Source organism: Neopsephotus bourkii, unplaced genomic scaffold, assembly GCF_033783945.1.
Source record: "Neopsephotus bourkii isolate Nb327-2 ecotype Australia unplaced genomic scaffold, CSIRO-AGI_Nbou_v1 NB_855, whole genome shotgun sequence".
In the NCBI taxonomy this organism is placed as follows: Eukaryota; Metazoa; Chordata; class Aves; order Psittaciformes; family Psittacidae; genus Neopsephotus; species Neopsephotus bourkii.
Window position 1 is genome coordinate 1,311,926 of NW_026901351.1, and position 144,179 is coordinate 1,456,104.

The 144,179-nt window shown below is 38.0% G+C and overlaps 1 protein-coding gene and 1 long non-coding RNA gene across 2 annotated transcripts; one reads left to right on the plus strand and one right to left on the minus strand.

Annotated features, from left to right (window-relative positions):
• Positions 1 to 16,811: 16,811 nt before the first annotated feature.
• On the minus strand, positions 16,812 to 77,137 carry AHR (aryl hydrocarbon receptor). Its single transcript, XM_061356446.1, has 11 exons — positions 76,684 to 77,137; positions 68,662 to 68,849; positions 39,419 to 39,534; positions 36,344 to 36,433; positions 31,789 to 31,912; positions 28,363 to 28,493; positions 27,314 to 27,516; positions 25,716 to 25,825; positions 24,084 to 24,225; positions 22,001 to 23,264; positions 16,812 to 18,112 (listed from the first exon to the last, which is right to left on the minus strand). The coding sequence occupies exons 1-11, from the start codon at positions 76,737 to 76,739 to the stop codon at positions 17,957 to 17,959; spliced, it is 2,580 nt and encodes an 859-aa protein (XP_061212430.1). The 5' UTR covers positions 76,740 to 77,137; the 3' UTR covers positions 16,812 to 17,956.
• Positions 77,138 to 77,432: 295 nt separating this feature from the next.
• LOC133213894 (uncharacterized) lies at positions 77,433 to 80,130 on the plus strand. Its single transcript, XR_009725927.1, has 2 exons — positions 77,433 to 77,569; positions 77,913 to 80,130. It is a non-coding gene; the product is annotated as an uncharacterized LOC133213894 (long non-coding RNA).
• The last annotated feature ends 64,049 nt before the right edge of the window (positions 80,131 to 144,179 follow it).

Genomic DNA, 144,179 nt, shown 5'->3' on the forward strand with positions numbered 1-144,179 from the left:
TAGGCTTTACAGATATCTGGGTTTAGAAGAAGTGGATGCCAGGTTGCTTTCTGTGGAAAGGACTTCCATAGCAAAATAAAAAAAAACCAAAATCACAGTGCTTACAAGTGTTTCGTAAAAGAAGTCAGCTACATGTTTTGGCATAGAAGCAAATCTAACTCTGGAACTTTCAGAAAAGCGGAATAGATAATGGGAATGTTACACAAGCTATGTCATTGTGCAAACCTTACCTACAGCATAGAGTGACATATATGGTTATCATGGTCACCAGCCAGAATAAAGAATTTTCAAAGGATGAGGTGAGATGATAGAAGTAAATACAGTCAATAGCAGAGTTCCAGTGCTTTGGTGAAGAATGTGTGGTTGCTCCATGCAATGCAACACAATAGTATTACAGCAGGAACACATTCAGAAAAAATCAACAGGTCAGATCCTGACACTTTTGTATTAATCGAAACAGTACTGAGCTGGACATCACAATGTGAAGGGCAAGCTATGAAATCCTGTTATTCCACCACCGTATGATCTGGATTCCTGTGCTTTGAAGGATAAATTATTACTGATTAAGCAAATAATTAAAAAAATCTCTCCTAGTCATCAGAGAAAATTCAGTGGTACTTGACAACTTTGTGTGTGGGACGAAACAACCAGACTCCTTTAACACTGGAGGGTTAGCGCTGGTGATCTAGAAGTCTTCCTCAACTGGTATTGGAGAGCCATTCTGCTTACAGTATACCAGACTCCAATAACCGAATCACTCTCCAGATTTCACTGACTGTAGGCTGAGAGCTTCGCTGACAATAACGATTGAAGTACTGACACCAAGCTCACAGGTAGATTCTAAAATTAAGCATCTTCACCCAGTGCTGACTCCCCACTTTTCATTCTGCTTTTGTTTCTGTTACCTTTTTTTGAATCAAGTCAAGACAGCACGAAGATATGACCATGCAGACTAGCTGGCATGGATTATTCTGATTCATCCATGAATCTGTAAATCAAAGAAGTTTCATACCCTTAATAAACTGGTCTCAGATGCTAAGATCTGCATACAGGGAATATGATTTTTTTTTTTACCCAAATTTAATTAAACTAAAAGGCCTCATATTTTAGTGGGAAGTAGAGAGTAGTTACATTTTATCACTGGGGTAATCTTCAGTGCTTTGGGTCAGCCCCATTATATGAGTCAGTTCACAAGAGAGCAACGAGGCCTGCAGGTTCCTCATTTCCATTGTGGTTTATTTGTAATTCTGGGTGGAGGTGAATGGCTAACTTTGGAATGAAATCCACTTCTGCGAAGGCAGTAAAAGAAAAACAAGTAACCGTGTCAGACCACTCATTCTCTCTGCTCAGACCAGAAACATCCATCTTTATCAGCTGTGTGGGGTTGCACAGTGCTTGTGCATATCGAGGTCAGTAATACTTGCCCCTTACCCTGGCTGATTTCATGAGGTGGCAATGACAACATCTGCTAATGCAGTCTTGAAAAACAGAAATTACAGAAACAAACAGTTCTGACTTCCACAATGATATGCCAGAGATGGTCTATGCTGAGAAAAAAGGGGATGGGGATAGGCAGTAGTAAGGGGTGACATCAGCTCACTCAAACAGACAGTGATATTTTTCCCCCTTTTTTGCACTCCTTTCTCACCACTCACTTCCGCTCAGAATGTGCTCTTGCAGTACCCCTGCCCCAGCCCTGCTGTTCACATCTTCATAACTACCATCTCAGGTGCTTAGCAGCTCAATTTCTATCTGGTTTTGGAAGCCCTACTGCTGTCCTGTGTGCCTGAGATTACATGTTCTGGCCCACGACTTTCTGTTGATGCTGCCCAGATGTTACTCTGGCTAAGCCTGAATCTGTCAAAGAAAAGGACCAGAGTACTTCTGTGAGTACCTCCAATGAGCTACATTCCTTTGAATCTGTTTTGACATATTTGTGAAGACAGAAAAAGCAGGAACTGTCTAGCAAAAAATAAAATACAGGTGGCAGTCTTCATTTACTATTTTACATTTTATCTTTCAGCCTGGGTCTGAAAATGAGGTTGATGCAGGAGATCATAGAATATCTCAAGTTGAAAGGGACCCATAAGGATCATATTACACCCTAAACCTTAATTTTTCCATTTTATGGACAATGCACACTTCTTCCATTGCAGTAAGCAGAGGAAGTGACCTTACATTTCTGGTTCCCTTTTTGGCACCTAAAAACTATGAAACTAAATTAAATTATGCTAACACTTTGCTTGATATGACATTGTATATATTCTTCTCTTCCTCAACGCAAGTCAGCGGCTCTCAGCAGAATCCAAATAAATTAATATGTCATTATAAACATAGATTCAAGTAGAAGAGGGGGCTTTTACAGAACAAATCAAAGTGATCGGAAAGACTGCTAAGCGAGTCAAGGGGATGAAAGCAAAATATAGTGCTATCGTTACACTAAACACAAGGAAAGAGTCTGAAGACCTGACCCAACACAGTGTTTGTCAAGACCCACATGTTAGAATATATCTGCAATGTTGAGAGTCCAGTACATGTTGTCAGTGGATACATGACTTCAAAGGACAGTCATTTGGTGTGTAGGATCCCAAGAAAAATGTGTCATACAAAAAACCCCAAGTAAATAACCTTTCTGACAAAGATCATGTTGGTATTTCAGGTAAATCAGACTGTGTTAAAAAAAAATGCAATAAAACCTTAATGAATGCTTCTGCATTTGGCATAAAGCCAAAGAAAAATGCTGTACCACTGCTTTTCAGAGAAGGTGAAGTTATTATTCGCTTCATGGGTGTGGGATAATTATTATGCACTTCTTTGAAGCAAAAGGCAATTTAAAAGCATCAGGTAAATTGCATGTGTTTTAAAAATCAAATACCTCTTTTACTTACAATACACACACTTTGGCCAGAAGGAAATCTATAAAAGGGGGAATTTTTATTGGAAGATGTGATAGGAAGGTTTTCTAAAGATTGGGACTCAATACAATACAATACTTTTTTTTTTGTGACACAGCAAAGCTTTAAGAGTCCAGCTGTAAAATGGAGCAAGCTGATTTCAGTGGGAAGTTGGTTCCTGTGTGTAGATGCGTGCGTGCATGTCTATAGATAGACGGATGGACGGACAGATAGATAGATAGATAGATAGATAGATAGATAGATAGATAGATAAAATTGCCTGACCCCCCTATTAGTCCAGATAGATAGATAAAATTATCTGACCCCCCTATGAATCCAGACCCTGGAGAGCTGTAGAGATCCTCAGCCTCATTCACTTCATGAGGGGATGCAGATTCTCAGTAAACTACCTGGAACCTCTCTGCTCATATTTTAATTTTATTTAAAGTCTTCTCTTGGACAGGTAGTCTGAATGGTTTAATCACTTACAACAGCTAATATGTGCATATGTCCCAGACGAGCCTTTCCACCCAGTTCTCTGATTTTCTGAATCACAGATCACACAGTTTGTAAAACTGTGAAGAACTGCCCACAGAATTTTTGGCATGGTTAGCAAGCTCATCTTTGGCCCATTACCTCATCTGCAAACAGAAAGACTCCTCAGAATGAGAAATCAGAGATAAGAGGGGAGCAGTTATGGCAGAGCTTCTATTGGTGAAGTGGATGCATCATCTATGAAAAATATCCAGCACAGCTCCAGCTAGATGATGCTACCCAGATACATGTAAAGCATATGCTTGAGGGATCACAATCAGCTTTGAAAGTGTTTGCTTCAAAAATCTCTCTTCAGAAATGTTCTTCCTCCCTCACCAGGCTGGAGACCTGGAGGAAGAATAATTAGCATAGAAAACTGAGCTGGGTGCCAGCAGTGCCAGCAGAACTGTGGTGCTGCGCTCACTGTATCTGGCTTTTGTGTCTGATCACTATAACACCCAGTGGTACTGGCAAACAGCCTGCACCATGTCACTGTAAAACCTTTCTGAATGACTTTTTTAACCCCTGTCACAGAGAGTGGAACAGACTGCCCAGAGAAGCTGCGGCTGCCCCATCCCTGGCAATGTCCAAGGCCAGGTAGGAAGGGGCTCTGAGCAATCTGATCTAGTGGACAGTGTTCCTGTCCATGGCAGGGGGTTGGAACTGGATGATCTTTAGAGTCCTTTCCAACCCAAACCATTCTGTGATTTCAAGATGCCATTGGCAGCAATAAATGGATAACTCCAAAAGTCTTTTGATCACAGGACATGTACAAGCAGAGTGCAAACCCACTGAATGTGTTAGAGAACTGATCAGAATGGTTTTACACTGAAGACCAAACACCAGAGGCCAGACCTTATGTGCTATCACTATCATGAAGCCACATTTGGACAGAAGTACTGCATTTTCTTTAGTAAGAAGAGACTGGCAGGTTTTTCCACATAAAAATGTAAGTTCCTTCCACATTCCAAATGCTTTGGTGGTACAATTACCTTTTTTAAATTTTAAAAAGTTTTTTCAGTACAACATTAACCACTTTTGAGGACAAAAGGACTGTGACCTGGTGGTGGATTAGGAAGATAAGGTGTTAGTAACTTCAGCTTTGCTCTTCTAATCTCCAGGCCTGTGAGATGGTAGGTAAGTCAAACTTTTTGCTATTAACATGTTAAACAAATCCACACGTTGATATGCCAGAATGTAAAAGGGTCATAATTTTTTTATATCTTTTTTCCTCTTAAGCATTCCTCAACAATGTGGGGATGCCCCAATGTGGCAGTGATTCATATGCCTAGCATGGGCATCAATCTGTTCTGTCCTACCAGCTGGTACTGTAAAAAGTTGTGCAGTTGCTTATGTAGATGCTTTGGATAGCCTATAGCTAAGAGGGCACTAGATGCCTGTGTTTAGATCCTGAATGTCTTCCAGTGTGTCATTCATCGATGTGGGTAGCAGATTGAATTTACATGTTCAGAATTTTAAGATTCATTTGTGTAACCGCTAGCTATGTATATCCTGAATAATTAAATGTCTGATCTTGATATTCTACCTTAGTCATGCTCTTGATATTCTGTAAATTCAGAAGAAAGCTACATCTAGTATTACATCTGGTAACAGATCCTTCCCCTTTGCAGCAGTGAAGCATTTCAAATAGTCACTCTTCATTCCTCAGAGTTAAGAGTAAAATGGATGATGACATTATTGCTAAGTGAGAAAGAAAAGATGCATACCAGTAAGACTGTGTCAGTAGATTGCTAATACGGCAAAGATTTCAGTTTCTCAGTGAAGGGCAGGGATTACATTCTTTGAAACTACACAGATGCTAAGGATAGGCTGAATGGCTGAGGATAAAAAAATTAAAGAAGAAAAACCACGAAAGCTGATTTCTCCACCTGTAGAAAAGATAATCTTCCAAAGGTGTTTAGAAAATAAAGTATAAAAATCTTTCTTTTGCCTCAACCTCTTCAAATAGTGTATAATCATTTATGAAAAATAGCTAAAAGCCAAAAGTAGTAGCAGGCCTGAAATATGGAAAGAACACTGGTTTTGTTCTATGGCCATATTTTCTATCTTCTCTGCTTTGGTGCCAAAAGGTTTGTAGCATAGATCAGAAAACTCAGGTTAAGCAATGCCCTAACAGTCAGTGTTTTCCAAGCTTGATCCATATTAATTTTAAAGATGGGCATAAGATCTTTTCTCTGTTTTGCATAAATGACAATCATCTCCAGCTTCAGAGGCAGTAGCCATTGCTGCTGGGATGCCAGCAAAATTAGGAGACCCAGAGGTGAAATTCAGAGCCAGAGACTGCCAGAACTGTTTCAGGTGGATGCAGTGAGTAGTTACTTTCACAAACACGTTCTGTATTTTTCTATACGGATAGGCAGAAGTGATCTCTTTCCCAAGGCATGTAGTTTCTAGGTAAGGTAGACCATCTCTAAACTCACCTGTCAGCTTTAAACAAGATAATTTTCTTGCTTTGCAGACTCAACTAAATACACCATGACTGGGCTTCCAGGTGAGGAAGAACTGTCAGGGTGCAGACACCAGCAGGAATGGAGGGGAAGACAGAAAGACAGTGGGTAAATCTATACCCATCTTTTTGTTTGATTGCTTTTCCCATAGGCCAAAAGGATTCCACGAAACACTGACAGAAATACTTAGAAGCAGCAAATACAGGATTTACATGCAAATTTTGTACGGAATCTCAGATAACATCTGCTGCAATTTGTCAAATTCCATGAGAAAAAAACATATTGTGAGCAAAGGGAGATGCATGTTCAGCTGCTATGAGCATCTTGACAGCCGAGAACACCTGCTGCAGGCTGAGATATGACACACAGAGGCTGACAGCTAGGGAGGAAACACCTTTCCTGTCCAATTTTTCTCGATGGATTTTGAAGTGTTTAGATGAGTCACTTCCAAAGGTTTTGCATGATTTTCAAAAATACATGAAACCAAAAAAAAAATTTGTGAGGCAACTATGAGCCCTTTAAAAACACACAGGCAAACATTCACTCTTAGGCTGTGCACACGTTTTTGCCATAGATTGAAAGGCCCCAGTCATGGGCTAAGCAGAGCCATGAATTAAAGATGGGAGAAATGCATTAAGCCATATAGATTGTTCCCAGAGGACAAGCTAGCTCAGTCTAGGTCTGAGTGCCCCACACAATGGCACTTCTAACCCCCAAGGGACCATCACTGGATCTCCTATTACTCCCACAACCTTTAATATTTTGGCCTACCTTCCTTTCACAGTTTTATCTAGCAGCTCCCTGATGCATCCTCTTCTGTCAGAACAGTTCTCCCTTTCCATCTTTATTGTCTGGAAAACACAGACTGTTGCCTCTTTTGAAGTGTGAAGAAAACAAAGAATTCTTAGTGATGGAGAAAGTGACACTGGACAGGAATTTTACATGAGTCTGCAGTATCATGTTCAACAAAACCAAAAGAGTACAAATCTGGCATGCATAAGTAGAATAAAGAAGGAGGGAAGAGATTTTCCCATGTATGCATGCATTTCTCAAATACATGAGTAATTGATTGAACTAATGTCTCTTCGCTTAGCACTGACATAATGGGCTGTATTCAGTTTCAGAAAAAAACAAAAAAAAAAAACAAACCCCAAAATACAAAAAATCCCAGCAATCCTCAAAAACCCCAAGAAAACAAAACAAAAAAACAACCAACCAAAACCATCCCCCCTTTAAAAAATCCGAAACAAAACAAGCCACCCTCATAAAACAAAACAAAACAAAGCAACCAAAACAAACAAACCTCCAGCTTGCTAAAATGAAAGGATTTTGGAAACACAGTGATGAAAATGGGATTGGGTTACAAGGGATAGGATGAAGGATTTTACTTAAGTACTTCCTTTCTTTTAAGGAAAAAATACTAGCATGGCACCTGCCACTTCTGCTGAATTAGTCTATTTCTTTTAACTTGTCTCTTCATATGAACTATTTCATTGCATGTTATATGGAAATCCCCATCCCTGAATAGATACTGGTCAACCTCAAAATGACAATAGTCAAGAAATTTGTTGTTCTGTGGCTGTCTGGGAGGCAAAAATAACTACTAAGAAAGACTAGTAGGAAGAAATGAAGAACAAGAAAAGATGGAATGTATGAAGGGGAACCTTTCTCCCAGGAAGAACTTGTACAGACTGATTGCACTCTTGAGTGATTAGGATTTTCCACAGTTGCCCTCACCAGACAAATGAAGCTTTTATACAACAATAAGGAATCCTGTTCTGTCCCTGAGAGGAGAGAGATGATGTAAGAGGTCTTTGCATCATACTATGATTCACCAGTAATGTTTCTGTTTACTGATGCAGTTGATATTAAAGTTAATGTAACATCTTTGTCACTGACATGGACAGTGGGATTGAGTGCGCCCTCAGCAAGTTTGCTGATGACACCAAGCTGTGTGGTTCGGTTGATACGCCGGAGGGAAGGAATGCCATCCAGAGGGACATTGACATGCTTGTGAGGTGGGCTGATGCCAACCTCATGAAGCTTAACCATGCCACGTGCAAGGTCCTACACCTGGGTCAGAGCAATCCCAGACACAGCTACAGGTTGGGCAGTGAAGAGATTCAGAGCAGCCCTGCGGAGAAGGACCTGGGGGTGTTGGTTGATGAGAAAATGAACATGAGCTGGCTTCAGTCTGCGCTTGCAGCCCAGAAAGCCAACCGTATCCTGGGCTGCATCAAAAGCAGCGTGACCAGCAGGTCGAAGGAGGTGATCCTGCCCCTTTATTCTGCTCTCATGAGACCTCACTTGGAGTATTGTGTGCAGTTCTGGTGTCCTCAATATAAAAAGGACATGGAACTGTTGGAACAAGTCCAGAGGAGGGCCACGAGGATGATCAGGGGACTGGAGCACCTCCCATATGAAGATAGGCTGAGAAAGTTGGGGCTGTTCAGCCTGGAGAAGAGAAGGCTGCGTGGAGACCTCATAGCAGCCTTCCAGTATCTGAAGGGGACCTATAGGGATGCTGGCAAGGGACTCTTCATTAGGGACTGTAGTGATAGGACAAGGGGTAACGGGTTAAAACTTAAACAGGGGAAGTTTAGATTGGATATAAGGAAGAAATTCTTTACTGTTAAGGTGGTGAGGCACTGGAATGGGTTGCCCATTGAGGCTGTGAATGCTGCATCCCTGGGAGTGTTCAAGGCCAGGTTGGACAGAGCCTTGGATTACATGGTTTAGTGTGAGGTGTCCCTGCCCATTGCAGGGGTTTGGAACTAGAATATCTTAAAGTCCTTTCCAACCCTAACTACTCTGATTCTATGATAATCAAGTGATGTACTTCTACTAAAGGCTTTGCTGTGAAATAGTAATGTTGAATGTTCCTGACTGATAAGCAGAGATTAAACAGTCTGATCACAAGCTACAGAAAGCCATAGGTCATGGCTTGTTTATGCAGTTCTTCAGGAAACAGTCCAGCAGAATGATGGCAAGACTTTACATGAGCAGGGTAATGAGCACAATATAGCTGCAATTCATAGCACTTCACTATTTTTAGTTTCCAGTGTGCCTAAAAAGAAGGCTTTGAGACACTGAGAATCCAAAAAATCTGAACAGGATGCAATTTATCCTGCAAGGCCAAAAATGTTGGCCTAAAGATTTCTTTAATGTGATCTTAATGGGACTGTACTGATATTCATCTGATATGAATGATTTTATTAGGCAGACTAACAAAAAAAACTTAAAAGCCACAGAGCCTGCACTGTGGTAACAAATAAGCGTGATCCCAAAAGCAGATAAGAGGCTGATTTGTTCCCAAATGTGCAGGACCTCAAAAAACATCCATGGTGGGTGATACTTTTTTTAATATCCAGCCAAGAGTTACTATTTTTCCTTCTTCTGCTACTAGGCAAAATGTGCCTGGACATTTACAGTGTGCCATAAATTAAAAAGCACCAAAGGGACCTATTCTCTTTATTATAGCAATCTACCCCAAAATCAGAGTCTGATTTTATGTTGTAAATAAAAAGACATATCTGGTTTCTAATTCCAGCAAGCTGAGCAGCTAGCTGTTAATGTGGCTCTGAAAAAAAACATTTCATGCATGACTTAAGAAGCTGAGTGCAGATAATTGTATCTGAAATTATACTACTAAAAATACGCTATGGGAAATGAAAGGTTAAATACTGGCTCTTGAGGGATGGAAGGAGGCCCTTCAGCATTTGTTGCATGCTATTTTTAAAGTAGTGTCTCTCAAATTTCAGGTTAAAACTAGGAAGTTACGAGAGGCTTCAAAGAAGTAATGGTTGGCAGAAGTCTGTAGTTCTATTCCTCTAACATGGGGAGTGACAAGGGAACATGAGTGGGCTGTAGTACCTGGCTCGGTATGTTTATCTTAGCCAGGGAATTGCTACTTACCTCTACATGACTCAGAAGTGACTGGCAATGAGAAAAGCCTTGAGTCTGGCACTGGGGCGAAGCCCATGTTCCCAGCACACGGGGCAGAGAAGGAATGGTGATGACACAGAACAGACCCAAGAGAGGCATTCTACCTTCCAATTCTACTGTAAGACTGATAGCTAAGACCTAAAAAGCACCCAAATCTACCTCTTCACTAATGGTGAATAAAGGACTATTATGCAAAAATTGCCCTGTATGCTGCGAAGTAGGAAAAGCTGTTTAAGTGGACACACATAAATAGGTATGTTAGATGTCTGTGCTATTTTCAGTGTAACCTGCTCTGAGCTGCCGTAGCAAGAACTGCTCACCAGTGTGCCATGGTAAAGAAACTGGCTGGCAGAGCAAGTCATGGAGAGCAGCGAGAAGTTGCAAAGAACAGTAGCAAAGGAGTGTGACAAAGCTACAAAAAGCAGATAACAGAAGCAGCTTAGCAGCTATTCAAATTGGGTCATGTTACTCAACAGGTTTTATCAATTGAGGGCTGCTAGTTATGTGGTACTGCAAAGCCGACAAGAGTTGACCCAACAGTTGACACATCAGAGAAAAACAGACTCTAAAACAGTCTGGTATTTGCTTTAGGCATTAGGTGTTACAAACCACCCTGTTTACCCAACTTGTTGGAATTTTCTCCTCCTGCCCCCCATCCCACCTTGAATAACAACTGTTAAGTGATCTGTGTTTGCAAGCAGGGAAGTCAGCTCATTTTGAGGATCAAGTAATTCAGATCAGTTATTCCAAGTTCCTGGGTGGGAGCTCAACTGGTGTGTTTGTTTCGATGCTCTACATTTGAATGCAGTCTTTTCTGCTGCCAATCAAGCCCTGGCAGAAGGGTTATACTGGATCCATGAGGATATTGCATAAAAGGGAGTTGCCAGTTTCTCCACAGCTGGCTCTGACAAACCTGGTATAGGAGCTTAGCTGGCCCTGAGCTCTGCGGTGTGAGCAGTACTTAGCAATACGGATCTCCATGCAGTGCCTATAGAGAGCCTTGGCAGCAATTCTCAGCCATATTTGCCCTTTGCACGCCCTGTTAGTAACTTCAACTACTGTGCAGTATTGCGGCAGAAGTGTGAATACCTTGTTCCCCAAAGATATGGCCGACTGCCCTGGTCATGAAGCAACCATTCTTGCCACACAGACTCTCATAGGCTATTTAAATTCCTTGTCTGCCTTTGCCATCTGGTAGCTACCTGTCAAAGTGATTTGAAGAGACTTTTGTACTATACTTTGACCCTTTCTGCAGATGCTGCACCACTGTCTTCATTAAGCAGCAGCAGAGGCTACAAACAACACTGATAGCATCTAAACAACAAGCTTAACTTGGTCTTATGCTGTGAACGTCTATTGGAGTGGGCTCCATGCAAGGTTTATAAGTCTCCTCAAAGCGGGTAGGCAACCATGTCCATTAATATACAAATAGCCTAATTCTAAGAATAAATAAAACTATGAAAAATGCTCGTGGTGCATCCACTCATGTGCAACTTGGCATGTCTCACTCTTGTCCAAATTTTATCACTAGAGAGCAACTGGCACACTGACTTCAAATCACCAAATTTCTACAAGTGTTGAAGTCACAACTTCAGAATCACAAAATCAATTTCACCTGTAGCAAGAAACATTTCAAATGCTAGTTTCAGATGTCTGCAAAACAAGGAGTGAATGGAACAAACTTGATGAATGTGCTTTCACACACCTATATTTGAGGGAAAAAACAAGAGTTTGAAAGCATGTTAATGAGGTTTAGCTACATGCTTTTAACTGATCATTTCCATATTTCAGATGCTTTTGTTTTGGTGTTTTGGGTTTTTTTTTTTTGTTTTACCTAGCAATACAAAAATAGAAGTATTAAAAAGTTCACAAAACATCTCTTTGCCTGAGAATTTCCCTTTATTTATTTTATCAAGAACTACTGAGGGACTGGAAGTAGGCTTGAGCCATACAGCTAAGTACATAAAAAGTTTATGCAGAGATTATAAATCTAGTCCTGAAGTTTAACACGGATCTTTTTTTATGTTGAATGAGGTGTCACAGGCTCTTATTAGCCTTTCAAGGTTTGCTTAGATGCCAGTGTAATTAAAACATCCTTTGGCACATGACCTCGTGCCTTCATGATCACAGGCTGCTGTGTGTGTTCATGTGCATGTTACACAGCAACGCTACCACCACCCACCAAGGACTCACAAACACTACACCATTTTGTCCAGTAATTTTAGGGGCTTCTGCAAGCAAAGGACTATTTTTTATAGTTATTGGCACTACTGTAAAGCCCTGACCAGCTCTCAGCATTGTATTTGAAGCTCTACTAGTACAAAGTCATTATTTTCTCTACACTTCCCCTTGGAAGAACCATTTTCAGAGTCTGTAGAAACACATCTCAGAGTTTATGCTAACTTGGAAAAGATGTTCTTTAAAAACCATATATGGCAGCATGAACAGCTAAAATCCAAGGGATAATCTGATAAGACGATCAATAGCTAGAGAGATCCATCTACTACAGCTGCAAACATACAGGCTGTTGGTTTTTTTTTTGTTGTTGCTGGTTTTGGTTTTGGGCTTTTACATTTAAACCTCCACCTACATTTATGACACTTCTGCCCTCAAAAGAATGAAAAAGATGCTGGTGAAGAGCAGAATGAGTGCCTTAATTAGTGGGCCACAGACTGCCCTGAGCACCCAGCAGCTCCTACTGAGGAATGCACTTGTTCTAAGTGCATGGCCTAGCTCCTAGACTAAAGGATAAAGACTTTGCACTCTTTCTTCAGTTATTCATGACTATTTGTTCCAAGTGGAATAACCAAAGAGAGTGCATTTCATTTCAGGATATCCTATGAGCAACCACTTTGGAGATCTGGATTTCATTCACATCCTAACTCCAAACAAGGTACAGGACGGTGCTAATTTGTGTGTTTTGCTTGCCCATTAGTTCATTTTGACAGAAGACTTTGTCTGCTTTCTGTTGGACCAGACTTTTTCAGTATGTTCTGCAATCACTTGCTGGTTTGGGCCCCACAGAGATGCAGGAAACACCTGCTATGCAACTTCTTGAGGGCTTGCTAGGCAAGTAGCTCACTGTTGCTAGGATCTGAATAGTTACTTCACTAATTATTGCCACAAAGCGAATTCAGGATTTTCATTAGCAAGGAGCCAAGTTCGTCCGGCTCATACCACATGCCAACAGACTCCCGTTATTCCACGTTGAGGGAAGTCTTCATGTCTGTAGTCAGTAAAAAGGGAAAAAACTGATAAAAAAATAGGAGGAATTGTTATATTTATTATTATTATTATTATGCGGTATTAAGGATTAGAATTAGTCCCAACATCCCTCAAGCTTCCTCTTACAGGTTTTTTTTTTTTAATAATGAAACTTCTCAAACTTATTTGCATGGATTTTAGATATGCACTTATGATCACACACAAACTTCAAAACAATATAAAAAAGAAGATCTGTTAAAGTTATTAATTTCTGAATATTGCATATAATTCATTTGTAGCCAGGCTGCAGTCATGTGAAGATAAAAGCCTGATGGCTTCAGCATGAATTATAAGAACCATACTAATTTTCACGTTGAGGAACCTCTCCCTTTCTCAAAGACTGGCTACTTTGGAAACTAAATTGTACTTAGCTTCGTTTAATACTAATAACATTGCCTGCTGAACCTTGACTAGAAAGCATAGGTTATAAAAAAGAAATCTCAGTGTCCCAAAGACTGATCACATCTTGGATCTCACATTGTTGGTTGAACCTTTGAAAATTTTGCACTTCACTGCTGGTGCCTTACTGCTATGGTCCTTCTTTACCTGTCGGGAAGATCGACTTTAAGAGATAAAAGGATTTATAAAATGTAGGTTCAGCACAAAAATCAATGCGTCAGAACTTGCTTGAGAGGAAGAATAGATGTGTTTCTGGACAGCTGGCTCCGATTCCCTGGTAAGCAATCAAAGTGATTATTGCTCACTGGAGATAACAAATGAAAAGGAAAAAAAGTGAACAGTGGACTGTGCTGGAAACTCATTAAATGTTCACATTACACAGAGTATGCAATGAGTGGAATTTCATTATTAGTTTTAGATTTCAGTTTTTTCATTATTAATTTTACTATTAGTTAACTTGTATTATGGATGTCTAAAGGTTCAACTTAATCAATGGACAAAATAAAAAAAAGTGGAATCAGGCTATTATTCTAGATAGCAATTTTAACCTAAATTAGTAAAACAGTTCTCAGGTGAACAAAATCACCTGAGACTAAAACAGCTCTCAGTTTAAAGTATGTGAGTAGGAATATTGTTCCTCACTAGGAGAATGCATTTTCAAAAGAGCTATTTGGGAAAATCTCCCTCTGGAATGTGAATGACTTCCACCAATGAACTGCCTGAGCTTATGATGCTGTCAACTACTGCCGGTTAGGTACCACCATGGTTGTTCACTTTCATGTGGAATTAGAAATAGAATTCCATAAATCATGAAGAAAATGGCTTAGTCCAGAAGAAAATTTCTCCCTCCTTCAGACAAAACTGGACAGTGAGGAAACAGTTACGCTTCTGGGAACAGATTGTGTGGCTTGAAGTTATCCTTTTAACAAATGCAAAACTTATAAAAAAAGGACAGGCTATATTGCTTATATTATTGCCTGATTATTTCCAAATGTTACTTAACAGATTTGTGGAACTGTTGAACTACTGTTCTATCTCAGCTTGTCTTTCTGCACTATGGAAGAAGAATAAACAAGAGGACCTAGTACAGGCTCTGGCTAAGACACATGTCTAAATACATTACAAGGTAACAGCATGGTTGAATACAATTAAATTCTTGTCTATCATGTCGCTAAATCAAAGAACTACTGTAAGGTTGGTAAACTGCACAGGTGATTACAGTGAAACATTTGATACAGCACTACAACTTATTTTAAAAGATTATCATGCAAAGCCAATACAGAACCCAGGAAACAATAGTAACAATAATTAGAAATAAACTAAAAAAATTTTTTCTTAAGTTAAAAATACCATTTATGAAGTAGCAATAAACAGTTAATAGGTTACGAACGGCCAGCTACAAATCTCAAAAGGGAAAATACTTCTTTTTAGCAGCATATATGCAGAAATCTATTCCTGCCTCAGTACTTTTCAACTGTGTCATTAAGTAACGAATATAGAAGCCTTCCAACTGCTAATTGTGGCTTACTATTTACAAAGTTTATTTATAAACTCATTTTCATGCAAGTATAAAATACTAATTCCATGGACAAATACACATTTGTTCATCACTCTAAATTATATACATTGTATTTGCATCTAATATTCAGAGAAGTGCAAAGTCCACAGTGATGTAAATAACAATAGTTTTGTAAACTATCAGACGACGAGCTCTTAAGAGATATCAGTAACTGTATGATAACATACTTTTTTTGTATACTGCTGAAATCAAACATTTTTGCAGTAAAACAACATACATTTCAGCTACATTCAAGTGATTATTTTATTACCATATATTATGACTTAAAAACTTTAGTGGAGATGAGCAAGAGCACTACAAAACCATTTAATGCAAGAGGTGTACTGCATGGTATGTGCAGGCATAGCAAAGGACAGACAAGAACTGGAAAGAAAAACAAGCTAAGGAAACTTGTACAAAAATGGACAGTAATACTGACTAACACTGGGTTATAATCTTACTTGTAACAGACCTGAAAGGCTAATAGAGATCCAATTCAGAAACACCTGTGCACTGTAGTTACAGTTTGGTGCAGATCAAGAGTGCACTAATACAGTCAATGTTGTACGCATAAGATAATGCACAAAATACGCTGATATGCATATAAACAACTAATTTGTTTACAGTAAATAGGGCAGCACAGTTGTAGCACTGCACCCTTGGCACTTAGTGATAGGACAACACGTATTTGGTTTAACTAAATTCATAAACAGGATATATACTGGTTTGTAAGATGTAAAACACATTATCCCTTTGAACCTTCTGGTTTTACAGCATTTTCCTAATTTTCAAGTTCAAACACAAACACAATACACTAACTAGATATGGAAGACGTTTCAGATTTGGAGTAAAAAAAGACCTCCAATTAAAAACAAAGGACAGAAACTCAAATTAATTCAAATTACATTATTTAGATCTGTTACTGATGTCTTATGCTGAAAAAAGAATCCGAAATGTTTTTGTTAAATAAACAAAAAAAGCAACCTTGTAATACAACCCACAATGTCTTTATGGGCTTTTCCTGAACATTAATTGCTTCCTTAATGTCCCTTTCATATATGGTAATTTCACTTAAAAGAACTGCTGAAGTTATTCATCTGAAAAGTTGTAACTGAATTAGAGGTTTGGTTGTAACTGAATTAGAGGTTTGGCCTAGCATATCGTATCACACAGAATGGAAGATAATACGCTTTTCTTCAAAGCAACTATGATTCAGCTACAAAAGGATTCCAATTTTAAGTGATTGTCTTTTATTTAAACTATATTAACAACTATCAGGAGGGAGCCAATTAGGGTTGGGGTTTTTTTTGCCCGTTTTAAACAAACTGGCTAAATTGCCATTTTATATTATATGTAAGAAATGTAATAAAACTGTTCTTAACATATAATGATGTAACACTTTAAAATTAACTGCTTTAAAATATTTTACAAAGATGTTTTATTATATATGACCTATACAACACAAGAGTATGAAATATTTTGAACATATACACATTTCTGTATTTTTCATATAATTATTATTTTGCACCAAACATTGGTGTCTGTAATTCTAACAATCCTTTCAGATAAAAACTAAATGTTTTTGTAGATGTGGGTTTACTTCCTGAAAATAAAGCCTATTACAAGGAGAATTTCTTTAATGACTTTTTAATTTTCCCAATTTCATATTTTGCACAAAGCTTTTCAAATGGATCAACATACATAAAAAGACTAACCTCTCTGTACTTTGCAGTGCAATTTGCTAGTCAAAGTAAATGTCAATACCAATCGCTATTGAGACTCCTTTCCCCCTTATTTAAAATGCAAACCTTTTCAATATCCATTTTAATGAAAATATTTGCATAGAGCAGCCTTGTATTATTTCTAAAGAACATTATGAGCATTTTAACACAAGATAAGGCACATGTTTTTCAGCATTAATAATCTAAAACTAATCCTGAGGATCTGCTCCTCCCCCTCAGCAAAGTTTGCTTTTTTAGTATACCCTGTATTACCTGAAGAAAGCAGAAAAGCAGTACAGAATAAACCAAAACTCTTTACTGAACTAAATTCAGAACAGTAATGACTCTTGATAATAGCATAACAAGTCCACAGATAAAGAATTTAGTCATTATCTGAGCAAATTCTCTTTAGGGGAAAAAGAAAAAAAAAAGATACAGCCAGTAGCACTGTAAATGTTAGACAAAAGTCCACATAATATGGATGACACGTAACTGAGTTTTACTAAATAAGCTCCCATCAGAAACAAGGTAGCTAAACTGTGAGGCACTTAAGGTTGACAAGAAAAGGAGGAATGCAAGGGGTCTGTTTCATAGAAAACCTGAAGTTGCATATCATATCCTTGTATTAAGCCTTCTATTAAAGTGCTAGAAATTGAGAGTTAAAACAAAAGGATTTAAATATAAAAGAAGTGATTAAAGAGCTTAGTATGCATTAAAATTAAGTGCTTTTGATTCTCATTAATTCAGAGCTTTTTAATAGTTTTTAAAAAATAAAGTCTGGAAATAATCCATGTGTGAAATCATCTTTCTTGTGCCATTGATGCTATTTGTAAAGTGCCCAATTATTTTCTAAACAACAAAACCATTTGCCTTATCTTATGTTGTATAGCATGACATAGTCTGTAACACATACGTAATCCATACTGCAATGACACAGTCAATCTGATGGAAAACAGCAAATGCGTACTTTTAATTAGAAGTTTTAATTCCTGCTGTCACTCTAAATAAAGCCAGGTCTTGGATTACACATCCATCAGTATATAGTGCAACCAACCTCGTATTCTCAAAATGTAATTTAGCTGTTAAAGCCCAATGCTCAAAGAGATTTATCAAGCCTTTCCTCAGAGCAGCCTGACGCCCAGACAAAATCACAGATGGAGCTCTAGAACTGAATCACATAAATCCACTAGATGCCAAATCTGAGAAGGATCTGGGTTCTGTCGGATGATGAAGAGGCTGAAGATGTGTGGCAGTCTGTGTGTTACTGATCACATCTAACTGAGAGGGATATGCTTCATTTACATTTCCTCCATTGAAACCATTTTGGAACTAGTGGGAAAAGAGACAATATAAGTGGTTAGAATGGGAAACCGATTTATTTTAATTTTTTATAAATCCTCCTAAAGACACGGATTCAATGAAATCATCTTAAAATACAATGAGTAGCTTTTAAACTTTTTTTTCTTTTTAATGATTAATTATGAGAAGTTAATTTGCATTAAAGTAGGTTCTGAATCATCACTGAAACTTTCCCATGTTGCAGTCAGTCAGAGTCCTTCGTCTGGCTAAGTAAAGAAACGTTGCTATCATCATTTAAAGTGTTGTAGAAAGCACAGTCCGAGCACTCCTGATTTCTACATCCAGCTGTTATATTTTAAAAGCAACTTACTTACATATTTTCATGTCTGCAATGGGATCCAGACTTTACAGCTCTTCCGGGAATGTGCATGCAGTTCTGTGAGTAAGCTGAAATGTACTGCATTCAATCTACAGGCTGAGCTATCACAGGGTGGGCTTTTCTGATAAACGGTCTACATATTGACAAGTAAGAGCAATAACTGGCTTTCGTCAGTCTTGACATAATTGTTCACAGGATTATTTTAATGATCTGATGTAATGTTTCCTGTCATGCTATGGAAAAGTCACTTTATCTACAAAATACTCCAGTCAGTCATGCAAAGAAAATACAGCAAAGTATTTTAAGCATTTCCAACACCTCTTCAGAAGTAGCTTAGACGCTAGGTATTCATTCATTCAAGGTCCGGGCTTAAAAATATATATTATACAATCATTCATTCATCTATCAATATATGCTGGGTATCGGACACTTCTTTTTTTACCTTCTACACAAACATCAAATTTAGTGTGACCAGTTCTTCTAAGTTTTTAACAAGACTATAGCCATATGAATTATGTTTTTAATCAAAGTTGCCATACTTTTAAAGATGGCTACGATAACATAAGCTAGGATTACTTCTGACAGAAGCAGATTATTCCAATATACTTCATTAATAAGATGAGCATACTCATTAAAATTTCTAAGAGTTCTCAACACAGAATCCAGTACTTAGCAATGTTCCTCCTGATTAATAAAGGAATGCTGACCCTAAACAAGTTATTACATTATACAAGGCCATTCTGCCCTTCACCACTGAGAGTGTTTTTAGACTACATTGGCTATGATCCTATCACAATAACAAGTTAGGCAGAAGGTCAAGGCAGATGACTACAATAGACCCTTCTGGCTTTCTAATCCTCTAGTCTTTTCACATTGAAGTTGATGAGAGTAAGGCGGCTGAGAAAAGGATAGCAATTGTGGCTTGCATAACGTCTGTCCTCTCTCCAGACTCCAACTGCTGATAGAGATGTCATTGTGCTAAATCCAGCCACAAAGACTGCCCTACTTTGGTTTGACTGTGTGAACACAGGCTCAGACAGTAGTATCCTATCTGCTTAGTCACATCCTAACTTGAGTTACCGATTAGCAAAAAAATCAAACCTTAAGTTTATTATCATAAGTAGTGATACATTCCATTTACAACAAACAAATGTATATTATTTGCCACCAATTTACAAGATTACTTCAAGTGCAGCAGCAATACTTCAGACTTACTAGTTTCTATGGGTTCACATATTTTAAATTTCTTAACTCTGATACAAGACTAAATACAACCTCTGTAATATAAGCATATACAAATATAGGGTTATCTTTCTCTGGACCAATGACATTTCTAGCTAAAAACTGTTTCTACATTAAAACGCTTCTCAACATATTTGGTTTATATAAAGCCTTACTTTGCCATCGCTCTATAAAAATGTTAATTTGCAGACGGGACTGGAGGTCAAAACTGAGCAGTCTGATACAAGAAATGTTGGTTTTTTGCATGTAAACAGCATATAGCAGTGTAGGCTGCTAAAGTCCATGCTATTTGGTTTAAAAATAAGCAGTGTCTTCCCACCCGAAACCATCCCCAGTTGGCATACATAATTTTTTGACCCACAAACACTTGGAGAGAGCTATTGGTTATCTACAGTCACTCTTTTACAAAAGGGGTTGGGGGAATAATTCTTCCTTGTCTCATCAAGAAACATGCTCCTTTTTTAAGCTCATTTGGACAAATGTTCAGCAGTTCTCCTCAGAGGTAAACAGCAGCTAATGTGCATCAGTTCTGCACTAGCATTCTGCTTATGAATGCTATCCAGATTCATGCAGCATAGGTATACCATAGCAAGAGGGGCTGAATTTGCCTCTGAACAACTTAGAGGTAACTTTCCACAAAGCAGCTTTTGCTCTTTTTTTTTTTAATGACAAACAAGCTAAATACAGTATTAGTACTGAAGCACAGTACTGTAGTAAATACGAAGTAACAGACATATTCATTTCCTGCATTCAGAGGTGCTTAGTCATCAGTAAAATTTATACAGACAAGTGAGAAGAAAAAGCAAGGCAGTTAAGAAAAAGATTAATGCAACTTAACAATAAAATAATCTACAAAATAAATTTAATTGAAACCAGCCATCAGAAAGAAAGAAATGGAACTCTTATTCACTGGCTGTTTAAAACCTGTGCATTGCACCAGTATAGTGCTTGTGAACAGAACAATTCTATACTGTTTTACAGATGAACTTGGATGACCCTGGAACTGCTTTGCTGCAACCAAACATGGAAGGGGTAGTAACGTTGACCAGGCAACACCGGCTTGGCAACATACAGCCAAGCACTGAGCAAACTTGTGCAATGCAGCTTGCCAATAGCTTCACGGTCTTCAGCTCTTGGGTACCCAGGCAGCAGCTGGTCATCTTGCTGAACTGTACTATATTTTAGCTAGATTTCTGCAAGTCTGCAATCATCTTGTTTTCTACTACTGAAGCAGTTTTAGAAAAGGGTATGTTTTGTACTTGTATTAAGCGTATCAAAAAACTGGGTATGTTCTACTTGCATTCCTCACCTCTGTCTTCTGTAGGTTAAATGGCAATTAATACTTTAATTCTGTAAATGCTTAAGCATGTGCATACGCATTTGTAGGATCAGTACTTTAGAACCTCAACTCACTGAGGTAAAAAAAAATAAAAATACAATAACTACAGCCTTGTACTTGAGCAGCATTAACTGAAAGAAATGGTAAAATTTAAATTACTTGAGAGGTTGTTCAGAATCAGGAGCTGCCTTAGTAATTGATTTTTATTTTATTTCATTTCTAAGTTAATTTTACCTATGAAGAACTGTGCTTAAAGCTGTAGTCTATGCTACAGCCAGGCACCTCTTCTACAGCTTTTACTGTGCATTCTCCTCAGCATAGTGTGAAAAAGGTCTAACTTACCAACTTGACAATAATTTTTTCCTCCTATTTTGTCTGCAGCAGATAATTTAGCAGCCTGGGGAACAATCTGACTTCCAATTATTGTGTGTAGAAATGCAATAGTGCATAATATTTCATGCTATTTATGTGACATTACAATCTGGTATTTTAAGCAATCCCAAAAGCATTGAAGAATCTGAGAAGCTAGAGAACATTAGGGTTTTTTTATAAAGGTGTCTTTCTGGATCTTTACAACATATTTCATGAAAACAAACGTGCCAGGCAGTACTTCTGACATCATGACACTCCTCTCAAAAAAGATATATAAGCAAATCCCAAACTTTCAACTCATCTGCTTTTCTTTTGCTCCTATGGTAAAATTACTGGTAGGTATAACATACTAGTTCACTCTTAATACTGCAAAGAGGGCTACAGAGCTGTGGATACCTGTACATAACAAACTGATCAAATACAACTCTCTTCAATCTAAAGAACAAAAAAGCAAGGACATTCCCCACACTGCTAACCCATCAAAATCAGTGACACACAATTATAGGAAACTGCATCCTGGTAGCCACCCAGAACTATAAAACCATGATTCAAAATGCAAGCACTGGAGCAACGCTGTTTACCTTACCTTGTTCAACAACGTTTGTTGACATGTCATCATAGGATCATACTGCATTTGATCCACACAGCTGGGCTGTGCTTCTTGCGTGCACTGGTACATGGAAACAGCGCCTGCGTAGCATGTTTGAGGAGTTAGCGTAACAGATTCAGAGTTCATCCCACACTCAGGATTTTTGGGAACTTGGTGCAAGCAACTGAGAAAATCCTCCAAGTTGGAAGAAGCAGAATAGGTTGATCTGTCAAAACCTGCTAAAGGGAAATCCATTTGAGAAAAATTAGAAAGCTGTGGCATCATTGCTGTGGGTTGCTTGTAAGGCATAAACTCTTGCCTACATGCATACGGGGAAGTGTTTACTTCTGATTTGTAAGTGAACTCGGATGTAGTTGTATGCATGCCAGGGAATTCATATTGCTGGGGCTGCTGCTGCGAGCAGCTATGCGGCATGCTAGTGCCAGAGCTCCAATTTGTGAACATCCCATTGACTTGCATATGTTTCATCTTTTGACAGAGTTGCTGCTGCTGCTGCTGTTGCTGCTCCATGAACTGTTTCTGGTGCTGATGAAACTGATGTGGATCTAACTCTGGCTGTACCAAGCAACCTTCATTCTGGACCAAGGACTGCTGCTGGTTACAGCCTGAGTATAAGAAGTCAGACTTATTTAAGGAATCCTGAACATAAGTCAGGATTTCATCAGTTATGTTAATATCCCCAATATCAACCACATCAGATATTTCTGTTTTAAAAAACTCATCCTGCTGAATACACTTTAGATCTTCAAAGTCGATACCCAGATTTTTCATGATGTTGTACAAATCACTGGTTTTGTTATCCTGAAAGAGTGCTGCACTGTCTTCAGGGAGAGGAACAGTATTGTCCTGGGAAGACTCCATTATCTCCCGCTTGAGAATATTGTCATTTCCAGCAGGTAGGAGATTATCTATCCAGCTGCTGCTAACACCACTACCCAGTTCATCCCTGCTGTCTGCAAAGAAGTTCCGCTCAAAGGAAAGTTTATGTGACGCTGGAGGGCAGAGATACACAGACTCATCTTGCCTTAACATGGCACCTAGCAGGGAGTTTGGATCCACAGAATCATTTTGTAGCGTTGCTTTGGTTCCTTTTCCTGTTGTGCTTCTATTCTTCGGCTGAGAAGGATCCGTAAGGCTCAACATAGGAAAAGATACCTCATATAACACAGCCTCACCAGTGGCAAACATGAAGGGCAATTTCATGTTACGCTTCCGGAGATGTTCTGCCCCTTCTTCATCTCTGAAAATAAATCAGACATATAGCATTATATTGCAGTACTAAGCAGTTACTGTAGTCTTCTTGTCCCCTGGAATTAATATATATAAAAAAAAGAACTATATTTGTAGGCATTTTTCAAATTCCTAGCTACTCAAGCTCAACTTGGCTGAGTTAAACCAAGAGGCAGATTATGATATAAGGAGCTTATGATTGTAATAGCACATTTATATATTACATTTGTAATTAAATCTAGATAGCATACACCATTTTTTGTGCATTATGAGCTGAAATGAAAATAAGTGGGCTTTGTTTCACACTTCGCTTTTCTTGGCATACCAAGTAAATGAATACTTCAACACTGAAGTATCTCTCCATTTTACAGACTCCTTAGCAAAAATTATTTAACCTGTGTAATAATCATGCTGAATTCCATACTATGCAGAATTTAGTTCAGCACCATAAAGGACTTAATTTACGTTATCTGCTGTTTTTTCTATACAACTGCAGTTGGACTGCTTAATTCTCATTAATGAGGATACCGTATTAAAAATAGGGCTGGATGGAGTAACATGATGCTTGTATCCCTGCTCTCATTCTTCATATGAAATAAAAATGTCTAAAATTTTACCCATAAAGGACTATGCCACACAAAGTACTGAAATAACAGAATTATTTTCAATAATTCAATATTTGTCTGTTAGCAAATTGAAGGAGGCTTTCTTTTTGGAGTTCAGGTTCTAAAGGGGGTTTATTTAAACATAAATAATTCATTTCTGAATATAAGCAAGCTCAAAAGTTTTCAGTTTTTGAAGTATACTGCTTCACAGAATGATGACTTACGTAAGAGGTCTTTGGGTAGAAATGATGTAATCCGGTCTTCCATTCTTGTAGACAAGACGGGCATTTGCCTGCACCCAGGCCCATCGATTTTCTTTGGTTAGAAGCCTAAATACAGTCATTCCACTCTCACCTGTCTTCATCACTAGAATCAGAGTAAGCATACTGTTTATTGTCCAGTGAACAAAAACAAGAAAATCTGGTATGTCATGAAAGTACTCCCATTTGTACATCAATTTTACAAATCTCATGTCCTCAATCAGACATTTCTCTACAGCACTAATTATTCTTAGTGAAACAGGATAACTGACTACTTTAAGATGCCTACTTTAATTTACTGGTAAGATAAAAGCCAAACTGCAGGCAATTGTCAGAGATCCCCTACAGACTGGCAACTGTAGGGGTCAACATCCTGTACTGAGCTTCATCCATTATTTCTGCAACAACAGAAATAAATACTAGAACATGTAAATGACAAGAGCTCAAGTCTCTTCTACATCTGAAAAGTGACTATTACTTAAGAAATCAAGAAATCATTCATTTGCTCAATCAAGAAATCATTCATTTGCTCTGAATCCAATTCTTTCACATTTTGACTGATTAATGCAGAGCTACTTCAAAATCTGTTATTTTTCATTTCCACTATCACTTCACTGGCAGTGCTTGATAAAAACACTACATTTTTGTTGTACATAGCTGAAAACACTGCATTCATAGATAGAAAATGTGAATAAAAAATAAGATGAGAAAAGTTTAAGAATCTTCAAATAATCTTTGCTATATGACTTCATTTTATCTTAGCATGAGAAATGCAAACCAAAAAAAAACAGTTTTAAGACAAAGTTTTAAACCATAATTTCAAAACAGATTTTCAACCCATTCTATTTTGGAAATCTTTCTTATTCCTTACTAAAAAAACAAAATTACGGATAGACAAAAGGGACCGAGCTATACCTGAAAGACAAAACATGCTTAATATAGGTTGAAAACTAAGCTACTGAAAGGTTAAAAAGAAAAAGCAGCTTTTTAAGAGAAGTCAGTAGAAAAGAAGAATCACCAAAATATCCTGAAGATGTTTCTGTAACTTCCAAAGACAAGTATGTTACAGCTAACAAAAATGTAAAGAAAGAAGTCCATTCAGTAGTTACATATCAAATAACTGAAGCTTATTTCCTTAGCTTAAAACATTATACTTATCTCCTTAAGCTGCTAACTAAACCAAATCAAGATGCCAAGAATCAAAACCCAAAAGACACTAGCATGCTAAATCAGAGGTTAATTTGTGTTAAAAAAACTTACACAGATATCAGAATACTTTATTTAACTTCCTAACAGGATAGCTATCTCTGAAACAGTCCCTTTGCCCAAAGGAAGTTGTTGAAATAGCAGAAGCTGGACGGAGCAGAGAAGGAAGTGAGAAAAGCAAGATATAACAGAAACTGAAGTATGTAACCTAAAGGGGTCTAGATATTAAATATTAATTCATCCAGTGTAAGTTTTTATAGGGAGGAAAAGATCACATGAACAGTGTTCTTTTTGTTAATAACTTTTTTAAAGAGTAGTTCACAGTACTTTTTCAGTACAAATATAATACATGCTTTAATTTTTCAGCCTTTCTTAGGGAATGAAGCTTACTTCGGACATGATTTTCAGCACAATAAAGCATATCAGCCGCATGAATAAACTGGTATCCCGTTCCTCTCATACATAGCTCTGCTTCAGTGTATCCCAGGACAATCTTTCCTCTGGAAAGTAAAAACAAAAAATTGCAACACTACTGATGAACCAACTCACAGAATTAAAGTCAGGCAAGAACATTTCAGATGCAAGTGCTAACTGCATTTTGTTGCAATACCAACTGTATGCAGAAGCATGATGGTTCTAAAAGGAAAAATGCGTTAACAAATAAAAATTTTTAGTAGTCCCCCAGGTTGCCTGCAGTGACTAGGAACGGGCTCGCAAAATTATCACATCATCCAAAAAAAAAAAAAAAAAAAGAGGATGTCTACAGTTCAGCTGGACTCCTGATTTCATACTTTTGAAGATACTCACTAATAGCAGGCAGCTCCCATCTGTTGCAATGAAAGACACTGCTTAGCCCCATTTCATAGCTTTTACCTACAGGTGCTTGCATGCAGAAATAACCAGGGGCTTAACTTTAGTCACATAAAACTTTTTGGCTAAATTAGTACTTTTAATAGCTTAAAATTCAAAATAGGGTGTATTTCAGAACTACATGCCTTTTGCTATTGTTTTGGGACCCCTGCACAAGATATACCTCAGAGGAGCACAGGCAATATCACATCTGACCCTGGTAGTCAAAAATTACTTTCCTTGAGGTCAGAGAGATGAAAAACTTAACAGTATCCGTTAAAGAGACTAAAACAGAATTTGGAACAAAGAAACAGAGATCTGAAGACAGAGGGAGGAAAAATAGGAAAAAGGGTTGGGAAACAGTATATGCAAAAGTATAAAATGTGACAAAAATTGAAGGTTTCAAGTGAAACATAAAGGAAAAAAAATCAAACAGAAGAATGAAAAGCCTGTGTTAACATTTTGTTAACTTTTACTTGTGTCAGTTTATAGAACCCATAGAACATTTTGGTTTATCGACAGACATAATACCAAGTAATTTGACTACATTATCCCATAAGTAGGCATGGAAAGCCATATGAGAGTCCACTGAAAATGAGTCAGAAACCTGAAAGCACTGTCAGTCAATAACAGGAGGGAGGAGAGAAGGAAGGAAGGAGACAAGAGGCTTCTTTTTTTTATAAAGAAGCACCTTAATGGGCTTCTTGCCATGTTGATGTTATGTAACGTTGACCTGGTAACACAATAGTATTTCCAGTATTTACACAGTGAAAAGAATGACTTGGAGATGGGTAAAGCCACAGCACAAAAAAAAGGACTTAATTTATTTTGAAGTAAATAACATCTCCATTGTATTTTACATCTATTTGAGTTGAAGGAGAAATAGTTGGGTTTATGTGTGTGGGGTTTGGGTTTTTTTGGGGGGGGGGGGGGGGAAGAGGGCTGTTTGGTGTGTAATGATTGATTCAAAAGGCAATATGCCCTTTCAAGGAAGTATACTGACAAAGACAAAAATCCTACAGTTCCAAAACAATCATCAGTATTGACTGCAAAAGTAGCCAGCTTTACATTTCAAATACATAGATGAAACCTATCTCAAGCAAATCATAAGAGTATTAGGCAGAATAATTTACACTTACTTTGCATCACAGCCAGTAGGTGTGAAATCCAGTTTGTGTTTAGTTCTGAAGATGAAGTTTTTGGTTCGTATCTCAAGGATAGATGGTGGCTGCAGGGGAGTAGCTACTGCAAACAGAGCGAGCTGAGGAGACAGAGAAGCACCATCCTTCCCTTTCTTGTTCTGTCCATGGAGAAACTTTAACCGTCCTTGAAAATTCATAGCCTTATGATAAGGGAAAAAGTAATAGTTACGTGTTGGAGATATTTAAGAATAAAATATTTCTGTTATGATGCAATATATACATTTACCCTTTTTTAGACCCATATGATTCAAGCTTTGTAGCATCACATACACAAATGCTAGCTACAATACAGAACACTGTAGTTATAGCCCTGAGCATATCACTTTGAGATCTACTAATACACTCACTGGAAAAAGAACTAACAGAAAGTTAGCAAAAACCTGGATTTTCTAATATTCTGGTAAACACGGTATACATACCCACAGTTAACATGAAATTATTTCTCTTGCATTTGTCAGTCATTAGTATGAAGTATGCAAACATGTACAACTGCAAAATCCTACATAAACAACTCTATTTGTAAGAAGTCACCTACAGGATGATAAAGTCACATTTCTTTTAACATCTCCAACACTGACAAACAGAAAAAAAAAAAGTATTAGAAAGAGCAAGTACAGTCTTTCTGAACTAAGGGAAAACTATGGCTCTATTAGTTATTAAGACTTACCGCATCTCAGGATACTCAACATAAAATAATTTTTGTAATGATTCTTTATCTGCAAATCACACAGTACTTTACAAAAGCAGATGCTTATTCATTTTTCATTGAACAAACTGAGCCGTGAGAAATGAGAGAACTTGCACCTGGTTGCAACATGTTGAAGGGGACAAATTTAGTGTCACTAACTCAAACATACTGGTTCAAGCAGCTCGGATAGCTATGAAGACTTAACAAATAAAGCAAGTTGCTGCACTTATTGTAAACACAGTCAAGATTTCCAACTTGCAAGCATATGTGGAAGTTTTTTACACAACTCCATACTCACCAGGAACCCAGATGAATTATCCAGGAGGCATCGTAACCTGCAGATGAAATTTCTTTCCATAAAGGAAGAATTCTCTGGAGGAAGTTGGTCTGGGTTATAATAGGTTGCTGGCTGTGAAAAGCCATTATCTCCTACAGGAAAGGATTGTTTATAAGGATTATTTTTAGAAGAACACCTACTGAAGGCTATCTATAACAAATCATCTTCTGTCTCATAAACAAAGCATTAGGTCATGACCTGAGCAAGAACAATGTAAACTGGAAACATCCTCAGAACCTATACTGATTATAACACCAGGTTAAGTACCAGTTCTTCTGATGGGAGTAGGTTTTACAGTATTTGAAAACTGCATATGTTTAGTTTTGGTTTGGTTTTTTCTTTTTTAATTTTCTTTTTTTTTTTTAAGTCATGGGAGTTTTTGAGTTTTGTTTGGCTTTTTGTTTATTTTGATTTATTATGTATGTCAACAGTCTAGACTCTATAGCAGTTGCAGAGAGCACACCAGCATTTCTGCAACTTCAGAATCTGCAAAAGGCATAGCAACTATAAGAAAAAAGAGACTCAAACCCATGATTGACAACTAGGATACCAACATGATATTCTTCTGCCACTTCAGGACAGGCTTTTGTTGCTAAGTAGCATTTAGAAACAGACTTAAACATTTGGAATATAAAGTAAAAACAGGAGGTAAATCAATAAACTTCTGATAGAATACGTATGTTCTGCACGAGGCTACGTATCATACCTACTACAGAGACTACAGCGAGACCAGAGCATGTCTACTCACATTAAATTTAGCAAAGTGATCTTGTTTCTAATATATATATGAAAAATGCACAAACTGGTCATTCCCTAGAAATTCATGCAGAAAATTAAATAAAAACTGGTGGGCATGCCCTTCAGCTTTTCTGCCATAGGAACAACTCAGTGTTATCCTTTTGGTAATTACAGAGCTGGAATTTGAATGCAAGTATCTTATCTGGGTTCCCTAAAACATCTGTCAGCTTCCTGAGGAAAACTGGAAGCTCCCAAGAGTGAATAGGTGGAAGAAGCAACACCATCTGTGGCTCGTGAGAAGAGATGAACAGAACTCAAAACAGGAGGGAATGTGCTTCAAGCCCAAACCTACATTTGTGAAAGGCACACACTTTCCCAGGCAGACAAGAGGCAGAGAGGTATTGCTGCCAAGATCTTGGGAGAAGTGACACTGTAAGACAGTAAAGTGTCTTGCAGCGCATCTGCAGTCCCTGGAGCAAAACTATCAGTCAACACTGCAGGGACCAGAACTCGCATCCCTCATGAGCTCACACTGTATCTCATCAACTCCATGAAGTGATGTGCAGATGATGCTGTGCATTAAGTCATTTTCTTTCTCTATAAGCTCAAGATCATAGATGGTGGTATAGCAGGCAAACTTTAGAAGATAATCTCCAGACCTGAGGCCCTGAAGCAGGTATCTGGGACTGAAAAAACAGAATTCTGCAGACTTCTCTGGGAATATAACAGGACTGGGAGGAGAGTCCGGGAGGAGTCACAGTAACAGCTGAGGAAACCAGTGGTCTAGGGGCATACCCCAGGGTATTGAGTGAGAAACAACCAGTCTGGGCTAACTGAAGCAGAATTAGTTCCCAGACTCAGGATGGAATCTGTGCTTAAGCCTGAGTCCAATTATATCTATAAATATCTACATAATGCTAGCCGAACCTATTAAAAAGGAATTGATTAAAGTAGCAGGAATGGAGTAGATCCTTATGATCACAGCATTATCCTTTGTTATAAATCTGAACTTAGTTTAAAAATCCTCAACATCCAAACATTTTACATTACTTGAGGCCCAAAAATAATTAGCAGCTTTTAGTCAGTTGGGAACACAAGGTACAAAATAAACAACTGTTTGTAATCCTGCTCACCACTTCCCATTATTCAGTCAAATCTGATGCCAAGTTGACTTGGCATCATACTTTTCAAATGCAACCTTTTGTAAATTAACATGCACTTGCTTAAGTGCTATAGAACACTGTTTCACTCTAAAGCACACAGTAAACCAACACATAAAAGCCCCATTTCTGAATGGCAGCAGCTGCTTGCTCTACCAAGCTGCAATATTAACTAGTTGCATAGCATGTTTTCAACTGGACTGTGTAGATAGGTGATGTAATAGGCGCTCCACAGGCAGTGTAACAATGTTGACAACTAAATGAAAGATTGAAATCTACTGAGCTGTGAGAAAGTCAAGTTAGTAACACTGGGTTTTATTTCTCTGTCAAATCACAGCATTTCCATACTCTAAAATATTAAATATGAAACTATTATGAGTTCTAAATCAAGTTGCTTTATGAATTGTAGATTTATTAAAAAATAACATGGACTTTTTCTTTATTAAACCCAATAACCTGTAACCAAGTAACTTACAGTAACAGTTTTATCTACATATTTAAACAACTGTTGTGCAAAATGGAGCATTGTTGAGTTGTCTCAGCAGTTTTGTTGTCATCATGAGACAAGCATATGCTTCCCAAGTTATACATCACTACCTGTACCTATACATCTCTGTTCTGATAGATAGTAAATGTGTTTCTCTTTAGTTGTTTCTCACTGTAGCAGGTCATTTAAGCATCAGCCAATAACATGTGATAAACTGATGCTCTAACAAGCATACCATTTGGTCTTAAAGGCTCGTGTATTTCATCTTTCATTTCTCTTCCTTTCTTATTCCCAACAGAAGTGCTGGTCCATGTGGTAGCCTGCATATAATACTGACAAATGTAGACGACAACGTTCCTTGTCCTTCCACATTAACACTGTAGCTAGCACATTCTTAGTTACAAGCAGATCTACCAGCCTGCAGAGCTTAAAGAAGCTGTCATATCCAACTGTCTGCTGGCCTTCCTAAGGTAAAAAAATCTGGTGCCATGATATGTGACCAAGGGTAGCAGATAAAAAAGGGAGATCATTACTTCAGAGAAATCACTTTCTCATTCAAACAACTATTTTAAGACAAGCCTTACAACTGAGGGTGAACACAGAAAAAATCAAACTACCTTGCTTATTATGTCACCAAAAGAAACTATCCACTTCTGAGTACCCTGTTTGCCACATGAACAGGCAGGTACCTGCTTTGCTGTTTACCACAGGACAAACTGATCAGACATGCAAGACAGTAACTTATGATCCAAATTAAAGTCTTCCAATTTAAAGTATAATTAGTATTTTAATGGTGCTGTGCTATAAATCGCGGTGCTTACCTAAAGTGTAAAAAAATTTTAATTCCTATTTTTAACTAAACATAGCTAAAATTCAGTAAGTTTAAAAGATGTTATTCCTTCATTACTACAAAATATTTTTTTTTTCTTCTTTTATATGCAGAGATTAAAAAACCCTAAACACTAATCAGCAGGAAAACACAAAACTTGAGTGCATTCTCACCTTGTATGCTCGGTCCAGAATCTCCAGACTGGGCAGGATTTAATGCCCAATGTAGCTGTCGTTGAAACTCAGGTCTGTCTTCTGTGTGAATCAATTCAAATACACTCTGATGTATAATATCAGACTACATACAAAGAGGAAAAAGGTGGGAAAGAGAGAATAAGAAACTTGTATGACAATGTGTGATATAAATTCCCTGACCGGTAATGCTGCTACAGATTTAACAAAATCCATTTTGCTCAGAGATAAGAACATACATTTGCATGCACATGGAAAAGCTTTGTGAAACAATTTTTAGCAGCACAGACAATAACTCAGCCACGCCCATGACTGCAAACATAAGAAATAATAATTAAAAAATACTACCTTAGAAAAAAATACCATCATGTCAAGTATTTCTTTATCTGCTTTTATCTAAGCAAGCCTGGAACTGTTATGTTTAAGGTTTAAATCACTTAACTTTACATACTTGTAAATAAAGTACTTGACAGCTGTTACTTGGACCTGCAGGGATACAAAGGAAGCCAACACTTCCAGAACTAAGCCAAGTAGATTATGAACACTGGTTTTGTTTGCATGAAACACCTCTTTATGTGCGAGAGCAGCTACAATGCGTTGAGTTCTGTCCGGGGACAGATGACGAGCGAGTTGAGAGTCTGTGGGTGAGAATTAAGGGGCAGGCTGGCAGGGGCGATACTGTTGTGGGGGTCTGTTACAGGCCACCGGATCAGGGTGAGGAAGTTGACGAGGCCTTCTACAGGCGGCTGAGAGCGGCCTCACAGTCACAGGCTGTGGTCTTTGTGGGGGTTTTAACTTCCCTGATGTTTGCTGGGAGGACTGCTCAGCAACCCAGCTGCAGTCCAGGAGGTTCCTCCAGTGTATAGATAACTTCCTCATGCAAATGGTGGATGAGCCAACCAGAAGAGGTGCGCTGCTGGATCTCATCCTCACTAACAAGGAGGGTCTGGTTGAAGGAGTGAAGGTTGAGGGCTGCCTTGGTTGCAGCGACCACGAGATGGTAGAATTCAGGATCTTGTGTGGTAGGGTCAGTAGAATAGCAAGTAGAATCGCAACCCTGGACTTTAGCAGGGCAAACTTTGGCCTCTTCAAGCAATTGCTAGGGGAAATCCCATGGGCTAGGCTGCTTGAAGGTAAAGGGGCCCAAGATAGTTGGTTGATGTTCAAGGACTGCTTTTTCCGAGCTCAAGATCAGAGCATCCCGACATGTAGGAAGTCAAGGAAGAGGGTCAGGAGACCTGCGTGGCTAAATAGGGAATTGCTGGGTATGCTGAAGTGGAAGAGAAGAGTTTACAGGTCATGGAAGGAAGGGCTGGCCACTTGGGAGGAATATAAGGCTGCTGCTAGAGGATGTAGGAAAGCTGCTAGGATGACTAAGGCCTCCTTGGAATTAAAGCTGGCAAGAGGGGTCAAGGACAGCAGAAAGAGCTTTTTCAAATACATGGCAGGTAAAACTAACACCAGAGGCAATGTAGGCCCGCTGATGAACGGGACGGGTGCCCTGGTGACAGAAGATACAGAGATGGCAGAGTTACTGAATGCCTTCTTTGTCTCTGTCTACTCTGCTGGAGGCAGTCCTGAAGAGCCCTGTACCGCTGAGACCTCAGATGAAGACAGGTCAACGGAGCGGTTTGCCTTAGTCGATGAGGAATGGGTTAAAGACCAGTTGAGCAATCTGGACATCCATAAATCCATGGGTCCAGATGGGATGCACCCGCGGGTGCTGAGGGAACTGGCGGAGGTCATTGCTAGACCGCTCTCCATCATCTTTACCAAGTCTTGGGAAACGGGAGAGGTGCCTGAGGACTGGAGGAAAGCAAATGTCACTCCTGTCTTCAAAAAGGGCAAGAAGGAGGACCCGGGTAACTATAGACCGGTTAGCCTCACCTCCATTCCTGGGAAAGTGATGGAACACCTTATCCTTGGTGCCATCTTAAGGCATATCAAGGATAAGAGGGTTATGAGGGGCAGTCAACATGGCTTCACCAAGGGGAAGTCATGCTTGACCAATCTCGTAGCCTTTTATGAAGAAATAACACGGTGGATGGATGATGGCAGAGCGGTGGATGTGGTCTACCTTGACTTCAGCAAAGCATTTGACACAGTCTCCCACAGCATCCTCGCAGCTAAATTGAGGAAGTGTGGTCTGGATGATCGGGTAGTGAGGTGGACTGTGAACTGGCTGAAGGAGAGAAGCCAGAGAGTTGTAGTCTGTGGGGCGGAGTCTAGTTGGAGGCCTGTATCTAGTGGAGTGCCTCAAGGGTCGGTACTGGGACCAGTATTATTTAATATATTAATCAATGATTTAGATGAGGGAATTGAGTGTACTATCAGCAAGTTTGCTGATGACACTAAGCTGGGAGGAGTGGCTGACACGCCAGAAGGCTGTGCTGCCATCCAGTGAGACCTGGACAGGCTGGAGAGTTGGGCAGGGAATAACTTGATGAAATATAACAAGGGAAAGTGTAGAGTCCTGCATCTGGGCAGGAACAACCCCAGGTTCCAGTATAGGTTGGGGAACGACCTGTTAGAGAGCAGTGTAGGGGAGAGGGACCTGGGGGTCCTGGTGGATGACAGGGTGACCATGAGCCGACACTGTGCCCTTGTGGCCAAGAAGGCCAATGGCATCCTGGGTTGTATTAGAAGGGGGGTGGTTAGTAGGTCGAGAGAGGTCCTCCTTCCCCTCTACTCTGCCATGGTGAGACCTCATCTGGAATATTGTGTCCAGTTCTGGGCCCCTCAGTTCAAGAAGGACAGGGACCTGCTGGAGAGAGTCCAGCGCAGGGCAACTAAGATGATTAAGGGAGTGGAGCATCTCCCTTATGAGGAAAGACTGAGGGAGCTGGGTCTCTATAGTTTGGAGGAGACTGAGGGGTGACCTTATTAGTGTATATATAAAGGGGGAGTGTCACGAGGATGGAGCCAGGCTCTTCTCAGTGGCAAACAATGATAGGACAAGGGGAAATGGGTACAAACTGGAACACAAGAGGTTCCACTTAAACTTGAGAAGAAACTTCTTCTCAGTGAGGGTGACGGAACACTGGAACAGGCTGCCCAGGGAGGTTGTGGAGTCTCCTTCTCTGGAGACATTCAAAACCCGCCTGGACACGTTCCTGTGTAACCTTATCTAGGTGTTCCTGCTCCGGCAGGGGGATTGGACTAGATGATCTTTTGCGGTCCCTTCCAATCTCTAACATACTGTGATACTGTGAAAGCTTTGATGGTTCTTAATGATGCATTAAAATCTGTAATTATTAAGTACTCATATCACTGTCAGTTGCATAGTTAGGGTTGTGAATCTAAATGGTGAAGCTGCAACAGCCAGGAGCAGTGGTTGAAAGAAATTAAGAGACAAAAAGCCCACCCAAAATATTCAAGAAAAGCCTCTGTCAACTCAGAGGAGTTAAACTGCTCATTTTCTGCATGCATGGAAAATCCAACCATTATATAAACAGAAAGTATTTAAAATAAAACATAGATCTAAAGAAATTAGATGACTGGCAAAAGCAGACGCCTAGCTCAAATTCTGCTGTAATGAATTTTATAAAAGAGTCAGTATTTTCCAGAATAAATTGCCAGAAATGCTAATTTTTGTCACTTTAAGACTTCACTCCTATAACATGCACTTGATTTATTGGCATTACTATACAAATTTTACGGCCAATTTGTTTTCCAAGCATTTTTCTTCATTTCCCAACACCGAAAGAATCTGTAACCCCAGGAAAAATAACGTTTTGTTTGGAATATTTTCTTCTATACAAATATTCCCAACCTCTTATCAGTTAGTTAAAAGTGCAGAACACGTGGAGTTTCTCCCTATTTTTTAGAGAGCAACTGAATCTATCATGAACCAGTACCCAAAGACATAACCCAATAACTGTAACTAACCTTTTATCTTCTTAACATAAACTAATCCCAGGAGTTCCCTAGAGGAAGGCAATGTGAGCCCCCTGGGTCTTGGTCTTTACTACTCTGGTACGTGGCTTGCAAGCCCAAGGAAATTAGCCATGTGATCTGCATCATAAACTGTAAATAACAAATGCTGCTTTGAAATAAATAAATAAATAAGCAAATAAATAAATAAATAAAGTAAATATTAACAAGAAAAAACTAAAATCATAAAAATACTAAAATCACTGAGTTGATACTTAGAGCCTCAGGGCATATGAAGTCAATTTTGTATGAAGGGTTTCTACTAATATAATTACCTTCCCATTGAATTATGTCTCACTCAGCATCATAAACTGGGTAACATCACAATATTACATTTCAAACAGTTGTTCCAGTAAAGCCTAATTAAGTGTGAAAATTTTATATCTCGCCTAACTCAACTTTGAGAACTATATTCCTGTTGTGCTTGGCCTGAGGTCCCATTTCAGCTATGTAAACTGATAGAAAAGTAATATAGTTTCAAAGTAACCCAACACAAAGTATCTAACAGACTTCTGTTATATAAGCTATTAGACCCTAAATGTGAACAGTTGTGCCCTCTGAAATTAAGAAAAAGTACTGCAAAAAGAGGAAATGATAAACTTACTTGTTGGAACCCCAAGTAGTCTTGGATAGTAGAAGAGACATAAAAAACCACAGCATCGGCCGTAACAACTAATACAAAACCATTTAATGCCTGGGGAGGAAACACCAATATGTCAGCCTCAGAGACAAAATTCCAGATAATTGCTGTGGCTGTAAGTCTTACCTATGCTTTAGTCTCTCAATAAAACATGAAGCACACAAAAACTTATTAACAGCACAAACATTAGCATTCTTCATTGCATCTCCCTATAGTACACATGCCACAATGAAGAAAATTGCTTCTAATGAAGGAAAAATGGATAACTGGAAAATTCAGGAAGAAGCCAAACCCAGTTGATGACTTTTAATACCCTTGATTGTAGGAGATGAGGGACAACAGCAAGAACAACCATAAGTTTTATCTAATATCAACCACAGCTCATAAGGACTGTGCAGCCCAAGCCTTCGGCACACGCTGCTGCCCACTGCACAACCGGGAGCTATGTCACAACCCCATTCCCCAAATCTGTTCTATTCATAGTGCAGACGGGCCTAAGTGGACAGGAAATCAAGCCATCAAGAGCTCCTATACAGTCCAAGAAAACATTTTATAGCTTACTTAAAATAGAAAGCCTCTGCACAAGTGGACTGTTGCAAGTAAACAATGTTTTTGAAGAGATTTCCCCCTTCATGAAGCAACAGACTAAGCGGCTCCTTGCTCAAAGTCACGCAAAGGGCATTTATCTGAACTCCAAATCAATATGGTTCACAGCAATTGTTCTGATACCAAACAGTACATTTGTGACTTGGCAGCTCATCTGAAAGGTGCTGATTTACTTCTACGGATTTCAGTCAAGATTTAACAAAAGGCTGTCTCGAGGGACCAGATTAAGTATATTGTGCCACTTAATTTCCTCAGCTGCATTCAAAGCAAAATTTGGCCAGCATACTCAAAACACATTTTTTCTGAAACTCTTTATTATGCAAAAATGTAACAGAAAATGTAAAGTAAGTGAAGGATATCCTATCTTACTGTAATAACATATTTTTTATTATAAACCAGCATGATTTTTTTTCACAAACATTAACTACCATAGCCCCACACTGTGGTAACAACTATTGCTTTTCCATATTTTTTCTTTTCCATATTTTGCATATTTTCCGTATTTGGCAGAGATACAGTTTTACAATTTCTTGTTCTTTTGCTAAGACAGTCTGAGTTAAGTCAAGTTAATATCTGATTAAATGACTGGTCTTTAAATGATGTGAACCACTCCTATTTAACATGTAGATATTTCTTAATCTAGTCTCATAAATAACTGTGAGCTCAAAATCTCCTTATGGAAGTTTAGTGAAATTTACATGAATACAGTATAAGCTAAGAAAAAAAAATTAATAATAACCTGAAATTAAACAGTGTAGCCGACCCAAGAAATCTTAAGTAGTTACATAGAAACCTTGGTTTTGATCAAGTTTCCAGTAATTTCCAAGGAGCAAAAGGCTGCCACAGCAGGTGCTTGTGTCCTCTGCTGACCTAACCTGCAGGGCTTTTCACCTCAGATTGTTGATATAAAAAGTCTGAAAGCTGTACAGTATATAATTCTGACCCATATGTTAAAATCAGTTATTCTGCTCTGTTTCATGTAAGCTTGTACAGCTCCTGCACCTGGAATTCAAACACATTTTACAGTGGCCTGGTATGCAGTTCATCTTGGAGCAGGATTGTTAATGCTGCAATCAGACGCCTTCTGTAAGCCAAAAATTCTGTAAAATGCAAGTTGTCCACACATACAATGCAACAAATTACTGAAGTTCCTTAAACCATGCAGATATACCAGTAAATGGGAGATAAGTTCTGATGGCAGTTTGGCAAAATGCAGTGCTAAAATAATAATCTTAAAAGGCATAATGGAATTTCTCAGTGATTTTATTATTCTGGAGCACTGGAAATAATATTTGCGCTGCTTTAAAAATAGTCTCAATATTTCTAATATAAAGGCAATCATAAAACTTTAATAACTCCCACTCAGAAGTCATGAAAACCTAAATTTCATATCAAATAGAAACCTCAAATACAAATTTTAGATCATTTCTGTTTAAAAGAAAGCTGTTCATCTGCAGTAACTTCCTAACAGTTCCTTGTCATACTCTATTAAGGTTTGAAAATTACATACATGTCCTAGTTTTTTAGTTGGTCAAGAGACAACTTTCAAGTAGCATTAGTTTACAGTAAATATTTTGTGGGATTCTTAGAACCTGTTTTAATTTCTACCCTTTAAACAGTTAACATTAATTTTGTTCTAGGCAAGCCACTGGCTCCAACTGACCTAATGTTTGCCACTTCTGATTGATGCATCTGTGTGAAGCCTGTGTACAAGACAAATTATGAATATATTTCAAATGGAGCTGGTCACAGTAAAATTTATTTTATGAAACTAATTAGAACATTGAAATAATTATATTAGCCATTTACTGAGTTTAATCTGGATGTAGTATTATATTGTTATATTTCATATGCTTTGACAATGTACACCATTAAAGCAGATTGTCAGAAAATATGATTTATAAAAAAACCACCTATGTTTCATTAACATTTTCCAGTTCATATTACTAGAAGTTACGGAAAGTACTTTAAAATTTGTCCTTAACTGGTGTTACAAACCATGCGTTCTTTCAAACCACTGAGGCAGCAAGATATTTCAGCAAGCCCCAAGTCTCTTAGAGATTTCTTTTTAGACAATTAGTGGCCAAATTTACAGTAGATGACTAACCTATCTGACCTTTATGAAAACTGTTTCTCTGGATCTTTGTTAACAATAGATGCAAAGACATAGGAAAAAGAGTCTAAGAAATGACTCAAGAGTTTAGAGACACATGTAGTCTTAACACGCTCTCTTCAAAGTCATTATTAGCACCCGAGAAAGTGCAAGACCTGTGTAATATGAACCTTTAGGTGCATGAAATGAGGAAAATGAGGAAAGAATTGGACAATAATAAAACTTTCTCAATCTCATCAGTGAATAACTGGCACATTAAATAAAACATATATTTTATTTTTATGTAAATATGTGTACAATACATCCACTGCAAAAGATACCTGCAGCAAGAGTTCTCCTTCCAGGATCTGCATTCCTTCTCCCCGTTTTGCTGCTCTACAGTTTTCCTGAATGCCGTTTATCTCTGGTCTGGTAGAGTTAGAAGACTTTAATGCAACTAGAACAAAGAAAGAAAAAAGTTGAGTGATCTCTGAACAGCTCACTAGAAGTTGAGGTGATGATGTGCTATTTTGTGGACGGAAAAACTGTATTTTAAAAACTCAACTATGGTATGACAACACGGTACGGTATGAGGTATACCTCAGCTATAAGCCTGCTCTAGACCTAAAGCTCCCTTCAGAGAAAGGAATGAAAGAAACAGGAACCCTAAATGCATACTACATGCTAAAGAAAACAATGAAATCTATTTAAAACAAAAAGGCTGAGTTCTTTCTGCCATAGCTGATTTTTAAACTGTTTAAACAATTAAGCAAAGTTTCTAACTTCTGATAAAATACTGTAACCATGGATCATTTTTCAGGTTACAAATACATTCAATTGAAAAAAAACCCAAACAAAATTACTCAATGAATAAGGGATGAAGAATCAGACCAAATTGCTACAAAGTACATGAAAGACATCTCTTAATGTGTCTTTTAATAAACAGGATGCTGTTAAGTAAAACTAGATATTCAAAGATTGTCCCTAACTTGGAATTTATCTGCTTTTCACTTAGGTTGTAAAAGAAAAAATAAAAGTCTCTAAATCTGAAATTAGTCTAAGTGGGTCTGCAGCTCCTAAGCAGCTTAAAGATATTTGAGTGACTCTATCTTTACCCATAAAGCTAAACACCACCACTCCCCCCAGAATTTCTAAGCTGCAAAGCAAGTGGAATTTATTAAGGCAGCAGCGCTTCTGTAAAATAACCAATGGCTTATATCAATCAATGAGATATTCACCCTAAATTCCCAATGATTTTTCAAACTGTGGAAAACCTTCATTTTCAGCTGCTCAGAACTCTAGTCAAGTACTCTGAAGAACTCCTGTTTGCTCACTTTTTAACTAAGGTAAATGATAATTTACACTATGTACATTAACTGAAAGATAGATTATTCCTTTCAGGGTTTTTTCAATCTATCACCGCAGCCAACAACTTTCAAGCCAGACAGTTTTCATTAAGATATCCCACAAACACACCGCAGAGGAAAAATAATATTGTAAAAAGACCTTAACTGATCAATCAGTCAGGAATTTATCCAAAGGTTTGCTTTGAAATTAAAACCTTAATACACTTCTTCCTACCATAGAGTCAAAAAGACCTGCAACGGGCCACACAGAATTGCAATTGCAAATTCATTTGAAATTCAAGTGAGTGGAAGATGTAGCAATATTTTTTTCCTAAGCATTAATTTAGAAGGATATCTAGAACGTTCACTAAGTCCCCTTGAAATCCCCCCCACCCCCATGCAATTAAACTTCTTTATTAATATACTTCAAGCAAACATTATAAAAAAAAATGCTAGTATGATTTTAGGTTGACATATATACTACGAGAGTAACAAACAGAAACAACATAGGTCCCTGACACTGAGCAACCCCAGATACCTGGATGAAAAATTTCAATGTGTGGTTTGATATTGTCAAATTGAAGGCTGCCAGATCCCAACAAGTGGCCTTGGGACAAGATAATGGGAGGCTATCTTGTAAGGCAATAATTCTGAAAAGACTTAGTCACAACACACAATGCTGTGGCCTCAGAAATATTAGCTAATGATACAGTAATAGATGATAAGAAGAATTAAAACTAAAAAGTACGACTCATCCAAAGGTAATATTACAGTGAACATTACCTAGTTTAAAATCAGCTATGTATTCTGATACTTCTCATAATCTACGTTATTTAGTCAGACAAATTCCAGTAGTTCACTGCTTTATAATCTTTGAATCCTGAATTAAGTACAACTCACTTCAGCCTATCCCCTCTTAATTTTCAGCCACAGGAAATTAAAACATGAATGCTCCCACAGAGTAAACAGGAAAAAAAATCTGCATGTGTATGCTAAAACACATGAAAAACAAAGAATTTACCTCTCAGAATCTCCCACTAGTAACTTTAGAGCAACAAAATTAAAGTTGTTTACACCTGTTAAAAATCTGCTACACAATTTTAGCAAGAGGGCTAGGCTGGAAACAGTAGCTTTCCAAGTAGGTTAATGCCTGTCTCTTAATTTTATGTCCAGCAACAAGTATCATTTCCATTGCTCAGACTTTCCTGGTTTGAAGTAAAAGATAAATCCCAAAAACAACAGAACTAGCCAGTGATCTTTAACAGGGTTTAGACACAGAACAACATTATGGTTTCTGGTACATTTGTTTTACAGTTATGAAATGTTTTAGCACTCAAAACAGCAAATGTGAAAGATAGTCAGTTTTACATTGTATCTAAAAAGACAAATCAGATAACGGTAACGTCAGTGTTTACCAGCTTCATATCTCTAGTTCTAACTGTTACAGCCAGGTGATGAGAGATTTATACAGAGTTGTAGTGTATTTTAAGAGACTAACAGTATTGTCGGGGGTAGGAGGGGGGCGTGTGAAGTCTGACATACAACTATTTCAGGTCTGAAACAGAATTCCAGAATCCAAGCAATTGAGTTCTACCTACTGCCAAATGCCATCTTTCATTTAATTTCATTCACTGACATAGAGAATTCAGCATAAGGTATACATCAGCATCTATCCAGCCAACTTTCTGATGAGCATTTATACAGAATCTTACTTTAACACACAAATACTCAAGTTGTCAACTTTACTATCACTTCAAGAAAATAATATTGGCAGTTAAACTTCTTAAAGTAATAGAGAGACATTCAAAAACCATTTCAGTACCCCTTCCCATGAAAGAAGTGACAGACCTGCATTACTTGTAAAAATATTCAAAAGGAGTATCAGTAAAACTGAAATCTAATAAAAATGCCTTTAACCTGCATGTGACTACTGCATCATGCAACAGTCAGTTGTCTGGCCCATACAACAGATTAAGATCCCTAGCAGAGTGTATCAGGACACTGGCAATACTCAACTCAGCCAAACCAAGTTCTATTATACTCTTTTCCTCAAATCTAGACACTATTTAATCTGAAGAAAACTGCGTTTTTGCAAAGCATCAGAAAGAACAAAATAAACATGAAAAGAAATAATGGTATTTTTTTCTGTGTTGAATGAATAAAGATTTTTTTCTGACATAAATGAAGGAAATAAACCACATTTGCTGGTATTCAGCTGAGGAGTCTGGAGAGATTATTCTCCACCAAAACCTAATCATTCCCACACCAAATCCTTATTATTATGAAAGGAGTGAAGAAATGTATGATTAAACAGACTTTCCATCTCAATATTCACCTAAACCAGTCACGTGTTAAAAGAGTGCTGAATACAATCTGATTCAGTGATTGCTGTCTGAAAAGTTTCTCTGAAATCATACAAGATACTCTGAAATTAGAACCTTTTCTCTTTCCTACCTTTTCTTTCCCAAAGAAAAAGCATAGCAAAAAGTTTTTGAGGACCCAGGGCAGTTGACCCAACAGAGTTGTAGAGAAACGAATATCAAGATAGAAAATTTTAACTGGGCCTTTTAAAATCATATTCAGATGCAACAAATTACTTAAAACAGGCTGGAGATTATTTTTACTTTTAGGTAAACGATCTGCTAAAGCCTAAAACTGTATTGAAGTAACACTTGCCTAATATCACAAGTATATCGTTAGCACATCAGTCATGCAGTCCTGGAATTTAATCTTAAAGAGCTTCCCAGAACTGCTTTCTATCAAATTTTGGCACAGTTCCCACAATTCAGCCAAACAGGTCAAAGTTTGCAGTCAGAGCCAATGTAGACTGTTTCATAACCTTTTCAGCAGAATTATGAATTCAACTAGTCTGTTCTAGATTACTGTAAAAAACAACAGTTCTGATGGGGGGGGTCTTACTCCCTTCAGCAGCAAATGCTAACCTTCAACATGATCACAACCCAAAACTAGACAAGGAAGGCACTACTGAGAAAACTGAGTTTGATATAAAGCTCTTTTCTAAATCATTAATCTACACTAAACTGTTCATACTGGCAAAGGATCATTTGAAGTAGGAGAAAAAATTACATTTATGCATGTACCTAGGTGCAACCTTTAGCTACCTCCATTACTTAAGATGATATGAAAAATTCGGCACCTGTTATCACCCAGGATGTAAAGGGAAAAATGTTTATGAAAGTTAATAACACAGAGAAAAAAATGCAATCAATGATTCTTTTTGAAAGATAAAACATGCATTGATTGCATATTTTGTAAATAGTTACACTTGTACTAGATAGCAGAAACGGTACATTTCATTAATAAATATGCAAAGGATTGCTCCGTACTTAGAGATACAAGAGAAATTAAATGCAATTCTGAATTATTATAACTGTAACGTTTTAGTTACGTTACACAAAGAGGTAAGACTGACTTCTGTGTAGACTGCATGTACACAGAAAACATGTTGCATATGGAGACTTAAGTTTTACATTTCCTTTCCCTTCATTTATGAATTATGAAAAATGTTCAAGATACCTTTATATTGTATATTTATATCCTACTAAAAGGTGAGCAAGTATTTACACTATTGGAAAAAGCTATGTATGGTAGACATATCCTGGTTTTAATACTGACAAGTTTTCAATACTGAAGAATTCCATATTTCCATTTCCTAATTGCACTATCTTGTCTTCCAACTATTCTGCCAACTATTAACAATTACATTGAGAAGTTGTGATATGCACCAGTCCTTTTTTTCTTATGTGTCTGAAATAATTCAAGGGTAGTCTTCCTTGTAAACTGTAATACATCTTACAATACAGCTTGTAAATTACAGTAAACTGTGAATTGATGGAGGCACAACAACATGTATTTTCCATTACAAACAAAAAAACAAAGCATAAACACATTATTTTAAAAATGCCTCACTATTCTGATATAGTCTGAAGCACTACAGGCAGAAAACAATTCACGAAACTAGTCATGGAAGTCAAATAACCAGATTTTGTAAACATAAGCAAAATAAGGGTGAAATTGTATATTCAGGATACCTTTTTTAAGCATGTGCCAAATTATGACAATACTGGAATTGCTTTCAAATAATGTATTTTACTTTTAAAGCAGAAAAATACCAATAAAACACATGCAGGAGCTGCCTATGTTTTGATATTTCCAGAACAAACGCAGAACACAGGTTAAAAAAAATTAGTAAAAATCAATGTTCAAACTCAGAGAACACAGTGCTCTAATTCATGTGCATATTTTCAGCTAATGCAGAGACATAAACACATCTATATATTTAGGAAAAGCAGTTGAAAGAACCTATGCACCATGGGAGATTGGCAGTGATTCTTTGAGGTCTTGATTTGACATCAAAGAAATTATTCAAGGTTCAAGAGAGAGAAAACACCATGAAGCAGCTATCACAAGAGGATAAAGCATACCACCAAGAATACTTGCAACAAAATATTAGTAGGTTATGGCTGGTAAAGAAGAAAACAAAAAAAACAAAAACAAAAGCAAATAAAAACCCCAGACTGAGGGGGAAAAGGGGAATAACACTTTTACCAGAGGACGTTTTAAAATAAGAGATTTGGCAGGGGGAATTAAAAAAGGAAAAGAGAACAAGGGTAAAAAAATATAAGTAGTCAGGTTCTGGCAATTTCCTGGGCTTTTGGGAGTCAATAATTTAGCTGCTGTACAGATGCTGATCAACATCTGACGTGTACAAATCTCTAGAAACCAAGAATTTCCAGGCATCATTTCCTTTGCAGTGCAGATTTTGTGCATTTCCAGTCATCCAGTACTTTCTCGTTTAACCCAAATTCTATCTAAGTAAAATGCAACCTCATGCTTCTATACAAACATAGCAGAGAGAGCACAAGTCCACCCAGGTGTGAGATTTTTCAAGTATACAAGATTTCCTTAATGTAGGAAAAAATGTAGGATTTGCCCTAAAATGCTTAGGCTAGAAAGAAAACAGAATAATGACATTTTCATCTCTAGAAGTGGATTATTCTGAAGGTTAAAACTGCCTGAATACAAAAGATTTCTATAGAAACTATTAGGAGCCTTTAAGGTTTGCCACAAACGCAACTACAATAAAGCCATATGTATTTGCTACACTAAAGATATAAATCAAGATAAAGAACTTCTTACATTCAGGTTCTATTAAGCAACATACTTGAACATTTCACAGACCGTGGATGAAAACAGACTCACAAACCAAAAACAAGCCAGTAAATATTTTGCCAGCATCTGACTGAAATTACTCAAGGTACAGCTCCAGAACTTCCCCAGGGACCACTGTACGTACTTACACTTCAGACATGTTTTCATTCATATTTTATACTCAACTATAGAAAAGCGCATAAGTGGTACACCTTACTTGAACTGCTGATGAAGTCTAAACTATTCTCTTCAAGCAACATAAAACAAATATACATGAGGAATAAAACCAGTACACAAAATTTTTCTTAATGCCAAGTGCCACGGCTTTTTCAATGTGTGATGTTTTGGATTCACCGAAGAAAACCAATCTAGTATTAAAATGACCTTAGGTTTACCCCACATTTTCCATTTATCTGTGATCAAATCCTATTCTTAAAGGATTTAACACAAAAGCTATTTTTGGCATAAGGAAGTCTGTTGCTTGCCCTTTCAAAACTTGACATGCACCTGAGTGCAGACCAGTGCTACTTGGTTTCCAGGTCTACGGTAAGGACACGTTTCCAATATTCAGGATTACAAATCATAAGAGGGACAAAAAACTTGGCAGGAGTATCACCTTTTTTTTCTACCTAAACTTCAACCAAATCTCACTGGCCAAGACTCAAAAGGGAGTCATGAATTTTCCAGAAATCACATTTCTAGATCATAAGATTATTTATGAGACACTAAATGAGTTTACTGTTACACTGGTGGGGGGGAGAGAATCTGATTTTTCTGCTTGTAAAATTAACTGATGTTAACAAAAAAAAAAGGCAGGAAAAATCCCTTTCAAATAGTTTTGGAGCCCTTCTGGACACCTATGTTGATAAACCACTTTATTATCTTAATTCGCCTTTAGTCTGGTGTTTATATGTTACACTTGAACAGAGTGTGCATTTGAATATGTATATTCTATAGAAGATAATTTTAATTCAGATTTGTCAATTTTGTCATTTAAATAATTATTAAATGGCATATCTATAGGAAAAAATAACACAAAGGCATACAAGCAACTTTAAAATGCCTTAAAGTTACACAAGGTGAAACAAAAAATTCAGCTACTTTGCCAGTTTATAGCATGTAAAGTTGTGCATTTACTGAACCACAATTTCAATTGTAGAACTACTTTATAATAAAACTAGGAGATGTATTTTAATAGTTTGTTGTACTGATAAGGCATTGTTCTGCTAAGTGTGTTACTGCATGGGCAAATACTAAACAGGAAGAAGAAAACCATGAACCCCATCTTTCTAGCACCTGTAACATGGGAAGGCCTCTGTGAAAAACCTCCCGCTCTCCCTGGTATGATTTTTATACAGCAGAAAGCCTCTTATAAGAAAGGAACCTTAACCTTGTTCTTCTATAGAAAGCTGAACAGGTAACAGCAGGTAACCAGGACAAGGAATTAGGTCTTACCTAATGAGTTTACTTGTGACGGGCTAAATGTACAGCAATTTCCTAAGCCAGAATTTGGACAAGACACTGGGTTTCCATTGTTATTTTTGGAGAAAAATCACTAACTTCATGGTTAAATACCCTAAAAGAATGATGTTTTAACTGCAACAGTCTCCAAAATTTACAAGTGTCTTTTCCCACAGCTTCAGTTATGGCAGCATTTTAAGACAGCAGAACTACATATCCAGAAAATGAGAAAGACTTTCTACTGTTAATAAGCTGCCCAAAAAATCAAGACAAATACCTAAACGGTATTCATGAAGCATCACCACTTAACTGATTCTTTGACGGACATTGTTGTGGTTTAAGACCAGACTGCAACTCAGAACCACACAGCCGCTCGCTCACTGCCCCACTTCGTCCCCTGCTCCAGGACAGATGGGGAGAAGAATCAAAAGAATGTACTGCTACCACCAATAATAACATGGCAAATAACAAAGGAAGAGAATACAACCACTCACCACCTGCCAAATGATACCCAGCCCGACTCAAGCAGATATCTAGCCCTTCTGGGTAACTGCCCCTAGGTTACATCCTGGGCATGACGTGATGTGGTTTGGAATACCTCTTCGGTCAGTTTGGGTCAGGTGTCCTGTCTCTGCTTTCTCCCGGCTTCCCCTCCTCCCTGGCAGAGCATGAGGCTCAGAAAGTCCTTGGTCAGAGTAAACATTACTGAGCACCAACTAAAAGCATTGGTGTTATCAGTGCTGTTCCCAGTCTGAAAGTGAAAAACACAGCACTGCCAGCTACTAAGAAGGAGAATAATGACTGCTACTGCTGAACCCAGGGCACATATAAACAAAGCAAGCTCCTGCCTTAGAAAATTGCCCTGGAGGACACCCTCACAAAAACTAAAGATGAGCAATAGTATCTCGGACATCACAAGTTTTCAGTTTCTTGCTGCAGTGACACGCCTTAGAAGAACTGACTTGTGTGGACTGAGTTTTTCCTGATTAGGAAGAGGAGAGATTGGGGGATTTTGAAGCTTTTGGGTTTTTTTGGTTTTCTTCTGTTTGTATTGGGGAGGGGCGTGTGTGGTGTGTGTTTGCTTTCAAACTACTTAGAAATACAACCTATTCTGAGAATCTGACAGCACAAGGGACTTTTCTAGAGCTATGATACTACTTGGCCATGGAGCTGATATGGTGTCCATGATGTGTTGCTTAAGTATCTTTTATCTCTGGAGTTGACAAATCTATGCCACACTTTAAAAGGGACTTCCACCTGTGTTCACATAAGTTTTCCACAGTTTTCCAGAAAATACAAGATTTTGCCAGATGTGCAGAAAGAACAGCCTATTTCACTGACTCTTCATTTCACACACATTCCTTTCTTGTTTGTGAATTCCATGCATTCTTATTTCTAAAGAAGCTTTAACATTTGAAAGGGCGCACGTAAGTAAGTGCCACTTCCTCTTGAAATGTTTTTGAAGCACATTCAACCTTCACTGCAGCTGAAATGCCAGTAAAAAGCTAAGCTGGAAGGTGCAATATCTCAAATGAGACAAAGCAACATTTTCAGTCGGTAACTGCTGTGACATCAAAGAAAATAGCAACCTAAAACTTAAGAATACTTAGTTCCTCCTTTTTTTTTTTTTTTTTTTTGAAATCCTAGTAAGACTTACTTTGCTACTAGGCACCTTCAACTCTTCAGTGCACATTTTATCTTGCTCAACTTATTCCTTTGCCCTCCTGTGATAATGCTGCCCATTAACCTCAACAGCTCTTCTCCCTTCTCAGCGTTACCCTACTTGGTATTTCCATAGAATTCAATAATAACCCCTAGCCTTTATTTTGCCACACTAAGCCAGACAAACTCAGTCTCATCTGTGATACACACTCTCTGGGCCGTCTCTGCACATGTTCCAATGATATCTGTAATACCCTAACTTGATTCTACAAACCAAGTTCTTCTAAAGAATCTCCATTTTTTTTTAACTGAATTTGATAAATTGAGTAACTATGCGTTATGAGAAAGCACTATCCAATTCTATTTCCAAGACTCCTTCAGGAGACTTCACCAAAATTTTCAGAAGGCATAAACAAAAGACAAGTAGTTCAACTTAATGAACAGTCCTCCCCATCACTGTATTTGAGCCCCACCAGAAAAGGCAATACAAAAACAATTGCAACTGTATGAAAATACTTGTCATTTATATTTAGTAACTGGAGTTACCAAAGTAAAAAATATTCTTAACATTCTAGGAGGTGGTTTGAACATCTGCTCTCTGGCTCCCAGACTTCTGAAAACAGTTACATAATGGGAAATACTGTTTTTACATGGACAATTGTAAGAGAGATTGATATGGCTATATGCCAGAGTACTGTACAACTCCAGAAGGTCAGATCGATACAGCAGACTTGATACATAAAATTTGTGGTTCATATACCCAATAAACTATTTAGAAACCTCACAGTCTAAATACCATTTGTACTTCAGTTTCCTAAGTTTCACTATAAGCCCCAACATATATAGCTGCTATACCTCCCTCTCCAAATGGGAAAGAACAGTTTGGTACCCACTTCACCCTGACCTCAAGCATGATTCAGAAACTAGGTGTTCTCCTGACTGTCCCCCATACGGCATAAATCCAGCTGGTAGCCAATGATTCTTTTGTATGTCTGGAGAAAGTTACATAGCCCGTTTTCACAGTACCAAGGTATGCTAAATTCATGTTTCATTCCCCCTCTGCTTACAGGTGGTTCCCAACCCTTTCTTCCACTGCAGTCTTAAGCGTTAAAGCTGATGGTACAAATAACACATACTCTTCCTGGTGAGGGTTTGTTTTGTTGTTTGTTTGGTTTTTTTTTTCATGATAGAAGTTTCCCAAGTCTGAAAGTTATAATCAGAAAACAGATTCCCGGCCAGGGCACTAACCACAAAGGCCAAGATCAGACCCTGATCCAGTCACTGCTGAATGAGCCATTCTGCTCTTCTGGCTGCTTCATGTGAAATGCATAGCCTAGTCCAGAAAACCCAGTTCTGAAAGAACTTTCAATCAATGTAATTAAACAAAATCATTTAATAGGGAGAATACTTAATTCATCCTGACAGCAGGTTTCTTAGGCTGCAAGTCATTTTTATAGACAAAGCTACAACACTGGTAATGATATCTGCTCACAGAATGAACACTGCAATGGAGAATTGGCATTCACTGATTTTGGCCTCCACACAGAAAAGAAAATCAGAACCAAGCTTAGAGCCAAAATTTGATGGCAGCTTTATTTACAATGAATATAATAATGTGCATACATTTGCTTGTGAACACCTGCATGATATTAAGCTTGTTTTTACAGTTACATAGATTGTTCAGGTTCTTACCAAGATAAATGTACTTTGGTTTCTTTGCCTCAAAATTTCAGCTAGAAGTTTGTACCATGCCTTTATGGGGTATATTCAGATTCATATTAAAGTAAGCACAAATCAATGCATATTTTAATGGTGCCATTTGTCTTTAAAAATAAAAAATATTAAAAAAAATATATTCTGCCAATACAGCCAAAGATCAAATGAAATAAAATCTAAACAGGAGGTTTCATTTACTCTGCCACAAAAAATAATGTTCAAGGTGGCAAAGACAGATCTATTTGATAATTATGTATTTTCTGCTAAATTGTTCCACATGCTTAAGATTATTTGGGATTTAGCCAGGAAGAAAAGCAAAAGCACTTGTGGTAGTTGAGCAGTTCCTCCCCCAGATGCGTGTCAAGTTGTCTTTGCACAATTGATTCTTAGGTAAAAAGATTTATATTATCTGTGTTCACTACATTCACAAGGAAAATAACTCGCCCAATTCCAGAAATATGTGCACTTAGCTTAACAGTTTAAAACATGAAAGAAAATAATGCAAAAATACTTGGAAATAATCTATTGGCAATTTCATTCAATTGACTCCATCTGCTTTACTAGGCCCTGTGAATTATTAAACACAACATTTATAAATACATTCCTTTGACAACTGTCATTAATGACAAGATATGTTTATATAAAAGAATCCAGCACAGTTGCAACTATTCATCTGTTTCATCTTTTAACAGAAACTAAGTTTTACTCCCATATATAATCTGAGACATTTGCTTCAGTTCTAAAATTACTCCATCTAATTAAAGATTAGCTTTGATAAAACAGAAACTATTATTAGCTTTAATATGTTAGCGAAAGAAACACAGAGACAAGATGACACAAAGCTCTCCCCAGGAGGCCCTTGTGCAGAAGGATTCTGAACTCATGAAGACTGTTTTAATTAGTGGTTGCAAACTAAATCATATTCTGATCATAATGTTTTGGTTTTTTGTTTCAAATATGATGTTCTTATGAAGTGTTTTGTAGAAATGAGTACCAATGGATTCTGGTAGCCAGGATTCTGGATCCTGACCTTACAGTACAGAAGGAACAGAAAATGAGAATTTTTGGCAAAAGTCTATATGCATCTCCCTTAGTGCCTTGTATGTCACCAATTCTGGGAAAAAAGTTGCCAATCCTAATTTAAGCAATTAATTTTACCTACATATTTAATAAATACATCACCATAAGTTTATAAAAAGAGACAGAAAAATGTTTTAATTTTCCAGAGATGAAAACTTCTAAGAAGAGTTTGATAGCACAAACCAACAAATTTTGGACACAGTTTATTAATTCTGCAGTTCAGTTTCAGATGTCTGCATTCCATATGAGTATAAAGTTCAACGATCCTCATTCTTATAGCAAACCACAAATAATAAGATAGAAACAAATGTAACAGTTCAAATAATTAAATGGGTTTATTTGTGAAGGTAGGACAGCCATAAAAAAAACTACCCCCAGCTTGCTTTCCCACCTTGAAAGTGGACACTGCTAACTCTACCACTTGGGTAGCTTTAGCAGCAGACATATTTGCCTTTAAACTATGAGAGTTCACAGCATACAGTGCTTATGCAAAACAAAGCCAATAGCACTTCCTTAATACAGTGAGTAGATGGCCAATGCAACCCAACATTCACAGCCACCCAACTTCAGACAGACATCCCTGCAGAGCTCAATTGCTAACATGGGGTATTAACATTTCCTCAAAACAAGCAGGCTGTGCAAAGCTGCTGGAAAAGCTGGTGACTTAAGTTATTTTACCAATTTAGGAAAAGTTAAATGATCATGTACCACAAAACTGGAAACGGTACGAATGTGTACTGAACTACTAAGCAGAAAAGAAAAAAAAAAAGAAATAAAAATCACCCTGCTAAAAGCATGACTTCTGACTGGTTTCTCAGGTATATTTAAACATAAAGTTCAAGTGTGAAAGAGGCACTTAAAGAATTAAAGAGGCAAATTACTGGTGATGACTATACTAATCTGTAAACAGGGGACGGTACCAACCTTTAGAAAGCAAAAACTGCAGGTCAGATACACGTGATCTGCTTTGCGCAAAGCATATCCAGAACCTCTGAGATGGATCTGATTTCGTTCAATCTCGTAACGACTGACAAAATTCCCAGGCACTCCTTCTTGAGGACAGCCTGGCTGTCTAGGGCAGACAAAGTTATCGTATTGCTATGAACTTTCACAGCCTACTTCTATCTTTAGCAACGAAAGAAGCACTTAAAAATAAAATTGTCTATAATAACAGATTTGTTTTACTGCTCTTCATGTCTGGAGGATTGTGAAAACTACTAATACTTGCCTGCCTCCTCAGACTGGCAAATAATTTTGATGGAGTTCAGTAATGTATTTCTTAAGAAAGGAACTATGGGTGTTTAGTCTAGTTAGTACTGTAGTAATTCACAACTTTCATGTACTTTTTTTATATAGCAAATGGCATTTCCATCCTTAGAACCCAGTGCCAAAAATATCTACTATTTCATTCCAAACATTTTGCAGTATTATACTGACTATGAAAACATAAATATATAGCTGCCAACTTTGCAGAATAAATTGAAGTTACAAAATACTCAACAACCAACCTGTTCTCCAGAAGGAACTTACTCTGCAAACAAAACAGCAAAATCTTCTGCTATGAACAATTCAGCCTTCCTTCAAAACTAAAAATCAAATTTGAGTATCACAGGTGATTACAACTTTTACCTTTGCATGGCATGAGAAAAATACAAAAATAAGCCTTTATAAAATTATTAATTCCACCTCTTAGATCCATTTATCTTATGCATGTGATTTCCTTACATAGAGCCTTTAAGTGGGGTGATAATTACTCTCATATTCAATGTGAGCCTGTTATTATATTCAGAAAGGAGATAACATTTTCAGAGTACACGGAAAAGGTGATGCTGCAGCAATATTATATTCAGACTTACTGTATCAGCAAGCAATTTACCAGGTTGAGACTCATTTTCAAGTCTCAGAAATAACAAAATATCATTTAAGTGTAAATACATTAAGGCTATTATCAATGTCTTGAGCTATTATCAATGTCTTGAGGGGAAGAGGGTTCAGTTTGTGGCATATATACATATAAATATGCTAAGTATCAGATAATATACATATTTTTTATTTCCTAGGTTAACATTTTTGTAGCATTTAGTGACATGTTTTAGTGTTTCAGTTCCTACTTATTTTAATGATAAAATCACAAACAAAAATATAAATCTATTCCCCAGATCTCACAGATGCTGCCAGATGAGCTACACCCTCTGTTAAGCATTAAGTTTCTAATTAAGGGAGATGAAATCCTCATGTGTCATGGGGCTAACAGTGAAAGCAGTAATCTTGACTGTATCTTCCCAAAGAACCTACAACACATCTATAGGTTGGAAGTATGCTTATGAGCATTTAATGGTATGATTTGCATTTTTAAAGTCCCTCAAACATGGAGTTTGAATTCTTGATGCTAAGAGCACCTACTGGGCTCTTCCATCAGAGATGAACAGAAAAGAAAGAATCTTGTAATGACATGTTCTCGCTGTAGCTTGCAGGTGAAAGGTGGGGGGAAGGAGATAAATTAAGGCAATTCCTCCAAAAGTCTCTCGTACTTTCCATTTAATTTAATATGGGTCTAATTTGAAATTTACTTTAATATGGCTGTGGGTATGGTGTTGGCTAATGCAGCCAAGGAATCTTCAGAATACTTGAAAGATACCTCAAGTGTGAAAATATTTATATACAGTGTAAATTGTCATGTTTTATTTTCATCCTGAAAGGAATGTAACTCACTTTACAAAAAAGAGCAACTGTAGGCTTAGGGGCCATTACCAAATACAAAGGAAGACACATCTTTTCCCACATGATTTCCCACAGATAAGATCCCATTAAGTTTCAAGCAGCACACAACTTTGAACGGCACTAAAGATTTTGCAAAGCCTGTTTTCTCTGAGAGAAGTTTAAAGCAGGATTGTTTTCTGAACAGCTATGACCATCCAACAGTACATTATTTGACTCTACTCCCTTCCATCTCATATCACCTTCCCTCCCTGTTCATTTCCATTTATGTTCCTTAATCAGACAAATCCTTTCCAAAAGATCATGAAGTAATTTACATATGGGACAAAATGAACATACCCCAAATCACATTTTATGAGCCGGCAGCTCAGATCCTTTTGGTGAAGGATGATCTGTTTGCACACACAGGCCCACTATCACAAATATTTTTCTTTATAATCAAGGCCTTTTATTGTTTACAAAAGTTCACCTTTATTTGGCCTGTAGAGCAAAAACAAGATTTTTTTTTTTTTAAACCTATTCCCACTCCTGCAAGCTATTTCAATTAAGCAAGCAGAAATCACATCCGAAAATGAAACCAGGTCGCACAACACAGTACTTAAAAGTGCAGGCAGTCAGCTACTCACTTTTTCTTTTTTTTTAAACATTTTCCCAATCAGTGTTTTTCTTTTGTATCACTCATGAAAAAACATTAAAACAGAAACACCATAGCTTAGCATGAACTGATTGCCTGGTAACCTTTTCTTCTGCTATGCTTTGAGAAAACCAAATGCCTATTTTGCTCTTCAATTATGAAGTGATTTAAATATTTAGGGGATGGTTTTAAAATGTTTTCAAAATATACAATCTGACTAAATGCAACTGGAAAGCCTGTTGACTGCTAAAATCTTCCTAGTTCAACTCAAATATACAAATCTCCTAACATCAGCAGTTCATCCTCAAAAATTTACTAACACATCATTTGACCTTTGAGGCGCTACAAATATATGTAAAAAATTCCAAAACATTCTAGTGCTAGACCCACTAAAATGGAAAACTAGCATGAGCATCAGTGGTTTAATGCCCGAGCTCTGCCTGTCTTCTCCTCCCACCCTGACAAATCTACAAACTGTTGGCTAAATCTCACTCCTGAAGTCACAGCTACTACTGGCTATAAAATCTACTGCTACCAATCAGTAGTAATACTAGCAACTACAGAAAAATTATGACCCAAAGTAATGAACTGGGACTTTTTTCCACACCTGTAAGATGAATTCCATTTTCAGTATTTTGCATAATATTCTTGTTCTCCATGCGAGACCTCAGAAGAGGGACAGTTTATGAAGTTAGTTACAGGGCAGATGATGTTAATCAACCCTACTGGCTTATACAAAAAATGTTCCTTGCATGCATAGAGTAAAATGTTTTGCAAAAACGTAAGTTGCAAAGTAACTGAATTCTTTTCCTCATAATATCATACCCAGTTTCTTTTAAAAGCATTAACAGTAGCTATCACATTCTTAAACATGGCTGAACTTACAACATTGAAGAAATACTTACCGAGTTTAAAAGCACTTTACAGAATTAAGATGTTAGCTTTTACTAGATTTGTCTAACATATATACAATAAAGATATAAAAACCTTTTTTAAAACATTCACATAACCTAAGTAATTGAAGTTTAAACAAACTGTGCATGATATTTTCTTCAGCTTCCACAAGATACTCTCTTTTGACCCATTCCCAAAATGCAGTTCAGCAAGCCTGAACTGTTTGTTGAAGCAGATTGGTGTTTCTCTTAAGACCATTAAGAAAATAAACAAATAGATCTCCTGTTAAAGATAAGAAGCTATGGAAGTTGAAAGGCCAGCACCCATTTTTGAGAGCAAGAAGCAGGCAGAAGGTTACAGGACTATGACGTGTAGGATCAGGAATAAACTATCACGTTTTTGTCCTGAAGGGTCAATGGTATCTATATGCTTTCTGGAAATTTCTTAGATTCTAATACATCAGCACAGCTCTCCTCAAAGTAGAGCCTGGAGTTGAGAAAAAGCAATCAGAAAATTAGGAGAGCAATTAGCATGCAATGCTTTTACAGCTAGCCAGTTGTACCTAGTCACCTAATGCCAGAATTTCAGTTCAGTTGTTTGGTTTTGTGGCTCTTTTTGGGTTTTCTTGTTTTGTTTTTTTAATGGCGAAAAAATAAACATAGGGAATATAACTTCACTTTTGCTTTTATCATTTACTTTAAAATAGAAAGGTAAATCTCAGGAAACACGCAGTTGTTAAAATTTGCCAACTCTCACTTGGGCTTTGAAGCTTAACCAACCCCATACCAAACTGTATACTGCTTGTGGTTTCAAGACAGAAGCAATGAACTCTTGCTCCATAACTATCACAGAGATGACAGTCACCTGCTGAATCACCAAAACCATATCCTGGCTCACCCACATTTCTTCTGAGGTACTTCCCATTCAATTCCTGTCTGGGTACCTCTTCCTTGTTTCTACAGAAAACAGAGTCAGCAAGAGGTGCAGGCTTGGTAAATTGCAACTTACCTTCAGATCTATTAGTATGATACTGCTTTAGCCACAAAAAGGGGAGAAAAAAAAAAGCAAAAGCTTCCTAAATTTTGAGGTGAGGGATGAAAAGTCAGAAAAGAAATAAGTTATTTACTTCCAAGTAGAATGAGATTTATGAGAAGTGGTGTGGGTTAGACAAGTGGACAGTGAAGTGGACTGAGAACCGGCTGAATGGCAGAGGTCAGAAGGTTGTGATCAATGGTGCAGAGTCTAGTTGGAGGCCTGTTCATCAATGTCCTTGATGAAGGGACAGTGTGCCCTCAGCAAGTCTGATGATGATACAAAACTGGGAGGAGTGGCTTAAACACCAGAAGGTTGTGTTGTCATTCACTGGGACCTTGATAAGCTGGCAAACTGGGTGGAGAGAAACCTAATGAGGATCAAGAAGGGCAAGTGTAGGGTACTGCACTGGAAAGAAGCCTCAGGTACCAGTACAGGTTAAGGGTTGCCCTGCTATAAAGCCACTCTGTAGAGAAGGACCTTGGAGTCCTGACGGACAAATTAACTATATGTGCCCTTGCGGCTGAAAACACCAGTGGTATCCTGGGCTGCATTAGGAGGAGTGTGGCCAGCAGGTCAAGGGAGGTTATCCTTCCTATCTACTCTGCCCTCGTGAGACCATATATGGAGTACTGTGTCCAGTTCTGGGCTTCTCAGTTCAATAAAGGAAAGGAGAGGGTCCAGTGGAATGCTACAAAGATAGTTAGGGGACTGGTGCATCTCTCCTCTGATGAAGGACAGAAAGTTCTAGGCCTTTTTAGCACCGAGAAGAGACAACCAAGAAGGGATCCTATCAGTTCATGTAAATATGGATGCCAAGGAGATGGGCCAGACTGTTTTCAGTGGTACTAAGCGACAGGCTAAGGGACAACAGGCACAAACTGAAACACAGAGTTCCATCTGAATGTGAGGAAAATCTCTGAGGATGGCAAAGCACTAGAACAACCTGCCCAGAGAAGTTGTGGAGTCATCTTCTACAGAGATACCCAAAACCTGCCTGGATGTGATCCTGTGCAACCTGTTCTAGCCGAACATGCATTAACAAGGGGGGGGGGGGGATGGACTAGATGTTCTCCAGAGATCCCTTCCATGTATGAAACAGAACAGTTTAAGTATTCTACTATTAAAATGCAATACTGAGTTTTGCCACTATTACATTAAAAGGGTATGGAGGTCGGTTTGGAAGGTTTCTTTGCAAGACCAAGTCTAACCCTTGCTATTTAATGATGTTAGTGAATAAGCACTTTCTAACAGAAATCTCTCGTCTTTAAATTGAGAAAAAAATAACCCATACACTTCACCAAACAGATGAAGTTGTTTTTTTATGCCAAATCGAAAAACTTTCCAGCAATTTAAGAGAAAAGTTTTTGCAATGACTGAAGCATGGCAAGGGAGTCAAGCTTTTGGAGGGTTGCTTTCTTTCCAGCCCAAGACTGTATTATCTCTGCTTGGGATATGGGACTTATCCCCAGCTTATTTCACTGTCAAGGCCCATAGATGCAACCTGTTAAAGCCACATGCACGCCCTCAGTCTGAAAGATTAGTCCTTCCTTGTTCCTTGCAGAAACCTCTAGTCACCCCCTGCACTTAACAGGTTGCCTGAGTGACAGAGCACTGGAACAGGTTGTGGGGGCTTGTGAAGTCTCCTACGTTAGAGATATTCAAGGCCCGCCTGGACAAGTTCCTGTGTGATGTACTCTAGGTTACCCTGCTCTTGCAGGGGGGTTGGACTAGATGATCTTCTGAGGTCCCTTCCAACCCTTGGGATCTGTGATTCTGTGCCTCTGAGGTCAACACAGTGAGACCTCAATTGTACTACGCAGAGGAAAAGATAAATGGACTAATTGGGGCAGAACTGGAGAGATACTCCACAAAGACCCTAAATCACCAGGTTGGTGGTAAACAATGGGAGTCAACACTGAAGATCTTGTTGAAGTCAAGGGAAACAATATCAGCTGCTCTCCCGTTGTCCACAAAAGCAGGCATTCTTCATAAAAGGCAGTCAGGTTTGTCAGGCCTGATTAGCCCATAGTCTACACATGAATAAGACTAGTACTCTCACAGGGTAACAGCTGAGGAAAGACTTCTTCACTTAATAAAGGGTAGCCATTTCAGAGTTGTACATCCATGTCAGAAGAAATACTGAAAAATTCAGGATAGCTGACGCTCCTAACACTGAAGGGAAGTAATTGCAAGCATTCCAGCAGAGGACCCACAGTCAGCAAATACAGCTTGAGAAGCAGAAGAAAGACGGACAGAAAGACGCAGGCTGATCCATTCCTAAAAATCTTTTACAGCCAAGGGGCTCAAACCTTTCCTGCAGGGGAGCATAAGCTCTGTGCTCTATATTCAAATGCTGATAAAGTGCATTAAGAGAAGGAGCAACTTTTTTTTCCTTCCACATCACTGGGAATAAGTCATTCATGGTTATGCCACCTGATTAGCATACTGACCAGGAATTCATATTTGCATTGCTGTCCTTCTGAAGGATCAGCTACAAACCACAAAACTATGTGGACAGGCTCCACCTGTCCACAGTTCCCCTTCAAATAGGTCAAAAAAAGCATATTAACAAAAGCCGTCAGTATCAGTGTGCTGCATGACACTAGATACATTTCAACATCCTTTAATGCGACTGAATCAACAGTCTCGTCTCTGGTAAGAAACTATATATAGCACCATGCAAAGCATGATCGTATCAAATCAAAATTAAGAGCAGTTGCAAGGACAAGGAAAGACTGGGATCATTTTTTCTAGGCACATCTCTTACTGTTTGATAAAAGTACACCAAACAACAAATGGTACAAACAAGGAGGAGACTGGGAGCTACCCTTAGCTTTTCCTCCAAACATGCAAAATATATATATGTGGCATGAAAAAAAAAAAATCAATAAGGAAAGACATCCTGCAGTTTGTTTTTCTTAGACACCAAAAGGCAAAAATAAATTCAGTGAAACTGAATACTTTGGTACAAAAAGCTAGCTACTCATGCTAGCCCACAGGAATTGTACTGCTGAAGGTGTGACAATGCAGTCTGATGGGGGAATCACTATTTGACCAGCCAGTTCATGGACTTGCTATAGTAAATTTCTACTTTATGCAATTAGTTAGAATGTGTCTTCAGGGGGCAAGCATGTATGCCTTTCAGCTTATTAGATGTTATATGATGTCATGCATGAAGTGTGCAGTACTGAGCAATTCAAAAGGCACACAGGCTGAATTTCAGAAGGCAATTATTCAGTGAAAAACAAAAAACCGAGCATCTCTTTGTTCAATTGAAAAGCAGAGTTTAGCATGCATCACTAACGGCAACTAATTCCTATTTGTATGTCCCCTTTAATGTTTGCAGCTGGCAAACAGTAAACCTCTATTTTCTTACAGCAGTTTCAGGTAACTCTATTCTAGCTCTTCAGTTTACTTCATTTAAGTTTCTAGAATACCTATAGTAAGTTTTATCATTAACAGAATACCTTGCTAAAACATACAAATCAGACAGGCATTGTGCATTGAGCTGCAGAACTCCCAAGAGGCTTTTCCCAGGAGCATTTATCAGTTCATCATCTGAAACTCTGAAAAGCACTTTTGAAACTGGTTATTTCTTTTATCTTTTTCAGATTCTTTTTAAAAAGACATTATAAATTAGTTGATTACAACAACTGAGCTCTAGTAACTAGAATGAGGTTCTAGTTATCTAGCTAGATTTCCAAAATGATTGACAAAGCACTTATTCTTTAGTTAGTGCTCTATCAAAGCATGTATGAAACAGAAACTGTTCTAACACAGCTAATACTTTTGTTTACTTGGGAAAAAAAAACAGAGTTATAACTGAGCAGAACTGTAAACATCTACAGAGCTCAATCATACAAGCAACTCTTATTTCCTTATCAGAACACAGATAAAGTCAAACAGGAAAAGCTAGGGCATTTCTCCTATCAACAAGCATAGGAGGAAAACTGCTGAGTCATCGAGGCACACAGAGCATTAAAAGCTATTGCAGCATTAATAGAGTATTTGTACACATTTTTGAAGTGAATTCACACTGAAGTCGTACGTTACCATGACATATTTTTTAAGGTCACAGTCAAGCAAACTATACTCTTTCAAACTCAAATGGATGAATCAAAAGCCCATGGAAGACAGATGTTGAAAACCTGGTGCTACCTCTTATACATCTCCACTCAAATTGTATTTGGAAAAGGGATCAACAGTTACTGTGGCTGTATAACAAAACCAAAAAGCTCCATATCTCATTACCTTTAGATGCTACAATATAGTAATAAAAAAGCTAACAAAGATTACAAGATTTGGAATACAAAGTGTCAGAGAAGCAGCAGTATTTCCTGACATAGCTTTTCACCTTGCTACCCATTCTGGGTTTGAGTGTCATACTAACACCAAAAATGTCAATCTCCAGAACACATATATGGTTAGCATAGGATAAATTATACTTTAGGCTCTGATCTTGCAAATGAGAGAATATTGTCTCTAAACTGGAGAGACATCAATTTGATGGATGGACCACTTGGTGGATAAAGAACTGGCTGGATGGCCACACACAAAGAGTTGTGGCCAATGGCTCAATGTCCGGCTGGAGACCAGTAACAAGTGGTGTCCCTCAGGGATCAGTGTTGGGACCGGTCTTGTTCAACATCTTCATCGCTGACATGGACAGTGGGATTGAGTGCACCCTCAGCAAGTTGGCTGATGACACCAAGCTTTGTGGTTCAGTTGATCCGCTGGAGGGAAGGAATGCCATCCAGAGGGACCTTGACATGCTTGTGAGGTGGGCTGATGCCAACCTCATGAAGTTTAACCATGACAAGTGCAAGGTCCTACACCTGGGTCGGAGCAATCCCAGGCACAGCTACAGGTTGGGCAGAGAAGAGATTCAGAGCAGCCCTGCGGAGAAGGACCTGGGGGTGTTGGTCGATGAGAAAATAAACATGAGCCGGCTTCAGTGTGCGCTTGCAGCCCAGAAAGCCAACCATATCCTGGGCTGCATCAAAAGGAATGTGACCAGCAGGTTGAGGGAGGTGATCCTGCCCCTTTATTCTGCTCTTGTGAGACCTTACCTGGAGTACTGTGTGCAGTTCTGGTGTTCTCAACATGAAAAGGACATGGATCTGTTGGAACAAGTCCAGAGGAGGGCCATGAGGATGATCAGGGGACTGGAGCACCTCCCATATGAAGATAGGCTGAGAAAGTTAGGGCTGTTCAGCCTGGAGAAGAGAAGGCTGCATGGAGACCTCATAGCAGCCTTCCAGTATCTGAAGGGGGCATATAGGCATGCTGGGGAGGGATTCTTCATTAGGGACTGTAGTGGTAGGACAAGGGGTAACGGGTTAAAACTTAAACAGGGGAAGTTTAGATTGGGTATAAGGAGCAAATTCTTTTCTGTTAGGGTGGTGAGGCACTGGAATGTGTTGCCCAGGGAGGTTGTGAATGCTCCATCCCTGGCGGTGTTCAAGGCCAGGCTGGACAAAGCCTTGGGAGAGACGGTTTAGTGTGAGGTGTCCCTGCCCATGGCAGGAGGGTTGGAACTTGATGATCTTAATGTCCTTTCCAACCCTAACTATTCTAAGATTTGCTGTAGCAGATATCCAGCGCAAAGTCCAGAACAGTATGCTTAAAACTAATCTATGGAGACTATGGAGAAAAGACAAATGCTTTGCATACTGGGACACAGGGTTTTCAAGAAATTTTACAACAGCTTTGGGAAACATAAAAGTCTCCTAGACTGACTTTCCATATGTAAATAATACATATAGATCAGAGAAAAAGAGATAACCTTTTACTTCTCTCCCTTGCAAACGGAGATCTAATAATGGTTAACATTAATCACTGAAAACAGATTCAGAACAGAAAATCCAAACAGTATGTTAACTGTCAGTATTTGTAGCCAGTTTCTCCTCTTTATCCTATAGATAAATTGGCATACTGAGCTCTTTGCAACATAAACATACTTTTCGATTTTAGGTGCTTGGTTTGGGGTATATTAAATGTCTTGCGTCAACCCACAGCAGTATAGAGCTGTTAAGCTGCATGACATGCTTAGTGACAGAGCACTCCTAAAAAACAGTTTGAGTAGGCTAAGAACAAGCACATGATAGTGAAAACATACATAGTTTGAGATTTAAAGTGATGTCACAGCTACATGGCTCTTAATCATCATTTTGGGGGATCAGAGTTTAGGACTTCAAAGTCTAAATCCCTACTTATGTCCTGTTACGTAAATACAGGCTAAAATAGCCTGTAGCAGCCAGCCACAAATGCTCAGTATGAATCTCAGGGGATCAGGGGCAGAAGGGGGAAATGTTGGTGGGCATGAGCAGGGGGTGGGGGGAGAACACAAGTACAGCAGTGTGGAAGAACAGTCATGGATTAAGTAATAACTTGAATGGTATGACTGTCTGCTACTGAAATAACTATACAATTCCAAGGTTCACATTTTGTAATGGTTTTGGACTGGGGCCAGGAGGAAGAGTACAAGAGGAAACACAGTTGGCTCTTTTGTGGGATTTTTTTTTTCCCCAATTTTTTTTGTTCCCCTCCTACACTCTCAGGTAAGACTTAAAGACTCAAAGCAGCTCATTCAAGAAAGTGAAAATGAACTCATATGCACAGCAGAAATACCAGTAAAGATAACTGGACAGAGAACAACGTAACTTCCAAGGCTGGAAGCCAAACAAATTTAAGTCCAGATAATATTTTAAAAGGATCATATACCTGCTAAAAGAATCACGAAGAGATGTGGTGGATTTCTCCATTTAACTTTGTATTACAATTGAATAATGTTCTACAAAATGCACAAACAACCTCTCTCAAACTATGGGATATTTTCTACCTGGGGAATACAAAAATGGCTCAAGACAGTCATGAATCAAGTAAGAAAGTCAAGCCCACCAGAATCCGCTGGCAACAGTAAATTCCTATATAGCATCAACACAGATACTTGAAAGCAGTAAGTGCAGCCTGATTCCACTCTCTACCCTGGAAAGCTTTAGATTTTCCTGACTTGGGAGTCAGGAGTGTCTACGTATGCAGCAGAACAGCAGGGAAAGAGGGTAACACCAAAGGGAAGTCACACTTTCAAAAAATACACGAGTAAAGCTGCTTTAGACAAACATGGCAGGTAAATATAGAAACAGTTTGAAATAAAAGCAAGTGAGGCCACATCTGCTGCACTGTCCTGGCCTTAACTCACTGAGCTTCAATCAGTTTGTTCGTACTTTCAGGTTTGTTTCAGATCACCACCAAACACTTGGCAGAAAGGCTATCTATATCCTCTAGGCTGTAAATACTTTGTAGCTCTTCTCAATGTGACACAATAAATGCACTGTCTTCCACTTTGCCCATCTTTGGCATCTGTACACCTTATCTTTAGCTATCCTCTTCAGAGAAGGAGCCATACACATCCTTGTTCTCCCCAATACACAGTATGATAAAACAACAGGCATCACAAGAAAAATGCATTATATCAAAAAGTATATTCTACGTGATGACAATGGGTGCACTGCAAACTTAGGCTACATTATGCCAAGGAATGTGTGTTAATTATATTACAAAGTAAAATTAAGCAATGCAAACTTACAGGAAAAATACTTAATTATTTTGTTATTGCTAGGCTTGCCAGAATCCCTTGCATACAGCATAAGAAACCGATTCTAAACTAATTTTGAGCAGAAACTTTCCTCTGTAATTGCAGAATACTGTCCAATAGGCAAGAAGGGGGAAAAAAAACCCCAACACATTCTTTAAACCACAGGAATTCTTACTGAAATGGATGAAAGGATAATTAAAAGCAACATGTTAAATTTTGTTTCTAATGTATCGATATACATGCATAGGCACAGCTACTTCATTTTAGATTCTGCAAGCTTCTCCTTAATTCTCACTATGCCTTTAAAAAAGAAAAATCATGCTGCTATTATTGAAAAAGTGATCGTACAAGCTCTACTTTTATTACATTAATCTAACCACTTCACCAAAGTCTGAGAAGACCTATTATAAATGTTCTTCCTTACTGCAGTAAAGAATTTAAATGATTATCAATTCATCCTATAAGGACCAAAGCTAGAGGCAAAAGAGCTTTTTCCTTTAGTATGCATTGGGAACACAGGCTATGCCTAAATGATCGTCCAGTTGTTCTCCAGATGCTGAACTCACACTAACCTGCACCCACACAAAGAGCTATTGTCCCATATTCCACTTTGTATTTTTCACTGCTGAATGCACACATGCATGGGCACTTAGCATCAAAATGGAGTAAAATAATACCAGGACAACATATAAAGTCTTTCTTTACCGACTGTCAGAAGTCACCTGCCTGATTTATCCTAGCCTCTTAAAAATAAAAAGCTTGCCTTATACCACTTGCAGGAAGTACCTTACATGCACAAAATAAATACTCCAACAATGAATTAAGCTAACCTGCTTGACTTTGAGGACTGCTAATCCACTTCAGTACAGGCAGGTATAGCACTGCACCTCTGAGAAACACCACCACCTTAAATCACTCATTAGCTTTGACTCACCACAGAAGAACTTCAAGTTTATATTAAAAATAAATAAAATAAAAAAAAGAAGCAGACTTGAGACACAATATTTTAAGCCACAACAGAAATATCCTTCTTAATTACAAGGTCAAAGTTATATATATATAAGCATGCTAGAGTGCTTGACATGAGGTAGACTTAAGACTAACCTGACCACACAGAACTAGTGTATCTACTAAAGGGCAGTGATACAAAGGGGTCACTTAGCAGCACAATACCTTCACTAGCTACAACAATCAAAAGCAACTGCTTAACAGGATCAGTAACAGAAGAAAGAGGTTTTAGGTTCTAGAAGGGGGGGGACGGGACATACACCCATTTCCTATGACTTGAAATGCAGTAAGTATGAAGAGGTTCACCATGTTTCAGTTGACAATATAGAAAAACACTCACCTGCCTGTAGCTCTGGAGAGAATTCTGTACCACCTTAATGACTGGGGGTAGGGGAAAGGGGTTTTTTGCATGGTTTTTTCTTTGTATGTATATATACACTTGGCTTTTAAAGTAATAAAAAAACCCAAAACCTTGCAGACATCAAAGTAACGCACATTCATTCAAATTGATGTAACTTCTTGAGATGTCTTTCACAAAACAGTTCTTTCCCCCCCAGCTCCCTTCCCCCTCAGAAAACAGACATTCACTCTGGATTATTTAAACTTGGAAAAATGCAAGTGTTTTCTTTGAAAAAAATATCTATTGTTACAGCAAAAACTTGGGTTTCCTTTCAAGCAAGATCATATGATTACACATTTATATTTTACTTTCCGCAGGATTTTCCACACACCCCCATTTGCATCCTGTTATTCATTTAGCGTTTCCCTTTACTTCGGCATGCTGTGTTAATAAAGTGGACCTCTTGGCCCAGTCTAGGCACTCAAGGTGACGATCAGTGCTCATTCTTGCATTTGTCAGATTTATTCTACAGGGCTTCCACATATATTCAACTACACAAAACATTCCTTCAGAAAAGCAATTCTGTGAGAAGCACTGCATAGGTCATGGAACACCAGCCTAGGAGTTTTCAGGATATTTCGATTAGTTCTGTACTTCAAAGAACTAATTTATCTTTTGGAGGGTAAATTTCAACCAAGATAGACTCCATGTTATTTACATACAGTACAAAATCTTATTTTCAGTACTGGGTCTGTCATAGTTACAGATTAGTTACTTTTGTTTATCTTCAGTGATTGATGTTAGCCTTTAAACACCTTCAGATAGATGCCAACTACCAACCTAATTCACAGTCCTACAGTTCAAAGGCCTGAAAATAAAAACAAATAAATTAAAAAAAAAGCCTTTTTCTGCTAAAAGAACACCAAAGGTTAAGGGAGCTTTTACTGAAGCTCCTCTACCTGAAGGTATAAATTAAACTTGCTTCATCTTACACTGTTCAAAATGTCTTGCATAAGATAAGCAACATCAAATTGTTCATCTTTTCACATTTATCAGGCTTTTTTTATTTTATGGACACTATCAGAAAAAGTATTATAATGCACCTAGTATACACATTTACTTGCTGTCTAAAAAGTCATTTCCTGCAAGGCAAATTAAAATTCTGCTACTTAATTCATTACAGTACAATTAAATACCCTATATTCTACAGCTGTGGTCCAGTAAGGTAACACTAGCTGCATATGTTTATCTAACATGGATACCATCCTAATAGTATGCTACTGCAGTGAAAAAAACAGGTTAAGTCTGCTTTAGTTCTGGATCCATAGTAGTTAAAGTGCAACCTGAAATGCAAATGTAACTTATCTGCCATTAATATATATATAATTCTTCATCATTCTCAATAGCTGAAAGCTTCCTTCACATTCAAATTAAAAACAAGCAACTGGTGTATGTTTTGGTGTGAAGTGATTTTTGTCTCTTTACAGCCATGATATTTTCCCACCCCATACAGAAATCACGGCCTTAAACCCTTTTATTCTAGGACCTTAAAGTGCAAACTGTCAGGGTGGGGGGAGAAACAAAAATCAAGCACTTCCGTTGTATGAGAAATTGAGATTTGCTTTTATCACTCCATCCCACCTAAGGCAAAACACTTGCAATCTTGTATTTGTTTCAGAACACAATTTCATGAAACTGATGTGCCAGGAGAATTTTTTCATTTCATGGGAGCAAATAATTTCATTTGAAAAAAACACTGCTAGAAATATTTCACCAACTCTAGCCTTGAGACACAATAAATGAAAATAAGTGCCCTGTTTTTCTGCAGGAAAAAGTGGAACTATCTGAGGCAGGGAAGTTTTTTCAATCCTTTCATCCATCGTATGAAGTCACCATCAAGAGGCAGAAACACTAAATCTTAAACTGGTAAGGGCAGAGGTTATTTTAATGTCCAAAAAGCTTTGTTAAATAAATAAAAATTTAAAAACTGCAATTTTATATCAACTCCATGCAAGTAAGATTCTTTAGCTAAGACTGATCAATATAATTCCATCTTCAGTGTAATAACATAAAGCTTCACTCACTGACAGAAAAGAACAATTATTAAGTACAAGCTGCCTACTTTATTCCAGCAATGAAAAGGACCAGACTATTTCTGCCTTTGAAGAAACTGGCATTAGGCCAGCCATCACATCTCTCGTCCTATAGATCAGTTAAGGAAGGGAAGGCGGGGTAAGATTGTTCAGTCAACTCTAAGGTGGTGCAACAGAATACAGAGTAGTAATCAGGCTAGAAGCTCAAGTGCTGCTGTATTACCCTTGACAGGGCTGGGGTCAGTGAAAACCTGCCCACACACCTGGAGAACCTTAGCTGTCATGTTAATGCCTCATGCTCTGCATTAATCAGGACGTGAATACAGGAAAGACTTTTCCCTCTTTTCTTTAGAAAACACCTTTGCAAGAAACTATAGGAAGAGACTCTAGCAATTATACTGTATCAAAACAAAGTCATTTTTTATGCATCATTACGCAAAACAACTCACAGAAACTCATATGACATGTTTTGAACAGTAACAGTTTTATGAAGGCAATTCTCAGAAAGGGAAAAAAGAGAAAAAAAGACATTTCTTAAGTATATTTGATGGTCTAAAGAAAAGGACTGGAAGACTAATTAAGGACAGTATTACTTCCAAATGCAAAGCTTTGAGAGCCTGGTGATTTAAGTGAAATATAAGTAGTTATATTTGGTTTTCGAGAAACTGGAAAGTTTACTTTATACAGTTACATTGCAAATACCCACACAACTGGATGTTCCATTAAAATACAGATAAGTTTAACAGTTTTAAGTATTTAAACAGCTGAAATCAGCATACAGTATAAACAGTATTTTACAAGCAGTCCAAATAAAATCCCAACCCTTACCGTCGAAAAAACTTTTGGCTCTCAGGTAACTGACGCTGAGCCTAAGCACAGACAGCTTATCCAATTTGGCAATAACGTCTTGAGGGAAAGGCAGAAGACTAGCCAAGCGGTCCAGCTCTGCATTCAAGCGGTCCCTGTGTCTCTTGGATGGATTGGACTTGACTCCTTCAACTGGGGACGGCTTCACTCTGTGGCAAAAAACCCAAACACAATACAAACTTAAGTCACTTCCCAAAATTAAGGTAAATATCTGCCACACCTAATGTTACAAATTGTCTTTAAAACCTTAACAAGCAAAATGTTTTTTCCAGGTGACTTCTGTTTCCCTCTGGAGCAGAAAGGGAGTGGAATTAATCTAGAATGGTTTAATCCCCCATTCAACACACACGCTTAAATGGAGTGGTGACAGCTACAATGTCTATTTGAACATGTAATGAACATTTGAAACCACTGAGATTCAACATGTTTTCATAAAAAGCTTCCTACACTTTCACTCAAATGTCATTTGAATTCTTCAAAATGGTCATATTACAAATGATTCAATAACGTCTCATAATATTTGTGTAGAAATGCATTTGACAGCACACGTTTACATGTTACAGTTTTTTTTACAGGGGTCTTTAATTTTTGCCAGTGTTTGGAACAGGCTAGTGTCAATTGCATACAACAGACATTTTAGTAACTTGCTAGACAACAAGGCATACAAAACTGCACAAGTAAACAAGAGATACAGCTCTGTCAGCAGGGAAAAATCTTTGTAGTAAACACTATTGAGCTCATCCTTTAAGTCACTTCTCAGCTGAAAGCATTCCATTTGAGCATGAAGACATCTTTGTACCTTACAACAAACAATTAAAAAAACTATTACTGATGAATTACACAATGAAGCTTTTGCAAACTTGCAATTTTCCAATCATATCCACCCTGAGCTCCAATTCCAGATACTTGGATACTTACACCTTCCCACATACACAGACTTCTAAGAATACGTTTAAATCCCTGTTCACTTGAATTACAATTAGTCATCACAAACCAATACTGAAACCAAATCATTTATCTGCATGAGCCATATGGATTTTATGATATTTGTTGAACAGTTTTTTAATTAAAGAGTGATAATTCTCACTTTTCCAATATTGTAGATCTGATTGAGTTAGTTGTGCAGCAGCTACCAATTCATGCAGCTCTCACATAAGGAATGTTTGCTCTGCAAGATGCTTCACTCGCAAAAATACTGAACATGAAGACATTCAGCAGTTAATTTCTTCAGTATTTCATTTAGTCTGCTTCTAAACTTCACCCTTACATCAATTTTACAATGAGAAATTGCAAGAGCTCTGATAGTTATTTTTGCCACTGCTGAAAGCAAATTGAAAAATAATTTCATCTGTATTTCCAGTCAGATAAATAGTGATAGAGTGAACATACCTATTTTTAGCTGCCTTTATGTTTTAATTGCATTTCTTGCTAAATTCAAGATATTAAATTCAAAATATTAATATGTTTCTTTAAATTCAAGCCCTTCTTTGTACAGGCATTGTGTATTCAAGTGTCGTTTGTCAAAAACCTGTACTTAAGTCTGACTGCCTTTCCCGTAGCACTGTTTTGCACATTAAAGCAGGCACACTCCTTATGTGAAGCCTGAAAACTCGGAAGATGCTGTAACACAAAACATTGTTCGTACACAGGAATATATAATCAGCAGCTACTGACTCCCTAGATGGATAAAATTAAGCTTGCTGCAGGGTAAGGTCTAGAAGAGCTTTATCCTAAAAACACTGGGAAAGTGGGGAAGCAGATTAATGAAGAAATACGCAAATTCTCTCTCTTGGAAAAAAAGCATAGGTTCATCACCAATTGCAATGGATGACAAACAAATGGATGTGTGGTTTGGTCACAAGCCCTGATGTGAAGACCTGCAGCTTACCATATCCCCATGTGAATATTAAACCTAAAATAATTCAGTGAAGCTTTCTTCACATTTTCTTATTCTGACAGAATATTTACTTGTACAAGCCATATGATTAACACAATTTAAATATAACCCTTATAAAATATAGTTTAAAAATCACTAAATGTTACCAGTAACATTGAGAGTTAGTTTATAATCTTTATGTATTAAACTGCCACAAATAGAGACAGGATAATAAATTCCAAGTTGAAGCAGGTAACAGTTGTACTGTTTGAACGGTTGATATATACTGATTGTATAACAATCAGTTGTATATCAAATCAGTTATATATATCAAATCAAACAGGTCTGCTTCTGAAAAGTGGAGGTCCCAATGCAAACTGTTCAAAGCATACTATCTTTTCCAAATAAACAAGCACTAAATACCAACTTTTATTTTCTCAACTGTCCTCCACTTCCTTAAAACTTCTATAAGCACTTTGACAAGTTAGCTCAAACTACATACAACTGCATAGTTATCTCATCAAGCTGTTAGACTGATGTTTTGCTTTACTTTCTAATGATTTCTCTTACTCCTAATAAGTTCAAAGCATAAGGATTCTGTAAGTGTAGTATACAACACTTCTGAATATTAAGTCACCATTATTTGCAGCATAAATCTTACCATGCTCTCTCCCTCCAAATCAAACAATGATTTTCCTTAATTTTCCCTAGTTTTCCCCCTTGTCACCCAACTAAACTCCATTATATAAAAAGGCATCCTTCAGTGATGAAGGGAATGAGAGCGGAAGCGCCGGGAGGTGCGAGTAGCAAGCTAAACCATTTTCCATCCACTTATGTAAACTCTTGATGTTAAAGACAGCCCTAGCTACATTGCAGAAAATTACCTTCAAGGAAAATTATATGCTATGTCAAGATTAAATCCATGTATGTGGTACGTGTTTTATTTAAAAGATTTTTTTTTAAAAAAGGGGTAGGGGGAAGGACTAGAGGAGGGGGTGGATTTTAAGCTGATCTTTCAGTTCATGATCTTTTACCTTTCACAGGAAATTTGAGTTCTCTAATCAAAGGCCAGAGGTCTCTACACACTCAGTGCCTCTGAACTGAGCTACAATCCTTATCATTCAACAGTGCAAGACAAGCAAGCACTCTTAATTCTTATTTTACAATTCTAGAGGATTTGACATCATAACATTAGCTGACCAGTATTTTTACAGGTCTGCTATAGAATACTTAATCAGAACTTTCCATTACATATGTTTACTGTGTGCACCTCTACAGACATTAACAGCACCAAATTATTGCAAAGAAAGTGCAGACATACCCGAGTATTCATTATGATGAAAAGGCCAAAATAAGTTTCAATATTTAGATGCTATTTTGTATTTTTAAAGGGACACTGAAGCAGTTCTTTGAGAAAATGGAAACGCAAACGTATTTTTTTCATAATATGACAACAAAAACTGTGAAAAGGAAAAAAAATCAAAAACCAATTACTAAAAGCCATGGTAACTGATTTGCAATACTGAAGTGTGGAATTAAGTCAGGAAACACAATAATGTGCAAGATAAGCACTAAGGACACACCTAAATGTTAAAAGCAGTAATTCTATTTAAAAAATAATTTGAAGTTCATCAGAACCATTTTATTGCTCAGGAAAAAAGGATATAAGAGTATACATGTCATCTAGATAATGGATTTAATCTTTGCAGCTATGTATATTTGTTATCTCAGTAGTACATGTAATAACATATGTTATTCTTATTTATATGATTTAATTCAATGTAGGCCAGGTATATAAAATGCATGAGCTGCCATTAAGCAAGTCTTTCAATAGGTGACATCCTCCAAAATTCTGTTTACTTAAGCAACTGTAAAATACTTCTAGGCGTTTACTGTTCTTTCTCACAGGAAGTTTACAATTACTGAAAATTCAGCTAACAGTTCCTTTGGAAGCAATAAATACAACACAGACTACTGACCTCTTCAACCAGAAGTTGTAGTCAACCCATCCTGAAGGGGCACAAGACCCTTTCCAGTGACTTCTTTAGCAGGCAGTAAAGCCAGAGAAGACTTAGGCCACTGGAAGGATAAAGTTGTTTTTGCTAAAGCAAACCCCACCTCAATCAGCAGTGATCAATCAGCAACTCATCTGATGCTGGGCAACTGTCTTCTACTAGTAAACAATGCCATAGTTTGCTCAGGTTGTTTTGCTGTATGAAGGACTCCGCCAGAGTGATAGAGACAGCCAGAACACCAATCAAGAATTAAAGTTTCACACTTGCTTTTAACATATTTTATTACTGTTCAAGATGCCAACCCAAAGCTGTTTTGAAACAGGAAAAAAAAAAAAAAAAGTATGTTCGTATCTACTGACCACGATATCTACATCTGTGTACCTCCATTTGCTTCAGGTTCTCTTTCTAAAAAGTATACTTCTGCAAGAAGTATTGACCAAAAATCAACCAACCAAAGCCACCTCACAAGCCTTAAAACCAGCGAATTTTAAGTAGCAGTCCACATATAGTATGTTGGTACCAAAAGACTGGCAAGGCTATCACTTATATCTAAGTCTATTCTACATGCAATAAGAGTTTTATTGCCTGCTTTTCAAAAAAGAGGTGCAAGCTGCTGTTTGTAGCAGATCCTGCTTTACACAAAGGAATCTTTTAATGATTATTTTTCCTTTTCTCATGAACTTCCATTTTAGAAGTTTGCTCTGGCACTTCTTGTTTGTTTGTCTGAAAGAATAAATAGTTTACTTACTTTTTTTTTTTTTACATTAAAAATTACATTTCTGAAATTACTACAGCTACTCAAGGTTCAACCAGACAAACATTTTTCTCTGGAGCATTTCATATCATTAATACATTTAAGATAACATGGATCAAAACCATATTGTAATGCTAAAGAAACATGCCATCATGCATTTCATGCCTGCATAGTACGAAACATCTACACCTCCCCAACCCACTCCTTGTCTTTTATGTTTAGCTAGTTGTGCAAAACAATTCCTATTGGAACTGATAAAACAGTGAGAAAAACAAGGCAAATTAGAGCTAGCAGGCAGAAAACTATAAAAACTACAGGGTGGAGCTATACCTATTTAATATCCTTTACCTAATATTAGAGTCTATCTGCAGAAATCCCCAGTACCATAAAACCTGCATTTTATTCTTCCTACTACAATACTATTATATTAATTCAGCATGTCAGTTAATAATTCCCAGAGAAAAGGAATTCAAGACTAAAGAAAAAAAGGAAAAAGCAAAAAGTTGGGGCCATCGATTGCTGCCCAAGCTCCAGTGGGGGGCGAGAGGCCTCACAGACGTGCTGCCACCAGAGGGACTCGCAGGGTTCAAACATTGCATTGGAAGGAAACTGAAAGTCTCCCAGGTTTTAAGAAAGAGATTTCTGTAGCACAGTACATGCAACTGGAGTGCACATGGTTTAGTGGGCTTTTCTTTTTTTCTTTTGTTTTTTTTTTCTTTTCCCCGATAAGATGATGAACTGCAGAAAAGAGTTGCCTGTTAAGTGCCCCGTGCTTTTCTTTTTCAGCTGTGATACTGTAATTCCCTACCCAACTGAAGCAACACATTTCAACCCTCGGCACAGCCAGGCTACAGCCCGAGATTCACCTTTAAGTCTGGCTCTTCACAACGCACATAATCAGAACAGGGAGCTGCAGGGGGGGGGGGGTTTCTTAAACTGGTTTTGAGTTACTAGCATGGCTTTAAGGAGTTATTTGTACCTGATGCAAGAAGTATTTAATCCACTTCATTTTTTTTCCATGGCAACTATGACATTATATTAATAGCTTCTTCCATTTCTATAAGTTAGCTGCCTGCTGCCACAGGTTACCAATTACCATGCTCCATTCAGAGTTACATAGGCAGGAAATAAAACATTAGAAGAACTATCTGCAGAAACAATCTCTTCTATAAAAGAAACCAGTCCCAACAATGTATCACCTTTTCTATAAATGAAAAAGGAAAAGGGAGGGGAGGGGGGCAGGAGTGTGAGGAAGCTATGAATCCTACCAGGGGAAGAAACAGCAACCTCAAACATATTTAAGCCACAGTAGTGTCAAAACTTTAGTAACCAGCAGCAAGTACATCTTCCCTCCCTCCCCAGTCAGTTACAAAAGCTTATTGCCTCTCTCACTTTTTGGCCTAAAAGTATGGTAATCACGTATGTGAGAAATGGGAACCCTCTAACCTGCTTGCAATGTCCTGTAAGGTTGGTCTAACAGCAAAAGCAAACAAAGGGCATAGCCATTTTTAGGAGAGAAGAAATACATACACGTTATGTGCAAAATTACTTTGTCTTGCATAAAACCAATTCCTAGCAACCCAAGAAAGGTGGGTTAGTTACCAGCCTCCACTTCAATCTATGAGGCACTAAACTATTTTAATACTTTTAAGAAGAAACACACACTTCTTTCTCCCTTAGTCCTAAAGGGTAAAGTCCCTTACAGATAAACAGATATATTAGTAATAAAAAAAGGCTTCAAGTTCAACTAACCAGAGAAGCTGGGCCAAGTTACATAAAGAGGAGACACACAGAAAAGGACTACATATGTAGATACTACCATAAGGCTTCACATCCTCTAACCAAGACTAACCAGAATTTAATAGTAAGCCAGACATTAAGCGATTTTACCAGTAAGGCAGAACACCTTGCCCTTTCACAATCACAGCTCCAGAATTATTTGCATTAGTTATTGCTAATCCAGAAATACCACAAATATATTTTTATTTCTTCATGAAAAAACACATTCACTTCATATCATTCTTCCATACCTACAGAATGAATTTAACCCAGTACTTCTACATTTTTACTTGGAAAATAACTATCAAAAAAGCAAACTCTGTTGTTTTCATAGGGAATGCATCTTCTAGCAAGGGAATTTTCAAGCTTTTAGACTTTCTGTGTTAATTTGCAGGGTGAAGCCCCAGTTATGTATATGCATTCATTCTAACAACTCCAAACCCAAAGAAGCAAGCACTCGAGATAATTCCCCTCCCCCGCTCCCCCCACTCCCCCGCCGGACAGTTGTCTGCTATAAATCTAAAAACATGTAATTCACAATAGAACTTCGTTAAATATTTGTCATTCTCTCCTTCAACGCTTTTGAGGTCTTGGCAGTCATTTTACATGTACCAAAGTACCCTGCAGAAATACCACGGGGATTTTTTGAGCTTTGCTTAGTTTTCTTGCAACGCAGTAGTAATTTAGGAGCTATAGATTATGGACTTTCAGTTGAAAGTACAAATTATAAGCATCCCCCAGCCTGAAAAAACACTCTCCTGAGGCCAGCGTTTCAGTGGAACCTTCAAAGTCTGGAACGTAACCTAAAGCAGGTGCATAATATGAAATTACTCATGCGCTAAGCTGTTCTTAAGAGTTTCAAAATGATAAATTAATACAACAAACAGCCACCATAAGGACAGACTTTTTTCGTTTTGGATTGTCTGGTTTTTTTCCCCCTCTTTCTACTGGTCTCAGCACTTGAGTTTGTTTGGAGCTGAACAAATAACATGTATTGTAGTACCGGGGATTAAAGCTGGTTCAGCCTTCCGAAACAGGCTAAACACAGCTCTGCACGGTGGGAATCGGCCGAGCCTTTCCTAGCTCAGACGCCGCGCCGGTGGCAGAGACACGCTCCGGCAGCCGCGCAGCACTGCGGAGAGGGAGCGGAGCGGCCCGGGAGTACCGGAACGCGGGGAGTGCGGCAGTGACAGCGCGGCACTCGCCCGCCCACCCACCGGCAGGACCCACAGGCGGGACCCGCTCCGATGGGGCGAGCGCAAGCATCGCTCGGAGCAGTCACCTCAGATGCCTCCCAATGTAGGTCAGCCGGCTGCGCCGCGCTGTCGGCACAGCTCCCTCCTTCCACAGCCCCGACCCTCTGCACTCCGACACCCCTTTTCTCTTTAAGGAAACAAAGCTAAATGCAGTAAACCCCTCTGGCACCCCTGGGCGCCACCCCCTGCACCTCACCGTGCACCGGCCGGCCACCCCGGGCCTCCACGGCGCGGTACTGAGCCACGAGAAAGCCGGTCTTCCCTGTCCGCCTGCCTCCCCTCCCGCCCCGCGGGGCCACTTACATTTTCTGCACAGGTTTCCGCCGCTTGCGACTGGCGTAGGTGACATTGGGGTTCATCCTGCCGCGGCTCCACTGCTCCCGCCGCAGGCTTCACCGGCCGGGGCCGCCGCCCTCTTGCCCGCCTCGCCCCGGCTGTCAGGGCCCCACCGGCGCCGCAAGCTCTCGCTTTGCTTCACCCGCGCGCCCCAACCCTGCTGCCCGCGACCGGTCTCACTCTCGGCGGCGGCGGCGACGGCGGCAGCGGCTTCCCCAGCCGGGCGGGGACAGAGGCGGAGGCGCCACGGGGTGGGGATCCAGGTGATCGGCGGCGGCTACACCCACTCACCGCCCCCGGAGGGCGCAGGTGTAGGGGAAGGCCAGGGCTTTCCAGCGCCTTTTGCCTCGCGTTTGCCTCGCGTCTGCCCCGCCAAGGCGACGCCGTCTCCCGGCCGGCTCCCTCTGCGGCGGCGGGACAGTGCGCGACGGCCCCTCCACCCCACCACGGCCGCCGTCTGCTGGCCAAGCGCCTGCCAGTGTGCGCTGCGCGGCACGGCCCGGCCCGCCCCGCCCAGCCCAGCCACTCGGCCGCTCTCCCGCCCCGCCCCGCCCGGTTGATCGGCCACCGCCCCCTCGCCGGGGAGGCCCCTCGCTGCTGCGGGCGGAGGGAGCGTCTGTGCCGCCATGTTGGGAAGGTCACGCGAGGAGGGGCGGTGCCGGCGGGGGGCGCCGGGCGTGGGGAGACCACGACGGAAGCACTGCGGGGGCGGGGCTGGAGGCGGACGCTACCTGTGTGGCACGATGGGGACTGTGTCTCTCACGGCTCCTCACCTCCCTTGCGCTGGAAGCGTCAAGACCGCAGGATCCTCCGGCAGAGAAACCGGAGATAGCACGCGGCCGCCCAAAGAGGGGTGAGGGAGCCCTGGGCAGGAGTACCGGGGTTAGGGGACACGGACACACCAGGCTCCACCGGGAACAGGGTCAGCGGGACACCTACGGGAAAGAAGGAAGTCACTGGGCACACCGCTGCCGCTCGCCAAGCACTCGGGCATCCGTGGAGGAGGACGCAGTTCCTATCTTGTTAGGGCATAATTCCCCAAGTTGTTATACCGGCGTTCTAAGCTAAACACTTTAAGGGGAAGGAGCAGCAAAGAAAGTAAGAGGTACTGCCTGTTGACAAAACATCCACGGGGACCCTTTTCTGACCTGCCGCCGCTTCTCCCGCCCATTTTCCTCCACTGTTCTCTTTCGCAGCAGTAGAGCTCTCACCCCGGAATAATCGCGATCAACTTAGTTCCAACACTAAACTCGGGAGCCTGGGAGTCGCCCTTTGTAAACACAGGTTGTACGCGGGCAGAGAGCCATTAAGAGCTCCTCTGTCTCCCACCAAACATACCCGGGGGGGGGCAGAGAGCGACCGCAGCTGCGGGCTCAGGACCCCGTCGGCGTCCCCACGGTTCGGTGCCGCCGGATCCGCCCGTGCCCGGCTGCCGGGAGGCTGAGGCAGTGTCCGTGGTGCTGGCCCCTCTCCGTCCGTCCGCACCGCCCAGCCGGGCCGTCAGCGCTGCACCAGCGCCCGGGAGCTCGCGCGATGGTGACCGAAGCCCCGGACATGCGAGCGTCTCCGCCCCACTCTGCTGGTGGAGGTGATGAGCGGTGGCCCAGGTGTTAACGTGCGGGGAAAATAAGGGCTGCGCAAAGCCTGGCCATAGCCTACCAGCGGGCGGAGAGCGGCGCCCGCCTCGCAGTCGGTGCCGGTGCTCGTGCCTGGGCTCCGATGGGCTCTGCGGACGCTCCTCCTCCGCTGGGGCTCGGTAGCGCAACGCTTTCTTGTTCACCGGCTTAATTTGCTCAGTCTCCTGGGAAGCTCTCTCAGATGCAAAGTACGCTGAAACCAAGATATGCAGATAAAATCAATTTGACTAAACCTTAATGATGTTAAGGTGCTTGTTAGTACGGCAGGAGTTAACCCAACGATGTTTCGAAAATATGTCTTCAGCAAACAGGATTTTTGAAAAAATACAGTTAAAGAACCTTATGAGGTCGGTGCTTTGCAGTCATATTCCTGCCACATTCCTGGTCAAACACCTCTGCAGAGGACATCAGCTATTCACTAGCTTCTGTCACTCCTCAGTTCTTCACTCCTCTCTTCACAAGAACTTTCTAGTATCCTGGAAAACAAACAAACAAACATGCAAAACAAGCACGCAGATACAACCATGGTTGATACTGTACACCACGTCTTCCTTCTCCAGCCATTTTCTTTTGATTTTAGGGCAGAAACTGGAAATGAATGCACTCCAAACCCATCCATCAATCCAAGCACAGTTTCTGCCAGCCAAAACTCTCCAATCGCTTTCAGTACTCTTTTCACCCCTAGCCTCTCCCTGCTCGCTGGTTTCACCTTCTGTCAACACAAGCATGCAGTGATCACTCCGTATGCAGAACAAATTGCTGTTCTGCTTTTATTCTTCTCTTCAACTACATTATCTTTATGTTGAAAGCTTACCGTTATTGTTCAAGGCTCTTCTTCTAATTTTTAATTTAATGGCTTCCAGTTTGCCTTTTACTTCCTCACTGAGCAAAGTCTCTTTCTTGACCTTCTGTGCTACGTAGATACTGTCAGAAATACCCATACTTATACTGTTTCATCTGCCAGCTTCACCTCTAGTAGGGGCTACATGAAGAAGAAATCAGGCTTTAGCCTCCCATGATGGACTTCATCTCCGAGTTCCCTTCTGAGGCCCTGGGAACTTGCATGGCATCAGGGAGGTACTGTGGTTATTCTTCAGCTCTCTGATTTGGTGAGTAAGGAAGATGCATGCTGCTGGGCAGAAAGCACATCTTCTGAACATTTGCCGCTACCTGCTATTGGAAATCCACTTCTATGGATCAGCCACCTATTTAACAACAAATACAAGATTTCGGTTGTTCAGCACACAGAGAATCACAGAGGGCATGGAGAGCTTCCTTATGTGTCACTGGGGCCTTTTGCACACAGGCACCTAACATATTTGATATGACAGTATCTGCAGCTTTTGCAAATCCATCCTCACCTGACTCTTTGCCTAATCCAGTCTCAGTATTTTCTTTTCTATTTGATAATTTGGATACAGTAGAGATCCTGTGTCATATTCAGTGTAAAACAAGTAAAGCCCATCCAATCATGATTTAGCAACCGTGGAGCCTTCTTTACAGTGTAAGATTTTTTTGTTGGGCTTTTCTTATTATTACTGTTCTTTTTAAAGTAGTATTTTTTCAGGTTTAACAACGTGTTTGATCTTGCAAAAGATGACTGTGACTGATGTCATGTGGTCAATTAAAAGGATTTATTCCTCTGTAGATCACCTTCATGTGTGTTGTAGAGCTCTAACTAGCCTCTTCTCATTTTATCTCTAGGCTACTACCCAGGCAGATTATTAGGTCTGAACTAAAGATCACATCTTCCATAATAAATTCTCTTGAACCACTAGCAATCACTTTTCTCCTCATTACTGAAATCCAGCCTTTCTGCCTTTGTATTCATAAATTGTGATGCCATTGAATAGTATCTTTAAGAAAAATGTGTTTGTGCATCAAGGGAGTGGTTGCTTTCCCTATCCCTGGTGTGTGTGATGTGCCATATTAATGAAGACATTCTTCCATATCTGGTATGCTTTGTGGTTATTATCTTCTTCCAGAGCTCTTGCTTGTCAGCAGTCACACCTGCTGCCCTGGCTCCAAAAGGAGTGATGTTCTTTTGTTCCATGCATGTGTTCTGCCCCATTTCTTCTCCTGTCCTGCACAGTCCCATCCTCAGCTCTGCCTCCTGGCCCCTCACTCATTTCACAAGTTGGGAGCTTTTTTGAAAGAGGGGACTTTTTCTAAACAGACAGAAATTCCTGAGTGGGCTGGAAATTCACAGGATCACCATGAGACCAACAAAATTCTTGTCATTTGGGAGGAATTCATAAGAATTATAAACACTGCTTGCTATCTTAAGGTCATCTCTGACTCATTTCTAGCCTTTATGCTACTCTTTCTGTCCATAGCCAACATTTTACTTCCCTCAGCTTAATTATGTGTGCTGACTTGTTCTAGTTGTTTTCAGTGCAAATAGAACAGAAGAAATCTGGTTTGGTTATCTATGATTTCTCTTCTGCCTCCCTGAAGACGAAGAAAGAGGAGTGTTATTTAGAATTGTGATTTGTGCAACTCAAATTTGGGAGGTATACAGAAGTACTGCTGATTTAGGTGTTATTTTGCATATGCCTTTCTTCTGTTAAGAAAGAATATCTATGGTAACTCAGGTGACTGTACTAATTTCAGGGAACTAATAATCTAGAGAAGTTCAATTAGTCAGTGGATAGTTTACATACTGATTCTATAGTGACTGGAAGGTCACAAAAACATTTTACTGTGAGGAGCCGGGAATAGTGAGGGAAATTCTGCCCCACTTTTTAAAACTTAAACAGAAATAAGTATATCTAGAGAAAAGAAACTCAGTAATGGGGTTAACAGTACACTGCCTTATACTGACTTTCTTATAAAAGTCTCATTTACAGGTACTAGTTGAACTGTACACAGTTTTAATGACAAATAGGCTGACAAGAAACTTTTTTCTTTTTTTTTTTTTGTTTGTATTTTGTTGTCTTTTTGTTGTTTGTATTTTTGAAACCACAGGACAGAACCAGCACATTCTTTTTCTCTTCTCCTGTCTCCACACATGGGTCCCTGTGCCCACTACCCTTGAAGGGTTATTTCTGATATGCCAGTGTTTAAAATTACACCCAGTTTTCTATTGAGTACTTAACTTGGGGAGCATTTCCAGAAGCTGTAGAGCCATATAAAGAAAATATGAAACACAATTAATGTTTGGACAAGCAGACTATGATCCTCACATAATGGTTAGTGCTGAAGGGTCTTTGTTATTAATGGTATTTTCATTATTTTAAATTCATTAACTTGGACAAATCCAATGAAATCTATAGTCTTAGTTGTTTCAACTTTCTTCCTGAGTAGAAGAAAAACACATTTAGAGACAGTGTTCAAGTATTTTCCACTTTGAGAAAATTTGAGAAATTAATAAACACCATCTGTAAGGCAGGATCATGATTCTGCTCAGATCCTAAGATATGTAAAATGAAAAGCTTGTTTCACCATAAACACAGGAATAAAGGAACAATATCATTATAGAGCAAGTATAAAAATCTATACATTGCTTACTATTCTCAGGCTTTCTCTTGTGTACAGAATGAGCAAAGAGAACAATTTTATGCAGAAACTGTCGCTCAGCTCGAGAGCTCTCTTTTTTTAATCTAAACCAAAATGTTCTGAAGAGCTATACAGTTAGAGAAAACAACTTACTTAAATTAACCTCATCTGTCTAAACATTCAGCAACCCTCTTCCCCCCTAAGCATTAAAAGTAAATTTTATTATGCAGCTAAAGTAGTCTTACATTATCATTCCTAATGAGCATCATGGTTTTATCCTGAAAAGTAAAGAGCCACTCGTTATTTTAATCCAATGTAATCCACTCTCAGTTGAGTACTGAGAGCCATAAAGTAATCAGTGGTATTCCTTCCCAAGGGCAAGTCAGGATGACCTGATAGAGCCTCTTAACCAAGACACTAGTATGACCAACTGCCACTCCTTCCTTCTCCTCTCCTTCCTGGTACAAGAGGTAAGTTTGGTTTTGTTACATGATTATACAAAGACTTATGACTGCAACTACAAACCCATTTAAAGAAAAATCAAGAAAAATATGTTTCCGCATATATTGTATGATATTTTTGACAGTCAGACTATGAGGATCTACAAAAGCCTCCTGTTCTCAGGATCCTTCCCTGCCAATGAAGCTCACTGGCACACAACAAATCAGATCCGTACTGTTATATTTTCTTACTTTCCAAACTAGATGGCTGCATGCAAACTGCAAATGACCACTGGCATGTGCTAATCGCTGAACTACCCCTGGGAATGATATGGAAACATGCCAAAACTGTGTAAAGGACAATTCCAACAACTGAAAACTCCTGACGACTGAGTTTTAATGTCCAGGAAATTCCATGGCAGTTGTTAAATTTACTGGTACCTTACAGTATATTTCCAATGCTTTTGGCCATGAATGTTGCAAATAGCCTACAATTATTAATGTGTGGAAGCAGGAAAGTTTTGGTTCCAGCAGTAAATCACCATGACAATCAGCAAATGTGGACAGCATATGATCCAGCTCCACCAACATATGATCTTGCTGCACCAAGACCTTCTGTGCTGTTATACACTGAACAAATATATGAAGAGCTGATCATTTTATGTCTCTTTTTAAACACAGCTGAACTGTACTTATTGAAAGGGCTTTGTTGCTAAATTGGCTTATAATGTAACAAAACCTGTGGTTTGAGAGGACCTGAAACAAGCTTACCATTATGACAGCTAACTCAGTAGCCTGCAAATTCTCTTTCTGCTCTCATTAAGAGGAAAGGGTATACACAAAGTAAGACTAATGAGTAAAAAAAATCTAAATTAGAAGTGACAATACAGTTGCCATGCCAGAGTTTAATTTCTGTACCAACAAACCTGAGCTAATTTTAATAAATATAGCTAGTTGTCATGAATTTGAATTTAGCCTCATAAAACTTTTCTGTGAATAAGGCAACTACAGGTATTGTATTAACTGGCAATTGCATTCTCACTTTTTTAATAGAACTTCCTATCAAATCTAGTAGGTACACATAGAGAAGAATGTAGAAAATAGCAAATAGATATACCAATATAAGAATGCCAAAGAACAAGGCTAAAAACAGTAACAAAATAAATCTGTATAATTAAGTCTGTATAATTACAGAGAGTGATTTCCATGATCATAATGTGTAATTAATAACAAACAAGAACAAACAAACAAGAAAAAGAAAGCCCAAACACAGTGATTTTAATACCTACTCAGGAAATAACCTGCTTGGGAACAAAAATGTGATATGTGTTATTTCCATTCAAACTATTTTCATTGACATCATACAGAATGCAGTCATTCATTGAGTCCATAGTCCTCAAAAGCATAGTGATGGCTAATTGCCCAACCTGTCATTTTCAACCTTCCGTCACAAGGAGACTATAGCCTCCATGGGTAACTTGTCCAGGGCTTACTCCTAAGACACTGTTTCTCAATGAGCAATTGTCATTTTTGTAGGTTTCGTAATTTAGACCTGTAACATCTTTTCCCATCCAGAGTGACCACAACTTTGTCATTCCAAGAAGAAACTTCATCTGTGATTGACACCTAAAGGAATGAAGGAGAGAGCACAGTGAGTCTGTTAGGGCAGAAAACTAAGGAAGCAACTGTCTCTGGAGAATTAAAGCTAGCATGTATTCAGAGAGATACTACATTACGTAAAGAGAAGCACTGGAAAAAGGGTAACGGGAGCAGGTATCTTTGCTATGGGAAAGACTTGAACACTTGTATTCTACACCATTTGATATATTGTTTGCTTTACCCTTTTTCCCCAATTATTTATCCTATTAAGTGTCCTATCCAGACTGTGTTTACATGAACCCCTAAGCAAGCCCCAACTGTTGCTAGCTATATATCATCTTTATAGTCCTATTATCTCTGGTTCTCTGAATTCAGCCTGGCCCACAGAGTAACTTCTAGTATTTAACACTTGCTGGTAATGAGTCTTCTGAAAATCTTCTAATCAATGTGCCTTACATGCAAGATAAATGCTTGCCTCCTCAGTTATAGTGACTTACCTGTTAATTTTCACAACTAGCTATGTAGCATCAGCTTCAATGTAGAGCCTCAGGTGCTATCTGAAAAGTAAGATTTTAACAATCTCAGCTATGCAAAAACTGTCTCTTAAATGTTTGTATATTATAGATGTACAAGAAACCAGGCCAGTGTCTAGAGTGTTCTTTTGCAGTTCAGAATGTTCTTTAAAGATTTTTCTGTTTACACTAATATCATTGAAGATACTGAATTAGAAAATAATCTGTACAGTGAAAAAAATTCTTTTTCTGTTTCCTCTAAAGCAAGTTGCCTTATTTCTCATTTGTATTCTGCATCATATATATCTAACTTGGTAAATTCCCTAACAAAGAGTGGAAGTTGGAAAAAAGCTATCATGGGCATTCTTTGTAATAAAAGATCTTTCAGAAAAAAAATGCTCAATTTTAGTGTGTCTTAAATCATCTGAAAAACAATAGATAAAACCAGCTTCAAAACCTGCATGGTGCCAGTGCTTTTTTGACCATCAGTAGTCTTAGGAATTCCAGAGATCTCAGCACAGAGACTTCAGAACTCCAGTTTCTTCAGTGTTTCACACAAATATTCTTACTGTGTCTCTATAGCTAAAATAGATTGCATCACCAATATACCACAAAGCTTTAGAAATTTATAATTTCCCCTGAATAGTCAATGGAGCTGCACTCTAGTCTATCTGCCAGAGATTTAGAGTTGCTCACTTCAGAGATATAAAATATTGCTGTTTTTTTTTTCCGAGGGTGTGTATCTGGAGCCAGTTCACAGCTTATTTCGCAAGGAGGGCTTACTAAAAGAGAGATAGAGGCAGCAAGACTCCAGCAAACATTAGTTTTTCACCCAGGATTTCTCTTATAAGAATTCCTTGACTTTATACTTGGTAAATTTGGATCTGGGCTCTTCCACTTCACTATATTAAGGGTGAGGTTTCTTTATAATGTGCAGCATGATACATGGTCCTTAAAAAGTAGTTGTTAATCCTTTCAAGAAACACATTACAATACTTTGGAGTAGTATTTGAAAAGAAAGCAAACAATAAGCACAGAAATTGGATGAGGCATTCTCATCTATGTTAAGAAACAGCTGCAGGTTGGTCTGTCTGAACCTTTCAGCTAACCTTCAGGCTTGGCTTAAGGTGGCCCATGGTCTGGATGGTGGCCCATGGTCTGGATAATGGCCCAAGACTGGTGTGATTTAAATGTGTTTCTAGAGATGGAGCAATAATTTTGGATCTTGTTACTACCTCAGTGCTAAAATATTCAGGAGTTACAGCTGAAGGTTACTTCAGTTACTGCAGTTGTTGAATGAAATGCAACGAGTCTGTTACATTTTGGTTTTTTTTTCTATTTTCTAGTAATCATTCCTACTATCTCTACTAAAAACATAGATAGTTATTGTAATATGCAGTGAATTGAGTTTGTTTCATCCAGTTCCCTAATTCCATCAGATCTGAAAATCTGGCAAATAGTCTTATGCATGCTAACTAATAAGAGAACATCATGTTGTTCTTGATGCAATTATGTATTAATTAACTGCTAAAAGTAATTAAGCATCTCTGTACAATCTTGAGATGTTTAATAACCAGAAAGTCTTGTGGCCTTTTATCAGTCACACACCTTTTAGAGTCTTCTCTCTAGAACTGGGATTCATACAGTACATTCCTAGAAATGCAACAAGAATTGAACAGGAAATTAAACTGTTGAAAAGGAAAGACAATAAGCACAGCAGACAAGGAAATCAAAAAATAACAATAAACCAATAATTAAAAGAGTGGCTGTTGAAGAGAAAATTGGTAACAGGTAAGGAAAAACTTATACCAAAAGGAAGGCATAACAAAAATCTGAAAAATAAAAAAGACGAAAATCAGAGTTATATTAGTAGCTCATAGAACCATGGAAGCTATTATTTCTTAATAGTTCATTTAGGAAGTCACTGTAGGATCTAGTGATCAATATGTTGTTACATTAAAAAGACCTCAAAGTTTTTAATGGCTGGAGTTGCAGTGGCAGAAAGCCATACAAGGAATTTTACAAATTTAACAGTGTATGTATGTCTGAGCTGCAGTATCTGGGTCATTGCCAGCATCTAGGCTCTGCTTAGTTTCCTAGGGAGATGTTGCCTTTTGTGCCCATGTTCTAGAATCAGCCAGTCCAAAGAATGGACAAAGAAAGGAAAAGATATGGGAATAATCTTCAGCTTATGCCTGTACAGTCTTCTGGTGACCTATTAGCTCCATAGAACATGTTGTGAGTTTACAGTAATTCCTCCTTAGTGAAACCCTCAGGGAAGAGCGCACAGAGGGAAACCTCCACTTCCCCCACCACACAGTAAAAAGCCTCTCTAGAAGTAGACCTGTAAACAAGTTTACTTGGGGGTATTAGTCTTCCTGTAGAAACCTCTCCCCAGCTACAATTGTTTCAGCAGTCCATGTTCCAGAGTGTTAGGGCTAGATGATGCTTGTTTGAGATGTATTGCTATCCTTGTTTAAAATATTTAGGTCATTCCCATAACATTCTCAATATGTAGCAAATATGTATTCTGTGATCTCCATTGTTTTAAGTCCAAAGTTTGAATTAGTGTCATGACAACATTTATAATGGACACAATGAGGCAGTTACCTTTAGCAGGGCAGAACCTGGTAGTTACTTTATGTGTGTTTTCCTCTTGTTTTCCTTCCCTTTGTAGCTACACAGATGTAAGAAACACAGCTCAGTGGGTTTTTTTACCCTTCATCTCTAATTTTTCTCTTACATGCAGAGCAGAATAAAGAAAACCACCATTTTAGGATTTATGGCTTAAAATGTTACAGTTCCTCATGGCTGGAAATATAGTTTCCTTTAAAATCATGATTGAGGATCACCTGAACTGTTTTAAAAAATAAAATTAAGTACAATACACTAAGTACAAGAATTCCAGATGTGTTTGTGCTATTCTATCACTGCTAAAGTCATTGATGCTCTGACTTTGCTGAATTTGTTCCTTCAGCATCTATGTACAGTCTACCCACAAGCAGCTGAGTAGTTGCTACCATAATGTATTTTTCACATATATGTGATTAATGACATCAAACTTGATGATGATGCTCTAGATAGCTTAGGCTGGTGGCTAGAACAACCTACTGTCGTTCTTGCCAAGTTTATTACAACTGTAGTCCATAAGCAGTGAAAGCACATGAGATATATATATATATGTATTGAACTATCCTACAAAGACTTATCTATGTCTAATATGCGGTCAGAAATACGGTAACTTTCATCATCAAGCTGTATGCAGACTTATAGCAGAATTTTCTACAGCTGGACAAATGATTCTGATTTGATGACAACATGTCACAGGGGAAGGAAAGGAAAGAGTGAGATACCCGTTTTCCTGTTGAATTACTATTATTAACACTAGGAATTTGATGGAGTTTCTTGGTATTCACACAGTGTAACAACAGACAATATTGATAATATTTGATATATTATGTTCATTTAATTGTGCCTCTTTAACATTATAATATATTTACACGTATACAAAAAGCTGAGGTACTACATGTTCTCAAAAATACTTGATAAGAATGACATAGCTTACAGAACAAGCTTTAAACACTCTTGTGTATTCTAATTCACCTGTGTCTATGAAATCAAACTTTTTTTTTTTTTAGTAGCTCGGTCATTTCCATCTATAAAAACCACAGAAATCACAGTGTTTAGTAGTATTTCACAGTTACCAATATACTTAGCTTAAGAAATGTACAGAGACCCACAGACGGAAATAAATCAGTCCTTTTCAAACTTGTTGTTCAAGAAAATAATCAGGACAGCAAGCTGGTGACGCTATTCGTGTACTGTAACTGAAACTATTGCAATGGTGATATAGGAAGAAAAAAAAAATCAATTTCTAGAAAACTGTGGCTTCCATGTAAGTTATCTAATATCTAGCCTAACTTTTTCCTGGAAATCACTCAATTTTAAGGGAAGTGGCTCTCCTCATTAATTCTGAGCTACATGCTGCTTTGCAAGGTCTTTTGTTGAAATTAATGGTTCATTCAAACTCTGGGTGCTGTTAGTCCCTGAGCAGGTGCTTGTTGCATCCTATGGCCATATCAGATGAGCCGCAATTAAATATTATTTTCTTTCTTTCTCTTCCCTTTTTTCCTATCTTCCAGTTTACACTGGAAGAAGAAACACTGATAGCAATAGTGTGTGCTGTGTATGTATCAGGGTAGCTGTATTAGTGATCAGTTACAGAGTACTCCACCTCAGTGTTCTAAATGCAATCCAGGAAGAGATATTACTGAAAATAAAGTTAACAGAAGCTAATCAATGATGAGTCCTTTTGCAATTTCATCATACACTTCTAAGGAGTGATAGGATTCAGAAAAAGAAACAAACAATAGTGCTGTTTGGACTGATGAGCAGCCACCTGTACTGCCAGATGTACAGATCCTCAGGCTTTTGTACCTTTCAAGTCAGTATTCTGCAATTCAGTCACTCCAGCCAGCAATCAGGTAACAGTCTCAAACAGTCAGTGTGGCTCACTCAGGAATTTCAGCTGGGATTTGGACCCTACAGGACTTTCCTTGGGGGAGCTTGTCACAGCATGTTTGCACTGACAGGGGGCTTCAGAAACAGAGTAATTTATATTGCTTTTTGCAAAGTAAAAAGCCTTTAGGTAAAGCAATAAATAAATAAATCCTCTTTGTGAGCAAATCCCACCACTGAAAAGTAAACAAGCAAAAAATCACCTTGTTGTTTTGATAAGATATCAATGGCATATTTTGACAGTATCTCCTTTGTTTTCAAACTTCCTCCTGTTGAAGGATTCTTGAGATTTTTGTTCTGCCCTGATCTGAGGATTACTGCCTTATCCATGTTGTATTCCGCCCAACCACTCTTATCCCACTGTACCAAATTTGCAAGCACTTTTCTCTGTTGCTTAGAAGAGGTGTGGGGAAGTTGTACCAGTACCATTATTTCACCTTTCTTTCTCATATTTTTAACTCTTCCTTCATTGCTTTCTTTTACCTAACTCCTAGCTGTTGAACAGGCAGGCCACAGTGCAAAGCTAAACACATTAGTCATTGAAATTACCTCCATGACTTCATCAGAATGTGTTTTGTTTTTTCTGCAGCTGTACACTGCACAAAGATGCGTTCATAAAATCACACACAACTTTGGTTATTTCAAAGGCATGGGGAAAAACAAGCAACAAGACCAAACAAGCAAAAAATACAGGAGTAGAAATATCCTCTTTAATTGCTTTCTTCCTGAAATTAAACTGTGACCTTTAAGAATGAATGCTTAAGGTGTCTAAATTAAATACATGTAAAGTGATATTAGATGTAATTGAAAGAAATACTTTTATTTTGTAATAGTTCCTGTAGCAATGCTTTAAAACATTTTTACCTGCTGTAATCTTACTGAATTTAGTAAACATCTACAGAGGCTGAAATTAGAAGATATCAATAATACTGACTTGCAAAAGGAAAATTACAGGTGTAGTTTGTAAGTTGAGACCTATTCTTCTAAAGTAGACTCAATTGTTTTCGGGGGGGGGGGGGAAAGTGGAAGCGAATCATAAAAATTATTAATTTTGTCTGAACTGAAACAGCAATAATCGTTTAAAATTGTTAAAAATTCCTTCATTTTGCCATGGCTTAAGGTTTCCAGCCTTTGGAGTAAACACTTTAAAAAGCTCTGCAACAATTTTTTTTTCCACTGTCAGTTGAAACAAAGTCAGAATTATTGCTCAGTGGATTTGCTGAAATAAATGAATCTTTGCACACTTTGCATGTGCTACCTATTCCATTTGAAGCTATCAAGCTGTAATAAATAGGCACCAGTTTATATTCTGCAGAATAATTAAAAAATAGATTTGAATTATGCTCAGAAGTTGACTCTTGAAAAGTCAGAAGTAAATTGAACATCCTGCCTGAAATCTAACAAATATAGTATGCCTAACATTCCTTAAAATGCCTTATTACTCATACAAATAACATAACTACCACACAATACAGGTAATAAAAAAATCAAAATCCAGAAACCCTGTAGCAATATATTGATGCTCAGTTGGCAAATTGCTCCTGAAGAGCTATCATTACTAGGTGGGAAACAATGCAAAGCAGGAGATTTCGAAGGGAAATATATTTTTTTAGGAATTGTTACTCTTAAGTGGTTATGCTTCAAGCAAACATACAGATGAGAATAATAATGCTAATTTAAATAATTAATAAATGGCTCCCGAACCATAAACATACTGCACAAACCCTGACTGGGGACCATGTCTGTTCACTTTCATTCCATACCTTCACCTTCGAGAGAAGAAAAAGTCAACCTCTTCTTTCAGTTCTCCCCATAATGCCTCAAGGACTCAGGTATTTCAACCTCAACACAGGCAGTGAGAAAATATAGGATACTAGGGTTGTAAGCAACGTCAGAAGGCAACCACAGTAAAAATACCCATCTATGTACCAACCACCACAGCAAGCACCATTTAAAAGCTTCCATAGCAGTAAACTAAGATTCATAGATCCCTATAGCCTTAGTCTTAAGGTGAAATACTGATGGCTCTGAGATTTCAGCATAAGTACCACAAACTGCCCTAATATTAACATGTGCTTGCTTACCTCAGTTTGTGTAGAAGGAAAGACATTAATATCAGTGTAAATTCATGTTATATGTATGGTACAACTAGCTAGTTACAAAAATAGTTTCAGAAATGAAGAGAGAAAATCAGGGTATAGGGGAGGAAGTGGCCAATAAATATTAATATAAATAAAGCAATATATATTAGTACATTAGTATATTACAATGAAACGGAAAGAGTAGCCTGGAAACAGCACACAAACTGTTTCCAAAATCAATCAGAACTGATCTAAAGTTTGGAGGCAATGAAGTAGAAGAGAGGTTAATCTCAGCATGTAACAATCCTTATGACCCTGTTACTTTGATAGGATCATTCCTCTTAAGAGGAACTAAAACTTACAAAAGAATAAATATGCTAAATTGTGCTGACATGAAAATAGTTATTAAATTATATTTTGCTGAAAATAGCTGTGCTGTGAAGGCTGCCCATAAGACATCATGTGCCATCACTGCATCACTACCTGCCCCTGAAGGCAAGGTGCTGATTTTAAATAACCTGCTTCTGCAGGAATCTATTGATTCACCCACAGTGTTGCTTCACTGCTTCAGTAGTCTTCTCTCTTTTTGGCTTTTAGCAGACACTACGGGACATCTAGGTTTTCCATTTGCTTCAACTGAAAATAACACTAATAAATATCAACCAGCTTCCATTCATGACTGGTTCAACAAGCTGAAATTAGTAGGTGCTATTAATTTTTTTTATCACAATTCATGCACAGACCTGTATGTTTCAAGAAGATTTAAATTAAGATTTTAACAGAAATAAAATCTTTAAAAATATTTTGAAAGAAATCCAACAAATCCAGAATTTCTGATAGAGACCATGAGTACAAGATTTTGTGAAGTGTGTACAAACACTAAAATAAGGTTAGAAAGCTCAATCAACTTTCATGCTTTGAATCATCTGGAAGCCAAACGACATTTTTGCAAGAACAGAAAATAGACTAAATAAAAGGGAAAATAGATTTAAAGAAATCAGTTAAGCAAATATTTCAATTACTGCACTACTATTAATGTTCACTTTAAACTTTTAGTTCATTGCTGTTGTATCTTCCTTTGGACACAACTAATCAAATTGCCTCAGCATAATTTAATTCTTTTGGGCATAATAAGCTTAATTCTTTATATAGCAGTGCTAAACCTCACAACTGTGCAGAGTCCTGTACATGTGAAGAGTAATTCGTCATCGCATAAACCATCACACACAAGTACCCCGATTTAGACAAAGCTATAAAGTACTTTAAGCAAGATTTCAAAGGTGCCCACACATGGCCTGACGCAAAACTATTTGTGCAAGAGAGCTAAAGTGTATTTACAAAGCATAGATGCCTTTTTTTTCCTTTTGCAAGGCACCACAGCACAGCACTGTCCTGCACTCTACACACACTAAATATTCAGATGCAGAAATGTTCTGTTTCAGAAATATTTTAATTAAAACAACTTATCCATGACCTGAAAGTAAAACCCCTCAAAAAGTTACTTAGTCTCTTCCTACCTGTGAAAATACCTCATTAATAATATTTTCTGGGAGTGAGATGGGGGAAGGAAGACAGCTAGTAAGTACTTTTTATGGTAATGCTGAAGGCTATGTCTGTAGCTGGTATGCAGTATATAAAAAGACAAAGTATCAGTAGGTCTGTTTATCTTTTTTATTAACCTAAGGTGACTTCTGAATGTATTGACATATCTCCTGTGAAAAAGCAGTCAGCCTTTTGTTTAAAAGATAGAAAGATCTTATATGTATGAATAGATTTTAAAAACCTTGATGAATAGATTTTTAAAACCTTGTTTAACCATAAGAATCAATATTTGGATTGATAACATATGCTTAAATTAGACACAGATACTATTAGTAAGATACAGTCACAATATCTTTTGAATCTGGATTTCTATTCCTAAAATATTTTCTTATTATCCTGAATTTTTTCTCAATTTTCCTTAAATTGGGAGTCCCATCTCCTCTCCTACCATAAAAGGTTAGTTCCAATAGAACCATGATCTTATCAATAAAAAAATTTGCTACCTATTCTAGATAGCCATAGTGCTTTGGATCATTAGAAACGGGGATATATTTTATATTCCAGTGCACCTTCTGCAGTATTTACTTTGGTTTTTTTTCTTTTTGTTTTGTTTTGTTTTTCTTTAATAAATAAAATGCTTTCTTTGTCTTATACAGGGTTGTGAACAGGTCTGAACGTTGCACGATTCTGTGTCATTCTGTAATTCTGTAATTTGTGTGTGAATTATTCTGCAGAAAAGTGAAATGCATTTTTATGGTTTCAATTGTTACTCAACTTGCTTAACTGACATTTGAGTAGGAAAAAAAAAGAGCGTGACTGTAAATAGTCATTCCTTCATTCAACTTGATACATTTGCTCTTCTTCAATTTTTTTTTTTTTTTTTTTACCAGAACAAGGGAGAAGAAGAATCGTGAGGTAGATAATTTCCTGGGCTTTGTCAGACTTCTTTATTCTCAGAATTTGTCCTTTTTTTTCCACACAGAATCCACACAGAAACACACTGACAGTGCTGCCAAGTTCACCCATTTCAGGTTATTTCCCTTTTCCCATTAAGGTAACAAAAATGGTAACAACAATAACAAAGATGTTACAGTCCACTGGTTTCACAAGAAATTCACAAATATTTGTGGCTGGTGTGTGCAAAACAAAAATTGATCAATACATTTTTTCATTATAGTCATAGGCTTTTCCTACTTTTGAAAATATTTCTGTTACAGGTTCAAAAAGGCTTTTTTTTTTTTTCCTTGCGGCAATAGGAAACAGCTATTTAGAAAGATGGGAAAAGATGGAAGACCGAGATCCAAACCTGCTATTGAAACACTCTCAGGTTCTGTGCACGTTCAAATCTAGATATGAAAATCCCCGTATGTCTACTGACCTTTAACCTAAACACTGTCACTGAAGAAGCTGGCATGCAAAACAAAACCTGATGCCTGAGGCCTATCTGTATTTAGTGATCTTTATTATACTTTTGAGAATCTAAAGCATTACTTTTTGCTTTTCAGGAGTCACTTCCGAAGATCTGAAAGAGGCCAGTGCAGTGCTTCTGCTCAAGGAATACATGCCATATGCATATTTACTTCAGGGAAAAAAAAGAACAAAAAAAACCAACACCCACATTTGCACCTGTATTTTTCTAAACAGGGATGAATTTCAGAAAACTCTCAGGAGTTTCTCCGGCAGATGCAATGTCTCAATTAGTGTGTCACTTAACTGCCTATCATGCCAGGGAATGTGTAAAAGAGACATTATTTCTATAACCATGGCTCAAGAGCATTCCGCATTTTGATAACAAGCAATACAAAGAGGACACTGGAGAAGAGGAGTAGAATTCTCTTTTTCCTCATCTGTGTACAGAATGATTAAGCTCTCACAGCCGGCAGTGAGAAGACTGGGCAGCTGTAACCGTCCCGTTAGCACTGGGTGAGCAGAATAGCCAGCATATAAACTAAGGGAACTATATTTTATTGTAGTATATAGAAACAGGAAGGGTTGATAATAGATTAGAGAATCCAGTCCTATGGTACTGTATGGTATAGCCACCAGACAGAAGTTGCAGCAGATAGAAAAATAGAATATCTGAGATACTCTAAAATATATTGAATACAGGAAACTTATCTCCTGTAAAATTAATTGAGAAGCAGAGGGAAAAATTAATTATGGTTGTTTTGACAATCTGTGCCTCAATCCTTATTTTGGGGATTATTCCATGATTTACCCAGCACAGTTGTGCATGTAATTCACCTATGAAGCTTCTGTGTGTGCTTTTCACTATGTAAATATTGTCAAATATTTATTTTGTGCTTCTGTGTTGTTCCCATGACTGGAACAGTGGGAGGGACGACAGGCTCCCCAGCAACTTGCTGTAATCATCACTTCTCCAGAGAAAGCAAATCAGAAGTATTCACTCCACTCAGGTGCTTTCCCACAAAATCCTTCAGATGGGAGGCTTAAAGTAAACCCTTGAAGATACCAGATTGTGCTCCTGGGAGTTGTGGCTTTCATGTTCTCTTCTTTCTCTGAGAAAAGGATCAGCAAAACATCTGCTGTAGGATATGAAGTAGTTAGGAAAAGAGGTTTTGATAGGCCTAGAGAAGAATGAGGGAGAAGAATCCTAGAAAATGGATAAGCAGTATTAACGCTGCTCAAATGTAAGTTTGGAAACTACCAAAGATACTTCTGTCATATCTAACATTATTACATGCAGCAATATAATAAAATTTAGCTTACTGTAAAGCAAGAAAATAAAAATTCTAGGATTTGCATCAGTCTAAGAAACCTTAAATCTTCCTTCTTATGTATTTCTTGAGAGGTCAAATAAACATATAGTGCTATACAATAGCACATGATTATGTAATTGAAAGCAGTATTGTAATAGACATATACAAATGCAGCATAACACTATTGGTATCTTTTCCTACACTATAAAGCTTGTCCTCTAAACTCAACAGTATTTAGCATTTACACAAAGTAGCCCTATCTTCATGCCTTTCAGTTCTGTAACTCATAAATCTTGGGATAGCTCTCAAACTGTCATCTGTAAGACACCTCAGCTATGGAGCTGTTTTGCAACTGTGATGTGTTTTATGCATGTTTTCACCTTCTGAGAAAAAATGCCAAGAGGCCTCATACGGTAAGAAAGCAAAATTATTTTGAAAGTAATATACCTACATCATCATATATGTTTAAACAAAGTCTAGAAAAAATGCTAAAAGTGTTATTTAGGCTGTATAAGCAGCTGTTGAGATGTAGCTCTCATAGATCATGAAAGTGACACTTCAGCTCTGCAGCAAATTCTGGGTTCCACAATTACCTGTCACTGCTGAGGTTTGGTTGCTCAGCCTCTGAACCTCCAGGAAAAATACATGAGAAAGAGAATATATTGAGACTTTTACAGAAGTTTTATGACAAAAGTCACTGACATCTGGGACTCTTTCCAGTAACAAATGCCTCGAGGAAACAGCACAATCAGCAGCTATGAAGTCCAAAAATTAGAAATTAGTTTGGCATAGAAATCAGTAATTTTGAGGAAAGGAGACAACTGAAGAGCACTTTATGCATCTGGCATCTGGTGAATAGCTGCTCTGTATGGCACAGAATGATATTGTGGGCAAAGATTTGAAACAAACTGGAAACAAGGGGCTTTAAATCAAGCTTTCTGGGGACTGAGAAAGATTCTGTGTGGATAACAAAATGGAAAAGCTAAAATATGAGTCTTCTGGGAAAAGGTTGAACCACAAAACAGGCATTGCTAGGAGTATGACTGAACAGAAGTATTACTTTCCAAAGCCTTAGTGTGCAGTTAAGCTAAAAACACATCATTCTTAGTAAAGACAACAACTGAGATTATAAATGCATTATTAATTACATGACAAATAGGAAAAAAAAGTTATTTTTCATTTGCTAGAGATATTAATGTTAACCTGTCAGTTCTTAAAATAAGCCATTTTCAGTGAGAGTGAGAAACGTGGAACTGGGATCTACAATATTAAAGTGACTCTGAATAATGATTTAATATAGTGTTAGATGAAAGAAGGCTGTGAATAAACTAACATTCTTGAAGCCCTAATGGGGTTAAGGCAGCAACATAGTGCAATTTGATTAATCTTTCCAACAAGAAGTTGAATGCATTTGGGTTTCACAGCCATAAAAGAATCACTCTTTTCTAAGTGTTTTTTACTTTGATGGGGTATCTGATATAACACGATGTGGATCAGCTTAAAAACAGCTGTGTTTGATTATTTTTCTCTCTGCTTATTATGTTCCTACTGTTATTTTAAGTAAAGGTATCTCTGCAATGCTGAGAACAGATTCAAAAGCTGTAATTAACAGGCTCTAGACATAGGCGACTCTAAATGTATACAAATACAAAAGAAGTCTTGAGCCAAGTCTGAGCATGATGAGTAAATTATTCTAAGAACCATTACTTCAGTATCATCAGCAATGCCAGACTGCAAGAAGCAAACTATAAATTGAAAATGTGACCTTATATTTTCCCCAATTGCAGGCACTGAAAATTTACAGAGCCTGACCTACTTTTAACTGTGAGCTCCTAAATCTCTGTTAGAGAACCTTTGACCTAGGGCACCAGCCTATGTCCATAATTCCCTTATGTAAATCCTGTGGTCACACTGGTTTTGCGTTTCGTCCTCTGCCACACTGGAAAGAGTGATGTACCTATAACTATGGCCTACCAAATAAGTCTGCAAGACTTGTTTGAGCTTTACAGAGCAAGTTCTCTACCTTCATTGCCTGGTCAGCTTCTCTTGGAAAGGTCTAGTACATTCATCAGCAAGCATATTAGCATTCTGCTGCATATTTGTACTGAATAAGTGTTAATGTTCACCTCAAAACTCTACCTATCCGATGAAAGAGAAGGTGGGATTTCTGCTTTGACAGACTGCAATTCAGTTTCTTCACATATACAAGAAGCAAAAAGGCAAGTGTGGGGAGACAGTCTTCTTCAACCACTCACCAAATCCACAGCTTCTGTATAGGTTGAAGGGCCTTCAAGCTACCTTTGAAATGTAAACATTTACTAGTGGCAAAGAAATAATGGATTTTGCCTTGGGACATAGCAGTGTAAGAGCCAGGTCAACAGATTCAGAGAGCAGAGCTTTTTACTGCTTTCAAGTTGTCAAATTTAGCTTGTGCTAAAAGCCACCGTGGTCCCCAGTGAAAGTTAAGAGGCTGTTTACACCTTACAGGGAGAAGAAACTACCCTTAACTGATGTTTGGTGAGATGCTTCCTTGCAGCCAGAATCCTTCATAGTCCAGAAACCTCGTTTATCTCCCCTAGCACCCAGCAAGCTCCCCCTGCTGGGGAGTTCATCCTCTTCGTGGGGGAGAAGTTCAGAGCTTGCTTTGTCAAGCAGAAGCCTACCTCAGTATTGAGGGAATTCTTCCCTCATCTCTTGACAAAGCCAGGGATCAGGAATAGTTCCCATTACACACAGTTTAGCCAGATTTGGCAAGGAACAGCAGCATTTGTCTCGAAAATTTTCTTCTGCAAAGCTTTCTTTTTTAAAAAAAGCAGTTGTTGCCAGTGTTCAGGGTGGGGATGGAGGCAAGGTCATTATTATTGTTAATTCAAAATTTATGCTTGAGTGTATGTATAGTGAGCAGAAAACCCTAGTCTTTTAAGGCATATTTGCATTCAGTGCTACCATGTTGACACTGATGTCTGCTGTACTGCTGCAAAGCGTTTTTGTTTCAGTGTTGGCGTTTCAACTTGGCATTCTTTCTTTGGTAGGCTCTGAAATCTCTGAAAGAGTGGCTATCATCCCTCACACACACCTCTCCCTTTTTATTAGCCCTGTCTTTACATATTATGCCTTTGCCTGTATATATTTCAGAACAAAGCAGCCTAATAGTGCTTTAAGGCTTACTCTCCTGAGCCATTCAACCATCTAATTTAAATGGGGGTTATACACTTACCATTTTTGGCAGAGTTAAATACTTAGGCATATCAGCTCAGGATTGAAAATTTCTGCCATTTTCTGACATCTCCACCACAGAGATGTTAAACCACTTCGTAGACGAGATGTTACTATATTTGTTAATCAGATAAAATGACAGAAATACAACCATGACTGAAAAGTCATGTTTCTGTTCTGATACCAAGTTCTCACTGATACAGCCAAATAGAGACATGTAAATGTGAAACTTCTGAATGTGATGCTTCTGAAGCTGACAAACTCTTAAGTGCAGTTTCTCCTCCCACTGTATCTTTCTGTACTCCTGTGGCTTTTTAAATCCATAGGCTCACACACCCACACAGAGCAACTAAATCAATAATTTTCCTCTGTTACTTCCCCCATGTCTACTTTTAAAATTGAATAATCAGACTGTTAGCAGTCATGTGCATAAAAATGAGAGCCCATCAAGGAAATACGATTTCTCAAAATGCCAGCAATGCTGTAAGTTCCATAAAGGGCTTTGAATGTGGTCACCGTTCCACATAGATACTGTATGTTCTGCTGATCAGACTGTTGGTTCCCTATCCAAGGGAGGTTCCCTCTTAAAAGCTTCTGATCACTTTCCTGCAAGAGCAATCCCACTGAGGTAACAGGCATATATAACTGTAAAGTTTAGCTCAGCTTATTAAAATGTCACAGAACAGGGGAACACCCACTTCACTTCATAACTGATTTCTTCAAGCATCCTAAGCCAAAAGCATTCTTTTAGAGCTGGAAAATATCAAGAAAACGTATATAATACTCCTACAAACTGTGCAAAAATGAGCTATATTTCAAAATGCAAGAAAAAAACCAAGAAAGCAAGGCAAAGAAAAACAGATAAAATCATGGCACAATACCACTGGGGAAACTTGTAACCAGTAACGAAACAATCTTTCTTAGGATCATAGCTGAATACATCAGTCTTTGAATACCACCCTGCTTACCAAACAGAATACATATTTCTGCCTTTCAAGTAGTACGAAGCAGCCAAAGCGAAAAATCAGTCTAGGAGGAGATAAGACATCTGTTACATTAACTACTTAGCTCTGGGAATATGTTTTCACATGTTTTAAAGAAAAAGGAAGGATTTATGAGCACATATTTTATTTCCTGTATTTTCCACAGTCTAGAATGCAGTTTTCAGTTTCATTTTAATAATTAAGAAATGAAGTTGACCTTTCCTGGGAACAGGTAAGAATACTATGCGTTACCCCTGTGTGTAACACTGATCTTAAAAACATATGAATATCAGTAAAGGATGATTTTCCAGCACTTTATTTTTCTGTTTTCTTGTGAAAGTAGTGTAACTTTTTCTTCCATTGCAAAACATTAACATGATACTGGGGAAAGATTTCTTTTCAGTTGTATTTTATATAATATACAGAGAATGGAAAGAATGTGTTTCTGAAGTTTTTGGGGAGAGTTGTGAAGAGCATCTGTAAAATTTCTGTTAAATGTGTGAGCATGAAGAAACGGGGGGCGGAAGAAGGCTAAGAATGAAATTACATATGTACATTGACTGGATGAGTACTTGTTTATTTAGAGTGAAGTCTGGTGCAAACATTGCGGCATTATCCCTCTGTTCTTCACAATTGCAGTGGAATTGTTTGGAATACTTAAGGAAGCAGATGAAATGCTAACCTTGTCACTACAGAGGAATACTTCCACATAAGGAAGTGTTTGACTGTGTTAGGAGCTAGCACTCTATTTATTTTCTTCTGAGAGCTCACTCAGGCTAGATCACAAGAAGAATTTGAAGGGGACCGCTGCAATACCAGGATGGACCTCACAGACATCTGCCTCTGTGTTGTTTAAACTTAGAAAGTGCATAGACACAGCAGGAGGTTTATTTATACAGTACTGACAGTTATTGACTGGCACTACCACAGTCTCCTGTAAAGAGCTCATCTTGATGATGTATTTGTTCAAGGGTGCCAAGAAGTATTTTACCCTTAGAGATGGAGATGGACAGGGGTAGAGCTGTTGATGTCATCTACCTGGACTTGTGCAAAGCATTTGACACTGTCTCACACAACATCCTTGTCTCTAAACTGCAGAGACATCAATTTGATAGGTGGACCATTCGGTGGATAAAGAGCTGGCTGGATGGCCACACACAAAGAGTTGTGGCCAATGGCTCAATGTTCGGCTGGAGACCAGCAAGAAGTGGTGTCCCTCAGGGATCAGTGTTGGGACCGGTCTTGTTCAACATCTTCGTTGCTGACATGGAGTGGGATTGAGTGCACCCTCAGCAAGTTTGCTGATGACACCAAGCTGTGTGGTTCGGTTGATCCGCTGGAGGGAAGGAATGCCATCCAAAGGGACCTTGACATGCTTGTGAGGTGGGCTGATGCCAACCTCATGAAGTTTAACCATGCCAAGCTCAAGGTCCTACACCTGGGTTGGAGCAATCCCAGACACAGCTACAGGCTGGGCAGAGAAGAGATTCAGAGCAGCCCTGCGGAGAAGGACCTGGGGGTGTTGGTCGATGAGAAAATGAACATGAGCCGGCTTCAGTGTGCGCTCGCAGCCCAGAATGCCAGCGGTATCCTGGGCTGCATCAAAAGGAATGTGACCAGCAGGTCGAAGGAGGTGATCCTGCCCCTTTATTCTGCACTCGTGAGACCTCACTTGGAGTATTGTGTGCAGTTCTGGTGTCCTCAACATAAAAAGGACATGGAACTGTTGGAACAAGTCCAGAGGAGGGCCACGAGGATGATCAGGGGACTGGAGCACCTCCCATATGAAGATAGGCTGAGAAAGTTAGGGCTGTTCAGCTTGGAGAAGAGAAGACTGCGTGGAGACCTCATAGCAGTCTTCCAGTATCTGAAGGGGGCATATAGGGATGCTGGGGAGGGATTCTTCATTAGGGACTGTAGTGACAAGACAAGGGGTAACGGGTTAAAACTTAAACAGGGGAAGTTTAGATTGGATATAAGGAGGAAATTCTTTTCTGTTAATGTGGTGAAACACTGGAATGGGTTGCCCAGGGAGGTTGCTAATGCTCCATCCCTGGCAGTGCTCAAGGCCAGGTTGGACGAAGCCTTGGGTGATATGGTTTAGAGCGAGGTGACCCTGCCCATGGCAGGGGGGTTGGAACTTGATGATCTTAAGGTCCTTTCCAACCCTATTATATGATTCTATGAACCTATGGTTAGGAAATGGTTAAGCATCTGCCAGCTGGTTTTCTAATGAAGAACTTCTGACAGAAAGAGGATGGTTTTCAAATACATTTTTAGCTCTTCTCCAGTCTTTTTTTTCACTTTCACTATGCAAGCAGCACATTTCTTTCTTGCTATATGCCTTTTGATTTAATAAGTAAACTAAATAGCTTAATAACTATTTATCAGCTTAAATATCTATAGACAATAGTTGTATAGTACCAGAAAACTCTGACAGATTTTTGTAGCTACAACAACTTCAGGGAAGTAGTTGTACGTCACCCTCCCCTCAATACCAATGTGCACATCTTGTGCTTTTCGTAATGCAGTTAAACACATCACCAAAACCACAGCACTCAGGTTTCATTGGAACAAATTACAGTCAATCTGGCATTCTGTAATGAGTTTCTAGTTTTCTCTTTGCCAGAGTAAGAACCCTTTTGAGCACCACTGCAATCAGAATTTTTGACAGGGTGAATGCACTCCAGCTATGCCTCTTACCATGGGAAAAGCTGGAGCCTCATCTTTCTCAGTAAAATGGGTGTTATTAAGAAAGCAGTTACAAGAAAGTTACAAGATCCTCTATGGTGCATGCACTTTTTGTGCGTTGACAGGTAGTCCATTCTTCCCTGTTCATCCACATTAACATGCTGACATGACAGCTAACAAAACTCAGTAGGGTAGTTTAACCTGTATGGCCATCAGTGGTGTACTGCACTGTTTGCGCACTGAAAACAGGAGTGAAATATAATCTGTTTTTTACCTGATAGCAATTGCTAGGAAAAAAAATCTGGCAACTCAAAGTTAGTACTGAAGTAGAGAATGAAAACATTTTGCAGGTATTTCTGATTCATCCAGAAGTCTGGCAATGCCCTTAAGTGAGAAAGTAATAGAAGCTGTTTGAACAGCTGATGATATCAAATACTGTGGCATACAAAAGAAAAGCCACAAGTTTCGTCTTTTAAAAACTCTTCCTCACATGACTGAGAAGTGCTGGATGACAGTGAACTAATGCTTTCATTACCAATGTTTGCACTAAATGTAAACATTTTGAAGTTGCTGAAAATATGCAAATATACAGTGATCCAATAAAGGCAGCTTGAATTTCAAAATCCTCAGAAGTTCCCCGCCTGTCATAAAAATATTAGGGGTTTTTAGGAACATGGTTTAATGGTGGACTTGGCAGTGTTAGGTTTATGGTTGGACTTAGTGATGTTAAAGGCCTTTTCTACTCTGAATGATTCTATGAATCTCCAAAAATTCTTACATCAAAAGTTTGTGGAATTCCCATTTCCTTCTACATTACAATACACAATGACAGAGGGATTCCATGAAGTTCATCTGTATTCACCACTCTGTAGCATGAACAGTAATAACCATTCCCCATTTGAGAAAAGGGGTAGAGTAGCACATGGATGCAAAAGCATGGATTTCTGGTCTAGATATATGAACTCTATTTGGAGGCTTGGGACATGCCACCAGCAATAGGTATCTCCTGTGTCATGGTTTAAGCGTGAGTACTCATGTTGCAATGTGTTAGACAGTTCCCATTACAGCCAACTAAATTTGTAGGTGAGTAAGAAAAAATCTCTGCTCCTAGGATTTAAAGCTGGATTTCCAGCTGAGCAATTGTTGGTATTGTAAGGAACCGTTACTCTATGTAATAGAAATTATTTGATTTTATGTAATAATAGTTTCTATTACACTGGACTTAAAGCTGGATTTCCAGTTGAACAAGTGTTTGTTGGTGTTGTAAGGTGCCTTTTCTCTATGTAATAGAGATGATTATATTTTATGGGATAATAATCTTGATTATGTTATTTTTAGTGATAGAAATAGTCTGTCCTGCAACAAGTATAATGTATACATCCACCACCTGGAAATCATGTAAATAATTCACATGTAAATGTCACATGAAACCTTTCTTTCTAAATAGAAAAAAAACTGTTTGATCACACAATTAGTGGGTAATGTGCCAACTTGAATGCAGCTGTGTGAATGGATGTTGGCACATGTCTTGTGATGAGTCTATTCTTACTGGAGAAGCTTATAAAGAATACATATTTCATTCACACACCACAAACTATCTACATTTCAGCAGATGTTTTCTCACAGCAGAAATTTTGAAAACAAAAGCCAGTCTTTTTAACCACAATATATGAATCACACTTCAGTAGCATGGAAACCAAGGTTTTAATATGATGCACATTCAGAAATAACAAATAAAGAACAAAGATAGCAGCCTATCATGATAACTAAAATTCTTAAGAATTTCTACAGGAAATCTTGTTTGCTGTATGAATAAATGAAACTTTACAGTTTACTTATGAATAAGACTGATTAAATTCTTCTAGGTTTTTAGTAAAAGGGGTTTGGACCATTAATTATCCTTTTTTGCAGGTAGTTTTAGTCTATGTTTAGTCTCATATTTCAAGTTATGTCTCACTGAGTTTTACAGAAATGAGCTGCTACCTGCACTTAAATTTTAAAATTGAATACATTGGAATTTACAAGTTTTAAAAATAAAGTTGATTTTCACTTCTTGAATCCTTCCATCCTTTTTTGCGATACTATTTTCTAGACTCATTCTTTTCTTCTTCTAGCAGTACAGTTTATTCATTCGGGGGGGGGGGGTGTCACAACCATCTTCTATTCTATGGTATCTGTAGATTAAAAATCATAACTAAAAATCTGAGGGTTTGGACATCTTTGCTTTTAAATAATATTTGCTAATAAACTGCTAATTCTGACAATGGATGTAACGGACGGGGGATCTCTAACCCAAGTCAGCTGCATGTACTCTGCAACAACAGTAGCGACAAAGATAGCAAAGCAGCAGCAGCAGCAGCACAGCACAGTGTGCTTGGAGAGATGCAGGATCAGCCAGTGCTATGCTGTGCTGTGTTGCTGTCCCAGTGAGCCTAGATCTGGCCCCAGTACAGTGCTCTGCTGGGGGTAGTGCACTTCGCTCCAATATTTCTCCCCTTCTTTTGTACTTGCATCATGTTCAACACTCCCCTATGTTCCCTTTTGCTGATACACTCATCCTGCTGTCCTTCCTCAACACAGAGTAGTCTTTCTCACTACTGGTAGTAGTTACTCAATATTAGCATATTTTAATTTCATCATACAGTCTGTGTTGTAACTCTGGCATAGATGGGTATATACGTCGTATATGGGTATATATATATGGGTATGTATATATATAATATAGATATGAGAGACATATCATTCAAAGTTGTACACTCAGCAGCTATACAAGTTTGGCATGCCTTGCCTTCATGAAGAAGTTGTAAGCCTTGACCCACTTGGGCTATCATTTTGCCTTTCACAGACAGTTAAAATCTAACACATCTGAATGTCCTACAAACATTGGTTTAAGATTAGAAAAAGCAGATCAGCAAGTTGCAGAAAGTAATATGTAACAATAAAAAAACCCCAAGTGTTGACAAATATATATTTTTGTTATCAATCAGCAGAGATGTATGCAAATAAAATTCATTTAACTTATCATAATTATTACAAAAAAACTCTATTCTGGATCTATGGTTTGATCTCATCACAGGTTCTGAAACTTTTGGCTTGTGGAATAGAGGGTAGTTTGACAGAACAAAAGATATAGGCTTGTGGAATAGAGGGTAGTTTGACAGAACAAAAGATACATTTATCCTCCTTTCACCAGCTCTTGTTAAGCAAATCTGAATTTTTCTGCATTTAACAAACAGGAATGACATAATAAACATGTATGTATTTAACAAAATCCTAATTAAAATTAAAAACATGAAGCTAATACTTGTATCTTTTATTGTTCTTATGAGCTGCAGGGCAGAAACCAAGCAAATAAATAAAACTGAATGCAACAGACCTCTGCCTTCAGTTAAAGTTAGAATTATTAATGCATGCAGACAGGTCAAATACTGTTGTGGTTTCACATCAGTTTCCTCTGTTTTACTTCCATATTTTTGAGAGCTTCTCTTAGGTAAGGAACACATCTGTTTATGTCTGAAAACAATAGATATGCTCAAGCTGGAATGTGGAGGAGGTTTCTCTGCACAAAACAAGCACAGCACTCTCCTGGCAGGCTTGCCAGAGGGCACAACATAGCTAAGAATATGAACTGCTCCACTTACCATCCTTATACAAACAAGATTTTTCTTCAGACATGCCCTTGATGATACCAGGAGAACATATCTAAAGCTAACACTAGAATATTCCAATTTAATTCCTGACACTGGGGTAAGTTTGCCATCAAACTCAGGAAAGGAAGTTAATTCCCGCATAGCATTATTCAGATTATTACAGTGCAGAAAAACAATAATTATAAAAGGCCCTATGTGCCGTATCAGCAATAAATTTATGCATGAACAGAGCAAAATGCTGGCTAACCTTTCTACATGTTTTCATTTTCAATGAAATTAATATTTAACCTTAATTGTCTACAATTATTCATGCAATTAAAGTTGTAGTCTATTGAAATGAAATCAGGTCTGCATTAACATGTTAAAAAAAATAAAAACATTTGGCTAGGCTTTAAAGAATCAATCATGAAAAGGTTACATGTACACTACTAGTATGAGATTAGTGTTAGAGATAGTGCCTTGGCAATGGTATTTCCTTCAAGCTATAGTGAGAAGAGAAAAATACATTTTTAGTGCAGTCATTAAGTTAACATCTTTCATAATTAATAAGGAATCATGAGTCATTTTCTGGGAACAGCATTAAAGGAACTTCAGGACATTGTATTTGAAGAAAGAGTGTTTGGGAAGTCCTGCAATATTGTGCATTCTTAATAATTCAGACAAGTTATTGTAAGTATCTTTGGAGGGAGGTTAATGATTTCTTTTAGTAAAAATGAATCACAGAAGTAAGAAGTGCTGGAATCTGACAGTCAGAATGAAATAATACAAGTAACTAGCAATATAGTTCTGAGATACAAACAAACCAGAAGCTTCTGACAAGTGCTTTGCCAAGAAAACTTGGGAGTAGTTACAGCAATATAAAGCACAGAGCAATTAGATTGTCTGCTATTTTAACCAGTGAAGACTTAGTGTCTTAGCAGGTGATACCAGTTAGAAAATTACTACTTTTATACTCATGCATGTTTATACATATTTTTACATATGTTTATAACATTTAAGATTTCAGATAACACAGTTATTAAGAAATCAACACTGTCCAATGCACATGCTTATTTCAGATGTAGCTTCAGCAGAAGGTTGGGTTTGTAGTCCTGGAAGCATCCAGGTCTGGTTTTGATTTTATTAAGTGATGATCTACTATAAATGCATACATAATCCTGGCCATGGCATTTTAGTTGTGCCCCCTAGAAGGATACTTAACTGCTAAATGAGTCTTCCTTTTGCCTGCTTTCCTTTTTACCCCATGACACCTCATTCTTGGCAGCACAGATGAATCAGCTTCGATCACCAGAGCAGCATCTCGCTCAGGCTACTACTCAGCCTTGTGGTTATGACACAGATACAGGAGTTCAGGTTCAATTCTCTACAGTCTGAAGCATCCAGTACTACCCACTTCCTATAGCAGGATCAGCCTCAATCAGACTTAACTGTGCAAGTTCAAACTTCTCAGGTATTCCTGCAAGACATTGATGAAGCAGCTTTGCACCCATAGGAATGCAAAAGAGATGAGTGTTTCTCTCTCTCTCTCCAGGACAGCCACTGTGAGCAAATGTTCTGAAATGCTGAAAATATTGGGGGGCAGATTGAAAACTATGAAATTTTTGAAACATTTTGAAACTTTTAGTCTGTTTTAAGTTTAGAATGTCATATTTAGTTTTGGGTTTAGAATGTCATATGTAGTTTTGGGTTTAGAATGCCATCTTTAGTTTTGGGTTTAGAATGTCATATCTAGTTTTGGCTTTAGGATGTCATATTTAGTTTTAGTTTTTAGAATGTAATATTCAAGGTCTGGCAGTCCCTGAAATGTATTAAGTAAATTTAAAGTTCCCAGATCTTCCTTTGGGCATCATTCAGGCAGATTCTGCTCTACTTTGTTATTAAATCTCTTATATAATAGTGTCTGATAAAAAAGCTAGTTGCGTGTGTATCAAGGAAAAGGAACTAGAACCTATGCTATATTTCCACTCTTCTGTAATTTATTTGAGCATTTTTTTCTAAAATTGCTTCAAAAGAAAGGAAAAACAGATTAATATGTTCCCTTCTTTCTTCTCCAGCCAAACTAAAATTCTTCCCTATGACTTGTTCATGCATCAGAAAGTTAACGGTAACAATATTACAATTAATAAATGCACATTTAATACATGATACATTTTATTAAATAAAACCTGAAAACTTTTATGAAGTAGGGGAGAAAGTTTAAAAGTAAATGTAAAAGAAGGCATAACTTATCTTCTCATCTTCCTTTTCCATTTTGCTCTTTCAAAAGTCTTTCTTCCTGAAATTGTTATCTTTTCCTCACATTCCAACTCTACTACACAAACACTCTTACTAAGCCTTTTTCTTCCTCGAGTAATCTTTTCCCCCCTTGTCTAGCAAAAAAATGAAATTCTTCTGTGGACTATCCTGAATGATGCAAAGCAGGAGATTCTGTGCACAGAGGAAGTTCTGTGCACACGTGACTAAAGAAAATGTAGCAGAAATGTGTTTCTCAGTGGCACAAATACTGTTTGAACAAGTCATTGATCAGGTCTTAAGGTACTGCAATGGGAAAATAACAGTCTGTATTTTACATTAAATGAGGCTTTCCACTGGATGTAAAAAAATATGGCAAATATTTTATTTGCCTTGGGAATAAGAACCCCAAAGTAATGATCATGTCTTTACAATCTTCCAGAATAGAAGTAATCAATCCTCATCCTTAAAAGGAAGCTTTGGGTGTCTATTTTGTTTCAATTAGCTATTTTGTAATTTTTTTTTTCTTTTAGTTTAGGGAAAAATTTTAAACATTTGTCCTCACAGAGACAAACCTTTACTTTCTGAAAGCTGAACACATCCACACATTTCTTAATTGAGCCTTTTAGAAAACCTGAGGTGCAAGTGTTAGTAGACACATCTGTGCTTTTGCCTTTCGATAGTTTCAGCTCTAAGTGTGAAAATAACTGAAGTCAGATTACTCTGCAGGTGAAATAAATAGGTCCTGACATGCGCAACAGAAACAGACAACCCAAATTACTTTCAAGAATATATCCTTTTATCTAAAATAAGTAGTCCACCTGCTTTTTGTTTCTGTTAAGACTCAAAATTTTCTTCGCTGAAGGGGAAATACAGAGAATTGGAACTGATAACAAAAGACAACAAGTTTTACAAATGTATCCAAGGGACACAAATGCCTTAGGGCAGAAATGAAAAAAAGAATAAATTATTTCCAGATACTTCTAAGTTGTCATCGGTGAGTAAGAGGTGTCATTGTTTTAATCTTCCCCCTCAGAATCCTCTGACTTAAGAAAAATCTTTCCAGTTCCTCTGTTTTCTTTCACCTCTCAGAAGGCAACCTGAGGTGTAACTCAACATGCAGGTGCAGAGAAAATTAGCAGACACTAAAATTCACCATTTTACTATGCAAACCAGCCTGAGACTTCCAGTGAAGCTGGTAGAATCCAGGATTTTCCCACTGACAGCTCAGTGCAGGCACTGGCCAGGCCCAGCTGCTGCCCACCTTTGGTTTTTCTACCTTTGTGCTCTTTCACTCCAGAGACAACTAGTCAATACAAGTAATTGTTTTCACATTGAAATAACTCAGACTAAAGCATGGCCTAAATAACGGGGCTTATCTGCTCCACAGGACTGAAAGAAATGCCATTCCTCCTTTTTTTTTTTTTCCACCCTCTATCATTTCTCTTAATCTTAGTGTGCCAGGTGCTGTAATATCTTAGTATAATCAACAGGTGACTTCCCGGACATCATCTCCACCCCTTCCTGCAACTCCTTTTCCAGCCATGTCTCCTTCCCCAGTCTCTTCTTACACCATAACCTCCCACTGCTACCAGCATGTCCAACAGTTTTTCCAAGGCTCAGCAGAGTATTATGGGGTTATTCAAAGGCTACATTTACTATATAAAACTAACCATTATTAGCTATTTCCATGATAAATCCTGTGGCAGATATGTGAAACACAGTTGTCTCAGACATCCAGATTGATTTATTTAATTCATAACTTTTCAGAACATAAGCATACTCCAAATAGTGCTGGCTAAACTTATCTGTATTCTTTCTTCAGGTTAAAAAATGAAAATAAGGCAGGTAACCCCTGTTTTGGTTTACTATGTGAGTGATATAAAACAGACCTTGGTCCCCAAAAAACCCCATCAGAATCTACTATCATCAGGCATTTAAAAGATGAGAGTAAATACTTACAAATACAATATAACATAGAATTTCAACAGGTTGCTTTCCTTTATTCATGTCACATTCTAAAGGCTCTCCTACAAAGAGCTGCTTTGCTACTATTGCTGTGCAGTACTTTAATGTGCAGATGTAATTACACTGTGTGCCTGACTTATCTGGTCATTAACTGAGCAAAGTAAAAGAGCTTCAAAATGAGGGTTTAAGGATCAGCTTGTGAAACATGTAATTTTATGATTTCAGATGAAGAACCTTAGTTTAAATGATTGCACATTGATCTGGGAGAAAACCAGAAGGAGAAAGAAACTCCGCAGGTGAGTTTGTCATCAAAATACAGGTCTTCACTTAAGAATGTGTATTGCAAAATTATTTGGTAGGGCCTGAGGGCCAATAAAGACTGAAGCCCTGCACCATTCTGTCTAGCATCTATACAAATAGACATAGGTTTCCTGTAAAGCTTGTCAAGCAAATAGAAAGGGAAGACCCAGGGTAGAGGAAGTGGTAAAATAATTATTAATTTCATCTGTGTGAAAGCAGCACTTTCATGTTAGTTTCCTTATTGATTAGAAAGGACAAAAATAAATAAATAAATAAGAAGACTACGGAAGGAAGTTGAAGGAAATGGAGTAAAAATCAAAGTATAAATTTAAGCTGAGAAAAAGAGAGGATGGTAAAGATTCAGTGATCACAGGACAGAGTAAGTGTTGCCAAATCTGGGAATGCTACCTGAATGGCAAAGCACCTGATTTAGCTTTTATTGATACATTTGAAAGTTGGGCACTCTGCTACACACTTGTCTGTGATTTTCCCTTATATATCAAATATGGAGAGGAAAGGTACCTTGTAGATCTAAATGGCTCCAGACCTGGAGCCTCTTCTGCACTGGACTGCTCAGTGGTAATGTTGGGCAAGCCGTTCTTTTTGTTTTCTCATACTATTTTATTTAAATTGTTGTTTTGACCCAGAAAGATTCTCTGCACTACTTCAATAGGAAACAAGTAATGCATGGCAAGCAAATTAACACCCTGTGTACAGTTGCCTGAAAGTTCATGCAGTGAGATGCTCAAATACATCATAACATGTTGCTGACTCACTGCTAGTACAAGAAAATATAATTTCCCCTTAGGGGCAATAGTAGCTTATCTGTTATCTCTCATCTGCAAAAAGAATAATAACCTAGAAGTCATAGCAAATGCTCTCCACCTGTGACACCAACGAAATACTGAGTTGAAGCTGGCCAGGTGAAACTGTAGAGGTTGCAACTTGTAGAACAAAAACGTCTGCCCAGAAAAGGTTGTATATTCAGACTTTGTTTGAAGATAAACAAAAGGACAATGTTCAGTTATGTTTTTTGTTGTGGAATGTAATGAGTCAAATAGCCACAGTGTATCTTGTAGCAGAAAAAAAACCCCTCAAAATAACAACCAAAACCAACCCCTCCCCCCCCCCCAAAATAACAACCCCAAGAGAGCCAAAGAGAAGCAAAAAGACACGTCTTCTGTCTGAGTCTGGCATCTATGAGAAACAAGAAGTTCCTTTTCTGAATAAGTTTCTCTTCTTAATAACTTCCTAAACTCCCAAGGTATACATTTGATTTTGCTCCTTGACTAAGGAAGTAGAAGCTGAAAAAAAAAGAGTAAGAATATTGCACAACATCACAAAGGACTGTTTGTTTTAGAGATGGGTCATGTTAGTCTAGAAAAGCAGAAATTTTGTACTTGTAAAATTTAAATGTCAGTATAAGCACATACTATATTTGAAAATATGCAATTGCTGAGTATGTGTGTTCGGGTTTGTTCATCAAAACTGACAGAATTTTTTCCCACCAATAATCCAGAGTCAGTGGAACTTTACTTTGGTAGAGACTGTGTCAACCATGTGCTTCCCAACTTTGACTAGCCAGCCTTCTTTGTTCAACCTTCAAGTCAACACAACTGCATTTAAATTCAGTAGTTTCAAGCAGAGATTACAGAATCAGAGGATAGTTTGGGTTAGAAAGGACCTTAAGGATCATCCCGTTCCGACTCCCTGCCATGTGCAGGGACACCTTCCAGTAGACCATGTTGCTCCAAGCCTTGTCCAACCTGGCCTTGAACACTGCCAGGGATTGGGCAGCCACAGCTTCTCCAGGCAACCTGTGCCAGGGCCTCACAACCCTCACAGTAAACAACTTCTTCCTAAGATCTTATCTCAGTCTCCCCCCTCTCAGTTTAAAGCCATTCCCTCTTGTCCTGTCCCTACAGACCCTTGTGAAAAGTCCCTCTCCAGATTTCCTGTAAGCCTTTTTAGGTATTGGAAGACTTTTATAATGTCTTCCCTGAGCCTTCCTTCTCCCACATAAGGGATTAATAACAGCTCCAGAAGAGCAAGAGCACAGACTAAAGGGCTTCAGTTTTCCTTACAGTTATGGAGGCTTTTTTCTCAAGTCTCATATTACAAAAATCAAAGTGGACAAGAACCTTGTATCAAGGTCAGAGTCAATCTCAGTCTAATTAGGACACTAGTTTATCATGTTCTCATGTTAAGATTCAATAACGGATACTGACAACAGCACAAAAACTGGCTTGATGTGAGTTACACTGTGCTTTTAACTGCACAACCTCAACCTCAATTCAAATACATATTTACAGGTGTGAAAAATTTTTGGAATATTTTTGCTTCAATTTTCACCTCTGGATCTGCAGAGAGATTTATTCACAACCATTCAGTGCAACAGGTAAGGAAGAAGCAGCTATATAGCTCCAGTAAAGACATCAAACTCCTCTCATTTGCTTAGAAACATCGATTTCCAGGTTGGCAGGATGTATGTACAATTTCATAAGACAGAAAGAGAGTAATAGTTAAGAACATTGTGTCCTTGCTTTGAAAGCTTTTGCTAGAAGCAAACTTTTATGATTTAATTCAACTTAGAAAGAAAAGGGTATGGAATAAAGATCTTTCACAGTTGAATGTGCTTCTATAATTTAAAACATGCACCAGAAAAGTCAAAAGTCAAGAAAAGTAGTGGTGGTGGTGTTCCCAAGATAATAGCCTACTCACTAATTTAAACCTACTCGGTATTTTGCCCTGGGATAGCAGCCAGAAACAGTTTTGAATTTGTTAATTTTCTTTTAACTGGAGTAAATATTTCACGAAGGGGTTATTAGAGCTTAAGTGATATAAAAGATAAATCAGTCTGACATGCAGCATAGTACTTCTGAAGGAAATTATCTCGGTAGAAATATGAACATTAATGCAGAGAATATAACATGGTGAGTCTATGAGGCACACAATTTTCATCAGAGCCATTACACACACTGTCACTGTGTCAGAACCCTAGATAATAAAGCATTTTTCTATCAATCAGTGTCATTTACTTATTGTAACTCAACTATTCTATAAGCTCAGGAGTGTTGAAATGTACAGGACAAGCATCACAGAGGCCTGCATAGGTTATATTGCAAGATTATTGCTAATTCAATGCAATCACTTAGAAAACATAACTATAGCCAATACAGTTGGCAATATATACTTTGCTGTAAATATTCACATATATTAATGTTTGGATGGAAAACCTGCAGAATTAATTTCTTCATTCTTCATTTCTTCATTTAGTACTTGATGTACTAAAACTTTCCCAGGTTTTTTCTAGTCCTGCCTACCCAAAGAGTGCAGTTTGTCATATTCTATTGAATGGACAAAACCAGTGGAGGGTAAAGCTTCTGACAGGGTGGGTCTGACTGCTATTCAATTCTAATAAGTGTGTCAAGGCACCAGAGCCTGACCTTCAGCTGGTCCAGGTCCCATTAAATAAACTCCCACAGGAATTTAGAATCAATGCAGAGCAAACGTTATGTGTATCTTTACAGTAAATATTTTGATGTAATTAAACCCATTCAAAAGTGACAGTCTGAACTCTGGTATTGTTTCTGCAACTTCTGGTTAAAACAGTTTCAACACTAATACTGATGATGATGATGAAACTTTGTATGTACATGTTGCGCACACACACATAGTCCAAGTTGAAAAACTTTTTCTCCTGTAACAGCCTGCTATTTCCTAACTTTCATTTGTGGCATCATATCTTAAGTTTGAGGGAGCACCCAATTGCTCAAATTAGCATATGTTATCACTTTATTTTGATTGGTTATCAAAATCCATAAATTTATTCACAGAAATGATGCTGTAGCTCATTTTCCAGCACAGTGTGTAGTACAGCATGTGCTTACGTGGTGTGAGTTCTTGTAAAGGTTGTGAGTGAAATCCAGACCTCACTGAACTGTGCTGAACTGAGTGGTTATGCTGCTGACCGCTAAGAATTCATACTGCTACCCTCGTCCTCTCTGTTGCTCTGCAAAGAACCTGAATACCCTTTTAACTATGAATGACATCATTATCTGAAAGAAATTGTAAATGCTGATGATAAAGCTTCCTGTTTACATGGTGTTAGGAAGTCTAATAACAGTCTAACCCTTACCACACATTTGTAACTGCTGTGAAGTGTTCAACTTCATCCATCTTCTTAAAAGTATTGTAATTTTTAGAACCTGGAAATGAGAGCCAAAAATCAGAAGCAGAACTCTGCGAATGATTCATTGGTGATTCAGAGTGTGTCATTTATCCTCTAGTTGTTGCCAAGGAAACTTGACACCCACTTCCTACCACATCATCGTTACAACCAAAACAGTGTGAAGCCACAATATTACTTTGCTGCTGTTTATGACTCCTAAATACCAACTTCTTGAAAAAAATAACTGTGCAAAACAGGTTTTCTGAATATCATTATTGAGTTCTATGGCTTAGAGCTATCTGTGGTCAGCTAGAAATCACACTGGAAAAGAACAGTATGATCTGCAGCTTTCAATCTGTCTTCTGCTAAGTGATTTGAACTACAGTGCACCCTGAATCTTGAATTGTGTAAGGGGGTTGATTTTTTAAAACTGAAATATTTTCTCAACTTCTGAAACTATTTCAACAAAAAATAAGCAAAATTTGGAGGTACTTGAAAGTGGTTTTCTGGTTTGCAAAAAATGGTCTGGATTTTTTGGTTTTATATTTTTAATGTGGTTTACATCCCAAGTAGATTAAATCAATCTTTTTCAACACATCAATGAACTGCAAACTTCCCTTATCTTATTCACTGCCAGTCAGACTGGCATTCTTGTTACCAGATGTGTCTACTCTGAGGATAGGGAACTGAAGTGGCATGCAATGTACTTTAGCTGATTTTTTTAGGCTCAAACAACTGATCCCCAAAGAAAACATCTTGCTGAAGATTTTATGGCCTGGTATGGTAAAGATATTTCAGACTGGTCTTATACCTTCTGACTTGAAAATTAATTTAGCTGAAATTATTTCAAAAATCTTTAGAAAGTCACACACAGACTGACTTGTGGCATCACTCAGTGATCTCTTTTGCCTTTTTCAGATGTGTCTCTATCATTTTAGAAGAAAAAGGAAGTTTGAAGAAAAGCAGTTGCTTAATAAACAATGAAATAAGTTTATTTTTCATACTGTTGTATTTACCTTGTAGTATTGCAGTTTCTTGGGTGATTTGCCTCTTACAGATCCTGTTCTCACTGAGGGCTGGACTTTGCAAATTGCTGGATAAATCAGCATTGGCAGCATTTCCTTGTCACGTGCAGAAAATTGGTTTTGAAATATCTTTTTGTATCAGCACAGAATGAATTCAAGAGAAGTATGGGAAGAGGAGAAAGCTCCACACCATATTGGAAAGGGCATTTATTCCAAACCTAGCGTTTAGAAATTCTACATTGGAAATCCATACTTTTTTCCATTCAGAGTAACTGGAGACAAATCTTTCCTTCAAGCCAATCAGAAAAATAATTTTTAGCCCATGTCTTCTACTGACAGAGTAAAACCTCCCCCCCAGGCTAATCTATGCTCTGTGGCATACTTTCACTGGAAATCCTTCTTCTCAACTATTTTTTAATTTCTCTTTGCTGAAACTAAATTTTTTCAGTTTTGTTATGGTGCATTTTGACTGGAAGAAATCTTGGCAAACACAATTCAGTGTTAAACATGGTGGCTTTGATCCAGCAAAGCATTTACATTCTTAACTCTAGGCAAAGAGCTTACTGTTATAGCTACTTGAAATTGTGTGAGGCATTCCTTTAACATCAGGGCTATAATAAGATAGGAACTTAATAAGAACATATTTTAAGGCAAACACCCTGCTATGGTTCAGAATAACCATGAGTAATGTTCTAGGAATTCATTAAGATTACAGTGTTTTAGTTTAATTTGTCAAGAACAATTAGAAAACAATGGGAACATATTTTTTGAACTTTCTGTTATAGCTTGGTTTATTCCTCAAGAATTAAAAATGAAATTTCCCTAAATTACTAACAAAGCCTATTACCTGTGGAAAGAAAATTCTGTAGTACAAGAAGTATGGAGGTGGAGTATGTTTTATATATGTTTTCTTTTTAGTGCAATATTGTTTAATATTTTTTTGCAATATGAAAAGTTATATTTACTTAAACTTAGAAGTATTTAGAAAAGCTAATTGAATTTTGATAAGAAGCTATACACATTTATAACTGATAAATATATAAAAATACAAGTATGAGTCCCATGTGAAGACCAGGGATATTTGTTTCTATCTTCCTAAAACTGTGTGAATAATATTTGCTTGTAATCTTATCTGTGTTTATATATATATGTATATACATAAATAGCTAGAAAGAGATTTCAACAAAAGGTTTCAGTGCCTACTTTTGCATTCAGTATTTTTCATCTGTGAAAATATGAGTCTCCTATCTTTTGGGCAGTTTAAATCCATTTGAGATAAAATGTGTAATACATAAGAATAATAAATATATATAATTAAGAATATATATATATAATTATTATTATTAAAATATATAATTAAGGTTAACATATATAGATAATAAGATAATAAGGAAAAGCAGATAGATAATAAGCAAGAAAAATTTCTTTTAAGCTTAACATTTGTTAAGTGTGAGAAAGCATTAGATCAGGTTATATTCTTCAGGCACAATACAATATTCTGAGGCCAGAATATATATTTTTTACTGGCTTTTTCACTGCAATACATAGCTGCCCAGGTAAGGGCCAATGACTGAAGCTGGAGTCCACTTCCAAGGTGCTGATGCAGAACATCTTGCTTCAAACAAATTCTATTTCCATGGTCTACTACACATACTAGTATATTCCTTTATGTTGTCAAAAACTGAGGCAAAGAGAGGTTATTTGCCCAACCTGAGAGTAGATTAAAGAACCCATGGGAATAGTGGAGAGCCACTGGCTCTCAGCCAGCTTTTGGCTTTCAGTTCTGAGACCCTGGGGCCTCTGCTAGGTGGATGCTGACAGCCAGAAGAGAGTGTGTGGCACACCAGCAATGGCTTTATGTGAGACCTGAAGGCAAATTTGGAGCAGAGCCCTGTGTCTTGGGCAGAAATACAGGGAGGAAATATAGACTTCAAAGACCCACTACATTGCCAAACAAGCAAAAAAGAACTTAATTATAACTGTGAATGTGGCCAGCAGATTCAGTGGTCCAGATGGAAACCAAGCTCTATTTGCTTCATGTTCAAGTTCCCTTGCAGCAACCCTGTGTCAAATGTTAAGCGTATTTTAGATGGTAAGTTTTTTTAACACAGTTTTAAGTTTTAACTAGTTCACTTGAAATCAACAATAAAACTTCTATTGACTTCAGTGAAACCAGGCCTGTAATCCAGGACCTGAGCATTTTTCTTATATTGGTTAGACTCCATTTGTTATCACGTTATTTGTACTTTTCTCGTAATTTTTTTCTGAAGGAAAGGATTTGCACCTATAGGAAAAAGATAACACTGGGTCTAATACTTCTGGGAATATAGACCACACTCTTCTGAGTCTTCTTAATAATATTTTCATGCCCACAAGGAAGGCTGACTAGCACACCCCTGTTGTGAAACTTTCCATCAGTTACAGCTAGAAAGAAAGCCTTGGGGTTTTTTCCACTTTCCAAGCATCAAGTACTGTAAGCTCAGCTCAAAAATACAAACAAATGTATTTCTTGTAGTCTCAGCTAAGGAAAATTTTCCAAGTTAAGGGCCATTTATCGATAAAAGGCTAATGATGCGACATTTGTCTCAATACTGGAAGCTGCTCATAAGTTTAAGAGATTTTAAGCACATGACTGATATTAGGGTGCCGTCATTATCTTGTAATACACTTCTTTATATGTTACCTTTTTTTAGAGGTGAGGATGGGTAAAGAATATTAAAATTTTGGTACATATCCTTTCTTTTTCTGGTGGCTGCAGTCAGACATAGCAGCCCTTCATTTGAATTTTTTCTTTAAAAAAGAGGTCTACCCTTGGTCCTTCAGCATCTTCTCAAGTCCTTGTTTCCAGGAACAGTCACTTTCAGATTCTACTTATGAAGCCTTGTCAATTCAACAAAAATCTGCATCAACACTGAAAAGAGGGGGCTGACTCCCTTCTCTGTGCCAGCTCTAGTTGTCAGGTGGCTGCTCGGGGAACTAAATCAGGGATTCAGTCTGCCTGAAAAGTTTTCTGGTGAAAGCAAAGACAGAAAAAAAACAGCAACCTGCACTGCTGCTGGATGAATGTAACTGTATGGCTGCAAACACAGCAGAGTTGGTGTTAACTGAAATGTTGGGCAGCCTTGGAACTTTCCTAAAATAGTCTGAGTCCAACCTGTCACTGAGCCAGCAAACACCTCTGGCTTCAGCTTTGCCCAGAGCACCACTACAGGTGCCCAAATGAAATGAACAGCTGTTTGTCTGCATTGCTGGGTGGATAGCCACCTATCTCAGCATGAAAGCACATAATATTGTTATTGAAGCCATTCATGTCACTACTTGCTACAGATCTCCACTTTTACACATATCAGAAATGTTCCCTAGCTTTGAAATGTTTCGGAAGACTTTGAATAAAACCCTTTCTCTCCCTGTACCATTTGCAGCCAAAAAGGAAAAGAAAAACAGCCACTCATTTTCAAGGTTTCCCAAGTAAAAGTTATGTTGTATTGTGCATTGTTATGTAATCACAGTTGAAATGGATGTTGTTTTTCTTCCTTGGGTTACTAAATGCATGCTTTGAACTCTAAGTGTTGGTATGCATTAAATTCAGTAAAATATCAAAAGTTCATTGCTGGAAGGCATGTCTCCCTTTTTAGGCAGTGCTCAGGTCTTGAACTTTGGAAGAAAAATATCTCTATTTTTCTAATACTGCTGTGACTATGTCTGCAGCTGTCAGGAGATCTATATCCAGTAGTCCAAAAGGCATTTTTAGATGAGTTAGATTCAATTTTTAATGTGAATGAAATAGCTTAGTCCATTTTATTAATTCCATTTAACTCTTACACACATTCCCCTTTTCTCTTATATTAGCAAAAAGACTGTCATCACTATCACCAACATAATTTCTGACACAGCATATGGACTGTTGTTACAGAGCTGTATGTGGAATGTATTTTCTTTGTACTCCTTTAGTGTCTTATGCCAGAGCTCAACAAAATGATTCAAAAACATCGACTAAGGCAACATATACTGGAGCAAGGAGATATTTATGGGCTGCTTTGCTCAATGCTAGATAATAGAAAAAATATAATAAAAAATAATCAGTAACTATAAGCCACTTAATATTTTGATCTAAGCATTATTTTTTTCCTGAATGTGGCTAAAATCACTGCTTTTGCAAAATATACTATGTGTTGTATACATAAGATGTATTTTTAACTGTATAGGTGTATACTGCACCTACTAATTCTAGAAGAAAGCTATAAGTAGGCACTGTCTTGTTTTCAAATAATGCTTTCCAAAGAAAACCTTTTCTTAAGTGGAAGCCTACCTTAAGAAGAAATCTGTTGTGTTTTTCTATATTTTTTCTGCTCTTTTTATAAAAAGATATGCTATCAGGGAATCTTCACTTATCACAAGTAATGAGTACATGAGTTTTATCCTTACCTGAAGCAGGGCTCCTCCAAGAATGTAAAGATTCTAAGACTATAATACTGATAGCGGGGGTTAAGTAATTCTTGGTGTAAAGTGCTATTCACAGAGGGTCACTGTCAAACATTTTGCAGTCATTTATTTTTTCCTGAAGTCACTCTTCTTTACATTAACCTAATAAAATGCTTATTTGGTGGTGATATATTATCTCAGCATAACATAACTGGATACAGACCAGCCGCCTTGACTGCTAACAGAATTGTCATGTGAATGTGACTTGGCCATGTGCAGTTGCTGATTCAATGGCTGGATACTCTGATAGTGTGGCCACTAGATCTGATTGATCCTTTTTGATTGAAACATGTAGTTGAAAGAAATTGGCTTGCTACTTTATTACTACTTTACTTTACTACTTTTACTTTTACTACTACTCTACTTTACTACTTTAAGTAGTAAAATTTTTCACCAGAAAGATTTTTATATTTCCACAAATATTTTGACTTTTTATTTCACATTTTATTTTGATATCGCATTTTTAAGGCCAATGTAGAATTTATTTCACTTTTAACAACAGGTAAAACTATGCCTTGAGTTGCATTTTATATTTTGATCATCTCTGAAAAACAAACAAAAAAAGATCTAATAGAAATAAAGTAGAGAAGTGAAATGTACAAATAATTTTTATTTCTTGAAAATCACAGAGAAGCGTTAATTTGGATTATGAGAACTAGAAGTAAAGATTTAATTCATCTTGAGTTGCAATAAAAATCCAAAGGGAAGTTTATCACCAGCCAACCTAAAAGTGTCATGGCACTGCTTTTCTTAAATTAGTGGAGCCTGTATTGAATCACAAGTCCAGGAGAATAGGAAACATCATTAAAGCCTAATGGTGCTGAACGGCTGCAAGAAATGGTACTGTAAAACAATTGCTTTAATTCACCTCTGGTACAAGAAAACTCATTAAATATTTTAGCTAACTCTGAAATTACTTTTTGAATTAATAAGTAAAAGAAATCTCACAGAAATGAGCAGGAATTTTCTTTAGAGCATTGGTGGTGGTTTTAACAATCAGTTTTGAAGTCAGCTTGAGCAGCACTTTACTCAGTGACTTTACCCTCTCTTGTCATGAAGCTGCACCCACAGGATAGCTCAGCAGTCAGAAGTCAGTCTGTTGCAGCTTCCTGATACTTTGTGTGATGTTTTCAAGAAAAAATTGAAGGTATGGAACTGCAATTGCAGTAAAATCTTCTTTGATGCACATTGGGGTAGCTCCTTCTCTATTGACAGTTTTCAATGAAATATCTATATTATGAATGTACTTTTTTTTTATTTTTCCTTATAAAACTGGCTTCCTAAAAAAAAAGCTGCAGAGACTGACCTGTAACAGCAAATATAAATAACATCTTTTAACTTCAAAGGCCTAAAGTCGTTTTAAATAGCTATGCTACAGAAATTAGATTTAGATGTATCTCATGTTCCTCAGGCTTCTAACTGAATTAGTAAATGAGAACAATCTTCCCATTTCTTCCAAGTGAAGCTATCTTGGGTAACATTGCCCTAGCTGCATTTAGGTTAGGTAGTGGCTGAGTATTTTTTCACGGTAACTGAATCCTTTATCCAGCAGACATCACTGTGGGATTTAAGAAAGATTAAACTTCTAGAATCCTGCCAAAAGCAATAATTAAAGTAACCAGGATCTGCTTACATAAATAACTGTCATTTTATTTTAACTGGGACTTTTGCCTTTTTACTAGGGTCAAATAGAGTAAGTTTCCAAGAGACTAGACTTTTAAGAGGTTCCCTTTAGTAACTGTATCTTTTTTGAAACATTAGTACGCCACATCATTTGAATACTCTGCCCCTGCTGAGACGAAAGCATAAACCCTTGAGAATTAATTACTGAATGATAAATCAAGTTTTGAACAGAAAAAAACCCTGAAATTGTCTTGGTGTGAAAGATTTTCGATGTAATAAAAAGATCAGAAACATGAAAAGGAAAATGAATAGCTATAACGACAAAGAAAATAGTCAGTTGTGGAAGAGCAAGAAAAAGCAGAAAGCCTAACCCATACCTCAGCTGACTGCATCCTGAGTACTCAGGACACCCAACCTTTTGCCCTGTAAGTAGGTGTAAGTCATCTGGTCACAGTTGCTTATGAACTTCAGTGACCTGTGAGACAAACGCTCATTTCTCTAGGATGAAGGCCAGTCAGGACAAATGGGGAAATGGTCCCCATCCCTCCTTCGGAATGAAAGCAAGGCTCCCAAAACTCTGTGTCTGCCCAACAGGGGTTCCTCAAGTGCTACACAGTGAAGAGATATAAGACACAAACTTCTTTCTTTGAATCCTGTGAAGTCCCATATTATGGTTTCATTGATGGTGGGCCCCTCATGCTTATTTTTCCCCAATCTGGAGCCCCAAATCCTGTCTGTGACTTCCTGTAGGTTGCTGTAAGCTCCCACCCAAGTGCTCCATGACCACAGCTCACAGTTTGATGAAGTTATTGGGTACTAATAGGAATTCTAGGATGTGGACCATGACCTGTTACTTTTAACATGTGTTTCATTTATGTTTCTACTTTTAATTGCATTGTTTTGGCAGGAAAAGAAGGAAAAAATTGTGTCAGGCTGCTGAAAATCCATCATTAGCCACCGGCAAAACCAGCACTTATATTTCATTCTCCTCCAAGTCTTGCTTGAAGGACAATGGTTTTAACTCTGTTTTCCTATCCTTTAAGTAAATTAAAAACATTGTATTAAAAACAATGCCAGCAATGTTTTCCCTAATAGACAGATAGACATACACAGTTTATTGGCGTAATTAAAGGCAGGCTGGTCTTTAAAAGCTAACAATTTCCACAGAGTCTGAGAGTCTGTCAATGAATTAAGAGGAAACAGTTGATGTATTTTGTGATTTCTTTGTTGAGGACATGCCCTCAAAATTCAGAACTGAGTTCTTAGGTAAACCTAGAAGAGTCTTAAACCTCCCTCCAACTCTCAGTGTCCACTTTATCCCAAATCACTTTAAATCTGGCCGAGTTAGATAAAATTCTAGTTGCTGAAATCATGCTCTGAGGACCTAGAAGAGAAAGGTGTATAGAAAAACTACAAACAGGAGGGCTTAATAAATTTTAAACTAAAAAGACCACCAACTACTTTTACACAGATTATGTTCTGGCTTCTTGTCAGTTAAATTAGTAACATTTTAGACACCCCCATAACAGATGCTTTACAGCCTTAGAGAGATTTGCAAATGCAAAAAATGCAGTACAGGTACTTTCAGATACTATTTTGTATGTCTTTTTATAGAGTTAATTCCTCTTGATTTATAATCAATTATGTATGGAATGAATGATTGCTGACCCCAGATGCATAAATATAGTGGTCATGAATATCATCTCTCCTCCTTTGACCTCTGTTTAATCTGACACGAGCATATCCCCCTGTCAGAGCTGGAGGCTTGAAGGCTGGTCTCTCAACAATGAGAATACATGAGAATTGGGCTACACTTTAAGTTTTGTTGATTCTGGTGCTCAGTGGCCACATCTGTCTGTCATCAGTTCTCACAGCTATACAAGTATACAGAAGTGTGTAGAGCAGATAAGTTTATTTGAGAAGCATAGCCATTTCTGTCGGCTAGACTGACAGCTCTGCACGTTGTTAATGGGATGTTCGCCTCCTTCCCTCCTTTCAGTAATTCTCTGTACCTGAAGCTTCTGACTTTCCTACTCCCTTACTCATCTACACTTCAAAAGCTTTATATCACTAAACTCCATGTTAAACCTTTATTTTCCATGTACACCATACTAGGTAGCTTATGCACAGTTAATTCCTGCTAAATCTTCCTCAAACTGATCTAAAAATAAAGCAGCTAGAGAAAAAGAGTGATCAAAACCAGGGTGTAGTTGGCCCTTACTAACCTGCAGCTAATAGAATCACTACTCTGAGTGATGTGTGACAGCCAGAACCTTGTGTAGTTTTCTGAAGTAAAGTCAATGTGGGGAATATGCTCCCAGCTGATAAATTGTTTCTACCATATTTGTTACTGGCATAAGGGAAAGAGGATTATAAACAGGAAAGAATCTGCTGGGTTACAGCCAGAGCTGTTACTGTAACAGAGAATTTTATTGTTCCCTGGAGCATGTTTAGTTTCTCTCAGGGATAGAGGACAAATGGTGCCTTTCCATCGCAAATTGCCTCTATTTTCTTTTAAACATATTAATTTAAAAAAACCCAAAACCCTATAGACATTGGTTGCCTCTTGAGACTGCTTTGGCAGATTTAAAGACAACCAAAAGCCCACAGGCCTTACAAACAAAAGCAGGTATTTTCAAAAATGTACTATTGGTCAAGGGATTACACCACAGAATAGTGTTCACTTTGCCCTCACTAGGTAGCAAAGCATGAGTAAAGCATGGGTTATTTCTTTAGCGCCCAAATTTATATGCTATAGGTGTTAGTGGTAGTCATTAATCACCAGCATTTTTCATGTTCAAACCACCTGATGATACCACCTGAGCAGGAGGAAGATGGAGTGCTGTTTTGCAAAAGTGCTGTTAAGCTTCTTTCCTACATGTCTGCATGATTTCAAGTGCATATTAGTAATGGGGAAGTCAACCCAGATGACTGTGATTATTCTATCACACAGTCTTACAGTCATACTGTCTCTGATCTTACTCAATAGTTTCATAGAGAGTTGCATTGTGCAATGTAGGCATGCACAGTGCCTAAATCAGTTTAGCTAATTAGCACAACAGCAAGGAACTTTCAGAGCAGGTGGAGTTTCTTGTGTTGATAGGGTAAAATCTCTTACCTTGGGCCACAGCTAAATACATCCTACAATATATGCCTAGAAAAAGTAACAGTATGCAGGAAGGTGATAGAAGGTTCCTACCTATCAGCACAAAAATATTGTGAAAACAAAAAATATTAGGATGACAGGAGGCAGGCTTACCTAGGTCAAGTTTACAAGCTGATGCTGTAGTCTGTATGTGAAATACATGCTTATAAAATACCAGTTATGGAAAAGAAACTGTCAAACTGCTGTCCGTTCTCTCTTTCATGAATGTCAGCACAACAAAAGTGGCTAGTCTTTCTAGATCAATGCTCTGTCTCAAAATCTGACTGCATCTAGAAAGAAAGTGTGAGGAACAGTCTTCCTTGGCAACAACTGGAAATGAACACCATCCAAACCAGTACCTTACTCAACAAAACTGAAAACATGACATGTCACATGAAGTATTGGGTACTTGCCTGTTTTCAGGGAGCAAAGAGATTGACAGCTGTGGTCCTTTGTCTGAAGATGACCAAGCTAAGCAGGGCTGTGGGAAAAAAAGAACACATCAGAGGACTGATAATACAATCATGCCAGCACATGAGCCAAAGGAGGAGCAGGTTAAAATTAGTGAAAGCACCAAAGGAACATATTTCCATTTCATGTTGGACAGTCTTTATACCAGCAACTCATGGCATTTCTTCATACAGAATATCTTACAACTGTGGAAAAAATCAACCTAGCTTAGTGTAGGCTTTTCTTAGTTAGATGCTATTCTTACTAACTTCTTGTAGAATAATGTTGGGGGTCTTGTGGCACAGTTGTGTGATGGATCTCTCTCCAGAACTCCTTTTGGCTGTAGAATTCCTTAAGTACGTGCATATAGAACATTATCATTAAAAGGTGATGTTGGAAGTCACCTTGCTTGCCTAGTTACCTTTTTAAAAAGCTGGCTGAGAATCAACTTGCCCATTTCATGGGCAAACTCTTGCGCTTTCTGAAAGAGAACCTGAAGTGAAAGTACTGGAATGACCCATGAAAACAAAACAAAATGTACCAGTTTTGAACATTAAATAGTTCTACAGTTTCCACATTCAAAATTAAAAAACGTTGAGTTCTCTTAATTAAAAATGTAATTTTAATAGAAAATAAGGATCACTCCATGAAGGTATCAGAGAAGCCTTTTATATATATTACTAAAAAAGGCTATTTTGGCACTTTCAGATTACCCAAATTCTGTTGTTTTTTTAAGCAAACTGAACTTTTATCCAGATCAGTATGCTTTTCCAGCCTTTTGATTTTTCTTGATTTAAGCAGCAGGTCCCCTTAAGCCATACTATACTTGAAGAAGGCAGAAGGCATTTCTATGCAATTAATGCAAAGACAGAAAATTTTACGTCCAAATGACCTTCAGAATTTCATGTAATCATCACATTCTGGATGGACACACTTATTCTAGAGGAACTGACATCAACTAAACTTGAAATAAAGTTAAAATAATTACAGTACTTTATTCACTTAAGTATAACTTATTTACCACTGCCACTGATAAGTTTACGGAAATTGAATGAACACTAACCCCATTCATTTCCTTATGATCAATGTGAAAAAAAAGAAAGAAATTCTGGCAAGAAAAAGCACTAGGCTTTTGAAGTGAGAGAGAGCCTCTGTCGGGCACTACAGGCTGTAGCAGTTGTCTATATGATAGCATTGTGAGGGAAAACAAAAGCTTTGTAGTCAAATTGACAGTGAGTTTGCAACCTGGAGCAATGTTGTAGTTGTATTTGGTGGAGGATAGTCAGTCCTGAGTGTGTTAATGTGCCTCAATTTCTTTTAATGTTCAAGGACAGTAATACATATATATGACTAATGTAAGAAGCATATTTTTGGATTAGGAACTCTTCAGTTTTGCAGCAGTCTTAGGGCACCTTTTGATAGTTTGGATGAATATTTTTAATGCTAACTATGTCTCACACCATGACACTGCCAGGTCCTATATTTGATGTATACCATGGCTGCCAAACACATATGCAAGATAAGGATGCCAACAGGGAATTTAAGATTAACTTGCTACTTTTTTTTGTATTTATGTTGTATGGACTTTTTTTCCTCTATCTAATCCCCAAGATCCAAATATTATCTTTAAATTCAATTTTTTTATGTGTTTACATTGAGTTAGAATAAGTAATGCTTTCTTTTAACTGCTCAGCCTACTTTTGTTAAAGTAATAAGGTCTGTTCTTTGTGCACAGGAATGTACAGTTTACACAAGTTAAACCAGAAATTTGCATAAATGTAAAGGAAATTAATTTTTGTTTTATGAATATTTAATGTAAACACTGTTCATATTGTGCTTAAGGCATTCTGCAAAGTAGCCCAGTCATCAGATTTGAACCAATAGGGAAGGAATGGAGTGCTAAGAGATAGAGCATTTGCAGAAAGATTTTCATAAGAAGCAATTGATTCAGCAAAAAAGAGTAGTAGCAAAATACTTGAAGAGGGTCAAACAGAGTTCCTTTCCTTGTCTTAATCAGTGGGACTAACATAGGGGCCAAGGGTGCCTTGAACTTTCCTAAATGTGTGCGAGCTACCATGGAAAGAAGTTTCTCTAAATGAAAAGAGAGCACCAGATATTGGTTGCACCAGTTCCAGTGGGAGTTTCGCCAAGATTTTAGGCAGTAAGAACACTCCAATTTTGGCTCTGAAGAAAGAGCTGTAGTGGGGAAAAATTTAAGGAAATTTAAATAACAGTAAGCTGAGTATCACGGCCTGGAAGTAATGCTTCATGAAGAGGTGCAATATGAAGATTATGAGACATAGAAGGGAAAATGGTGCCATTTAAAAACCAAAATCTCAGGGATATACTAGCTATTAAATGAAGATGAACTGCTCTACACCTGTACTGGACTTGAAACAAACCAGGGTTTATAGGAAACTGTTTAATATCTCGTGTTTAACTGCTGATCCACAGCTTACTCCACAACATATATGCCTAATGAGCAGATGAACAACATATTTAAATCATTTGCTGATTTAAATATGTTGAACAACAACATAACGAAACATATTTAAATCATTTGCTAAGAAAAATAAAATTTTATGAGAAAGGAGAGGTGCAGAGAAAGCTGAGGGGTCAAATTCTGTTCTCAGTTACACATAATTCCACTGATTTCAAATTCATGTACTTGCATGTAAACTAAGAGCAGATGCAAGGAGAAAAGCAGATTTGGTCTGATTTTGTTCAGTCTGCCTCAGCCCAAGAGGAACCTCGACTGTTGTATTTCTAAGATTTGTTTTTGTGTTTCTTTCATTGAGTGAGATCCACCTACACATTTAAGGTACTATGAATTGAACAATCACACATTAACATTATTAATTAATTTTAGCTGCATTAAATGTCACCTTTAATGATTAATAATTCTGGATCAAATAGAGAAGGATTAAAGTGTCTCTGAAACAGAGTGGGTCAACTTCTGCTTTAATCTGTACTAGCAGAAATCAAATTATTTCTCCAGATGTGCACCGTGTATAATATATTGTTAGAAATTATGAGTCAAACAAGCAGCAGGTCTATCCTATAGTAACAGATTCTGAGTGACACTTTCAATCTCAAATGACACCACTAAAATATTTCAAAACCTATTTAGAGAAAACAAAGTGAGGATTTTATCCTGAAGTATATTTACTAAGCTCAATACTGCTTAGGGCAAGTCCTTTCCATTATCTTTGATAAAGTTTACCATGAGGTAAACAGCATTCTCATCTTTGATAGCACTGGGAGCTCAACAGTTTTGTAGGTGCTGGACTGTGGGGGTTATAATTCAGAAACAGGATAAATTATACTTTCCATGTATAAGAAAGGAGACTTCTGTGGGTTATATAGACTTACCTATATGCATCAGTTGTTAATTGAGAAGCAATCTACTTAGATAAAGCACTTAATGGATTACAGCAAAAGGTGTGATCACTGCAACAGCAAATCTGTGGTGTTTACATTCCCCTGGAGGATTCTGTAGCTATAGTGTTTATGAATGTTCGCATCAAAAATAATTTTGCAAAGAATTGTTTCCTTCTGTGTAGGGGAAGTTTAGCTTTTCCTTGGAAAAATCAAGTTTAAAGTTGTTTTCTCAACAACGCTGACATCTTTTACAACCTCAATTATTATTTCTTAATGTAAACCAAATATAAACTTCATGCACTTCATGCCTCCAATTCACATTATGCTTTTTATTCTTAAGAACTGGGGAATACCTTTGAAGAGCAAAAGGACATTGTGGAATGAAGTGTTTCTGTTCTTAGTTTTAAATTATTTTGGCATGAACCATGTGTTATAAAAGATACATATAAAAAAGGTAAGACATAGGAGGATGTACCTTCAATAAATTTGCATCAAGCCATCAAGCCTGAATGTTCATTGCCTACTTCTACCCCATTATAATGGCCAGACTTATAATCCTTCAATGAGAAGCAAAATTGTCCATGTTTTAGAAAAGGAGGCTGGAAGTTTAAAGCCCTGAGTTTAGTTTTCTGTGGCATTAACATTCCTGTCACAGGTTCAAAAACAAATAAAGAGGAAAAAAACCCTAAATGTGAACCTAACCTCATGACCCAAATCCAGGTCAGACATACTTTTCTGATATATAGATCTGGGATGCCATGTGGAGTTGCTTTCCTTTACATCCTTTGCTGAAGGTACCACATGCTCCAACATGACCTGTATTAGACAGTTTTGGTATAAAGTATGTCACTTAGTTTTGCCAATCAGAATACAGTATAGTCCCCACCAGATCTTCTAATCTGGTGCTTTTCTCTTTCAATACACTCCAGAGTAATATCATTTGCTATTGATCAGAACAGGAAAGAGCATGTTGAGCTGCAGAAGCCTTGGATCTGGCCTACTATGGTTGTTTTCCTGTTCTAATACAGCATTCATCAATATTACTATGAAATATTCTTAATGATAGAATAACAACACTTAACTGGCTTGTAGGCATACTTCAACTTGTGGATACAAATTAAATTATTTCTCTATTATTCCCAGACACTACAGATTAGTCTTTTAAAGAGACCATTTTCTCACTCTTTGTTCCATGAGAATGTTTTCCACAGGGCATAGGAAATACCTCAGTGAGAGAATAGACACCCAAAAGCATCCTCAGTATTAGTGGGTTGCCAGTAAAAGAGAGAAAAAATTATGCAGGAGATTGTGATTCAGAGCCACTGACTCCATTGTAACAATAGCTCCTTTATCATTTCAACATAGATCATAGTCTCATGCCAAGAGAAATTGCCAAAAACAATCAGAAAAATATCTAAGCAGGCATTTGGAGCAACAACATTAAAACATATTCAGAGAGTGTGTAATGTGCACTTGCAGCCATTTGTTGAGTCATCTGAGACTCAGTGACCATTTTTAGGTGATTTCAACTCCTACAGACTGGGCTGAACCTATTTGCCGTGCTTCAGTAACTTGTAGTGCTGAGCAGTTACATTTGTTCTGGGAGTGAAAAGTGTTTACTCCAATACATGTCAGTGTGAAACAAGCCCTACTGTTTCTTTCTGTACTTACCTAAGTTCTGAGTATAAATTTGATATTTTTGGTCGTTGTGAAAACTCAGAGAAGTGATGGGCTCAGAAGCCACACTCTCAACAATGTAGAACTTTGGGAGTGAATAGCCTCAGGCAAAATGCAAGTGTAACCACGTGAAAAATTGAAAAGTTCCTTCAACAGGGTACCAGTTTTCAGAAGATTACTTATTTTGCAACCTTTGTAGCTGCTAAATGGAGTTTCTTGCAAACTGACTGTATCCCCACCGCTAAGAAGACATGCATACTATTTACTGTAATTAGCCATGAGGTTTCCTCGCTGCCTTCTCCAATTAATGTAATCAGCCAGTAACAATTTCTGAATAATAACTGCTTACTAATATGATAATAAATACCAGGGATGAAATTTTCAAGGGAGGGCGAGGAAGTCAACTCCCATGGAGGGTTGTGTTTTTAACGGAAAGAGTTCACACGCAATTGCTTTTACGGAGTATTACTCACTAATTAGTAGCAAACTACATAGCAGATTCCACAATTTATGGAACTGGCTGGTAGCTGAAGCACAGTTTTCATCAGAGTAATAGGTTATTGATTTTAGGGGAGAAAATCACTTCCCTTTTTCTTTTTCATTAACAAAGAGTCATATGATTGGAGAAAAAAATAGATTTCTAACTGTAATTTTAGTTTGTGTTCTGCTCTAGTCAAAACTTAAGTTGAACAGGAGGATTGCTAAACTCTTCCTGGTGCCTTTAAATTCCTTCCATAGGGCTTTAAAATGGGGTTTCAAAATGTTGAGCGCTGATGCAAAGACTGAGCCTTCAGTTTCTACAGACCTGGTAGGATTAAGCATCAAAGCTGATTCACAAACTCCTGCTACTCCTAGATCACCAAATGCATCAAAAATGTTTCAAGTGCTTAAATGTAGGCATACGGCATCATTTTTGACATTCCTGAGTGTCTGATTCATCCAACACAGGGTTTACAATATGACAAAGGACAACTTGAGAGACCTCCAGCTTTCAGGAAAATATAGGACACATCTAAGATGGAACCGGACACTTATGATTAAGCCCAGTAATCTCTTCTGAAAAATAACAAGAGAAAAGAACTTCCAGTTTTAGTGAAAGTGAGTAAGCTGACTTTACTTCGGACCAGATAATGACACTTCAAGTCAGAAAATAAAAATAGTTTGCTGGACTGTGTGACTTAAGTTTTAATAACTTCTGTGTATTTTCTGAAGATGTCTGAAAACTCTTTCTTCCCAAGAAGTTCAAAATGTCTGTGCAAGCTTCCTAGGAGTAATTAAATTATTCAACAACACATCTCCCAGATTCCTATTATGTACTTCTTATGTTTGATTTAAAACAGCTTGCAAGGGCTAAGACACCTTAAAGCCAATGGCTTTCTGATTGTAATTAGAGTAAAATCTGTACCACTTCAAATTATATTCTGCTTCTCTACAGGCTTCAGATGGCATGCAAGAAATTTATGATAGTCATACTTCAGCCATGTCACCTTCTCATCCCTCAACCATGCCATTTCATCTGGTAAGAATACACTCTTCATGCCTTTTCAATCTTTAGCACTTCCAAATATGATCTTTTCTGTGTTTTCATAAAGGTGTTTATACGCAATTAACTTCAGCAAGCTATCTCACTTCCATTTTAAAGACAAAAATACAACATTTTCAGTAAGCTAGCTGTTTTAATTACTTTGTATATCTGCAGCTTACTGATACGGGACAGATCATAAAGAAATAAATGTCTAAGGTTATAGTTAAAGAATTGTGGAAAATACATGCCTCGTTTCTCACTGTTTGAGGACTCCCTTCAGAATAACCTCAAATGTTGGGAGCTAGGCCCTAAAACTACAATGAAAAAAACCTAAAATGCACAAGAAGCTACATAAGTATATTCTTTTGCAAGCAGTCAGTAATTAGATCAAGTAATTATCTAATTATATCTCTCTTTCAACTAAAATATTTTATGTAAGCAAAATAACTTCTTTTTTTACTCAAGCAGCAAACAAATGCTTTGAAAAGGTGCTAGTGGGTATTTTGTAGAAATATTTATATAAAAGTCTTATCCCCCCCAAAGAGCCAAGCTTTTGCAAGGAACATCTGCTCTGAATTTTCTGTGCATAAATTGTAGACTTATAACTGAAAATGTTGATTTTTTTCTTCTGCCAACAGCAAAGTACTTAGAACTAGACAATTACTGTATTGTATAAGCTACAGTCATTCTTACACACCTGCACACATTTCTACGAGCAGTGCTTTTGGGACATGACTTAAAAATACATCCATGACAACGAATTTTTGCCTTCGTTTACTGCCTCATTGATCTTTCCCTCATTTGGAATTTCTCAGAAAGCTTGTCCAGAAATGGAGTTTATTCAGAGAGAAGAGTGGAAAAAAACTTAATGATGAATAATTACATTGTTTGGAATCTGACATTCTGAAACTAATAAAGTCTTTAGAACAAGAGGTAGAAAATATTCCAGTTTTCAGTGTCTTTACAACATGATTGAAATGATACATAATATCAGAAAAATTGTTTTCAGTAAACTGGCAATGGCACCCAGTGAAACTTACATAACTGTCTGGGTTCAGAAGAATACTTCTTTGAATGCCAGTGATTTCCCAGATTGTGTCAGGCACTCCTTTCATGGCTGTAAAAAAAAAAATACCCAGAGACTTTCCCATCAAATGAAAGATGATAATCTTTTAATTAATGCTAGATAACAGGGAGCTACAGAGAAGATTAGCTGAACTTCTTCATGTTATCTGCTGAAAGAGTCCGCTGTCCCAGTCACACAGCTTAACAACATCATAAAGTAGAATCTGAAACAAGGAGCAGCCCAGCATGTCAAGAGTCATTTATTGCATAATTCATTTAATGCAATCCTTTCAACAGCTATACTGCTAAAGACAGGCCAGCCATGTTGCATTTGAAAAAAGCTATTTTTGCAGAACGATGTTGCCCAAAGCATTTCCTGTTCTTATCTCTCCTGCAGCAATATGTCTGGAGCTCATTACCAGTAGCTCCAACTTTCAATAGCTAATCTTTTGCAAAAGTTCTTCATTCATGTTTTCTCCCCTTCCCCACCAATTTGACTTGTGACTTATCTGGTAATGTGTCCCTGTTTCACTGGTTCACTTAGGAAACACAGACCTATTCAAGATATCAAGAAAAACTGTTGAACAAAAGGCAAATTCTTAGATCACCCACTCACTGAAAATCTTCTCTACCTTGCAGATAAAAGAATTCAAAATATTGAAGGAATTAACTTGCACTTTATTATTCAGTGCTTGTCAAGTAAGTAATTAAGTGGCTGTGTTGAGAAATCAGACTATGCATGTTTTTTATTTCTCTTTTGTTGAAAAGCGTATACCAAGAACATTTGGTAACCATTTTGTGTGTATTTGTTCTGTGTTGATGGCCCCTAGGTGCTGGTTGCTATGAGTGCATGGAATTAACTTGCTTAAATATAGTATCAAAAGAGTAAAACAATATAAATGCAACACATTTTGGAAGCTTCAAGGATGAGACTAAGTTTATAGAAAATGTCTTAGATGTGTGAATAAGGATAAGCTAATGACAGGGAGTCTATGATGTGGTAGGAAAAGGGAGTTTATAAATCGGGATGTCTCTTTCAGGGCCACATTCTCAAAGGGTTATTGATGGGGCAGGACGAGCTAAAGTCCTGAAGTGGTTATGAGAAACCTGAAGCAAAATACAGCGAAAAAAAAGACTGCTTTTCACAGAAGCTGCCGTTCAGCAAATAGTGCAAGCATGTGCCTGTCTTTAAGCACAAAGTTAATCTTATAGACAGAAATCCTGCCTTCACTGAAGCTACGTTTCACATTTTTCAGAGATTCCCCAGGGTTTAAATCTACGCTCTTACCCATTGACTTCAGAAACCTTCATAGGCTGTACCCCTGCCCAAGCTGGCAGACTTTGCCAACAAGACTTTTCAAGGACAATATTCACAGCGGAGTCTTGCAAGCTGGTGGAATTGCATGCCTGCCTCCCTGCTTCATGGGTGAGCTAGATGTTAGGCACAGGAGTGGTGTTCACACAGATTCTGAGGAATATAATTTTCACGCCAAAATCAATGGAGAGGGACAGTTTCGTTATTTGATTAAAGTTAACATCCACGGAGAGTCTACGTTCCTCCATTGACTCTACAGGAATCACGGAATTTTATTTGCAGGAATCACAGACTTTCAGTTCATCCAGTGACTTTGGTAGCCTGAGATAACCAGCCTGCTGGCCATCACACACACACCCCATTCGAGCCCCTGGAGCAGCAATTGTACCAGATTCTGTGCCACACCATCAGGCTAAAACACAGACAAAACCACCCAATTTTTTTGGCAGTCAGGACTTCTGGTGTTTAATGAAATGAACTTAATTGCAGTGCAGAGGCTGCTAGGGACAAGGAGAAATGTCGTGATCAAGAATAAGAGGTAGGGTGGCACTACAGCAGCCATTATTGGCTTCGTAATGGAATTGAAGCCCTGAGTTAATGACTTAGATGCTAAAAAAATTAATGCAGCATTGAATTCAAGTCTGAGACACTGAAAATTGACCTCAGCTTTTGTATATACTGTTTAGGGGGAGGGGAAACAAATACAGAAAACACAATACAGTGTAAAATATATAACTTGTGAGACTCCAGTACCACAAAGACTTGTTCACAGGCTTACGTGTCTGTTTGTATTCTAAGTGACACTCACAGGAGTATATTGCCTGATAAGAAAAATACTGCTATCAAAGCCAGATATAGCACATAAGAACACATGAGTTACCAGGACATATTTCTAAGTGACGATCAAAGAGTGGGTAAAATCAGTACCTTATCTAATTTTGAGGATTTAAATCTTACAGTGAAAGACCTTTTAAGTGTTGCCAATAATTAAAAACAAAGGAAAAGCTCATAAATGAAGGAAAGTCATGTAGGCATGAAGTCTACAGTGTTCAGAAGTGACCAGTCTCCTGTGTATCAGTTACTGCAGGGTTAGGAAAGCAATAATTGCTTCTCAAAATAATTTAACTAAATGCATATTTTTTTTTCAGCAACGGACAGGCTGTTACTGGAAGTAGGCATAAGTGTAGCACTACTAGTATGCATTATAAAATTTGGAGAAGTGCTATGTTCAGGAATTCCTCACCACTATCTCTTACAGTCTGAACATCTGAGACAGATTAGGACTTCTTTTCTACGCGTTCAGCACTTGTATAAACCCAGTCAACTTAACTGAAAGACCTGATTTTTGCAATTCAGGATTTCAAGAAATCTTTATTCTCTCTGTGTTTTCAAGGTAGTGAACTTAGCAGACTGTAACCCCAAAAAGCTGATATACAGTGCAGTAATTGCTTCTGACCTCATCTTTACAGTGACAATTTGAAAGCTAAGTGGTCTGCTGGGCCTTTAGCAACTGTTGGTAGGAGCTTGGAAGAAAGGAAAGGCAAGGCAAGAAGCTAAGACACCCAAGTAAAGAAATTTTTTTCCCAAGACTCTCCATATTATAAAAGCATAGGGTCTAAGGGCAGAGCCCTTCCTTTCCCTCCTCATCCACCATAGCCTAACACTCACTATGCCAGCCAAAAAAAAACATGAACCTCCCTCCTTCTTGCTGGTTCCTGAATCTGCTTTAGCACATGGCCATACACGTGTTGATGTTGGCACAAGTAGGGGAGAGGTGATGAGGAGCAGGAGAACAGGACTGCCTTTTCCAGGGGCATTGTATTGTACATCCTAGTTTTATTCACACTGATTTTCCTGTGTGAACAAGTCTTGGCCCTGCATATCATCTTTTCCTGGCTATTGTCATCGACGCACCCAGTCACACAGTTAGAAAAGGATTAGGTGTACCTCATCTGTGTCCACTCAAAGCAGTGGAAAAATCCATAATAATTTTTATTATGAGAGAATTATGAATATTTTATATTGTTATAGATTATTGGGTTTGGACCGTGCTACAGAAATCACATATTTCATGCAAACACATTAGCTTATGATACACTTGAAGTGTGAAAGTTAAGATACATTAAGATATTTTTTATGCTATTTCTACCTCAACCCAGAAGTTGCCAAATATCTTACAATAAAATTCTTTCTTAGTAAAAGCAGTTTGAAAAGTTTCATATAAACATTATGTTTTTTTCACAGCTTATTACAAAACAAATGCTTAACACTGAGACCACTGAAAAATTTAAAATGAGAGGAAAAGCTAAAAATCTTTCTTAAATTTAGACACTTGAAAATAATCAAGATTTAAATTACTATAGCCTGAAACAACTCCGCTTCTCTCAATGTCAGAGGAATTATATCCTGTATATTCAGGCATGTTACAGGACATATACATTATGAGACAGTTTTCAAACCACTGCTTTGTCTTCTTAAGGATGCATGACCTGAAATGTATGCTTTAACTTTTGCCTAAGTCACTGGAGGTTTTTACATTATTTGTATCCTATGCCACTAATGAACTAAGGATGCATGAAAATCTTCCAGGTTTTGAACCTCAACAAACTTTGCCATGACTGAGGCAGAAGTTCTGGATTTGTGACAGAAGCCCAAACAGGGCAAATTTGGGTCTGCTTCGTCTCCACCATTTTTGATGTAGGCTTGGCTGAATACTCATTTTCAGTCAAACTTTCTTTTCTGTTTGCTTGTCACTTTCTCTGGCTTATTAATAGCCACCAGCTCACATACTGGGCTCATCATATCAGTGATTGTTTTAATACCAGTCTGCTTTAAAAACTTTGAAACAAAACCATTCTGCTATCAAATTTAGACATGCAATCATCTTTTGCTGCATTACATCATTTTAATTTGCTACAATTTAAGAATTACTGAAAGGATATGTTATACTGTATGCAGAAATCTCTTCTGCTTAATTAGTTCATACTGTGTACATTTTCTTTCTATGAACCATCTGAGTAGCTTATTTAAAACCCAATCTGCAAGACCATGTGTGTTGACTAATTGGAAAGGTAAACAAGCGTTAAAAAAAATCAACACACTAAGAAAGTACAGAAGAAAAATTCCCACTGGCAGAGTTCTCTTGTATTTGGAAGCTGATTTTCCCATTTCTGTGTGGGAACAGTGTGGAAATGAGGTTCAAAGTAGCAAGATGAGTACATAATGTTAAAAAGCATTAGTTTATACAGCAATTCTAACTGGGCTCTGCCCTTCAGTCGTGCCTCTGAGAAAACAAATTGAATTTCCTGATTTCAAATGGCAAACTCTGCTATTACATACTTTGTGATTTCAAAGAGCATCTGTCATCACACAAAGACAAATACATTTCTTGGAGAAACATCTGGTGCTTTTTTAAACAAGCCTCGGGCCAGGTCTGCGCAATGAATGAAATATGTACTATAGATAGAGTGTTATTTAGTGTTGCTTTTCATTTAATCAACTGTGTGTGGAATGTTTGTATTGCATTAACTATCTCTAAAATATTGGCTTTTCTACCACTTTGGGCAATTGTTGCCTTTAAAAAGAAATAGAAATTGTACTTGGAGTATAACAACAAAGAGCAATAAACCGTCTCTATTTGATTTCCTATTTCCTAGCAGGATATCTGTGGAAAGGCAGTAGATGTTCACACACTTCATTTTTAAGAAGTCAAGTGTTTAGTCTCTGTGCTTTGCAAAGAAACCAGCAATAAGCTCTGTTCATTTGGCTATCTGAATTTGCAATAGACAAATTAATACACATCTGACCCCAACCCTCAACTGAGCTAATATCAAAAATCTTTGCTGTAGCTCAGAAGAGAAGACACAACAAGCTAATCAGCATAGCGGTACCCCTGAAGATCCATTTCCCAGATTTTGATCCTTTTCTTGTGTGATGGCATTGAACCAGCCAGTAACAGGGTCCTCACCTTCCGATGAAGTGTCACAAGCTCATTTGTAAGATCACTCTCATGCCAAAATTCAGAGTGCTGACGGCCATTGAAGAGCTCCTTGATTGGTCTCCATTATTAGGCTTTGTCATGTCTCATGTATGACCATGTCTTTCACTGTAAATTTATAAGTGGACTGAATGGACAGGGGAAGAGTCAAATGCATGAGTAGGAAACTGAACTAGGGCAAACTGAATGTTAATATGAAACCGAAAAAGAGAGAAGAGGAGCACAAGGATGGAATAGAGGTGAAACACCTCATTCAGATCATGTGGAATGACCGTAATGAGAGATTCATACCTAGGGCTACACTTTCCACTCTTCTTGAAATGCAGGGACTGTGCTCTGGTTTTGATTTACTCTACTGCCCCTGTTGGTCTGTTATTCAATAGCCTAATGTGGAACCCAAGCTCAGAACCTCAACGTTTTCAAGTACTAGTTTCTAGTGGTGATACAGGCACATCTCACTGTGTCTCCTTGGACTTACACTACTCTGGAATAGCACACATTCAATGACCAGAATTGTTCACTCCATTTACCTTGCCCTTTTTCACTGTAGGGCATTTTTTCTGCATCCTCTACATTCATATTCTGCTTTTAGGTGAATGGTTCAGCAGTCAAAAATGCAACTACTAAACTAATGTAAATATGTTGCATACATTTGGAGGACAAGGAACCAAAATAGTAACTGTGCATAAATAACTAAATCATAAAGTACTAAAAAAACCCACAGAATGGCAGAATCAAGCTGAAGTGTACATCTCCATTCAAAACAAAACAAAACAAAAAGGAGAAACAAAACCTCTGAATGCATAAACAAATAATTGGAACTCAAATACAAAGATTTATTGCTAGGCAATGTTACATACTTCCCACTGAAGTATCTTTTGCAATACTGTCCGCAAGCTAAACCTTCTAAGCCATCCCTTGTTCTCATTAAGTGTGACTGTCAGTTAAAAAAGTAATTTGGGGATAAATGAGAATTGTCAAGCTGAAAGGCATAAAATAATCTCAGACTAATAGAAGTCGTTAAAAAACTTCACATACATGATATTATTCCATGCGAGCTCCTTGCATGGAACTGTATTCCAGACAGTTTTATCCACATTCTTCTGAAGCAAGTGAAATGTGTTGCTGTTAGTCTGAAAATTGAAAATAGACACAGAGATCTGATTTGGGCAGTTTAAGAGCTTTTTTATCCCCTACAAACAGGAACAGTAATGCAGTAGACATCAAATAGTCCTTTTGAGCTCAATTATTTGTGTGAGTCTGACATTTTAGGAAAAAGAAAAAAAATCCTTTAGAAGGACAATGGCAGCCTGGGTAGCAGTACTGTATATAGCACACGCATTCAACAGGCAGGTCAAGTTGCAAAGAACTTTTCCGTTATCTGAGCCAACTATCATGAAGTGTTTGTACCAATGCCAAGTTTTGAACTGATAGATTTTGGTGGGCACCAGTAACAATGAGCTACAATGTTTTTTAAAGTAAATTTGGCACTAGATGCTGTTTACCATCAGGTTTACCATCACTGATGCAAGTTACTCCATTTCAGATGTAATGGCCAGTAGTCCAGGAATGTGTGATAGCATGTATAAGATAAAACAACTATTCTCTGCTCTCCAAAACCATATGAACATTTAAAGATCATAGAATAATTTCATCTGGAAGGTACCTTTAAGATCATAGTCAACCATTAACCTAACACTGCCATGTCCACCACTAAGCCATGTGCCTAAGTGCCACATCTTCCTGGCTTTTAAATACTTCCAGGGATGGTGACAACCACTTCCCTAAGCAGCCTGTTCCAATGCTTGACAACCCTTTCAGACAAGTAATTTTAATAATATCTAATCTAAACCTCATCTGGTGCAACTTGAAACCATTTGCTCTTGTCTTATCATTTGTTAATTGAGAGAAGAGACCAACACCCACCTGGCTACAACCTCCTTTCAGGTATTTGTAGAAGGGGTTAAAGTCCTCCCTGAGTGTTCTCTTCTCCAGACTAAACAACCCCAGTTCACTTAGTCGTTCTTCATCAGACTTGTGCTTGAGGCCCTTCACAAGCTCCGTTGTCCTTCTTTGGACTCTCTTCAGCACCTTGATCTTTTCTTGTAGTGTGGGGCCCAAAACTGAACCCATCATTCGAGGTGCAGCCTGACCAATGCCAAGTACAGGTGAACGATCACTTCCCTGGTCCTGCTGGCTACAATATTTCTAACACCAGCTGGGATACCGTTGACCACCTTGGCCACCTGGGCACACCGCTTGCTCATATTCAACTGGCTGTTGACCAGTAATTCCAGGACCTTTCCTTCTGGGCAGTCTGCATCACTTCATGGGGCTGTTGTGACCAAAATACAAACCTGGCACTGAACCTTGTTAAATCTCATACAGTTGGCCTCAGCCCATCTATCCAGCCTGTCCAGATCCCTCTGCATAGCCTTCCTATTCTTCAGCAGATCAACACTCCCACCCAACTTAGCATTGCCTGCAAGCTTACTGGGGGTGAACTTGATCCGCTTGTCCAGATATTAGATAGAACTGGCCTCAGTACTGAGCCCTGAGGAGCACCACTTGTGACTGGCCAGAAACTGGATTTAATTCCATTCACCACCACTCTTTGGGCTCAGCCATCCAGGTTTTTACCTAGTGAAATGTATACCCATCCAAGCCATGAGCAGCCAGATTCTCCAGGAGAATGTTGTGGGAAGCAGCGTCAAAAGCTTTACTAAAGCCTAGGTAGACAGCCTTTCCCTCATCTGCAAAGCAGTTCACCTCATCATAGAATGAGATCAGGTTAGCCAAGCAGTAACTGCCTTTACCCAGAAGTCTTGGTATAAAATTAACCTATGATACAAAAAATATTCCTTCTCATGCTAAATCTGCAAGCATACATTAGTATTCTGTACTCAAGTTTGAATTCTGCTTCAGCTATAATTCAGACAAATTCAATTAATACAAATGAAATAACAAAATTACTTGATTTCCTTGATGTTGTTCCCATCCTATAAAGTTATCAAACAAAAAAAAAAAAGGTTAAATAGGCTAACTTATTGGCCAGAATTATAGATGGCTACATTGTATGGATGCAAACAAAGGTGATGGGGGGATTTAAAATACAAAGAAATACAATTATTTTGCTTTTAACTAGTGTAAAGATAAGAAATATCAGAGAGCAAAGAAAATAACTCTATTTGGACTGTAAAGTAAATATTTGAAATACCCCACAAATGTGTAGTTCTAAGCATGTATATATTTGTGTGTATGCATGTATTTCTTTGAACACTGAATATTGTCTGATTTTTCTATTATTTCCATGGATACCACATTGCACTGAGTGATAGAACAGACCAAGCGACATCCCAAAATAGGCATGGCAAACTCTCTTGTAATGAGGGAGATTGCATCAGTGTGAATAAGACTTTCTATTTTTATTTAATTTATATTGATTTAAAATTGATCTAAAAATGTGGGGTTTTTTTCAAACAGCTTCCTCTTGTGGTATGTTTTAATGTATCAGCAGTGAAGTACAGTTACTGCACTCTAATGTCCATGCCCTGACTATACAGGCCAGCAGCATCTCAGTGGCTCAGTGTGGGAGGTTTGGGCCAGCAGCACTGAGCCCTGTATCAGGAGATGAAGGGGGAGGCATATTTGGAGCAGGGATCTGAGCAAGCATCATTGCCCCTCTTGACCGTTGCAGCTTTCAGTGCCTGTCTGCAACCAGCCCGGGGGTATTTATTAATGCTTACCTCTTAATTACTTTCTTTGCTCTGGATATGCTTGGAGGGTTATGATATTTTGTTTGCTGTAGAAAAAAAGATGACAAAAATTATGAGAAAGTAGGGAAACAAAGCAATTAGACTCTTCTTAAAACAAGTGGAGAAAGGAGCTTCATGTGGCAAAAGCAAGTCAGTGTCCTCACAGTCAGTGGGATGCAGTGACAGAGCAGTTAGAGAATAAGAAAACTTGCAGTGTGATTTTCAGCAAAGAAGGAAGATGTGGGGAGATTATAGGAATCAGACTAAGACCTGGATGTTGTCTTATGCTAAAGCTTGGGATTTTTTTTAAATCCCTTTAATTTCCTCATTCTTTATTACTAGCGGAGTATGGGCTTACACAAAGTTTTATACAGTTCAATGACTAATACATGGTAGGTACATTGAATGGTATTTCTTTTGTCTTTTTAACCAGAAATTGACCTCATGGAAGTATTCCCCATAACTCCTATCAATAAAAATGAGAAGTTATGGACATGTTGCAACAAAACCTGATTGTCACTGAAAAAAATTATTATTGCAGGAAAATAACAAAATATGCTAATAGTCACTTTACACACACTTATAACTCCAACAACTTAGATAAAATAAATATTACCAAATACACTTTCTTCCAGGTCCAAGTCTCTATTTTGACTAAACTGTTCCATTATTAAAACTGTCAGAGTACTGCTTTCCCATAAGAATATTTCTGTTAAAGCCATTTTATCCCATAAAATGTGTTCCCATCAGGTCTTACTGAAACCATAATATTTTTTGTCAGGGGAAAAAAAAACATGTATTTTTCAGTAGCTCTTGGGATTCAATGAAAAAAAAAACTATTACTGAAAAAAACCATTACTGAAAAAAAACCCCACCCTTACTCAGTTTTCAACTGTACAAATATTCAAGCAACATATCAGTCTTCTTCTACATGATTGAGATGTTAAGAAGACACTTGAATAAATAATTTCCATATTGAAATACAAACACCTAAGGCTAAGCAAGGGTGACAGGATAAGAAACCCCTGAAACTTACGTTAAATTAATCCCACACTTCAAAGCTGTTGTTTGACTGCTTATGTTGATTTGCTTTAGCTTGATAAAGTCTACAGTTAAAAATGGATTAATAGAATCATGGAAAGAAACATAAAACATGCAGAGATGATGTAATTAAGTTCACTCTAAAAATCAAATTAGTTTATTGCTTCTTACTTGAACATATTGTTACAGGTGGAAAAATTAATATTTTGTGAAAAATTAAAAAATGACATAGGAGGCCAAAGGAAATTGAGGAGCATACCTGACACACATTAGTAATTGAAGTACAGAGGAGTTATAAGTACAAGTTTAAGTTCTGTTATTAGTCAAGAATTAGAAAATAAAAGGTCTATAATAAGATTCTCAAATGTTCTTTTAAGCTAAGACAGAAAATTCTATTTATAATACAAAATCAAATGCTAGATTGTGGGCATTTTGCTGTATCCTGTAACAGTGACACTCAACATGTACCATTTCTGTCCTTTTATTTATGCTGTTATGCAAACATCATAACCCTCACTGTAAACATAGGGAGCTGAAGCACAGCACTGTGGAGATGTTAAGACCAGTGAGACAACTTTTCTTTCCTCAGCAGCTTTGACACTCTTGTCCTGCTGGGTTAGACTGCGACTCCTTATGTGCCAAGAGGCAGTCCCAATGCTGACGGAGGGGCTGCAGAGTAATTTAGGAGCATGCCATCCCAAGCTCCGTGTTATTAGTCAGTTTTGTGGGTAAGTGTGCTCTTGAGCATCTTTTGTGCTCCTAGTAGCTCCGTTTCAAAACAGAGTGCATGAGTTTGCCTACTAACAAGCAGCTCTCTTTTTTTCTCTATTCCACATAAACTTCCTTTGACCTTAGATAGTCCAGCAGCTAAATATGTCTTTTCTGCTGTATAAGCACATCCTTCTAATTGTCCTTTTAGTCCATCACTTTTAATTCTCGTGAAATACCTAAATCCTTTTTATTCTTTTTGAGAATGTCTTACATTGTCAGTTATGACCTTTTGATCTGGTCACAGGTTTTCAACTTGCCTTTATATATACATAAATGTTAGAAGAATCATTCATCTCAACTTCAGACAACATTTCTAACCATTCACATTTAAAGTCCCAACATGACTGGGGCTCTCTTTTTCTTTAGCAGGTACTTTGTAAAGCTGTAATCAGATCACAGCGGTCTCTCAGTGCATTGGAACAGTTCACCCTTTTATCATGTTGTCCAGGACTT

Coding starts and splice junctions, on each gene's coding strand:
- AHR (XM_061356446.1), bottom strand. CDS start 76,739: ATGAACCCCAATGTCACCTACGCCAGTCGCAAGCGGCGGAAACCTGTG. Junction 27,517..28,362: donor ATAATTCATCTGGGTTCCTG/GTGAGTATGGAG, acceptor CCTTATCATAAG/GCTATGAATTTTCAAGGACG. Junction 23,265..24,083: donor TCTACCCAAAGACCTCTTAC/GTAAGTCATCAT, acceptor ATTTATTTTCAG/AGATGAAGAAGGGGCAGAAC.